The 142,775-nt window shown below is 33.6% G+C and overlaps 14 protein-coding genes and 1 pseudogene across 29 annotated transcripts; 7 read left to right on the top strand and 8 right to left on the bottom strand.

Annotated features, from left to right (window-relative positions):
• Positions 1-17,092: 17,092 nt before the first annotated feature.
• Positions 17,093-20,280, bottom strand: LOC117906360 (annotated as a pseudogene).
• An 8,400-nt stretch (positions 20,281-28,680) lies between these two features.
• Positions 28,681-29,424, top strand: LOC117906953 (uncharacterized mitochondrial protein AtMg00810-like). The gene is made up of 2 exons (XM_034820248.1): positions 28,681-28,870; positions 29,021-29,424. Exons 1-2 carry the CDS (start codon positions 28,681-28,683, stop codon positions 29,422-29,424), a joined length of 594 nt encoding a protein of 197 aa, XP_034676139.1.
• A 5,058-nt stretch (positions 29,425-34,482) lies between these two features.
• Positions 34,483-37,571, bottom strand: LOC117906963 (cytochrome P450 87A3-like). Its single transcript, XM_034820256.1, has 9 exons — positions 37,369-37,571; positions 36,913-37,254; positions 36,361-36,499; positions 36,010-36,258; positions 35,818-35,907; positions 35,675-35,753; positions 35,463-35,569; positions 34,868-34,995; positions 34,483-34,779 (listed from the first exon to the last, which is right to left on the bottom strand). The coding sequence occupies exons 1-9, from the start codon at positions 37,569-37,571 to the stop codon at positions 34,686-34,688; spliced, it is 1,431 nt and encodes a 476-aa protein (XP_034676147.1). The 3' UTR covers positions 34,483-34,685.
• Positions 37,572-42,789: 5,218 nt separating this feature from the next.
• On the top strand, positions 42,790-43,898 carry LOC117907150. Its single transcript, XM_034820566.1, has 2 exons — positions 42,790-43,068; positions 43,163-43,898. The coding sequence occupies exons 1-2, from the start codon at positions 42,960-42,962 to the stop codon at positions 43,669-43,671; spliced, it is 618 nt and encodes a 205-aa protein (XP_034676457.1). The 5' UTR covers positions 42,790-42,959; the 3' UTR covers positions 43,672-43,898.
• Positions 43,899-45,069: 1,171 nt separating this feature from the next.
• LOC117906201 (dolichol-phosphate mannosyltransferase subunit 1) lies at positions 45,070-49,024 on the bottom strand. The gene is made up of 8 exons (XM_034819178.1): positions 48,847-49,024; positions 47,842-47,941; positions 47,697-47,730; positions 47,552-47,628; positions 47,097-47,122; positions 46,830-46,994; positions 46,630-46,744; positions 45,070-45,581 (listed from the first exon to the last, which is right to left on the bottom strand). Exons 1-8 carry the CDS (start codon positions 48,954-48,956, stop codon positions 45,477-45,479), a joined length of 732 nt encoding a protein of 243 aa, XP_034675069.1. The 5' UTR covers positions 48,957-49,024; the 3' UTR covers positions 45,070-45,476.
• Positions 49,025-50,739: 1,715 nt separating this feature from the next.
• Positions 50,740-59,426, bottom strand: LOC117906200 (1,4-alpha-glucan-branching enzyme 1, chloroplastic/amyloplastic-like). Of its 2 annotated transcripts, none has more exons than XM_034819176.1 (14): positions 59,149-59,426; positions 58,083-58,208; positions 57,407-57,614; positions 56,988-57,057; positions 56,633-56,902; positions 55,352-56,258; positions 55,015-55,131; positions 54,674-54,736; positions 53,647-53,754; positions 53,082-53,183; positions 52,329-52,396; positions 52,071-52,152; positions 51,410-51,526; positions 50,740-51,163 (listed from the first exon to the last, which is right to left on the bottom strand). In XM_034819176.1, the coding sequence occupies exons 1-14, from the start codon at positions 59,227-59,229 to the stop codon at positions 50,960-50,962; spliced, it is 2,523 nt and encodes an 840-aa protein (XP_034675067.1). In that variant the 5' UTR covers positions 59,230-59,426; the 3' UTR covers positions 50,740-50,959. The 2 variants fall into 2 exon arrangements, with proteins under 2 accessions (XP_034675067.1, XP_034675068.1); XM_034819177.1 differs by having other exon boundaries at positions 58,083-58,232; positions 59,149-59,236.
• A 1,016-nt stretch (positions 59,427-60,442) lies between these two features.
• Positions 60,443-73,198, top strand: LOC117906305 (pentatricopeptide repeat-containing protein At1g76280). 8 transcript variants are annotated; one of them, XM_034819286.1, is made up of 14 exons: positions 60,447-60,685; positions 60,789-60,849; positions 60,956-61,025; positions 61,142-61,335; positions 62,180-62,287; positions 62,635-62,817; positions 65,827-66,351; positions 68,158-68,253; positions 68,420-68,593; positions 69,112-69,339; positions 69,613-69,756; positions 69,860-70,048; positions 71,526-71,645; positions 72,566-73,198. In XM_034819286.1, exons 1-14 carry the CDS (start codon positions 60,672-60,674, stop codon positions 72,968-72,970), a joined length of 2,511 nt encoding a protein of 836 aa, XP_034675177.1. In that variant the 5' UTR covers positions 60,447-60,671; the 3' UTR covers positions 72,971-73,198. The 8 variants fall into 8 exon arrangements, with proteins under 8 accessions (XP_034675184.1, XP_034675182.1, XP_034675177.1 ...); XM_034819288.1 differs by having other exon boundaries at positions 60,956-61,013; XM_034819287.1 differs by having other exon boundaries at positions 60,789-60,843.
• Positions 73,199-73,456: 258 nt separating this feature from the next.
• Positions 73,457-77,623, bottom strand: LOC117906307. Of its 2 annotated transcripts, none has more exons than XM_034819297.1 (7): positions 77,256-77,623; positions 76,817-76,906; positions 76,605-76,685; positions 76,315-76,446; positions 74,842-75,060; positions 74,333-74,425; positions 73,457-73,891 (listed from the first exon to the last, which is right to left on the bottom strand). In XM_034819297.1, the coding sequence occupies exons 1-7, from the start codon at positions 77,475-77,477 to the stop codon at positions 73,730-73,732; spliced, it is 999 nt and encodes a 332-aa protein (XP_034675188.1). In that variant the 5' UTR covers positions 77,478-77,623; the 3' UTR covers positions 73,457-73,729. The 2 variants fall into 2 exon arrangements, with proteins under 2 accessions (XP_034675188.1, XP_034675187.1); XM_034819296.1 differs by having other exon boundaries at positions 76,817-76,909; positions 77,256-77,621.
• A 1,805-nt stretch (positions 77,624-79,428) lies between these two features.
• Positions 79,429-87,129, top strand: LOC117906004 (O-fucosyltransferase 16). 2 transcript variants are annotated; one of them, XM_034818931.1, is made up of 10 exons: positions 79,429-79,920; positions 80,010-80,066; positions 80,193-80,283; positions 80,697-80,773; positions 82,589-82,677; positions 82,816-82,999; positions 84,376-84,557; positions 85,139-85,241; positions 85,750-86,081; positions 86,178-87,129. In XM_034818931.1, the coding sequence occupies exons 1-10, from the start codon at positions 79,750-79,752 to the stop codon at positions 86,617-86,619; spliced, it is 1,728 nt and encodes a 575-aa protein (XP_034674822.1). In that variant the 5' UTR covers positions 79,429-79,749; the 3' UTR covers positions 86,620-87,129. The 2 variants fall into 2 exon arrangements, with proteins under 2 accessions (XP_034674822.1, XP_034674823.1); XM_034818932.1 differs by having other exon boundaries at positions 79,430-79,920; positions 80,010-80,060.
• Positions 87,130-88,001: 872 nt separating this feature from the next.
• LOC117906005 lies at positions 88,002-96,126 on the bottom strand. Of its 2 annotated transcripts, XM_034818933.1 has the most exons (12): positions 95,508-96,126; positions 94,307-94,398; positions 93,987-94,180; positions 91,325-91,390; positions 91,130-91,169; positions 90,575-90,656; positions 90,347-90,424; positions 90,103-90,228; positions 89,623-89,744; positions 88,938-88,977; positions 88,703-88,777; positions 88,002-88,340 (listed from the first exon to the last, which is right to left on the bottom strand). In XM_034818933.1, the coding sequence occupies exons 1-12, from the start codon at positions 95,789-95,791 to the stop codon at positions 88,175-88,177; spliced, it is 1,365 nt and encodes a 454-aa protein (XP_034674824.1). In that variant the 5' UTR covers positions 95,792-96,126; the 3' UTR covers positions 88,002-88,174. The 2 variants fall into 2 exon arrangements, with proteins under 2 accessions (XP_034674824.1, XP_034674825.1); XM_034818934.1 differs by lacking the exon at positions 91,325-91,390 and having other exon boundaries at positions 95,508-96,097.
• Positions 96,127-97,720: 1,594 nt separating this feature from the next.
• On the bottom strand, positions 97,721-106,901 carry LOC117907064 (WD repeat-containing protein DWA2). Of its 3 annotated transcripts, none has more exons than XM_034820426.1 (14): positions 106,731-106,901; positions 106,483-106,566; positions 106,270-106,402; positions 105,681-105,792; positions 104,145-104,244; positions 103,265-103,392; positions 102,875-102,944; positions 99,748-99,836; positions 99,556-99,598; positions 99,107-99,180; positions 98,880-98,956; positions 98,742-98,800; positions 98,385-98,455; positions 97,721-98,250 (listed from the first exon to the last, which is right to left on the bottom strand). In XM_034820426.1, exons 1-13 carry the CDS (start codon positions 106,773-106,775, stop codon positions 98,414-98,416), a joined length of 1,056 nt encoding a protein of 351 aa, XP_034676317.1. In that variant the 5' UTR covers positions 106,776-106,901; the 3' UTR covers positions 97,721-98,250; positions 98,385-98,413. The 3 variants fall into 3 exon arrangements, with proteins under 3 accessions (XP_034676317.1, XP_034676319.1, XP_034676320.1); XM_034820428.1 differs by having other exon boundaries at positions 97,721-98,280; XM_034820429.1 differs by having other exon boundaries at positions 98,880-98,953; positions 106,731-106,900.
• Positions 106,902-114,024: 7,123 nt separating this feature from the next.
• Positions 114,025-116,013, top strand: LOC117907762. Its single transcript, XM_034821408.1, has 2 exons — positions 114,025-114,670; positions 115,056-116,013. Exons 1-2 carry the CDS (start codon positions 114,131-114,133, stop codon positions 115,818-115,820), a joined length of 1,305 nt encoding a protein of 434 aa, XP_034677299.1. The 5' UTR covers positions 114,025-114,130; the 3' UTR covers positions 115,821-116,013.
• A 1,406-nt stretch (positions 116,014-117,419) lies between these two features.
• LOC117907752 lies at positions 117,420-117,803 on the bottom strand. Its single transcript, XM_034821401.1, has one exon. The coding sequence runs from the start codon at positions 117,794-117,796 to the stop codon at positions 117,524-117,526; it is 273 nt and encodes a 90-aa protein (XP_034677292.1). The 5' UTR covers positions 117,797-117,803; the 3' UTR covers positions 117,420-117,523.
• Positions 117,804-124,458: 6,655 nt separating this feature from the next.
• LOC117906967 lies at positions 124,459-125,337 on the top strand. Its single transcript, XM_034820265.1, has one exon. It carries the CDS (start codon positions 124,459-124,461, stop codon positions 125,335-125,337), a length of 879 nt encoding a protein of 292 aa, XP_034676156.1.
• An 8,830-nt stretch (positions 125,338-134,167) lies between these two features.
• On the top strand, positions 134,168-140,788 carry LOC117906979 (protein ALTERED PHOSPHATE STARVATION RESPONSE 1-like). Of its 3 annotated transcripts, none has more exons than XM_034820279.1 (4): positions 134,168-135,527; positions 135,625-135,812; positions 137,863-138,086; positions 139,199-140,788. In XM_034820279.1, the coding sequence occupies exons 1-4, from the start codon at positions 134,471-134,473 to the stop codon at positions 139,926-139,928; spliced, it is 2,199 nt and encodes a 732-aa protein (XP_034676170.1). In that variant the 5' UTR covers positions 134,168-134,470; the 3' UTR covers positions 139,929-140,788. The 3 variants fall into 3 exon arrangements, with proteins under 3 accessions (XP_034676170.1, XP_034676168.1, XP_034676169.1); XM_034820277.1 differs by having other exon boundaries at positions 134,169-135,527; positions 139,193-140,788; XM_034820278.1 differs by having other exon boundaries at positions 134,171-135,527; positions 135,628-135,812; positions 139,193-140,788.
• The last annotated feature ends 1,987 nt before the right edge of the window (positions 140,789-142,775 follow it).

Genomic DNA, 142,775 nt, shown 5'->3' on the forward strand with positions numbered 1-142,775 from the left:
GAGTGTTTATGTGAGCTCCCATACCATAAAAGAGCCAAGGAAATTTTCATAGAGGAACAAATTGTTGTGTATTTTTTCAATACGTTACAATATGTACACAGAGAATCAGATAGAAGTCAAAGGAAATGAATATGAAAATGTTACTAATGGGGATATTGTACTTTAACCGGAGCATCTGGAATTAGGGGATTGGATTTGATTTCACTTGAATGAGTGAATCATGAGATGGCATTGACTAGGTTGGGAGTCTGGGACCATTTGTTGCTGTCTCTGATGCTTAAAGTCTAGCTCTAATATTCAAACCTTTTACCCATTCTTTGTTTGCTTATCTTTTCATCACATGATGAATATTTAAGCAAAGTAGAAAATCACACATGTAATTGTCCACCACACATTTCCACTAGTTTTAACGTCAATAGTAATTAGAAGGAGAAAAAAATGGTATGGCTTTTGATCTAATTTGGCTTTTCTAGAGGATGTTGACCATACATAAATATTTTTTTGGGCGTTCTCCTGCACTTTAATGCTAAGAAGATTATAATAATTAAAAATGTCACATACTTATCCCTATAAAGAAATCTTTCATTTTAATTTGTCATAAAAGATGATTGTGACATTTCAACTGTATGATCATATCCTGCAACAATTCATATCATTTATTATTCTATCCATATTCATAATAATGATGGATGTATATTTGACTTGTTGACATAAAGCCTAACATAAGTCTATCAAAAAATTCCATGCCTAATCTAAGCTTTAAGCTTGAATCAACCTACAAGTTGATCCTAGATTGGCCAAGAACTAAAACTCAAGAGAAATCCATAAATATTATACATGAAATGAGATTTGACCCATTGGGAAAAATGAAAATTTGTCATTCTATTCATCAAAACAACTCTTGTGAAATTTTCATTTGTAAATATAACTATAGTTAACATATGATTGAGGTTAGGCTTATTAAATCACTAGCACACCCTAAAGACGTAACTAGGCTTACTTAGAGAAGGTCTGAGCCTAACTCGAACTTTCATCAAGAGGGTTCAAGCATGAACCACTTCTACCACTTGCTTGGCTAATGACAATATTAGTTTAATAATAGTATCATCCTTTATTTCATTTTATTGATTATTTTATTTTATATTAATCTCAACTTTTAAGATATTTTCTCTTTGATTGTTCACATTCAAAATTTAATAAGGTTTCTCTTAATATTTTATACTTTAGACACAAAATATGAAAGTACACATAAATGTGTTTTGAAGGATACTAAAATAATTTTCAGAGCATTTTAAATTTTAGATACAAAATATGAAGGTTTATTATTATTATTACAAAATATGAAGGGTGTTTGGAATTACACTAAGAATATATTTGGTAGTGATTTTAGAAAACATTTCTAGTCTTTCTAACACTTAAATAATAAAAATTTTCAAGTATTAAAAGTTTTTTTATAAAACCACTATCAAACGTATTCTAAACGACTTGAGGAACATTTTAAATTTTAGATTCAAAATATAAAGGTTTAAGATAAGTCGGGAAATTTCACGTATCACTCTATTCCTCCCCATTTAGGTTTTTATTTATTTATTTAAATAATAATAATATTAATAATCATATAAAAAATAAATATACTTTATAAATAAATAATCAAAACTTTCTACCCATTGTTTACTTTTTTATTTAATTTTTTTAAAAAAATTATATTAAAGATAAATATAATTTACAGATAAATAAATTAATATCATAAATTTTTATGAGAAATAAATTCTTTTTATTTTATGTGTTAAAAAATAAAAAATTAATTAATTTTTTAAATTTAATTATGTACACAGAGAATTAGAATTCAAAGGAAATGAATATCAAAATATTACAAATGGGGATTATTATAATGGGATTAATTGAGAGTTAACCGAAGCAGCTGGAATTAGGCATTTGATTTTACTTGAGTGAATCATGAGATGACACCGACTAGCTTGGGAGAAGTTGTTGGTCCCTTCCTAATAGTTCATGTTATTAATTATTTCAAATTTAAAGGATTTATTAATTATTTTATTTGTTGAGGTATCTTCATCATTCCTAATAATATATACTTTATTTGTTGACCTGTGGACTTCTACATTTGATATCCAATGGCCAGTGGCCTCCAGGAAAATACAGTCCGCCATTTGTTGCTGTCTCTGATGCTTAAAGTCTACCTCTAATATTCAAACCGTTGACCCATTTCTTTATTTGCTTATCTTTTCATCACAAGATGAGTATTAAAGAAAAGTAGAAAATCACACATATGTAATTCTCCACCACACATTTCCGTCAATTGTAATTAAAAAGAGAAAAAAAATGGTATGGCTTCTGGCCTAATTTGGCCGACCATATATAAAGATTGTTTTGTGTATTCTCTCGCACTTTAATGCTAAGAAGAATATAATAATTAAAAATATCACATACTTATTTCTATAGAGAAATCTTCATCTTAATTTGCGGTAGAAGACCATTAATATTATAGTATTCCAACTGTGTGACCATATCCTTGCAGCAGTTCATGTCATCCATTATTCTATGGATATGGACATAAATTTGATTTGTTGACTTAAAGCCTAACAAGAGTCTATCCAAAAATTTCAATTCTAACTTAAGTTTTAAACTCAAGCCAACCTACAAGCCAATCCAAGATTGGCCCGAGCATTAAAACCCAAGAGAAATCCATAAATATTATACAAGGAATAAGATTTAAACCATTGGAAAAAAAATGAAAACTTGTCACTTTAACCATCAAACCAACTCTTGTGAAATTTTTATTAATTATAATTAACTTATGACCAAGCTTAAGGTTAGAGTTAAATTACTAGCACAACCTAAAGGCCCAGCCAAGCTTAGCTAGGGATGATCTGAGCCTAACTCAAACCTTAACCAAAGAGTTCAAGTATGAGCCACTTCTAGCATTTGTATGTCTAATAACAATTAGTTTAATAATAGTATATGGTTAGTCACCAAGATATGAAGAAAGATAATAATAATAATAATAATGCATCTAGTTAGTCACCAAGATAGAAGAAAGATGGTCAAAATTTCTTCTTATATTTTTCCCTAATTACAAATGAAGATTTCATATAGGAAACTAAGTGTATAATTGTCAAAACATCTTTTCCTAAAAGATCTGATAATAGGATATTTCATTTCTAATAATAGCAAAGTCACTTACAAGAATATCTTCTATTAGGAAACTATCAACTAGGTTTTCAAAACATCATCGAGTATCTCTCATTCTTCCGTATAGTTTGTATAAGTCCATTTTCTTCTCATGATTTTTTCCTCTTCTAACCTAAAATATTTATAAAGACATTCCTAACAACTTTCTTTATTATATAAAGAAATCTAATATTACAATAATATATCAACTCAGAAAATATTATACACAATATTCTTTACAAAAAAAATCTTTATTAATTAGTAATTTGGGACACTTTCTAACAATCTTACAAATTTCATTAAGTGAATCTTTGATCTCACCATGATACACTCTTTTTAGCAATTGACTCCACCTTAAATTGAAATTCATTTTGCCTTCATCTTGTATGTTTTGTAATCTTTTACTTTTTCATAAATCTTTAATCCAGGCTCTTATACCAATTTGTTGTGACAATAGAAGCTTTAATACAAACATATTAGTTTAAGAACACAAAGATAAAACAATCATACAAAGTTATACAAAGTTTTAACGTGATTTAGTTAATCATGCCTACATTCATGGATGAGAAAGAATCTTTTCACTATATCATAGAGAACATTACAGATAACCAAACTAGATACTAACTAATGGGTTTTCGAAATATCCAATGTTTTCCCACTTTTTGTATCCACACTACAAGCTCCCTTGCTCCACTGGGTATCTCCCGTTCCTCCTCACATATCCATCCACTTCATATAATTTTTACCAATGCTTTTAAAATCGAAATCAATCATTGAACTGAAAAAATTATCGGTTTACAGTTCAGTAGTCTGATCGGTAGTCGAATCGCGGTCGAACTAATGATGTCATAAATATATAATTAATATTATATATACATTTTTTTTCTTGTTTGAATTTTATTAAATGAAATATATATATATATATATATATATATATATATATATAACATTTAAATGTGAATATATTCAAAATGAAAGAAAATTTGATTATTATATTTTAACTAATTTTATAATTTTAGAAAATATTATATTATTTTTATTTGATATAATAAATATTTTTAGAAACACATATTTTTTCATTTGCCATTTCAATCACTCCATGCAACCAAGTGGTGGTGTATGTCTTTTGTTTAGCGAGTTCAAATCCTCCATGTGAGTTTTCCTTCATTCATTTTTCTTATACCCAAAATCATGTATCCCACGTCGGATGTGGATAAGAAAAAAAAGGCCCTTATATACACAACTTACCCAAGTCATATGTGCAACACATGGAACCAAGGTGTGACCTATTCAATGGTGTTTGGATTGGGCTTTTGCCTATTACCATTTAATGGAGGGCTTGGGCTTTTATTTGGGCCTCTTGGAATTAAAAAAAAAGTTTGGGTTTTAAATTGGGCCCATTTAATTAAAAAAAGAAAATGGGATCGGACCATTCGATTCATGTGAAATTGCCCGATCTAGGCGATTCATTGGTTCAGATGGTTTGTGACTGGTTCAATTGCCCAATTATTTAACAAGGATGACCAGACCGGAAATCTAATATTACAGTAATATATCAACTTAGGAAATATTCTATATAATATTCTTTATAAAAAAAATCTTTATTAATTAAAATTTGGATTAAACCTATTATTTGACATAGTATCTCATGATTTTTGAAGTATCTAGAAAATTTTGTTACATTCTTTTTGTTTGCATATTGTCAAACTCCTATATTCAAACTGGTAAATGTGCCACACAGTTGTTGTTTTTTTTTTTTTTTTTTTTTTTTTCAGTGTTTCATCTTGTCAAATTGTAGGAGGTGGAACTGAAATTACTGTGCGTTCAAATTTGTCACATCATTATCATTCTAAAATTTTCTTTCAGTTTACAATTTTGCAGCAAAACCTATCAGCTTATGAAAATTTGAAATGTTAGTAAGATACTAGATTTGTTATTTCATATATGTTTTTTATGAAAAAAATACCAATTAAAGTGGAGGGTTTCTTCAAATAACAAGGAAATGGGTTAATTATTCAATCAAGTGATATTGAGAATGTTTCTCATATTTTCTTGATAAACAAGTCGATTGTTTCTTTATAAAATTATGTTCAATTTCATATGTAGCAATTCTGCCAAAATCTCTTCGTTAGTTGGGCGAAAAATCTTCATGAATTGGATTTTTTTAGGAACGTATCAAGAGAGAATTGGATTTGATTAAGCAATATGTGGTTGGTAAACAAGGATCGGTTTTTTAACATACTATTATTAAAATAATTATGGATTCACATGTATTAATAATTGTTTATGATTAAGCTATCTATATATATTCAATTTATATTTATTAAGTATGGGTCACCTTGTGTGTAGAGCCCAAGTCACATGTGTCTTACATAATGGGCCTAAGACACATGTGGCCCAACAGCCCAATGGGTATGGTCTCTAAGGCATAGAGGAAGTTAATAAAAAATAAATAAATAAATAAATAAATAAAAATAAAAATAAACTGAAGTTTGGTGTCTTTTTAGTTTTCCTTTTGAAAATACAAAAACATTCCCTCTCCTGTTTCCCATCACAAGAGAGAAAACAGAAATATGGTTTCCTCCTCTATTGCCTTAGAAGAACCATATTTCTTCAAGATCAATAATGGATTCAGGTTTGTCTACATTTTCTAATCTATTCAGCATGTTTTCTTTTTTATTTAACATGAGATTTCTGGTTTTGGGTTGATAAAATATTTGGTAATCTTTAAAAAATGTTCTACAACACATGGTATCGGAGCCACACATATTGAATCATTAAGAAATGCATGTTGATTCAAAGTTATATTAATTTTCTCCCATATGGCATATTAGGGCAAGAAATTTCTTGACAGAATCTAGGAATTTTTCTAGATTGGGTTCATTTTTTGAATCTAAAAAAATAATAATAATAAAATAAATTTAATCAACTAGTAGAGGAACTAGCCAAGGTCTACGAATGTTGCCAACTCATCCTTTCCATTTTCTATCAAGTGGACCTTTCGGACGTCTGACGACAGAAATAACGTTTCCACGAAGATTTTGGAAACTTGGAGGTAAGATTTGGAGCAAACAAGGTTTTGAGATGGAGAGTAGCTATGGAAAAGGTCGGCGGAATCGTTGGTTGGGTTTTCAATGAGTGACCCTTTGTTTTTTTTTTTTTTTTTTTTTTTTTTTTTTTTTTTTTTTGCGTTTCACCTCATTTGTCTTCGGTTGGATCATGAGATTTGTGGAAGAAATCAGGAAGAAATTTATTTACTTTTATTTATCTAAATTGATCCATGGTCTAGGAAGATAGGTACTTGTTATGGGTTTCTCATTCAGGTTTGGTGAGAAACACTAGTATTTGAGTTATGGATTCATTTTTAGAGAGAGAAACCATAGTAAAACTCCAATCCTGGTCTTTCGATTCAATTTTTTTTGTTTGAGAAACTCTACCAAAATCTAGTCAGATTCAGATAAGAGATAAACTCAACTGAAACCATAATTCAGGTTATTCGCATAGAGTTTAAATAATAATTGTTACCAAAGTGACTTCGATGTAGTTTTTTAATATTAAATAATGGATTTAGCTTTTTCTTGCTACATTTGTGTTTAATATTTTAAAATAAATTAGTTATGTATATTTGTTGCCAAAGTAACTTATATTATGTAATTTTATTTATTTTGAAATATGTAAACATGTTATTATTGTGTAAAATAATCGGCCCAAAGGAATATCATTTTAATATAATAATAAATAAAGTAGTCATAAATGTGTGACATATAAATTTTACCTTGCATGCTATATGTTAGTCCAAATAAAGGCATATTGCTTCGGTTTTATTGTCAATATTTATGAACTAATTTTGTAAAAGAGTACCAATTACAAGTTGATATTTTTGTCCAAAGACTAAATATTAATGTTTGTGCTAGGTATCTTGTTATAGGCCCACATGCATGTATATATATGTTAAATTTTTTTATTTATTCATATATGTATGATATTTTTGTGACTAATTTTGAGCTTTATTGTTATTGTTTAGTATCTTCTATATCTGCTAATGTTAATAACATTCTTGTGCTTAATGACACAAACTTCAAGAAATAGAAGGAGCACGTTATGATTGTGCTTGGGTGCATGGATTTGGACTACGCATTAAGGAAGGATCGCCCTACAAACCTTACTGATGTCAGCACTACTAAGCAAAGGGCTATTGTGAAAAAATGGGAGTGATCCAATCGCATGAGTCTAATGATAATGAAACACTCAATTTTAGAAGCTATAAGAGGTGCAATACCTGAAGAGTCCCGAGCCAAGACATTCTTGGACCAGATAGCAAACTGATTCACTGCAAACGAAAAGGTTGAGACAAACATTATTCTTAATAAGCTTGTCTCCATGCGGTACAAAGGGAAAGAGAATATAAGGGAGTACATAAAGGAAATGTCCAATCTTATGACTAGACTTAAGGCACTAAAGTTAGAGTTATTAGAAGACATACTAGTGCACTTGGTCTTGATCTCTCTGTCTACACAATTTAGTCCATTCAAGATTAGCTACAACACACAAAAAGAAAAATGGACTCTGAATGAGCTTATTACTCAGTGTGTGCAAGAGGAAGAGAGATTGAAACAAGAGAAGATAGAAAGTGCTCACTTGGCTTCCACATCTCAAGGACATGGTACCAACAAGAAAAGAAAAATGGACAATAAGGGAAAACAAACTGCATATTCTGGGACATCTAAGCAAAAGCTGCAGAAGAAACAAGATAAGGAGATCAATTGTTTCTTTTGCAAGAAGGTTGGTCCTATGAAGAAGGCTTGTACCAAATACGCCGCTTGGCGTGAAAATAAATGTACACTTCTCAACTTTGTTTGTTCAAAAATTAATTTAGCTATAGTGCCTATTGACACTTGGTGGATAGATACGGGTGCAACTACTCACATAAGTGTCACGATGCAGGGTTGCCTAAAGAGTCGAATGCCAACTGATGGTAAAAGATACATCTATGTGGGAAATGAAAACAAGGCTACAATGAAGGCTATTGGTATTTTTAGATTACAGTTAGATTTTGGTTGTACTTTGGATTTAGAGAAGACTTTTGTGGTACCACCGTTTAGACAAAATTTAATTTATGTTTCATGTTTGGACAAATATGGATATTTTTGTTCATTTGAAAATGGAATGGTTAATCTTTATCTAAATTCAAGTGTTATTGGTATCGGTAGTCTAATACATAAGTTATACAAATTGAACATAAAGGTCTCTAATGGTAATGAAACCTTGCATTCAAGTAATTATGGCTTTAAGCGAAAGTTAACAAATGGGAATTCATCAATGTTATGGCACAAATGTTTAGGTCATATCTCAAATCAACATATTCAAAGACTTGTGTCAGAAAGAATTCTTGATCCACTTGATATGTCAGACTTTCAAGTCTGTATAGAGTGTATTAAAGCTAAACAAACAAATGTGAGGAAAAATGATGCCAATAGGTGTGGTGATGTCTTGTAATTGATACATATGGACATTTGTGGTCCATTTCCTACCTATTCTTGGAATGGACAACAATATTTTATCACTTTCATTAATGATTACTCACATTATGACTATCTTTATTTGATTCATGAGAAGTCTCAGTCATTGGATGTGTTCAAGAATTTTAAAGCCGAAGTTGAGAACCAACTAGGCAAGAAAATAAAGGTCGTTAAATCTTATCGTGGGAATGAATATTATGGTAGATATGATGGATCCAGTTAACAACGTCCAGGGTCATTCTCCAAATATTTGATGGAGTGTGGTATCGTCCCTCAGTACACCATGCCGAGTGCTCCAAGCCAAAATGGTGTAGCAGAGAGGCGAAACCGTACTCTTATGGATATGGTAAGGAGTATGATCAATCATTCCATTTTGCCAGAATCACTTTGGGACGAAGCTGTCAAAACTACAGTTTACATTTTGAATAGAGTCCCAAGCAAAGCAGTAGCTAAAACCTCATATGAGCTATGGACTAGCAAGAAACCTAGTATTAGGCATTTGCATGTCTAGGGTTGTCCAGCTGAGTGATTACTACTCAAAAAGTGCTATTTGATAGCTTTTAATTAATCCTTTTAAACATTTTTGAGTAGTAGTTAGTGCCTTTTAACCCAATTAGCATGTTAAGGCCCATTTCAATCAATTCTAATCAAATTGTGTAAGTTTTGGTGTTTTTGTTAGTATTTTGATCACCAAAGCATTATGAGATTGAGGAGAGTTATATGGAATCATTGGCAAGCAATGGGAAGCTTAGAGGCATGAAGAACCAAAGCTTTGAAGCACTTTTGCCATAAACAAGTCTGGAATGCAAGGGGAAGCAAAGGGAATCCAGCCATGAAGCATTCTTGATGACAGTCACTGTAGCCACTTTTGGAGCACTTCCTGATGTCCAATTTATGCATGCTATATGTCATTTGAAATATTAGGAAGTCAACAATCCAATGCTTCAAACCGTGTGCAATTTGGAGCTGAAATGAGGAAGTTACAGCCTTTGGAAGATAACTGCTCCAAGCTGAAGGAAGGCTTCAGAAAAGTGCTGCGAAATCACCATTTTGTTGCGGAATGGTTTCGCAACCTTTTTGTACAGTACCATGGATTTCCCCTGAAGCTTCACGCCGCGATGGAAGCCAAGCACCACAAGCTGGAAGCCAACTTCGCAAAGGTGTTGAATCAGCCTTTTGCTGCAAAGAAATTTCGCAGCTCTTCTTGTGTACCTGCGAAATTTCGCAGACCTCACTTTTCACCTGCGAAGTGGTCCTTAGTGCTTCCCGATATTTGTAACCGACACTTGGAGATATTTTTCATTAGATTTTTGTTGCCTAAATGCCCAAATTCTCCTTGTGAGTCACCAATGATAGGATTCCTTAGTTTTTAAGTTAGGAATTTGGCTAAAATATCAATGTAATAGTTGATTATGTGATTTTGGTATAAAGAGAGCCCGAGGAGCCTGTTCTGAGGGTGATGAACCTTTTGTAAAGTTTCAAAGGAAGAAATACACAGAGCTTGAGCTCTGCTTTACCTTCTCACTTTGATTGCGTTTTTACTTATTTTACTAAGTTATGCACTCTCTGAGGAGTTTTCCCCAGAGAATGAGTAACTAAATCTTTTAGTTCTTTGGAGTTAAGGTTGCCGGGAAAGGTTCCAAGTGCAAGAATCAGAAGCTTTGTGGTTTCAGCTATGAATGAAGAGAGAGTGTGTCCCGTGAATGGTTTCTAATGTTTTTAGTTAACTTAAAACGCCTTGGAGTCACCTGGGCCAACACTCGGTAAGGCAAGTGATCTCTAACCATGGAGATGCACTAGTTTACTCCTTGCGAGCCTCTGGTAGGTGACTCGAAGGTAGGATTTTCTAGAATAGCCAACACTTGGTAAGCTTTTGGACTCTTAGGAGACATCCATTAGTTACCTCTTGCGAGCTTTTGACGGGTAATCCAAGGTTAAAGATCACCTTGAATGGTAAAGGCTAAGTGAGAGGCTTGAACCATTGTAAGTTGCATCAGTGAGAGAATTAAAGTTGAAATCCAATTAAGGGATGCATTTGTGCAGCACCTGTTAGAGAATTGACTTTATGTTAATTCTCTAATGTGAGGAATTGAACCAACTGACCGGAGCTATGCTATTGCATGAGGAACCTCCCCTGTATACCTGAATCTCCAAGGAATGCTTTTCTTCTTAAGTTATTTTCATCACTTGTTGTGTTGTTAATCTAAGTCCAAACCTTTTTCAACCAAATTTTGTGTTTTATTTCTTAAGCTAATCTTGAAATGAAACAGCACCAATTCACTTTGAATTGGTATCATTTTCAACTTGAGTACCCTTCCCAGTGGAACAATCCTAGAGCCACTATGCTATAGTAGCTTTGTATTTGCTACCCTAGTTCATGGTGTTATAGGTTATAAATATTGTTGATTACTCTCGCCATCAAGGAGCACCAGCTGGACACGAACCAGCTGAGACACCAATTAGGCATGAATCACTGAGGATAAGCCTTACAAGCTAAATGAGAAAAAATTGGACTCCAAAACTATGAGCTGCTACTTTATAGGGTATTCTGAAAGGTCGAGAGGTTTCAAGTTTTATGATCTCTCAACTAGGTCTTTCTTTGAAACGAGCAATGCTAAGTTCATTAAGGATGTGGAATTAAGTGGGAGAGAACCATAAAGAAATGTGGTCTTTGAAGAGGAATCTATTAGCATTCCTATTATTGCAACTGGACATGGTCATATTATGTTTGATGACACTATCCAGAATGTACAACCAATAATAAAGACTATAGACACACCTGAAATTCCTCCTACTCAAGTTGAGGAACCAATTCAAGTTCATGAAGAGGTAACTCAACAACTTTAAGAACCTCAAGTACAAGTGCCACTGAGGAGATCCACTAGAGAAATGAGAATGACAATTTCATATGATTATGTTGTATATCTCTAAGAACATGAGTTTGACATGGGTCTGGAAAATGATCCAATTTCAGTTAGTCAAGTCAAACAAAGTTCTAATTCTGAAAAGTGGATAGAAGCCATGAGGATGAGATGAAATCAATGAAAGACAATGGTGTTTGGGACCTAGTAGAGTTGCCTGAAGATGTAAAACCGATTGGTTACAAATGGATTTTTAAGACCAAGCGGGATTCAAAAGGCAACATTGTAAGGTATAAGGCACGTCTAGTCGCAAAAGGTTTTACTCAAAAAGAAGGCATTGATTATAAGGAGACCTTTTCACCAATTTTGTCAAATGACTCCTTTAGAATCACCATGGCACTTATGGCTCATTATGATTTAAAGTTACATCAAATGGATGTTAAAACGGTGTTTCTTAATGGTAACATTGATGAGACAATATACATGGTGCAATAGGAGAACCTTGAGTCTAATGATTCAAAACAACTTGTATGCAAATTAAAAAGGTCCATATATGGTTTAAAGCAAGCATCCTGACAATGGTACCGAAAGTTTGATCAGGTGATTACTTCATTTGGTTTTAAGGAGAACACCGTTGATCAATGCATATATCTTAAGTTCAGTGAGAGCAAATTCATTATCTTGGTGCTATATGTAGATGATATTCTACTTGCAAGTAGTGATGTGAAACTTTTGTATGAAACCAAGCGATTTCTATCCAGTAAATTTGAAATGAAGGATCTTGGTAATGCATCTTTTGTGCTGGGTATATAGATCTATAGGGATCGTTTAAGAGGCATACTTGGGCTATCACAAAAGTCCTACATCGATAAGGTGCTAAGTAGGTTTGGCATGAGCAATTGTGCACCAGGAGACACACATGTGGCAAAAGGCAATAAATTTAATTTGCACCAATGTCCGATAAATGAACTTGAGATGAAGGATATGGAAAGATTTCCCTATGCCTCGGTAATAAGAAGTCTCATGTATGCACAAGTTTGTACGCGTCCGAATATTGTGTACATTGTTGGAATGTTAGGCAGATATTTGAGTAACCCAAGGATGGATCATTGGAAAAAGGCAAAACGGGTTATGCGGTATTTACAGAGAACTAAAGATTATATGCTCACATATATAAGATCGAGTCATTTAGAGATCGTGAGATATTCGGACTTTGATTTCGCGGGATGTCTTCACAGCAGAAGATCCACTTCATGCTACATCTTCATGTTGGTTGGAGGAACAGTTTCATGGAAAAATGTTAAACAAACACTTATTGCTTCTTCTACTATAGAGGCAGAATTCATAGTCTGCTATGAGGCATCAAACCATGGGATATGGCTACGAAATTTTATTATTGAGTTGCGCATTGTTGATGGGATTGAGAAACAATTGAGAATCAATTGTGATAATAAGGTCTTAGAATTGTATTCTAAGAACAACTGAAGTTCATCAAAGTCCAAACACATTGACATCAAGTTCTTGGTTGTGAAAGAAAGAGTTCAGAGTCTTCAAGTATCAATCGAACACATAAGCACAAACTCCATGATTACGGATCCGCTCACTAAGGGTTTGCCACCCAAAGTGTTTCATGAGCATGTCACACATATGGGTGTTGTACATATTAATGATATGCCAGTATAGTGGGAGTTTGTATTTGGGTTTTGTGTTTGTTTTCTTAATGTATTGTTATGTTTGTGTTATCTGTACAGACTTTAGTTTTAAAGACTATTGTGTTTGAATACTCTAAATTGAAACGATGACTTTCAGAAGCAGTTTAGCATTAAGTGTTGAAAGTGGAATTTGACTAGTTTTAGTCATAAAGTATGACCAATTGGAAATTGACATATTAAAGATCACATTTTATGTAATTTCCATGTACACATCCATACTTGATCCATGTTGTTAATTTTGTTAATGTTGTGATCATTGATGGGTCTAGTTATAGTTATGATTAACGAAGGCCACTTTGATCCTATGTTAGCATAATTAGTAGACCGGATTGTTTAACGATATTTGGATAGGATAGCAAAGATGAGCTCAATAAAGTATTATCATGAAATTATTAGGTAAATATATATGGTCCAAGTGGGAGATTGTTAAAATAATTATGGATTCAAATATATTAATAATTGTTTATGATTAAGCTATTTATATATATTCAATATATATTTATTAAGTATGGGTCACCTTGTGTGTACGGCCCAAGTCACATGTGTCTTACATGATGGGCCTAAGACATATGTGGCCCAACAACCCAATGGGTATGGTCCCTAAGGCATAGAGGAAGTTAATAAATAAATAAATAAATAAACTAAAGTTTAGTGTCTTTTTAGTTTTCTTTTCTGAAAAATACAAAAACGTTCTCTCTCATGTCTCCCATCATAAGAAATAAAACAGAAATGTGGTTTCCTCTTCTATTGCCTTAGAAGAACCATGTTTCTTCAAGATTAACAATGGATTCAGGTTTGTCTACATTCTCTAATCTAATCGGCATGTTTTCTTTTTTATTTAACATGAGATTTCTGGTTTTCGGTTGATAAAATATTTGGTAATCTTTAAAAAATGTTCTACAACAACTATAGCCTAAGTATATTTTCTTTGCAGAAGTTTATTTGGTCATTTACAAGGTTGGGAGATTTGGAATCGGCTTATGCAGCCTTGCAACATATGGCGGCTTTGGTTTTCAATGGAAGCGTCTTTATCAATAGAAATGCTGATGGAAAGTTGTATTATACCTAAGAATGGTGATGTGGGCTTGAAGATATTTATGGACGAGAATGAACATTTTTTACTTTCTGTCTCTGATGATAGAAAGAAAATAGACACTCATGCAAGTAATGTTGAGGACTCTTAACTATTTTTAGTATGGGAAGTAAAGAAGATAAGAGTTTTGGCATGAATATGCTGGAAATATATGTATAAAGGCAAGCCTGTTAAGAAGGTTTTCACTATTGAGGTGATCTTTCAGTGATGTGATACATATATGTGTGCATACTTAGAACTATGCACTGGCATAACAGTTAATCCTCCAGGTAGCACAACTTTTTTATGTGAAGGCTTGATTGTTTATATTATTGACATAATCTTAAAGTAGCAGAAAAAACTATAAACTATGTTTAGAAATTTCCTCATTAAGATGAGCTAAAGCTTTCATGACGGTGATATTGGATTGTAATGTCTAAATCAATTTTGTTATACTTCATTCGAGATGTCAAGAGTTGAGTTCCCCATTGAACACATGGGGATTGAGCCCCCTGTTGAACTCACGGAGATCAAGTTATCTAATTAGCTTGTAAGGGTTAAAGAGGGCAGTGTCCCCCTTGAGAAATTTTTTTATGTGATAAATGATGAGTTTGTCCATATTATATATTTAATCATTTTATATTTTAAGGTTTTATTTTTTAGAGAGTGCAACTGCAATTGAGAAACGTTTTTCAAAAGCTTTACCATTGTAACTCTTCTCATTCATTTTTATTAGTAGATTCTTAAGTGTTGATACATTTTATGGATATAGGGATCACATTCATCATTGAACCACATTAAAATCTTATTTTTTCTTTATTTTTTGTTTGTATATATGCGTAATTTGGTTAACAAGTGATATTCCCAAATTATGGTAAGATATCGTTGAAAATTATATTTTCTTATGGGCACAAGTCAAAATTAGGTGTGAAACAATGGTTGTTAAAGGCACACTAGGATTTGAGGTGCCACCACTCCCTAACTATAGTGCTTGGCTATTTTCCCTATTTGGTAATGTGAATGTGCCATATGATGAGGGAAATATGTTGTCACAAGTGGATGTTGCTAAAAAGATAAATGCTATAGAAATGAATATGATGAATAATGGCATTCAACACAATCATTTATCAATGAAGAACTTGGTATGCCCCTATTTTATGTTCCCTGTTTATTTTTATTTTCTTCCCCTATAAATTTGTACAATATTGCATAAACAATGAAATCATATTGAGATTAAACTTCTTTTTTTTTTTTCTTTTTGCACTTCAATCTCTTTGAATATGCCAAAGAGATTTCAATATTTTTATCATAACCAAGTATAAAAATATAGAGAAAGGCTTATTCAAAAATGATAATGATGGTTTTTCATATGTTTAATAATCAATTAAATGACATTTGAACACAAGATAATTAAAATTAATTTAATTAATCATTAAAGCTTTTTATGGATGTATTAAAAAAATGTAGAATATATAAATATTTTAGGCATATATATCACAAGGGCAAATTTGTTTTTAACAGTTTAGTGTTATGTACTCCTTTCACATGAAAGAATTGAGTTTGACTCCTAACATTCCTCTTTACTTTTTGCAAGAAGTGTTGACTACATTTTCCTAGAAAAATCAATTTTTCTTTTCTTTTTTCATATCAATAGGGCTCGAGATCTTAATATTTCCCTTAAACTCATTGAAAATCAACAAAATTTCAATCCATAACTCATACTCAAAATGGTTTACCTGAATCTTTTTTCAAACATCTTAAATGATTGCTTGATCATTACTTTTAAGTATGCAACTACCTCTTTCTTTTTTAGGATATTTTCTACTTCATATTGATGTCTTACCTCACTTTTAACTCTCTGCTTGCCATGAATACTTATCTTTATACCTTGCACTTAATTAACAACCAAATATTTCTCACTTATGATTTTTTTTGGTTGAACTAACCATGGCCCATTGCTTTTCCTCAAAGAACTAGGATGGTTCCCTAAAGATGTCTTGAGATTTACATTGGTCTGATTATCCATACCCCCATTACATCTTATGGATAATGTTTTTATGGTTCACTTTGCAAATTTTCATTTTGATGAAAAAAAAAATTTTCACCATGAGGGGAAATGAGGTTAATCCTTAAAAAACAATGTCATTCATAACTAGTAAGAGTGGAGTACTATAACCTAATTTCAATTAATAGTGACACCATAGCCTCAAATTGGAGGAAAAGATTTGAATTAGTGATGGATAGAAAAACAAGGATATAGGCTTTCTTCAATAGGAAATAAGAAATAATTATTCTAACTAATATTTTATTCATAAATATTATTTATATATAGAAAAAATTAAACATGGATTAGGGAGCTAAAAAATCCTAATTATACTTGTTAAAAAACATGATATATATATATATATATATTGTAAGTCTAAATCTTGCAAGCTTAAACTTTTAGAAAAATTGATAGTTTAACATGATATTAGAGTTTGACAAGAGGTCATGGTAATTCAACAATACTTAATTAATTCATTCTTTGATTCATGATTAAGAAAAAGTCTACAAGAGGAAGACCATATTCATAAAGACTACATTTATACATATTCATGATATTAGAGTTTGACAAGAGATCATGGTAATTCAACAATACTTAATTAATTCACTCTTTTATTCATGAGTAAGGAAAAGTCTACAAGAGAAAGACCATATTCATATATATAATTCACTATTTTATTCATGATTAAGGAAAAGTTTACAAGAGAAAAACCATATTCGTATATATATAATAGAAAATTATAAACCAATACCATAAAGGTTCCAAGAGAACCTTGTACATCTATTGTAAACCAATATCATAAAGGTTTCAAGAGAACCTTGTACATCTATCGTCTTATACATGATTTTGATATATAGTATAGATAATTATATCAAACTTATATTTGAGTCTCATCTATGCATATTACAATCATCCATGCTTTTTTGAAATGTTGATATGTAAACCATTTCCAAATGTCAAAGCTGGAGATCGAGCTATCTGTCCTCCTTTGATCTTCGTCAACCTTTCCAATTTCAAATTCTAAGCCATCAATTTTATTCTATTCATGTCATGCATGGAATATATATGTCAAATTAAAATGAAAATCTTACCTATAATTAGTGACCAAGACATGGAAAAATGTTGTCATTAGAACCTTAGTAAACTCTGCTCCTATGCATAATCTTGATCCAACTCCAAATGGTATGAAATTCTTTGCTACAACACCAACTCCCATATCCTTTTGAAAAGGAAAACAAAATAATAATAAATTATCATCGTCATATTTTAGATATTATCTAATTTTACCAAATTCACTTTACAACTTTAAAACGTATGGACACATTTTAAAATAGTCTTTTCACATCCTAAGCAATTCCAGGTTCTACACAAAGCTAAGGTTGTGTTTTAATACATCTTCTATTTTTTTACAAGTAAAAAATAATAAGAACTTTATACAAATGGTAGAGACTTGCTTCAAAAAATATATATAATTTTTAAAACTATTTAAAAGCTACCTCAAACTTTAAAAAATTTGCTAAATAAAATTATTTTTGGTTTCTAAAATCAGAAAACTAGAAATGCATCCAAATGACACCTAAACACTTCATTAAATTTGTATATATTATATACATTCCATCGTTTTGGTTTGAAAGCAAGGGATCGTCCCACCAGATCGAAAATGATATGTTAAGAAAAAAAGTAATATATTCCTCCACCGCCATGGATTGAAAGTAAGGGGATCAACAAAAGTCTTAGGGTTTAGTTGAAGAGTTGCGGGAACAACCATGATTGTCCAGCCTGCTGGAATCGTACATCCTGCACATTTTATAAGATCCATTTAATTCAACTGCATGCATATGCTTGGTAAAAATCATATAATATACAACTTTAAATCCATAAAATTTCATTTTTACACTTACCATTTACTTGAATGTCTTTTATTGCCCTTCTCAAAATCCCTGGAGCAACACTTCCTAACCTTAGAGCTTCATTGATAACCTACATTTTCACTTGGTCAAATAGTTTGCACAAATTTATACTGGCATATGTGTATGTGTACTCAAAAATTATCAACTTACTTGATGAGTAAAAGTCATTGACTATATTCCTTCCATGAAATTCCAGAATTTGGATCTTCCCTATTTTTAAGGATTGCCTCATGCTCCTCCTGCAATAATTATAATTAAATAAAAGGTTCGAGTCCACTAGGGTTATCAATGAAAACAAGATAATAGAAAGATTGAAAGGTTGTTAAAAAAATATGACTTACAATTAGTTCTTGCGTTACTAAAGGGTGTTCTATGAGTAACTTAATAGCTAAGGTTAAAGTAGAGGAAATTGTCTCAAAACTAGCAAGTAGAAACCCGAACATAACAAAAACGACAAAGTCATCCGATAGGAACTTTTCTTTCTTCATATCATCAACCATCTAATCAAGAAAATCTCCTCCAAGTGTTTTAGATGAAGCTTTTTTCTCTTTTAATACATCACGAATCAACTTCATTGCCTCCTTTTGGTCCTGAAATTTAATTTATATGAAATTAATTAAACTAAATATACAATAAAATCATAACTTTAAAAGTTTTAGAGCACAATGAAAAAAGTTTTAGAATTACCTTTAGACATTTATGGAAAGTTGTACCCGGGATATTCAAAGGAAATGCAATAAGAGCATGTACGATGTTGGTAAATTTTTCACTAAAATGTGCTCCCTTCATCTTGAAGTCATAACCAAACAACGTGGTTGCAGTAAAATCAAATATCATCTGTGTAAGAACCATCAATCAAGTAAATATTAAAAAAAAAATCAACTTTTTTTTATCATAAAGTTTATTATTATGATCGATTTATATTATCACATAATCTTGTTAATAACCTCAATGAATATTTAATATGGACAATCTATTTCAATATAAAATAATGCTATTTTTTCATTATTTTAATTATTTAAATTATAAGTGATAATTAGATATGTTAAAAAAAAAAATAGTTCATATATGTTAAATACAAAAGTTTTGACATTCCATTATCACTTGCCACTTTTTTTATCCTCTTAATGAGGCGAGAGTTTATAAAAAGAGGGAAAAGTAGGTTTTTCCCACTTTATAACAAGGGAGATCAGACAAGTGGTTGAATTAAAGTTTGATAAATTACCGATGAAACGCATGCTTTGAATTCGAAGGCAGGCAACTTGGACCAATCATGCAGCCTTGTACGTATCATATCTTCAGCCTTCGAAAGGAGTCCGTCTTTCAGGGCCTCGGTACCAATATGAGCCAACGCCAAGTTCTTAACATACTTGTGAATATAACCAGTTGAAGTAATAGACTGTGAAGGATCCAGGCCGACAAGCCTTGCAAAGGAGTCCATGTACCATAACTCCACCAACTTCCCTTCTTGTTGGAATATATAGTAGTTGAAGTCTGGGTCCGACGACACCACCACCGGTCGTCCTGCCAAGTTTGTACAGAACAATGGACCGTATCTAAAACACATAAAATAAAGAAAGAAATAATAAATTGCGTTAATAAAACAGTACTAACACTATACTATAGGTTTGAAGTAAAAACAAATTAATCTTAATTGTATGATTTGTATACTTGCTTACTTTTTCATCCTCTTCCTGATGAAACTCGAAACGTCCAAGGACTTGCTTGGGATGAAAAACTGGATGGTCTCTCCAATGAGTGGGAATCCCATTGAACCTGGAGGGAGTTTGCCATTGCATTTAGGATTACTCCATTTGTAAACCCAGTGAGTTATGCTTGCTATAAACAAGCTTACAACACAAAGCCAAACAGACCAGTACATGATCTTAATTAAGTTATAAGTGGAATAGAAAGTACGTAAAAAATTAAGTTTATTAGGAAAAGAGGATGGGGGCTTTGTGATTGTCACTGACTCGCTCACTGAGAAGTAGGAACATTTCTCTACCGAATGATTCAAATGTTATTTATTGTAAGTGTTAGGAGAGGACTGCCACTCACCATGACTTTGGATAAATGAATGCTCTTACTGTCATAGAAGAAGATAATGGCATCATGTCTGAAGATCAGTTATCCATCTGCATCCATAGTAAGTAATTGATAGTGCCATTTTAATAAATTCTTTGAATCCTGGGTGAGACTGGATTGTGAAGGAAAACTCCATCACTAAAATCTTGAAGCTATCAAGCCTCGTACCCCAAATTAGACTAAGATGGTGTTTATTTTTTTACTAAATAAAAAAAATCATCAACTAAAAGTAATATGTTGATATCATCTAATATAACAAAATTGAACATATTGATAACAAGTTCACTTTAATTATGTTAGTTAATATCAATATATTACTATTAACTTAATAGAAAAAATCATAAAACAAACACCGCTTAAATCCCAAGTTCCAAGTCATTGGATAAGTCACTCAAAATAGCTCTAATATTGAAAACTTTTACCCATTCTTTGTTTGCTAATATTTTCATCACATAATGAATATTAAAGCAAAGTAGAAAATCACACGTATGTAATTGTCCACCACACATTTCCACCAGTTTTAACGTCAATAGTAATTAAAAGGATAAATAAATGGTATGTCTTTTGATATAATTTGACTTTTCTAGAGGCTGTTGACCATACATAGAGATTTTTTTAGGCATTCTCGTGCACTTTAATGCTAAGAAGATTATATTAATTAAAAATGTCACATACTTATCCCTATAATAAAATCTTCATCTTAATTTGTAGTAGAAGATCATTCTAGCATTCCAATTGTATGATCATATCCTCACAACAGTTCATATCATTCATTATTCTATCGGTATTCATAATAATGACTTGCTGACCTAAAGCTTAGCATAAGTCTAATCCAAAATTTTCAAGTCTTATCTAAGCTTTAAGCTCAAATCATTATTATGATAGCAATAGTTCATATCAATCATTATTCTATCGGCAAAATTTTCAAGTCTTATCTAAGCTTTAAGCTCAAATCATTATTATGATAGCAACAGTTCATATCATTCATTATTCTATCGGTATTCATAATAATGACTTGCTGACCTAAAGCCTAGCATAAGTCTAATCCAAAACTTTCAAGTCTTATCTAAGTTTTAAGCTCAAATCAACCTACAAGTTGATCCAAGATTGGCCTTAGAATTAAAACTCAAAAAAATTCCATAAATATTATACATGAAATGAGATTTGAACCATTGGAAAAAATGAAAATTTGTCGTTCTAATCATCAAACCAACTCTTGTGAAATTTTTATTTATAAATGTAACTATAGTTAGCCTATGACCAAGGTTAGACTTATTAAATCACTAGCACACCCTATAGGCCTAACTAGGCTTACTTAGAGATAGCATGAGCCTAACTCGAACCTTGACCAAGAGGGTTCAAGCATGAACCACTTCTACCGTTTGCATGCCTAATAACAATATTAGTTTAATAATAATATCATCCTTTATTTCATTTTATTGATTATTTTCTTTTATATTAATCTCAACTTTTAAGGTATTTTCTCTTTGATTGTTTACATTCAAAATTTAATAAGTTGCCTCTTAATATTTTATTTTTTAGAACAAAATATGAAAGTACACGTAAATGAGTTTTGAAAGATACTAAATTAAGTTCTAGAACATTTTAAATTTTAGATACAAAATATGAAGGGTGTTTGGAATGAAAAGAACATTTTAAATTTTAGACACAAACTTTATATATAAATAATCAAAACTTCCTATCCATTCTTTATTTTTTTATTTTTAAATAATTATATTAAGGATAAATATAATTTACAGATAAATAAATAAATATCATAAATTTTTATGAGAAATAAATTCTTTTTATTTTATGTGTTAAAAAATAAAAAAATAATTCATTTTTTAAATTTAATTATGTACACAAAATTAGAATTCAAGGAAATGAATATGAAAATATTGCAAATGGGGATTATTATAATGGGATTAATTGAGAGTTAACCGAAGCAGCTGGAATTAGGGATTTGATTTTCCTTGAGTGAATCTTGAGATGACAAGGACTAGATTGGGAAGAGTTGTTGGTTATCGGTCCATTCCTAATAATTCATGTTATTTGTTGTCCTGTGGAATTTTAAATTTGATATCCAATGGCTAGTGGTCTCCAGGGAAATACAGTCCGCCATTTGTTGCTGTATCTGATGCTAATTAAAGTCTAGCTCTAATATTCAAACCGATGACCCTTTCTTTATTTGCTTGTCATTTCATCACAAGATGAATATTAAAGAAAAGTAGAAAATCACACATATGTCATTGTCCACCACAAGTTTCCAATAGTTTTTAAGTCAATCGTAATTAAAGGGAGAAAAAAATGGTATGGCTTCTCACCTAATTTTGTTTTGTATTCTATCGGAATTTAATTGTAAGAATAATATAATAATTAAAATTTTCATGTACTTATTTCTATAGTGAAATCTTATCCTAATTTGTGGTAGAACACCATTATAACACTCCAACTGTGTGACCATATTCTTGCAACAGTTAATGTCATCCATTGTTCTATCGATATCTATAATAATGATGGACATAAATTTGATTTGTTAACCTAAAGCCTAACACGAGTCCGTCCAAAAATTTTAATTCTAACTTAAGTTTTAAGCTCAAACCAACCTACAAGTTGATCCAAGATTGGTCCCAGCATTAAAACCCAAGAGAAATCCATAAATATTATACATGTAATGGGATTTGAACCATTGGAAACTTATCGCTATAACTATCAAACCGACTCTTGTGAAATTTTTGGCCCCAGCATTAAAACCCAAGAGAAATCCATAAATATTATACATGTAATGAGATTTGAACCATTGGAAACTTATCGCTATAACCATCAAACCGACTCATAATAATAATAATAATAATAATACCTGTAGTTAGTCACCAAGATATCAAGATATAGAGAAAGATGGTCAAAATTTCTTCTTATATTTTTCCATGGTATAAGTCCATCTTCATCTTATGAATTTTTTCCCCTCATAACCTAGAATATTTATAAAGATATTTTTGACAACTTTCCTTATTATATATGGAAATCTAATATTATAATAATATATCAACTCATGAAATATTATATAGAATATTTTTTATAAAATAAAATAAAATATTTACTAATTTGGAATTTGGGACACTTTCTAACAATCTTGCAAATTCTATTAAGTCAATCTTTGATCTCACCATGATACACTCTTTTTGTATCACATCCCTATAAGAGAGTAATTGACTCCACCTTAAATTGAAATTCCTTTTGTCTTCATCTTGTATATTTTGTAATCTTTTACTCTTCCATAAATCTTTGACTCAGGCTTTGATACCAATTTGTTGTGATAACAAAAACTTTAATACAAATATATTAGTTCAAAAACACAAAGATAAAACAATCATACAAAGGTATATGAAGTTTTAACGTGATTTGGTCAACATGCCTATATCCAAAGATGAGAAAGAATATTTTCGCTACATCATAGAGAACATTACAGATAACTAAACCAGATACAATTAATGGGTTCCCGAACCAAATACAACTAATGGGTTTCTGAAACATTTAATGTTTTTCCATTTTTTGTATCCACACCCTGAACCACAAGTACCCTTGCTCCATCAAATATCCTTCATTCTTTCTCACATATCTATCCACTTCATATAGTTTTTACCAATGTTTTTAGAACCGAACTAGTCATTGAACTGAAAAAGTTATCAGCTCACAGTTTAATGGTCTGATCGGTGATTGAACCATAGTCGAACCGATAACGTTATAAATATATAATTTATATATTAATAAAATTGAAAATAAAAAAACTCAATAGATATATATATATAATTAAAAATCAGTAATATTAATATTTTGAATTTTATTAAATGAAATATATATAATATTTAAATGTGAATATATTCAAAATGAAAGAAAAATTGATTATAAGATTTTAATTAATTTTATAATTTAAGAAAATATTATATCATTTTTATTTGATATTATAAATCTTTTTAGAAACACCTATATTTTTTTCATTTGTCATTTCAATTAGCGAAGTCCATGTAGCCAAGTGGTGGTTTATGTCTTTTGTTCAGAGAGTTCAAATCCTCCATGTGAGTTTTCCTTCCTTCATTTTTCTTATACCCAAAATCATGTACCCCACATCGGATGTGGATAAGAAAAAAAAGGCCCTTATATACACAACTTACCCAAGTCATATGTGTAGTACATGGAAACAAGGTGTGGTCCATTCAATCGTGTTAGGAATGTTAGGAATGGGCCTTTGCCTATTACTATTTAATGAAAGGCTTGGGCTTTAAAAGTTTGACCCATTTAATAAAAATAAATTGTCATCCAATTTTAAACCAATGATTTTTACAATAGGATTTTTTATAAGAGTACAGTTTTAAAAAATAAATAATTCCTAAATTACTATAGTAGGAAAAATAATTCTAAATCTATCGTAATAAATTATAATTTCAACAACCATGTTGCAATCATAAAACAAGAAATAATTTTCTTTTTTAAACAAACAGGAAATTGAGTTATTAATTTAGGTAAAGCATCCTCATACCTATTTAAAAAAAATCATTTATTCATTTGTTTATTTGTTTTCTTTTGCTAAACCTGTTATTTGGCATAGTATCTCATGATTTTTGAAGTACCTAGAAAATTCTATCACATTCTTTTTGTTTGCATATTGTCAAACTCCCATATTCAAACTAGTAAATGTGTCACACAGTTTTTTTTTTTTTTTCACGTCAATCAAAATTTTGTGATGAATCAAGCAACTAACGTTTATTTATTTATTTATTTATTTTTTTTGCCAATGTTTCATCTTGTTAAATTGTGGGGGTGAAATTGAAATTAGTGTACGTTAAAATTTGTCACATCATTATTATTCTAAATTTTTCTTTCGGTTTGCAGTTTTGCAGCAAAACCTTGTTGAGGAAATTTAAATAATTTGCACGTGAGTTGTCCTAGTCTTTAGTGTGTTTGTTTACTTAATCATAGGAGTTTGTTTTTAACGTGGGATAGTACCTATTTTTATGTTGCTTTCAGTTATGTATTAGCCTATTTACAAGTTGTTTGTTTATCAATAAAATGAATAGAAAACATATCCTTCGCTTACTATTTTTAGAGAGAAAAACTCTGTGTTTGCTGTTTGTTTATATCAGTGGTATCAAAGCAGGGTTCCGGGGAGAGTAAAAGTGAAATTAATGGCTTCTGAAAGTTTTGTATAGCCTGTCATTCCATGCTTTGATGGTCACTATGACCATTGGAGCATGCTCATGGAGAACTTCTTGAGGTCCAAAGAATATTGGACGGTTGTTGTTTCTAGAGTAGCAAAACCAACAGAAGGTGTTGTGCTAACAGATGCGCAAAAGACAGAGTTTGAAGGGCTGAAGTTAAAGGACCTTAAAGCAAAGAATTATCTTTTCCAAGCTATTGATCGTTCAATCTTGGAAACCATTCTTTGCAATGACACCGCCAAGCATATTTGGGATTCCATGAAGAAGAAGTACCAAGGTACAGCAAGAGCTAAGAGGCAGTAGCTTCAAGCACTTCATTCGGAGTTCGAAATGCTTCGAATGAAGTCAGAAGAATCAGTTATAGACTATTTTTCAAGAACGATGGCAATCGTTAACAAGATGCGGATCCATGGTGACAAGACAGAGGATGTTCTCATTGTTGAGAAAATTCTTTGATCCTTAACACCAAACTTTAATTTTGTTGTCTGTTCTATAGAAGAAGCTAATGATGTTGGTTTACTGTCAATTGATGAATTACAAAGTTCTCAGTTGGTTCATGAGCAAAAATTAACCAACAAGAAAAAGAAGAACAAGCATTGAAGGCCTTATCAGAAAATCATTCTACACCCAGTAGAGCTGATAGAGGATGAGGAAGAGGCAGAGGTCGAGGTAGAGGAGGCACAAATAACAATGATCATGGGAACCAACAACAAAATCATCGTCATCAAGAGAGTCAATTTCAAGGAAGAGGCAGAGGACGTGGAGGCCACCACTCAACAACTTATAGATCAAAGTCAATAGACAAGTCTAATGTTGAATATTATAAATGTCATAGGTATGGCCATTATAAATCAGAATGTCAAACTGATTTGAATAAACAAAGTGGAGATCAAACTAACTCTACAAAAAAGGAAGAAGAGGTGTCTATTTTGATGGTATGTCACGCGAATGAAGAAACTCAACAAAACATGTGGTATTTAGATATTGGCTGCAGCAACCACATGTGTGGAGAAAATAAGGCATTCTCTGACTTAAATGAGTCATTTCGCAGCTCTGTTAAGTTTGGTGACAACTCCAAAATTTCTGTTATGGGAAAAGGAAAGGTAACAATCCAAACCAAAGAAAATTCCACTCACACTATTGCCAATGTTTTTTTTTTTTTTTTTGTGCCAGATTTAAAGACCAATTTGCTTAGATTGGGTCAATTACAAGAAAAAGGATACGAGATTTTTATCAAAGATGGAGTATGTCAAATTCAAGATGCAAAGTTGGGCTTAATTGCTCAAGTTAACATGACAGCGAATCGTATGTTCCCACTTTATCTCCACAACACCGCTCATTTGTGCTTCTTAGCAAAATTAAAAAATGAGGCATGGCTATGGCATTTTCGCTATGGGCATCTGAATTTTGGCAGATTGAAAACACTACAACAAAATAACATGGTGACAGGACTTCCTCAAATTACAACTTCTTCTCAATTTTGTTCATTCTGACATTTGTGGGCCAATAATACCAAATTCTAATTGCGGTAAAAGATATATAATTACCTTCATTGATGATTATAGTCGTAAGATATGGGTTTATTTTTTGCAAGAAAAATTTGAAGCCTTTGTAGCTTTTAAAAGCTATAAAGCACTTGTTGAGAAAGAAGTTGGGAACCCAATAAAAGTTCTTCGCACGGATCGCAGTGGAGAATGTAACTCACATGAATTTACAAATTTTTGTGAGAACCATGGAATCAGGAGACAACTTACAGCAGCTTATACACCCCAACAGAATGGTGTATGCGAGAGGAAGAACCGCACTATTATGAATATGGTGCGAAGCCTTTTGACAACAAGTGGCATTCCAAAAAGTTTCTGGCCTGAAACAGTTAATTAGAGCATTCATATATTGAATAGAAGTCCCACAGTTGCTGTTCAAAATATGACACCGGAAGAAGCATGGAGCGGAAGGAAACCTGTTGTAGATCATTTCCGGATTTTTGGGTGTATTGCCTATGCCCATATTCCAGATGAGAAGATAAGGAAGCTAGATAACAAGGGATAAAAATGCATTTTTCTTGGTGTTACTGATAATTCAAAAGCTTATAAGCTATACAATCCTAACACCATGAAAATTGTCATCAGCCGTGATGTGGTATTTGATGAAAAATGCACCTAGTCATGGAAACAAAATGGTGTTAAAGAAAATATTCCAGTAGATTTTGATGATGATGAGAAATGGCAGCAACCTATGGAGAATGAGCAAGAAGAGGAAGTCACTCAAAATGTTCCAATAGCTGATCAAAGCCCACTTGCAGCTGAGTCACAAAGGCCTCAACGTGTTAGAAAAATACCAGCATGGATGACTAATTATGAGGTAACTGGAGTTGATCAAGGTGATAACCTACTTACATATTTTGCTCTATTTTCATATAGTGATCCTACCATTTTTGAAGCAGCTGTCAAAGAACCTAAATGGAGAAAGACTATGGATGCTGAAATTACAACCATTGAAAGAAATGATACATGGGAGCTATGTGATCTTCCAAAAGGGCATAAGACAATTGGTGTAAAGTGGGTTTACAAGACAAAGTTGAAGAAGAATGATGAGGTTGACAAGCACAAGGCACGCTTGGTAGCTAAGGGCTACAAACAGGAGTTTGGTGTTGATTATAAAGAAGTCTTTGCTCCGGTTGCAAGGCATGATACAATCAGATTGGTGATTGCAATGGTAGCTCAAAACTCATGGCTTATCTTCCAATTGGACGTGAAATCAGCATTCCTCCATGGAGATTTGGAATAAGAGGTAATTATCGATCAACCTCCTGGTTATGCAAAACTTGGCAACGAGCATAAAGTGTATAAGTTAAAGAAAGCTCTATATGGATTAAAACAAACTCCACGGGCTTGGTATAATCGTATAGAAACTTATTTTTTGAATGAAGGATTTCAAAGATGTCCTTATGAACATACACTTTTTATAAAGATTGAAAATGAAGGAAAAATGCTCATTGTTTGCTTATATGTAGATGATTTAATTTACACAAGAAATAATACAGCCATGTTTGAAAGTTTTAAGAAATCCATGATGGCTGAATTTGAGATGTCTGATCTTGGCATGATGCATCATTTTCTTGGCATGATGCATTATTTTCTTGGCATTGAAGTGATGCAATCTTCTACTGGAATTTTTATTTCTCAAAAGAAGTATGTGGGAGAAATCTTGGATAGGATTCAGATGAAGGATTGTAATCCTGTAAATACTCCATCTGAGTTTGGTATGAAGCTAAACAAAGATAATGGAGAAAATAATGTTGATGACACTCTTTACAAATAAATAGTGGGGAGTTTAATGTATTTGACGGCAACAAGACCTGATATAATGCATGTTGTAAGTGTGATTAACATATACATGGAATGTCCTACAGAGATTCATCTCTTGGTTGCAAAAAGAATTTTTCAGTACTTGCAAGGTACTAAGGAGTTTGGGTTGTTCTACAAGAATGGAGAAAAATCAGATTTGTTTGGCTTTACATATAGTGATTATGCAGGAGATCTAGATGATCGAAAAAGCACATTTGGGTACGTTTTCATGATGGAGACTGGAGTTGTTTCATGGTCATCAAAAAAGCAACCTATTGTCACATTATCATCCATTGAAGCTGAATTTGTTGCTGCAACAACTTGTGCTTTTCAAGCTATTTGGTTAAAGAAAATCCTTAAAGAGCTGCATTTCAAAGAGAAGAGACTTACTCAGATTTATTATGACAACAATTCAACCATAAAGCTTTCAACAAAAATCCAGTTTTACATGGTCGAAGCAAACATATAGATGTGAAGTATCATTTCTTGAGACATCTCACGAATGATGGAGTCATTAATCTTATCTACTACAGAAGTGAAGATCAGATCGTTGATATTCTAACCAAGTCTCTCAAGTTTCCTACATTTCAGAAGTTCAAGAAGCTACTTGGTGTTTGTACCTCAAATATTTGAATTTGAGGGATGGAGCTTCAAAGTTTATCTCTTATTAAACTGGATGTTATGTCTGGGAACATCAGTTTAAGGGAGGGATTGTTGAGGAAATTTAAATAATTTGCACGTGAGTTGTCCTAGTCTTTAGTGTGTTTGTTTACGTAGTCATAAGAGTTTGTTTTTAACGTAGGATAGTGCTTATTTTTATGTTGCTTTCAGTTATGTATTAGCCTATTTACAGGCTGTTTGTTTATCAATAAAATGAGCATAAAGCATATCCTCTGCTTACCATTGTTAGAGGGAAAAACGTTGTGTTTGCTGTTTGTTTATATCAAACATGTTAGTCGCTCATCTTATTTGGAAGGAATATATGACATACTATAGTCTGAGCATCTTTTCTCTACGGAATTTTATTTGGTCATTTACAAGGTTGGGAGATTTGGAATCGGCTGATGCAGCCTTGCAACATATGGTGGTTTTGGTTTTCAATGGAAACATCTTTATCAATAGAAGTGCTGATGAAAAGTTGTATTCTTCAAGATTGGACATTTCTCTACCTAGGAATAGTGATGTGGTCTTGAAGAGATTTATGGACGAGAATGAACATTATTTACCTTCTGTCTCTGATGATAGTAAGAAAATAGACACTCATGCAAGAAATGTTGAGGACTCTTAACTACTTTTTATATAAAGACATGCCTGTTATGAAAGTTTTGCCTTTTGAGGTGGTCTTTTAATGATGTGATACACGTATGTGGGATTTTTTATAAGAGTAAGACAGTTTTAAAAAATAATTCCTAAATTACCGTAGTAGGAAAAATAATTCTAAATCTACCATAATTTTGTCCAAGTAGGAAAGAGGAAATAAATTGGAAGTGAAAAATCGTCTCTTCAAAAGACGATTTTAAAAAAATATAAAATAAAAAAAAAATCGTCTTTCCAAAACACTATTTTAAATTATAAATAAATGAAATGAGAAATCGTATCTTGAAGAGGCGATTTTCAAAAAATAAAAAAAAATTAAGAAGTTAGAAATCGTCTCTTCAAGAGACGATTTCAAAAAAAATAAAACCAAGTGATAAACCGTCTCTTAAAGAGACGATTTGCACAAAAATATATATATGTGGGACTCACTTAAAAAAAAAAACACCTAAGTGGGAAATCGTCTCTTAAAGAGACTGTGTGTGTGTGTGTGTGTGTGTGTGTGATAAATCGTTTAAAAAAAAAAAACAAATGGGAAATCGTCTCTTGATAAGACGATTTTCACCAAAAATAAAAAATAAAAAAAAATTAAGCAATGGAAATTCTCTTCAAGTAACAATTCCCACCACCAAAAAAAGATAATAAAAAATAATAGATTATCATCTATCATATGCCTTGGCACAAGACTTGCTCAAATTCCCTTCAATCTTGTTTGGTTATTAGGTCAAAAAAACTTGGATAAACACCAAAATTGTTGGCCCATCTCTTGATTTCCACCGCCAAAATTTTTTTAATTCCAAAGTGTAAGAAAAAAATAGATAAATATTATTTATCTTATATTAAATTTAGTATACTATTTATAAATTAAATTTAGTAAATAAAATTAATTAATTTTATAATATATACTTTTAATAATTGTATTATTATATAAGTATAATAGGGAATAGAAAAATGGATTTTTAAAGTTTTTTTTTTTTGGAAAATCGTCTCTTGAAAACACAATTTCTAACGTTTTTTTTTAATTTTTATTTAATAAATTAATAACAATTTTTTTAAACTCAATTTTCACATAAAATTGATAATAGTTTTTTTTTTAAAAAAATTCCAAAGTGAAAGAAAAAAATAATATATAAATATTATTTATCTTATATTAAATTTAGTATACTATTTATATATTAAATTTAGTAAATAAATTAATTAATTTTATAATATATATTTTTAATAATTGTATTATTGTATAAATCGAATAAAGAATGAAAAAAGTGGATTTTTTAAGGTTTTGTTTTTTTTTTTTTTTTTTTTTTTTAAGTGAGAATTTCTCACTTTTGTTGCCCACTTTGCTTTTTACTTTTTTTAGGACTTGTCAAGTGGAAATCATCTCTTCAATAGATGATTTCCCACTTGGTTTTTTTTTTTTTTTTAGTGAGAATTTCTCACATATATGTATTTTTTTGTGAAAATCGTCTTTTTAAGAGACGATTTTCCCACTTAGGTGTTTTTTTTCTTTTAAGTGAGTCTCACATATATATAGATTTTTTTTGTGCAAATCGTCTCTTTAAAAGACGATTTCTCACTTGGTTTTATTTTATTTTATTTTTTTTCAAATCGTCTCTTGAAAAGACGATTTCTCAGTTCATTTATTTTGTCTTGGAAAGACGATTTATTTATATTTTTTAAAATCGTCTTCTGAAGAGACAATTTTTCACTTTCAATTTATTTCTCTTTTCTACTTGGACAAAACTACGGTAGATTTGGAATTATTTTTCCTACTATGGTAATTTAAGAATTATTTTTTAAAACTGTCGTACTCTCATCAAAAATCCCACACATGTGCGCATACTTATAACTGTGGACTAGCATAACAGTTAATCATCTAGGTAGCACAACCTTTTTTTGTGAAGTCTTGATTGTTTATATTATTGTGACATATTCTTAGAGTAGCAGAAAAAACTATAAACTTTGTTCAGGAATTTCCTCATAAAAGATGAGCCAATGCTTTCGCAATAGTGATGTTGGATTGTGATTTCTAAATCAATTTTGTTATACTTCGTTCGGAATGCCAAGAGTTGAGTTCTTCATTAAATTCATGGGGATCAAGTTCCTCATTGAACTCACGAGGATCAAGTTGTCTAATCAACTTACGGGGTTGGAATGGGCACTACGCCCTTGAGAAATTTTTTATATGATAAATGATGAGTTTATAACTATTATATATTTAATCATTTTATGTTTTAGAATTTTATTTTTTAGAGTATGACCGCAATTAAGAGGTGTTTTTCGAAAGTTTCACCATTGTAACTCTTCTCGTTCCTTTAGTTTAGCAGATTTTTTAGTGTTGATATACTTCATGGATGTAAGGATTACATTAATCACCGAACCACAATAAAAATCTTATCTTTTTTTTTATTTTTGTTTATGTATATGTGTAATTTGCTTAACAAGTGAAATTCCCAAATTATGGAAATTATATTTTCTTATGGGCATAACTTAAAATTAGGTGTGAGGCAATGGTTGTTAAAGGCACAATAGGCTTGAGGCGCCTCCACTTCCTAGCTATAGTCCTTCGACTATCCTCCATATTTGGTAATGTGAATGTGCCATATGAGGAGGGAAATATGTTGTGACAGGTGGATGTTTCTAAAAGGATAAATGCTATAGAAATGGATATGATGAATAATGGCATTCAGCACAACCATTTATTAATGAAGAACTTGGTATGCCCCTCTTTAGTGTTCCCTATTTATTTTTATTTTCTAGTGCTATAAATTTATATTGCATCAACAATTAAATCATACAAGATGAAACTCCTTTTTTTTTTTTTTTCTTTTTGCACTTCAATCTCTTTGAATATGCCGAAGAGATTTCATTATTTTTATCATAACCAAGTATAAAAATATAGAGAAAAGCTTATTCAAAAATCATAAAAATGGTTTTTAATATTTTCAATTATCAATTAAATGACATTTGAACATAAGATAATTAAAATTAATTTAATTACTTATTAAAGTTTTTTATGAATGTATTAAAAAAAATATAGAAACATAAATATTTTAGGCATGTATATCACAAGGGCAAATTTGCCTTTAATAGTTTAGTGCTATGTACTCTTTTCACGTGAAAGAATTGAGTTTGAGTCCTAACTTTCCTCTTTACGTTTCTAAGAAGTGTTGTCTACATTTTTCTAGCAAATCAAATTTTCTTATCTTTTTTCATATCAATAGGGATCGAGATCTTAATGTTTCCCTTAAATTTTATTGAAAATCAACGAAATTTCAATTCATAACTCGTACTCAAAATAGTTTACCTAAATCTTTTATCAAACATCTTTAAATGATTGTTTGATCATTACTTTTAAGTATTCAACTACCTCTTTCTTCTTGAGGATATGTTATGCTCCATATTGGTGCCTTGCCTCATTTTTAGCTCTCTACTTACCTTGAATACTTATTTTTATACCTTGTACTTGATCAATAACCAAATATTTCTCACTTACGAGTTTTTCGTTGGACTATCCATGTCTTCATTACTCCTTCTCAAAAAACTAAGATGGTTCCCTAAAGATGTCTTGAGATTTATATTGGTCTGATTATCCATACCCCCATTATATCTTATGGATAATATTTTATGGTTCACTTTAAAGATTGTCATTTTGATGAAATAATTTTTCCACCATAAGGGGAAATGACATTAATCCTTAAAAAGCAGTGACATTCATAACTAGTAAGAGTGGAGTACTATAACCTAATTTCGATTTACAGTGACACCATAGTCTCAAATTGGAGGAAAAGATTTGAATTAGTGATGGAAAGGAAAACAAGGATATAGGCTTCCTTCAATAGGAAATAAGAAATAATTATTCTAACTAATATTTTATTCATAAATATTATTTATAAATAATAAAAAAAAATTAAACATGGATTAGGGAGCTAAAAAATCCTAATTATACTTGTTAAAGAGCACAATATATATAAGTCCAAATCTTGCAAGTTTAAACTGTTAGAAAAATTGGTAGTTTAACATGACATTAGAGTTTGACAAGAGGTCATGGTAACATGATACCAAAATTTTGTTTGACAAGAGGTCATAATAATTCAACAATACTTATTTAATTCACTCTTTGATTCATGATTAAGGAAAAGCCTACAAGAGAAACATCCTATTCATACATATTCATGATGTTAGAGTTTGACAAGAGGTGATGATAATTCAACAATACTTAATTAATTCACTCTTTTATTCATGATTAAGGAAGAGTCTACAAGAGAAAGACCATATTCATACATATATTAGAAAATTATAAACCAATACCATAAAGGTTTCAAGAGAACCTTGTACATCTATCGTCATATAATTTTGATATATAGTATAGATAATTATATCAAACTTATATTTGAGTCTCATCTATACTTGTTACAATCATCCATGCTTTTTTGAAATGTTGATATGTAAACCATTTCCAAATGTCAAAGCTGGAGATCGAGCTATCTGTCCTCCTTTGATCTTCGTCAACCTTTCCAAGTTGAGATTCTAAGCAGTCAATTTTATACTATTCATGTCATACATGAAATATATGCATCAAATTAAAATGAAAATATTACCTGTAATTAGTGACCAAGACATGGAAAAATGTTGTCATTAGAACTTTAGTAAACTCTGCTCCTGCACATAATCTCGATCCACCTCCAAATGGTATGAAATTCTTCGCTACAACACCAACTCCCATATCCTTTTGAAAAGGAAAACAAAATAAATCAAAAATCATCATTATCATATTTTAGATATTGTCTGATTTTACCAAGTTGACTTTATAACTTTGAAACCTATGTACACATTTTAAAATAGTCATTTCGCATCCTAAGCAATTTCATATTCTACACAAAGCTAAGATGGTGTTATGATACATCTTCTATTTTTTTACAAGTAAAAAATAATGAGAACTTTATACAAATGGTAGAGACTTGCTTCAAAATATATATATATATAATTTTTAAAACTATTTAAAGGCAACTTCAAACTTTAAAAAATTTGCTAAATAAAATTATTTTTGGTTTCTAAAATCAGAAAACTAGAAAAGCATCCAAATGATACCTAAACACTTCATTAATTTTGTATATATATTATATACCTTCTATCGTTTTGGTTTGAAAGCAAGGGGATCATCCCCACAAATTGAAAATAAAAAGTAATATATACCTTCCACCGCGATGGATTGAAAGTAAGGGGATCAACAAAAGCATCAGGGCTTAATTGAAGAGCTGCGGGAACAACCATGATTGTCCAGCCTGCTGGAATCGTATATCCTGCACATTTTATAAGATCCATTTAATTCAAATGCATGTGTATGCTTGGTAAAAATCATATAATATACAACTTTAAATCCATAAAATTTCATTTTTAACACTTACCATTTACTTGAATGTCTTTTATTGCCCTTCTCAAAATCCCTGGAGCAACACTTGCTAACCTAAGAGCTTCATTGATAACCTACATTTTCACTTGGTCAAATAGTTTGCACAAATCTATGTGTACTCAAAAATTATCAACTTACTTGATGAGTAAAAGTCATTGACTTATATTCCTTCCATGAAATTCCAGAATTTGAATTTTCCCTATTTTTAAGGATTGCCTCATGCTCCTCCTGCAATATATATCATTAAATAAGAGGTTCGAGTCCAATAGGGTTATCTATGAAAGCATGATAATAGAAAGATTGAAAGGTTACTAAATAATTATCACTTACGATTAGTTCTTGCATTACTGAAGGGTTTTCTATGAGGAGCTTCACAGCTAAGGTTAGAGTAGCGGAAATTGTCTCAAAACTAGCAAGTAGAATCCCAAACATAACAAGAACGATGAAGTCATCTGATAAGAATTTTTCTTTCTTTATATCATCAACAATCTGATCAAGGAAATCTCCTTTACGACTTTCAGGTGAAACTTTTCTCTCTTTTAGTATATCACGGATCAACTTTATTACCTCCTTTTGGTTCTGAAATGTAATTTATATGGAATTAGTTAAACTAAATATATAAAAATGAAAATTATAACTTTAAAAGTTTTAGAGTTTGATGAAAAAGAGTTTTAGAATTACCTTAAGACATTTATGGAAAGTTGTACCCGGGATATTCAAAGGAAACGAAGCAACAGCTTGTATGATATTAGTAAATCTTTCACTAAAATTTTCTCCCATCTTCTTAATATCATAACTGAACAACTCATTTGCAGTAAATCAAATATCATCTGTATAAAAACCATTAATCAAGTAAATATTAAGAAAAAGAAGTCGACTTTTTATATCATAAAGTTTATTATTATCAATCTTTTATGCTTAATTAGCTAGGTTTATATTATCACATAATCTTGCTAATAACTTCAATGAATATTTAATGAGTAATCTATTTTAACATAAAGTAATGCTATTTTTTCATTATTTTTAATTATCTAAATTAAAAGTGATAATTAGATATGTTAAAAAATAGTTCATATATATTAAATATAAAAGTTTTGACATTCTCTCATCACTTGCCACTTTTTCTATCCTCTTAATAAGGCGAGAGGTTATAAAAAAATCATGGTTATTGATGCGGATATTAATGATCGATATAACAACAAGAGAGATCAGACAAGTGGTTGAATTAAAGCTTGATAAATTACCGATGAAACGCATGTTTTGAATTCCAAGGCAGGCAACTTGGACCAATCATGCAGCCTTGTACGTATCATATCTTCAGCCTTCGAAAGGAGTTTGTCTTTCAGGACCTCCGTACCAAAATGAGCCAACACCAAGTTCCTAAGATACTTGTGAACATAACCAGACGCAGCGGTAGACTGTGAAGCATCCTGACCCACAAGCCTTGCGAAGGAGTCCAAGTACCAGATCTCCACCAACCTCCCTTCTTGTTGGAATATATGGTAGTTGAAGTCTGGGTCCGATGACACCACTACCGGTCGTCCTACCAAGTTTGTACAAAACAATGGACCATATCTAAAACGCATAAAACAAAGAAATAATAAATTTGGTTAATAACCAGTACTAACACTATGCTATAGGTTTGAAGTGAAAACAAATTAGTCTTAATTGATTTGTATACTCGGCTACTTTTTCATCCTCTTCCTGATGAAACTCGAAACGTCCAACGACTTGCTTGGGATGAAAAACTGGATGGTCTCTCCAATGAGTGGGAATCCCATTGAACCTGGAGGGAGTTTGCCATTGCATTTAGGATTCCTCCATTTGTAAACCCAGTGAATTATGCTTGCTATAAACAAGCTTACAACACAGAACCAAACAGACCAGTACATGATCTTAATTAAGTTATAAGTGGAATAGAAAGTACGTAAAAAATTAAGTTTATATAGGAAAAAAGGATGGGTGCCTGTAATTGTCACTGACGCACTGAGAAGGCGCATTTCTCTACCGAATGATTCAAATATTATTTATTATCAGCCAAAGCGCAAGGAGAGGACCGCCACTCACCACGACTTTGAATAAATGAATGCTCTTACTGTCACAGAAAAGGAAAAGTGAGAATCACTAAAATCTCGAGGCTATCAAGCATAGCCCCCAATTTAGACTAAGATAGCGGTTGTTTTTTTGGTTAAATAAAAAAAATCATCAGCAAAAATTCATGAGATCATCTAATATAATTAAATTAAATTTATTAATAATAAATTCATTTTAATTATATTGATTCATCTCAATAAATTACTTTTTAATTGAATAAAAGAAACTTAAAAAATAAATACTACCACCAAAGTCCCAAGTTTAAGGTCATTGGATAAGTCACTCAAAACAGATTTTCTAAAGGCTTGTTTGGAATTATTTTTTGTTTTTCAATTTACTCCAAAGTTCTCATAATTTTTTTAAAGTTCTTACAAGGAGAGGTGTTTTTCCATTTTACAAATTAAAGTCTTTTTAAAATCATAAAATTATTTCAATAAATTATAAAGAAATTAATCATTATTAAGCTTAAAGAAATCATTATTGAGAACATGTCTTCTCGATATTGATCATCACATGGAAAATTTAAGGTCCATTGGAAATTATTTATTAGAATAGTGTTTCCCTCTCTTAAAAAAAAGGAAAACATGTTTATCAATTAGAAGATAAAAAATAATTTTTTATTTTTAAAATAAAAAATAGAGTGTTTTTAAATAACATATTTTAATTATTTTACTTATTTTTAAAAATTATTTTAATCAATAATTATACAAATATGGAGAATGATTAAAAATAAAACATTATATATAAATTTTATTTTAAAAACATAAAAAAAAAATATATTTAAAATATTTCAAATTGTTAAACAAATTTTTATTTTACAAAACATCATAAAATAATTTTTAAAGTTGTTTTTTAAAACACTTTCCAAACATGGCATAATCTTTTATTTTGCTTTCTTTGTGGCTTTCTTTGTGGCATGGTGCATGGTGGAGGAGGCAGGAACTTCCGACGCAAGTAAATTGGCCATTAATGTCAATCATAATTAAAAGGAGAAAAAATGGTATGGCTTTGGTCTAATTTGGCTTTTCTAGAGGATGTTGACCATATATAAAGATTTTTTTGTGTATTCTCTTGCACTTTAATGCTAAGAAGACTACAGTAATTAAAATTTTCACATACTTATTCCTAGAGTGAAATATTCATCTTAATTTATGGTAAAAAAAACCATTGTAGCATTCCAACCTATTCGCAACAATTCATATCATTCATTATTCTATTGATATACATAAAGTCCAACATAAGTTTTTGACTTGTTGACCTAAAGCCTAACATAAGTCGTCTATCCAAAAATTTCAAACCTAATCTAAGCTTTAAGCTCAAATCAACCTACAAGTTGATCCAAGATTGGTCCGAACATTAAAACTCAAGAGAAATCCATAAATATTATATATGAAATGAGATTTGAACCATTGGAAAAAAAAAAGAAAATTTGTCATTCTTATCATCAAACCAACTCTTGTAAAGTTTTTATTTTAAATATAACTATAGTTAGCGTATGACCGAGGTTAGGCTTATTAAATCATTGGCACACCCTAGAGATGGCCTAAGCCTCACTTGAACCTTCACCAAAAGGATTCCAACATAAACCACTTCTATTATACTAAAATAATTTCTAGAATATTTTAAATATTGTTAGATGCAGAATATTATTATTATTATTCTTATTAAATGTTAGATGCAGGATATTATTATTATTATTATTATTATTATTATTATTAGGTTTTTTTCAAATAAAAATAAAATAAATGTACTTCATAAATAAATAATCAAAACTTCCTACCCATTGTTTACTTTATTTGTTGTCCTGTGGAATTTTAAATTTGATATCCAATGGCTAGTGGTCTCCAGGGAAATACAGTCCGCCATTTGTAGCTGTGCCTGAATGCTTAAAGTCTAGCTCTAATATTCAAACTGTTCACCCATTCGTTGTTTGCTTATCTTTTTTCCACAAGAATATTAAAGCAAAGTAGAAAATCACACATATGTAATTGTCCTCCACTAGTTTTAAAGTGGGTCGTAATTCAAAAGAGAAAAAAATGGTATGGCTTTTGACATAATTTGGCTCTTCTAGAGGATGTTGACCATATATAAAGATTCTTTTTTGTATTCTCTCACACTATAACGGTAAGAAGACTAGAACAATTTAAAATGTCACATACTTATTCCTATTGGGAAATCTTCATCTTAATTTGTGGTAAAAGACCATTGAAGTATATCCTCCCAACAATTCATGCCATCCATTATTCTAACGATATTGATAATAATGATAAATGTATATTTGACTTAATGCCCTAAAGACTAATATGAGTCAATCCAAAATTTCCAATTCTAACTTAAGTTTTAAGCTCAAACCAACCTACAAGTTGATCCAAGATTGATCCGAGCATTAAAACCCAAGAGAAATCCATAAATATTATACACGGAATGAGATTTGAACCATTGGAAAAAATAAAAATTAATTTTTCGCTCTAACCATCAACCAACTCTCGTGAAATTTTTATTTGTAAATGTAATTATAGTTAACTTATGACCAAGAGGGTTAGAGTTAAATTATTGGCACACCCTAAAGGCCTAACCAAATTTAGTTAGGATGGCTTGAGCCTAACTTGAACCTTAACCAAGAGAGTTCTAGTATAAGCTACTTCTAGCAGTTGTATGTCTAATAACAATATTAGTTTAATAATAGTATATATCATCCTTTATTTCATTTTTTTTATTTTTCTATATTAATCTCAACTTTTAATATAGTTTCTCTTTGATTGTTCATATTCAAAATTTAATAATTCGTCTCTTAACATTTTAAATTTTAAACTAAAATATGAAAGCACACAAAATTATATGTTTGGAATGAGACTAGATAAGGCAAGTACAAAAATTTCACATATAACCCCGTCTCTCCCCATTTAGTTTTTAAAAAAATAATTATATTACAAATAAATAAATAATTATCATAAATTTTTATGAGAAATAAATTCTTTTCATTTTATGTGTTAAAAAAGAAAAATTAAAAATTAAATTAATTTTTTTAATTTAATTATATACATAATCTAAATGAGATGAAGCAAGGCAATACCCAAATCCCGCATAAAACTTCATCTAGATTTCAAAAAAAGAATATTTGAACTCACCTTTCTTCCAAATCAATAGAGGATATAAGAGTATACATGGCAAGACAACAATGGATATCCAAAAACTCTGCTTCATTATCATTAATTCCCGATTACCCCTTAAACGTTGGACCATATATCATATTGTATTAAATAGCATACTAATAGTTTTACCCATTATATATATTTCATCATCATCACCATCATTATTATACACAAGTTGAATGATTTTTCATTTATTATATTGTTTTTGTTGACAAAACTTTTTAGTAATGTCTTTAACACCATGTGATAAGTACAATACACACTAGACAATGGGGACACCAACAAATTTGATCATGCACATACTCCATGAATATGTTCATTATAAATAATATGGTTAATTAAACCAATGGCCTAACAATTAATTTAATATTTTTCCTAAAACGAGCTAGAAGAAGTAGGTATATACATGACTTTAAGTGATGTTTATTTTTTTAACTTTTTGTTGAAAGTAATTTGCTTTCATATTTCAAATTATTTGTTTTTTAATTCTTTTATTGACTTATTATCTATTTCTTAACATTTTTAATTAAAATAATTAACTTTTTTAATACTAAAATAAATCATTGTAACTAAAGTAAACTTATTGGTTTTTTTTTATTACTTAATATTTAACATTATTAAAAATTATTTAGTTTTAAGTCTTATTTAGAATTAAGTCAAAAAGACAAATGCGACCTAATGTTTTTTATTAGAAAAATTTTTAAATAACAAATCTGTAAGGGATAAAAAAAGTTGCTTAATGAGCTGGAAGAGACTTCGAACCCGGGCTTGAACCTGATTGACTGATGATTGGACCATTGAATCGATGAACTGGTCGGCCGGTTCTGGGTTGGCAAGCGGCAAGCCCATACGTTAGGCTGGGCCTTCATGGGCTTAAATGTTGCATTTTTTGCAAAAGTTTGAAGTCCATTGGGCCGGGTCTCCATGGGCTGCCTTAGGCAAACTTTTAAAGCCATCTTCATCTTTCTCCCGTCCGATGTGTGATGGATGGTTGATGATTTAAAGGAAAATCCATATTTAAATATGATGGATGACTGATGATTTGTCTTAGACTTTAAATTGAAGGAATGAGGAAGACACCAGCAACTAATGCTATATGCTTAAATCTGTAAAATAACAAATAAAATAACATAATTTATTTTTAAAAAAAATTGTAATAATAAATATATGTATATATATGATATGTAAATTAATATAATATTTTTAAAACTTATCGAATAATTTTAAATTAAGTAAGAGATTTTTTTTTCAATTTCAATTTATATTTTCACATTTAAATATTATACTTATTTTATTTAATAGAACTTATAATATTAATACATTTATATTTATTCATGATTAATTTGATAATACTAATGATGAAAAATATATAAATATATATAGTAAATATTTTTAATTTTTAATAATATTAAAATAATATATTTATAATGTCAGCAAATTACGATTGAACCATTGAACGGGAAACATTAATTTTTTCAGTTCAATCATTAGCTTTTCAAAACATTCTTAAAAACTATTTGAAATAGAAAGATTAAAAAAAATTCACTTGTATTTTCTTCGACTTTTCTCTTTTATCTGGCATTATAATTTGATATTAAAGAAAATATTTAAAATAGTAAACAAAACCCAATTTAAATTATTAAAATGAGAAACTTTAATTATTTGGGAAGGCACTCTCATCATTCTGGAATTAGAATTGGCAGGATGCCAGAAGACAAAATACTTGCCTTTGAGCCTGATCTGAAAAATCTTCACAATCTCCCATTTTAAATATGGAATGATTTTGAACCGTTGGATGAAATATTATGACCGTTGGAGACGCTCCTTAAATTCAAACCAACGTCCATCTCCCATCATTAAAAAAAAAACCCTAGAAAAAGAATTGAAAAAGGTCAAAAAGAAAAAACGGATAAAGAAACATTGTAGCCTTACGCATTTCAAAAATCTCTGAGGGATTTCTCTCTTCTTTAAGATTCTTTCTCTTTGATCTTGGTTTTTGAGTTTATTTTTTTCAGTTTTATTTGAAGTCCTAAAATGTCGAAGATGCGATCGAATGGCAAACCGCCGCTGGGTAACTCTCCGATCCAGCTTCGTTCTCGCCGGGTCCTGCGATCCAGTGCAACCACCATCCAGACTCCACCAGGTGGGATCCTAACTTTTTTTTTCTCACTCTCTCAAATCCATGGATTTCACTTGAGACTGTTGGAGTTTTTCTGAAATTTGTTGATTTTCAACAGGTTCTTTGACGAAAACCCTGAATCGCACTCAGGTGATTGAAGAATCTGGGCTTCGACCTGAATACCTCACGATTTCATGCGAATTGCAAGCCTTAGCGAAGATAGTACGAAACGAACTAGGAAACGGAAGTTCAGAAAACGTGGGGTTCCCTAATACTTTCGGTGCTAATTCAAGTCCTCTGTTCGAAAGAGGTAGGTTCTACGATGAGTACAGTGCAAGAAGGAACGAAAGACTGAAGAGAAAGAAGGGCGAAACTGGAGACGTAGGGAAAACTCCGCACAAACTCGGCGTCACCGTGGAACCCGCGAAAAGAAGGGACACGAAGAAATTTGAGAGCCTGAGGAAATCAGTCCCTGCTGCTTTATCCGTGGATCGAAGCGAGAATCCAAGGTATTTGCTGAGAAGCAGCACCAAAGAAAACAAGAAACCTCCAATACCGTTCAACGTGGAGAAGTCTGCGGTCGCCGGAGATCGGAAAATCGGAGCTCGAAGAGTCCGGAAAGTCTGAAAGCTGAGAAATGGATCTCACACAATTTGTTTTTGGTTTCTCAGATCTCAGAAGGTGTTTGAAGGTTGCCTCCAGTTAGTTTTGCATCTCTCTACAGTTCAGTCTGAGACTGATTTCAGTGGTTTTACATTTTGTGGAGAAAAACTTATGATTAGTTGATTGAATTTAGACAAAAACATGAAAATCAATCATTAGGATTTATTTCGTCTCTTTGTATTTTTGGTACATATCGTGTTTTTGCTTAGTAAGTGAATTATCTTTCTTTTAAAACATATTATAAATGCTTAAAATAATTAAAAGGTATTTATCTCAAAAATGAGTTACTCTTCAAAATCCGATAATTATTTTATTTCTTTTAATCAATTAATTATTTTGTTTAATATGTGAAATTTGAAATTACCACATAGGGTTCTTTATTTTTCATAATTCAAACCCTTCTTTCATCAAACTTATTCCAAATACAAAATCTGCTTGTAATGGTACCAAACTCAAAATCTTTGAGTAGCATAAATTAATAGATACATTTCTAAAGAAATAAAACATGCTTTCATATCAAATCTTTGGTATGTATCAAAAAGGATGATCAAATTAGACTATACTAATTTGAATCCTATTATTTTCCCTTTGTTTTTTCTTATACATATTCTTTATTGCTTGATATCATTATTTTATACTTGATCCTATTATATTATACTTTAATCTCTTGTTCATTTATATTTTGATGTCATTTATATATCTTTTTCGTTCAACTTATCATATTTTGAATAATTTAGATTTGAATTCCAATAAATAAAAACCAAGTATTTTATATTTTTTGTATGGTTAAATTATATGACAATTTTCTTGATATGATTGTCAAAAACTATCTTTTTAATATGGTGTCAAAAACTCTAGAATTTAAATACATTCTCCCTCTCCAATCTTTAACATGTTTTACACTTTGTTCTTTCACAATACTTTACCTCAAAACTTGTTAAAGACAACACTTTGGCCCCACAAACCTTCCATAAAATTTTAAACTTAGAACCAATTTTGAATTAGCAACCTTCAAGTGGAATTTTCCAAATGCCTTCAAAATATCATAACTATCCATTTTAATTTTATTTAAGACAAATGTTCTCATGACCATTTGATTTTTGCATATTGTTATGAAGTATAATAGCTTTGACAACAACAGATAATTTTCAATTTTGTTTCTTCCCTTAATAACTTATTTATTGACTTTTTAATAAGTTTAAGGACAAAGTATTGTTGCTCTTTAACAAATTTTTTAGGGGCAAATATTAACTTTTGAATGTGAGGAAGCAAAGTATTGAAGGGGTCTTATTAAATATATATACATGGTACCAAGAAAATAAATGACCAATTGACACATTCAATTCATGCAGTCCATCATCGAGCATTCATAACCCATCAAGTAGGATGATCGTGATCGTGATCGTGATCACCATGATGATCGGTTCAAGGCAAAAGTTCCATAGCCAAAAGTCCATCATGGTCCATGGACAGCGTGATTACATCACTAGGGAGGAAAAGGAATTACAACCTCATAAACATTTGAAATGTTGTTACAAAATGGCCAAAACTCAGTGTCGACTAAAAAACCAGATCTGTGAACAGGGGTTTTCAATTATAGTAGAAAAGAAAAGAAAAATAAGGCTGATGATAGGAATGTTCATTGCAAACTTGACTGAGAACCGAGATTGGCTCATATAATTGGAGACTAATAATTCACTAGAAAAACAAATGAATAATGCACAAAGGGGACAAAAATAGTTTAGCTGGTAATAATCTTCTGTGGAACTTTATGTTGTGACCAAAAGATATGCAAGGCCTTTCAAATATCCCACGATTTCAGATCCTCCAAGCTTTGAACTTCCAAATAATCTATCAACAAAAGTAATTGGAACCTGTCCACATGCGTAAAACCCCGAGTCAAATGAGAAGACTAAGGATCAATATTTTGCAGATCCAATCCACATATCTAAAATGGGAAAATAGTATACAAGAGCATAGTAACATCAACAAACAAATGGGCAAATTTGGATATAAATCTACAGAAGCAGGGTAGAGGATGTGTGTAGCAACATAAATGTAAATTAGGGTTTACTTCCTCCTATACATTTACATGGTTCAAGAACTAGAACTGAGTTAGTGTAAGGAAACATGAATGAAAAAATAGAGAACTTTGGATATCTACAGAAGGTTTAAGCAGAAGAAAGTTGTGAGCAAAAATTTTAGATCAAATTCAGTAATATCAACTACAATTAAAAGGGATCTTCCTAATGACTCCCAAAAAGGCAGGATTCCAAAATAATGATCACAAAGATGAAAAGAGGAAAGGGAAACAAAGTCGAATGAAAAAAAATCATTCAAACAAAGAGAAAATACCAACTGGCAAACCATGTTTTGGATAATTTGCTATTTAGAAAAAAATAAAAATTTGACTTTGAATATCAGAACTATTATAGATTCACATACATCATCAAGAGTGGAAGAAACTGTAAAAAAAGAACATTGAATTAAGTAAAGATTCAGAGCTCAAAAGTTTAGATGATTTGAGGTGGTGTCTAAGAGTAAGAGGGTCTTTGTTTTTTTAGCATTTTATTGAAAGCAATTTGCTTTCAGGCTTTAAGTTGTTTGTTTTTCTATTTTTTCATAACTTATTATAATTTTTGTCTGAATAGAAAAAGTAGTATATTGATTTTTCTTTACTTTTTAATGTTAAATAAAAATAAAATATTACAAAAATAAATAACTTAATACTTAACAGTATTAAGTACTACTTAGTTTTAAATTCTATTTAAAATTAAGTAAAACAAACACCACCTAAGTTTCTTGCTTAGGATTTCAATGATCAAAGAAATATACGTTCACACACACACAATCAAAAATGATTCAAGGTTGTAAACTTCAATTCTTAATCAAAACCCCAATAAGACAAAAATAGATCTCTACCTCTTCAATATGGTAGCCTTTTCTGGAAGCCCGAACAATGATTTCCATTTGGAAGACATATCCCTTACTGACACATGAGCTGATGACTTCTTCAAGCACAGATTTCTTATAAAGCCTTCAAAACAACCAAGAAATTCAATTATAAAATCATTGTAGTTTGAAAAAGGTATTAGCATACTACTACAAATTAATTCACATACCGGAAAGATCCAGTCAAGTCTGATACGCCAGGCCATAGAAGTGTTTGCGCAAGAACATTGGCCCCCCTACTGGTTAGTTTGCGCATAAGATTCCATCCATGCACACCCCCACCTTTAACATAACGCGTCCCAGTTACTATACTTGCACCAGTTTCCAACTGTTTCCTAATAAATAGTTACAGAAAAAGAATTCACACATGGGTATCCAAGCATCCTAACCCATTACTAAAAAATTCAAAGAGAAAAATCGACTAGAACATTTCTTACTTGATAAAGCTTGGCAAATATTTTGGCTGTAAAACAAGAACAAAGCATCAGACAATGGAAGCTTGTAGCATATGCAAAACGGCAATAAGTTTATTACGAATGTGGTTCATAAGCTGATTGGGCAAATGTACTGTCATTGCATCCTGGATTTGATATCCAAACCAGAAGGAAGGCCTCCAAAAATTGAATTGGACAAACCACGGGGATCTACAGCAATTCCAGACAGTTCTTATGATCAAATCTATGAACTCCTTTTTTTTTTTATCTTTCAAATAAGACTATAAACTCTGATTTACATCTTTGACAATTTTTCTGTCAATTTGAAGAAAATTTTTAGATGATTAGTTCCCCAGCTAACCTAGATTTTCTCCTGAGGGGATTGTTTCACCATGATCCAATCCCAAATCTTCAACATTGTTCCATATTACCATCCAAACCATATGAAAAACACTTACATGGTGTGATAGATCAGCATCCATGATTACAACAAAGTTTCCAGATGCATGCTTCAAGCCGTGAGAGTAGGCCGTCCCTGAAATCAAGTCTCCATCAAGGACCAGTTCCTTGTTTTTATTTCAAACAGAAAGCATAATCACATACCTAATCCAAGCTTCTTAGGTCTTGCTCTTAATAGCTGCATTATAAGAAAGCCAAAATTATGGATGGTTATGACAAATCAAAAAATGAAGCGGAAACACTATACTGCCCTAAATGCAGTCCAATTTCCAAATATTATGGCACATACAATGCGGTCTTCACCATACACTTGCTGCAGTTGTTTCACAATTTCTTGAGTCCCATCTGGACTCCCATCATCAACAATAATTATTTCAAAGTCGACATCCCTATACCACACAAAGAAAAAGTTGCATCATATTCTGCAGGTTTCTTACATGATTACATAAACACATTCATAGTCCAAGTTCTACATATAATAATTGTACCTATTACCAGCACAATGTCAAACATAGCATACATAGAACGGGTAGGATCACCATTGAGCAAGATCTAGGGTCTGGAAGAAAAATACCAGTTTTAGCAAGGACCAACCCAAATATACAGAAAAAACAGGGAATCAACCAAAACTTATATCTCACTGGTTTCAGCATTATCTCACCCAGTATAAAAATGCACTATTTTTTCGAATCCCCGTGGAGACTATAGCATTTCTTCATCGAAATTTCATGATGTTCTCTACTTTACAGTTGGACTTAATTGCATTTACCGCACCAGGCCCTGTCCTCCCAGGATTTTCTTTCCCAAGCAATTACACAGCGCATAGATTTTGATTTCAGGAAATCTTATGGACTCCAAACTTAAGCCACTTCTCATACAATTGATTCATGTTTCCATGGATTTCATAATTCAAAACTCAATTTCCAAACCACAGCCAAGGCCCAACACAACCAAAAAAAAAAAAAAAGGGGTAGAAAACCACAAACAAAAACAAAAACAGAATAAGAAAATTAATCAAATATAAGATCAAAAAGGAGGAAAAAAACACGACAATTTTCTGTTTGGTTGCCGAGTAAAGTTAGCACAATAAAACGAAATTGAAATTTGGAATCTTACATGTTCTTTTTCTTCATTTTTAGATACCCGATAAATTAAAAACCTCGGGTGGAAAGCGAAACTCAAAAGCGCAAGATTTAAAGTTTTCCCAAAAACCAAACTACGGGCAGAATTATTAGAAATAAAAAAAAAAAAAATTGAACGAACTCAGCGATCAAAGACAGGGAATAAAGAATACCGGAGATGCTTGAAGATGAGGAAGACGATAAGAGCGATGTTCAGACGCTCGTTGTAGGTTGGGACTATTATGCTATACTTGTTCGCGCCATTCTTATGCTGCTCCTCCATCTACGCTCCACTTTCAGATCAAAACCACGGTTCCGATCCTCTCTTTCACTGCTTTTCTTCACCTGCTTTCTTGACTTCTCCGCTAAGACTAGGGCTCCAAGCCCAAACTGTTATCGTTGGGTTGGGCTGGGCCTTACTTAGACCCATACAATAAATGTGGGCTCAGTAATGTTGCTTACAAGCAACGGACGTTTTTTAAATAATTTTGGCTACAGTATGGTTGGGTTTGGCTGCATTTTTAAAAATAATTTTCGATAAAATAATTATTTTTAAAAATAAACATTTTAATTGGAACATAAATATAAAAAAAAACAATTGAGAACTATGAGCTGGTTTTCTCCTATTTTCTAATACTTGTTTTTAAGTAATTATTTTTAAATTAAAGAATAAAAAGGTTTTTTTTGTATTATTTTTTTAAAAGTAGTGTTTGACTATAATAAAATCATAAATTACATTTTTATTGGAAAATTATACTATATATATTAACATCTTCATAAAAGTATAATTAAATTTTATTATTAATAATAATATATAATATTTTATTTAAATAGACTTGTAAATTAACAAAGTTTAAATTTTAATATGTAAATAAACTAAATTTTTAATTATATGCATATATTTAATACTCAATTATGACTAATATAATATCATTTTCTCAAAGATTAGAGATATGATTAGTACCATTTTTGTCTATGATATATTGATCAAGGGGGGCTTCTTCTCGTATGTGAGGTGCCCCCTAAATTTAATTGATGGTCATATTTTTTACTTAAAGATTATATTATTTTAGTATATATTAATTATTAAAATATATATATAATTCTAACATCTTTTAAAAGGCCAATTGATTTAAAAAAAAAAATAATTAATAATATTTTATTTTTAAAATGAATGAATTTTTTAATATGTAAATAAACGAAGTTTTTTAATTATATATATATATTGGTACTCAATTATAAATAGAGTATTTGAACTAATTTTTATTTAATTTATAATTACTTGGGTCATTTACTTAAATTTCAAATTATCGTTAAAAGTCAAAAGAATCACTTCATTTAGTCTATTATTTATAGTATATTTTCAAATTATTTTTAAAATTATTAAACTCATTAATAAATTCAACTCATTAAATCTTATTTGATTTAAAGTTTATTTATTTAATATAAAATTTCATTAAAATACAATTATATACAAAAGATAAATAATATAGTAATTTTGTACCAATTTTGATCATTAAATACAAATAGTCATTGGTTTGTTTTTTGAGTTGGAAATTATTTTTTAAAAATCAATAAACTTGTTAATGAATCCAATATATTAAGTTTTGTTTGATTTAATGCCCATTTATGTAGCAAGAATTTTAATTTTTATTTTAAATATGGTTCTAAAACAATAGAATCATTTTAAAACAAATTTTATCTATTGTGGTGTTAATTAGGTCACTATTGTGTTTCAAATTATTATTATTTTTTAAATTAGTAAATCATATCTATCAAGTGTAGTTTAATTTAGAATTTAATTGTGTGAATTTTTTTTGAGAAATTAAAGGAAATAAAATATATATTATTAAGAAATAAATATATCACATTTAAAGAATTTTTTGAGAATGAAAACAGAAAGATATAATTATATATATATTATATTTTTTAAATTTAAAAACACATTCATGATTCAACACTTGGATACTGAACCTGGCCCAAAAACAATTCAAAGAATAATTTTTTCAGTGAGGAAAAGTGACACCCAACTGACCCAAGTAACAGGCCTACATTGGACTGGGAGATTGCCCATAGAAGGTATGTGGAACTTTATTCCGCACTCAAACAACAGGTACACAAGCATCTTATGATTCTTTTTATACACAGCCAGCATACAGGCCATACATTATTGAACAGAAAATCCCAAACAGAAAAGGAAAATCCCGTGATTTATTGCTTTACATTTCACGGTGACATGCGGGGAGAAACAGGTTGCCATTTCGATCCAAATAGCGAAAAAGATTCTCAGTCATCTGTAGCCTCTTCCACCACATCTTCTACTTCTGAACCTTCAATCGATCTCGGGTTGAACTCATGGTCTTTAACAGAAGCTGGTTCCTCAAGACTCTCCTGCTCAGCAACCACATCGGCTACTAAAGTTGCATTGGCACCAGTAGAATTGTGATCATCATTGCTTTCTTCTAGACTTTCTTCAACTCTGTAGTAAACCTAAAAAAAAAATCATGAATGAAAGATTAGAAGCTGTAATGATCATATGATCATAATCTGGTGTAATAATCATGGATATTATTTTGAAATGGAAGGTGATGCAACAATCATAGAGCCCAGAAAATCTACCATATGGAATGTATAAACTAAACAATTCATAGAGTCAAGCTCAAGCCTCAAGTACATCATTCCTCTGTTAGGACAAAAAAAGAATAAAACCAGAAGAAAGTGAAGGAAGAATCATACCACACATGTGCGAGCTGGTGAGAGTACTTTGAAGGAATTGGGACGGTTGTTGAAATTTGTTTCAGGGACTCCTGGTATTCCTTCAGGTGATGTGAAATGGTCTGCATCATTGCCCACCTGCCATAAGGAATTTTCCGGTGATCATCAGGAAGACCATTGCAACTGGCAACAACTCATAAAAAGTAAAAACTCATACATACATCAGCGGTTAAGCAGAAACAGGGTTTAACTGATAATCCAAGCATTCTCACCCTAGAACCCTTGAAGTGATTTCTCTACCAAAGCAAATAAAAGAAGTTTTGGGATGTATCTAGATTCTGGTTTTGGCCTTTTTTCCTTTCTTGCTGGGTGGATGTATTCAAGGGACACCAGAAAAGCTCACAGAAATGAAATAATTTCTAAGAAACTGCTAATATCATGGAACTTGTAACCAGAAAGTCAAACAGGCAACCACCTCATGTTCAGACCATATAATCACAGATACATTAAACCATACAGAATTCAATCCTTCAGCGCCAGTATGCCATTCTTTCCACCTGGGTGACTCCGAATTTTAGCTTATATTGCCAGCAGTGAAATGAAAAAACTAAATATTAATCGTCCCTAACATTTTCTGAACATCAAAGAAACATGCAAAATAATTTTACAAGAGATTCCTTACTCTTCCTTGTCCACCAAATACACAAGCATCACTATCCAGTGCAACTCTATATTTCCCTGGCAAGTCGCACCCAACTTTGTACCTGTATGTTTCAAATACAAGTGGTGTAAAGAACTTTACACATGCTTTTATCACCATTAAACCTTATCCAGTATGTCTGAAACTTAGTTGCACGAATCCCATTCAGACATACATCTTACATGGAACCACATTTATACACGCATACACACACCTCTCATATGATAGAAACATACATACCCGTCGTATGTATTATCTGGATGAAAGTTGAACACAAAAACAAGATCTCCACGCTCAAAGACAATAACCTATAAGGTGAAACAACAGATCAATGTTTTCAACATTAAGAAAAATGAACAGAATTGAATGAGTCTACTGTAGGCAATTTAACTACAACTCTAGTTACTAGATCCTACCAATGCAACAAGCTAAAACCCAACTGCCCCTTAACAACCATCCCATCACAAATACAACCCAAACCCCATCCACCCTCCCCCACAATGCCCCCCCATCAAAAGAAACATAATTGATGAGGATAATTTTCTAATCCATGTTTAAAGCCCACATCAGACAGAAATTGAATCATCTGGTGCAGGTTTCTTGGATCACACCAATTTTAGGACTTATCCAGTTCCAGATAAATAATATGAAACAGTTTATTTTGTATCAAAATATGTGTTATATATTTCTATTTGTGCCCCTTATCTCATTATGGTAGAATAGCTCATATCTTTTTCAATCATTTATATAATTTGTATAATATCATTGCATAAGGAACTGAAGATCCAACACAAATGGTCATCAATTAGGCCTATCAACTCTCCTGTTTCAAGTTCAATGAACAGCACAAGTATGGCTGCTTCTGAAAATAACAGACTGAATTAAAGTATAATGCGCACCTTCTTTTCAATTGCTCATATGAGAACAGAAATCAGTATTCCACTCCTAAAATTTTTGGTTGAAAAATAACTCACTACCAGAGAGCATCTATACCTTATCTTCTTCATCTGTGCTGCTCACTATCTGTTTTGTTGATGCAAGGAATGAAAATTTTTCATCCAGCAAATTCATAGCTGTGTCAAATGCATTCATGTACTGGACATGTTCCAAGTACAAAGAAGAAAATCAAATTAATATCTCATGGAAGCCCAATTAAAAAAATATATATTCAAATATGCAACAGGACACATGTCAGACAGATGCTTATGCCTAGTAAGAGAGGCACAAGGAGCAGGGTCCATCATCACATGTGTCTTACTGCAGCCCATGCCATTAAGCCAACATGAATTTTCTTTACATCTGATATGGAAATAAAAGGGAGGCCCATGTAAATTTTGATTAAGCCATTAAGAACAAAACAAATATCATGTGGCCCAATCCATATTAGGCCTATGCACAAACTTAAAATGGTAGGTTAATATTGACCAACAAATGATATATTTATAGGGAAGGAAATCGATAATGATGGAGGTAGGCTTTGCTAATGTCCTAACCAAGTACTATCTAAAGCAGAGAAACTATTAACAAATGTTAAACAACTAAATATGAGATTCTGAACCTTGTATCTCAAGTGATCTGTATCCACCAGTTCCCATTGGCGTCGGCATTTTTCATAACTCCAATCATTGCCTTCTCTTGGGAAGTCAATCCACTCCGGATGGCCGAACTAGAAGAAGCACGGATGATAACAAACTTAGGAAAATAATTATAATAATGGAAAAAACATGGACAAATTGAAAAGCTAATCCAGCAATAACTTCTCCATGGGAAAATCACTTCCTTATACTGTTACAATGAGGAGAGCAACTTATTTGGGCAACTGATTTCCATGCATTTAGTATGATTCCCTTCACTTTTAAATGGAAAATTCTAAGGGTTTTTTTTTTTTTGGAAATTGCTATGGACAACAATTTTCTACTTCAAAAACACGTTTGACAATTTTTTTACTGAAAACGGTTCTGTGAAAATTTTTCTGAAAACAACTGTTTCAAGGAAAAGTTTAAGGTCGTTTCAGATAATTTTCTTATAGGGTGCTCTACACAAAATTGAAATTACGAAGAATACTTTGGGAAGTGCACCTTACTTTCAGGGAGAATAAACTAAGAAAACTGTTTTCATATTTGAGTTCCCTATAGAATTTTGTTCTTGCAAACAAGTGCGAACTGTTTTTAAAAACTATTCTAAAAACCTAATTTTTCAGAACTATTTTTGAAAATGTAGCCAAACAGATCCTAAGGCACCCATTTGGCATCATACCAAACATCCAATCTCAGTCCTTAATGTGTCTAGCATCATTGAATAAAGGTTACAAAGAAGTGGAACTTAGGTACAAAGAAAAAAGACCTAGGTACCAAAAACTGAGATCTAAGTACAAAAAAATGATACCTAGCCTAAGATACAATCAAATGAGCTGATCAACCTCATTGAGCAAAAATCCTTATTTATTTTTAGGGACTCAAATTATTGGAAAGCCTGTGACTAGTATCTTAGTGATACCCTCCAATATCATAGAATATCTGTGTCTTGGTATGTACTGACACCAAGAGTTTGGCTGGATTAAGTTGGAGCCTGGATTGGATGGTTACCTCATTTCCCATGAAATTAAGAAAGCCCTCACCTCCCAATGCCATTGTTATAAAATGAATCATCTGCAAAAGAAAAATAAAACAATCAGCACAAAACAAGAAGTAGAAGATCCATCCAAAGATGAAACATAAGATCTTATGCGAATCAATAAATTTCTGACAATAGGTGTTCTTTATACCTAAAAATAAACTAGTTCAGACACTGGTGGAAAAAGCAATTATACTACTCCTTCAGACAGCCAGGGGCTGAACAACAAAGGTGAGATTTCGTGGCTGTGCTTGAGACCGTACCAATTGATATATAAAGGAAAACAAGTTGCTCAAAAAGGTATATAACAAACCTTGTGAAGTGAGATCCCTCGGTCAATAGTAGGAGAAGCATCCGTTAAACAGGACATGCCACTATACATTTCTTTATCCATCAGGAGAAATGCAATAGTTTTGTCTCCCACAAGGGCCTGCATCAATGGTAAAGGAACCAAAATTGTAGAAAATACATACATATATCGAAAATTGTAGAAAGATACAACTCCAGAATTCTTCAGTGTCATTTTTCTCTTTGGCATTCTTCCTGGCAAGAAAATTTCCATTTCTAGTTTGAAACCTTTCACCAAGTTAGGGACCTAGGAAGAGGGCTTTAAAAGATGAATATTCAACAGAAGTGGAAAGATCTAATACCTGATCATGACTTTCGGCGTACGATATACATTTCTCAGCATATCTCCTATTCGTCAAGCTTGATGATATTTCCTTCATTGACCACTCTTCATCTTTCTTGTTCTTCAAGTAATCAATCCACTTATCAGGTATGGCCATTGCCAGGCGGTAATCAAAACCAGTTCCCCCTTCGGCAACTGGCCTACCAAGACCAGGCATGCCAGAAACATCTTCGGCACTTACAGTTGCATCTGGAAAGATATTATGAATCAGACAATTGGCCAGCATCAAATAAACTACAGCATCAACATCTGTTGCCTCACTGAAATACTCGTTATAATTCCCTGTAAATGTCATGTCGATACCATGGTGATGATACAGCATTGAAGTTACTCCATCAAACCTAAACCCATCAAATTTAAACTCCTCTAGCCACCATCTCAAGTTGGATAGAAGGAAGCGGAGAACTTCCCAATTGGCATAGTTAAAGAGTCTGCTATCCCATAACTTATGGTAGCCTCGATCTCCAGTATGGAAGTAGGAATCCTGTGAGCATTGGCCAACATCAAAGCCATTGAGGCCATCAGTGACATTGTTACTCGCATGGCTGTGAACAACATCCATCAAGACTCTTAAACCTAAGCTATGGGCTTTATCAATCAAATATTTGAGGTCCTCAGGAGTTCCAGATCTACTGCTGACAGCAAAAAAGTTAGTAACATGATACCCAAATGACGCATAATAGGAGTGCTCCATCACAGCCATCAATTGAACTGTGTTATAGTTATTTGCCCGAATACGAGGTAAGATATCATCAGCAAACTCTCTATATGAATTCACACGGGGTTCTGAGCTACTCATTCCAACATGAGCCTCATATATTCGTGGGGCATTGGGTTTTGAAGGACAAGGGTACTTAAACTGATATCTGCATGAACAATGAAAGATGAGGTTAATGTAGCACTTAGTTTATTTGGGTATAAAAAATGTAGCATTTAATTCCATTTATTGCAATTCAAGAATACTTGTATTGATGAAAATAGGAAAGTTGTAAGATCTCCCTAAGCAATCCTAATCTGGTTTTTTATTTTATTTTTCTTTTCCTTTTGAAAGCAACCTCAAACTGCATTTTACAATTTAACTGTCATTGCTAGACTGAAAATTAAGTAATATAGTATTAAATTGTGCCTCAAATAATTGTGGCCCTTATGGTAGTAGGCCTTTGAATAGTTTTGTTTTTCTCTGTACGGAAAATATTCACTTAATCTGAATGAAGTTACATAGAAGATGAATAATTGGCACCTTTCTGAAGGCGGTGGGTCCCAATACACACCATCATATGGTGCTGCAAATGCTGTGGGGTCCACAGTGGCATATCTAATCCAAGCAGGGATTCGATCAACCCAAACTCCATCACCAAGCTTGAATCGGAACTTTACTCGTGAGTTATGAGGTATGGCTGGATTTCCCCCAGAGTCGGGAATCTTGATGCTCCAAACACCGAACTGATTCCTTTCCATTCTGTGGTTGGAACCATCCCATCCATTGAAGTCCCCTATAACTTGAGCTTCCCTGCGATATGATAAGACTTCTAACTGAACACAAAGATAACAACTAACAAAATCATAAACTTGTATTTTGTAAGCTAAAAACTTACTGTGCAGCAGGGGCCCACTCACGGTACACAATGCCACCTTCTTCTCTGTTAAATCCAAATTTCAAATAACCTACAAAATGGAGGAACCACACATCAAACAATTAGATAAACCATTCAACATGGAAAAGTATCCATGATGCAATTAAGATCTATGGGAGTAATGAACAAAATCTTCTAGCCTTTCTAAATAATGCATTTGACCATGTAAACAAATCATCAGAGTCATCTTGATTTACAGGTGACTGGCCTCATCTACACATCGACATAAGGAAGTATCTGTTGAAGATGCTGTATCTCCTATGTACAGTAGACCATGTTGATTTACAAATGCATGATATTGAAGTAAATCCCATTATTTTCCATGAAAAGTAGAAGAGAAAAGCAATAATGTACTTGCACTGATGATACCAAAATATCACCTTGTGCGAATTCCTCAAGACTTCCTTCATATTTTTCAATAAGCTCTTTCTGCTCTACATATCTCCTCATTCTATATCTGAAGTGATCTTTAAATGGTTCCAGTCCTGGATCTGTGTCCAAGATACCAATATGTTCAGTGTCTTCTCCCATGGTTGCCATGGCTGAATTGTCATCTGTAATGAGAGCTGAGATTGCAGAACCGTTCACCTAGTGAAGAAAATGCACCAGAATACTGTTCAATTACGTGAAAAGAACATTATCTCTCTCTTTTATTACCATAAAAACCATTTTGCGTTCATGACAAGAACATTAATGTTCTAAATGAATCCAGATGTTTGAGTGTCTTTTGAATTCTGGTTTCCTTTTTCTAGTTTATGATCTAAGGGATTGAAGAAGGAAAATGTAACATTCTTGTCAAGATGATAGTACATGAAGAATTCAACACTCCTACCCCGAGTATGTGTGTACCAAACATCAAGCATGTTGAGGTACTAGATCTTACACAGAAAATGACTGCAATAATAGACTAACCAATGACATAATCCCAAAGAATAGATAAATAAAGAACAACACACCACATACTTTATAATCAGATGGATAGCACTACCCATACAAATCAAAATTTTGCTTAAGAGATTCCATTCCAATAATTTATGCTAAGAACATCAAACATACCTTCCCATATGTTGAGTTCCTTGATGGGCAATGGAATGTGCAATGGCCAAGGAGTTTTTGCAACCTAGGACCATTGCTTACTCGAATTGGTTGCTGTTTAGCAAGGCAATATTTGTTTCCTGATACCTGTCAAAAATAGTAAATAAGAGCCTAAATAGACCGTCAGATAAGTACCTTAAGTTTGATCTAAAGACACGCATGTTCTAGATATAACTGATGAAATGGCATAATGCAGAAAATAATATGCCAGAAAAACCTGAAAACAGTAATACCGGATCCTCCATTGTAAGAAAAAAACTCAAGAGGACAGGACCTATTTGGTAACTGTTTTTCTTCAAAATATAAATAGTTTCTTCATAATTTGTTATGAAAAAAGGTTGTTTTTTAGAACAAATTTGAGTAGTTTCCAACTCTTCTTATAGTGTCTTCTGAGCAACGATTGAAAAGACAAAGACTTCAAAAACTTTCATGTTGTATCTAAATGTATGATAACTTCAAGGAGAAAAAGCCGAAAAAACAAAAAATAAAAAAATGTTCTCCATGTTCCCAAATAGAATTTTGTTCCTGAAAATAATTGATACCTATATAAGTATTCTTAAAAACTATTTTTTGATAACTGTTTTCAGAAAACATTGTGGACCAAAGCCTTGGTAATGAAAATTTTCGATTGGTTTACACAAAATTAGTTGGACATTAGAGAGACCCCATTTTTCTTGTTTGGAGCAACATACAGGTGACTCGATCAGATTATTCTAGTCCAGATTTGCAGAACTTTTCATTTTCAGTAACTTTCAGCAGTTTCCTTCCCCTTCCCATATTCTCCCAAAATCGAAACAGAGCCTAACTATTTTCCACTAAGCAAACAGTCAACAAAACCAATCTAATTAGGTAATTCAATTTGCATAAAACCTACGCACTCACGCATAATCCACATCAAAACTTTTAAACAATCACACCCCGTTTGGTTGCAGAGAAAACGCAGTAAAAACAAAATAACGAAAATTTCTATCTCCATTTCGTTTCACTCACAGCCAAACAAGGTCTTCTAGGACAAGTTCGAACTTACTGTTTTGTAGTGGTTTCTTGACGAAGGTGTCGAAGAAGAGCCAAGAAGAGGCGTCGAGAAAAGACCCACCGACCCGTACATCTTCTTCAACAAACTCACTCGCTTCGATTCATGTCTCTGTCTCACACTCACTCACATAGAGAGATTTTATACATAGTACCGAGCACAGTGAAATGAATCTGTGCCCAGACACATATTCAGAGGATCGGAAAATCTCAACCGTCCAGAACTCACAATCACGTTCCCACTTTCCTTTGTGAGCAGGAAACGGAGAAAATAATCATATCAAGAAAAGCATTTTCAGAATGAGAATTTGGTTTTATTTTTTTGTTTTCTGAAACGTTTCTTTTTTAGGGAATTTGTCATTTTCTTAATGATGATTTGTTTTTATTTTTAGTTCATAAATATGTATCCTTTCTGATAAATTTGTTGACCTTTTTTTTAATGAAAATAGTAATAGTTGTGTGCATTTAATCCTCAACCACCTTAAAGATAGCATCTCCCCTTTTAAAAAAATTAAATAAATACTTTAATAAAAGTAATTAAACATTAAATGATTTTTTTTTATATTACTTTGGGTTTTATATAAAAAAACACAAGATCAAACAAACTTTCATGTGGAAATCGAGACAACCCTGTAAATATTGTTTGTTTTAAACCCAAATAACTCTCACGATTTTAAACACGTATTGGGTTAAAGAATAATTCATATTTATATAATATGATAAACTTTATTATCTATCAAATGTGAGATATCACGGTTTTAATAAAATTATAAAAGAAAATTATCAATTTCTGAAAAAATATTTATGAAGATTCATATTATGGGTGAGCCTAAAAGAGTTTTCGAGTGATTTAAAAAGAAATCAAAATAATAAATTTTTATATAACTTTTTTCCTTGATTTATAAATTATGTTTTTAAAAATAGCTTGAAAATGACAATTGAACTTTTTTATAGAGAAATAAATAAATTTTGATTGTAACGTTTTTATTAAATAATTCAATTAAATAGGGGTTTAAATTTTCAATCATGAGATCGAATTTTTAAGTATGAATCGGACACGAAAGGTATCGAGTATGAACTCCTAAAATTGGTCTCCTATCATTAAAATTTTCAATTAAATATAGTATTTAATTTTAAATTCAATAATTTCGATAACGCAAAGTATTTAGTATAAATTCAAATTTCAATTGGGCTGGGCTCCGATTAATCTTTTTTCATGGGCTTTAGGGCCTACCTTTAGGCTCAGTCTGGCTTTTCTTGGGCTCGGTTCAGCCAGCCCCTCATGAAATTTCGGGCGGCGCCAAGAAAATTTCCGTTTGTTTCTATCGTACCCCAAGTTTCCCGAGAAAATTTCAGCTGTGTTTCTTCCTGCTGCCGAAACAAGTTTTCCGGTGATAGTCGAGAAGATAAAAATGCTTGACTTTATTTTCCGTCAACATGTGTTATTATCTTAGAGGGAAAAAAGAAACTCTGATTCATTTATACTGACAGTGCTCTGAGAAGAGAAATCCCAAAAGCATGCATAGATATGTGTAAGCATAATTTCTATCCTCAAATTTATAGACTGTGAGCATACAATGGCTTAATCTGAACATGCACTAACACCCGTTCTCTATATTTGATTTATCTGCACAGGTCTAGGGTTCCTTTGCGATCGATTTCTGACTCACTTTACTTATCAAAGTCATCTGTATACGTATTTTTATTTTCCTTAATTTATAGCTTTTGTATTTTGTTTTCACCGAGCCAAACCGAATTCAACACTTTGAAATTTTCTTTTTTGACAATTGATGTCCTCACAGGATCAGAAGAATCTCGTGAGAAAATTGGAATCATTGCGGACTTTTACAACCTCAAGAGGTATTGTTAAACGTATGTTTAGCTAGAGGACACAATGAAGGGATTCTCGAACATATAAATTTCTTTATGTGCCCTTTTGTCTGTAATTTGTTGGAAATCCTGAATGAGGGTTGGATCTTCATTTGCAGATCACGATTGCTTCGGGTATGGAAGAAAATCAATTACCAGGCTCTTGCAGGTGCAAATTGTTGATGCACTTCGCTCAAACGAGAGAAGCAGGGCTTCGAGTTTGCTTTCAGAACTTGGCCGTGGAAACTACTCCTTAAGAGCTGATGACTTTATTTATATTCTTGAACACTGCTCAAAATCACCTGATCCCTTAGTAAGCTGAAAAATGAATTTTTGGTTTGTTTTGTGGTATCCCAGGAATTCAATTTTTGGATCATTGTTTTCTGCTACGTGTAGCTAATATAACAGACGCATTGATATTATTGGGTATCTGGCTAGTTTATTATGTGTAATAAACTGGCAACAGTGGCCTTGTTTGGCCTTTCAGTACAATGTGCTATATTGTTTAACCAAATTAGGTCTGCATAATGAAGTTTAGCTACAATTGGCAATTTGGCAGGCTAGATGGGGTTGTGTTAGTGTGAGATTGGCTATGTGGAATTTGAGCCTTGGAATTTGAATTGAAGGCTCCTACTATGAATGAACAGTTTGATCCTTTATGTGCCAGTAGATTTGGACTTAAAGTTGACTATGTAGAACCCAAATTCATTTAATCTAATTCATAGAATCATAGTAAAAGCAAGAATTTCAATTCCTCAGAATTGGACTTCTGAATCAGATCTGTTCTGTACAAGGAAGCAACCAAGTTTGATTTTATTTATATGCATAAAAATGATTTTTTTAATGAATTAAATTTAGGGGAAAACCATGCCTTGCTGCCATTACATTTAGCCCATTCATGCTACTGCATTAGGAGTGCAAGGATGGCATCCTCTTATAATTTCTTATTAGTTTTTATTTTTTGCTTGAAGGACATCTCGTTCTTTCTCGTGCTAAATATTCCCTCCTTTAATGTCGTATTTCCTATGAAAAAGGAAAAAGGATGGCGTCCTCCATCTTTCTTGGCATACATGATAATATTTGAACTCTGATCCCAATGCAGTCAGTGGATACATCTTGGCTGTGACAGTTATGGGGGATTTTCCTTTTTCGTGCAGTTTGTCATGGAGATTTGGAGAATTATGGATGAAAAAGAGGTTCACGTGAACAATAGATGCTACATGCTTAGCATTCAAGCTCTCTGTAAAGGGGGTTACCTGGAGGAGGTATAAATGTATTCTATATTTTATTGTATTTTCTGTGCAATTTACTGTTTATGTATGGCTGATAATGACTGGTTCATGTCATTATTTTTTGACATCACAAGATAAATCCATGGAAACTGTGATTATCTGAGAATATCCCAACAAGTTGATCAATTAACTTATTGGGGAGAAGTAATTATTTGTTGATGCTATGAATACAATCTCCTGTTGAGCAGGAAAAAAAAATGTTTCGGATGGGTTTTCTAATTGAATAATATCTAGTTAGCTATTAATTGCTACTCTGCATCTTTATTTGTCTAACGCTGTTGGAATGCAATCACACTTATGCCTTCTTGCTTTACTTTCAGGCGTTTAATTTATTGAATTTTGTTGGAGAAAATCATGATATCCATCCTATTCTGCCTGTGTACAATAATTTCTTGAGAGGATGTGTTCAAATAAGGAGTCTACTTCACGCCAACCAATGCTTGGATCTGATGGAGCACCAAGTACTGGGGAAGAATGAAGTAACGTATTCACAGTTTCTCAAGGTGTGTAAAGAAAAGATTCTTAGTATTATATTGTTCTGATCTGTTTAGAAGCCACAAAGTGTTATCATGATTAAAATTGCGAACGCGTCATGACTGTTCATTTTTCTTTTGGTTGAGTTTTCAACTTTGTTTCTTGATGACGGAGGATATTTTATCATGAAAAACTGTTTCAATTGTGAATGTATTTTAAGTGAGTCTTAGTGCTTTGTCTTAAAAACCATCCTGTTGTAATGGTTTTACATAATGTTTTAAAATATGGTTAAAACATAATATTGCGCACGCATTTACTGTCACAAATTTATTTCATATGAAGCATGAAATTAGGTGTCACCTGATACCGTATGTACCAATACATATTGGTATCACTATGAAAGTGTTGTAGACACATGGTGTTACAAAATGGTTGGCATTCATATTGTCTTGGAATATGCAATCAAATATCAGGAAGTTAGTTTATGATACTTTTATGATACATTTCAAGTTGATTATTTGTTGTTGTTTCACACATTACTGATGGTTTTTAAGAATTATCTTCTTTTGGATATTGCTTTTCCATGTCACTGCCATTACTCAACATCAAACTTGTAAAATATCAATACTCTAGTTTTAGAAGGGTTGGCCAATATTTAAGATTGAAAATCTGCCTTTTGATATAGTATATTCTCCAAATGTGCCCTTGAGGGCTGGCTCAAGTTGTAAAGGGACGAGGAGGGTTTGTGGGGGGTTTCAGGTTCAAGTCCCGGTGGGAACAAAAAAATTTACCTATCAAAAAAAAAAAAGAAAAAAGTATATTCTTCAAATGTCTAAGGAGAGCAACTCACTTTCAAAGTTGTTGAGGAACTTAGAAGAATTTACAGGGAGGCTTGGCTTCTGGTTATCATTCTTAATTGTAAGTGTCTTAGTGTGTTGGCAATTCCTAGTCAAAATTTTCACTTGTATACGCATAGCTCAGATGCTTCGAACCCCCTCCTGGACTTTTATCACTTCAAAAATAGTTGCGATGAAGATAGCTAGATGAAATGGTAAGTAATCTGAGCTGGTGGATGGTTCAAAAATTAATCAACCACGTTTAAATTTGTTATATTTTTATTAAAAAAAAAAAAAAAAAAGATTTGAAGTTTAAGGGGTATCAAAACCTTTGCTCTAAGCCAATTGGCTTAAGGTTTGATCAATCCCACTTAAGGGTAATGGATTAATTGTTACCAAGAATGGAAATTTTATTTTCAAATTGATAGCTAGGAAAGGGAACTACTAAATGATACTTTGCTGCTCTTACTCCAAGATTTTTGTATTCTAATATTTTTAATGAAAATAATAATAATAAAATATCATAGTGGTAACAACTACTATTCTGGCATAGGATTCTAAGGCAATAGATTGATTCAGAAAGGGAGGTTGACTAAATACTGCACCGACTACCCCAACTTTCTTCTTTCATCCGCCTTAACCGGTTCACTTAAAGCGAGGGATGGTTGTCCAGGTCAATGGATTCTTTTCAGGTTTCAAGAAGGAGCTAACAAGAAACCTCAATCTGATATTGGACCAATCATGTTTCGATCACAATATATAAAATTTCATTTTTTTTTCTAAATTGATCTAAACCATTGCATTGGGTTTGAATTCTTGCTATTCAAACTCCTTTCCAAAATTAGGGAATCACAATAGTAAGAGCGGGGTGTGTCTCCTTGAGCTTCAAATTCTTTGTCAAATTGTGCATGCTTGTTTTAGTGAAAGTTTATTAGTATTTAAGTTAAATCTTGTTATAGTGGATTTATGTTTTTCATCAAAATGGGTTGATTTAATGTTGTTCTCCATCCCTACTCTCATTTATGGATCTTAAGAAGAGACTAAGATCATGTTTAAGGTGTTTCCAAAGGGGTTTTACATGAGAACTTTAGTTTCCTAAACTACTAGACAAGCAATCCATGAAAGGATTGGAGGTCTTAGGTTAGGTGAAATCTTGTACACTTTATTCTCTTCATAGTAGATGTTGCGATTTTGATTGACCCATAGTTTTTTTTAATCTCTTTTCATAGATTTTCCACATTATATCTTTGTGTCATTGTTTCTCATTTCTCTCAATCCTCTTTTAGTTCATTTTATGGTTGGAATTTCATACTTGTGGATAAGGGTTTATTTGCTATGTTGGGAGATTGCTGATATCATTTGCTTGTGGCTTGCATATATTGAATTGTTTGGGAGACCCTTGAAGCCTAGCTCAAGTGGTAAAGGGTTGGAGTAAGTTTATGGGAGATTCACTCTTTGAAAATTTTGTTAGGCACTTATTCATCTCCTTTCTAAGTTCAAGTCAAAACCCTTTACAACACAAATGAGTACAAACATACCCTACCAACTCTTACGCTAGGTACACACACTCACTCACTCACTCAACTTCACAACCTAGGTACTATAATTTCTACAACCAAAACCTAACAAAGAGTTAGTCCCACCCAAGCACTAATCCATAATTGAGATTCACTTACATTAATCATAGGCCCTTGAGGCCTAGTAAGTGATTAGGGTGGGGTTGTGGGAGGTTCTAGGTTCAAGTCCTAGTGGGAAAAAATGGCTTACCTATTAGGTGGGGAGGAAAAAGTCTTAATCATAGGAGTCTCTGGGAAATTCAGGGTTAGGAAATATTTCTTACTTTCTATTACCTTTAGAAAATGGATTTCTAAATGTTCCCATTACATTTAGGTAAAGCATCCTCATATTGCATTTATTCATTTGTTTTCTTATGCTGAACCTGTTACTTTGGCATTGTTTCTCATGAGTTTTGAAGTATTTAGAAAATTTTCTGTCACATTCTTTTTGTTTGCATATTGTCAAACTATCATATTTAAACTGGTAAATGTGCCACACTTTTTCTTTTTTTTTTACCGCAGTCAAAATTTTGTAATTGATTAAGCAACTGATTTTTATTTTTTTTTGCCTGTGTTTCATCTTGCCAAATTGTGGGGGGTGGAACTGAAATTAGTGTACATCATTATTATTCTAATTTTTTTTCAGCTTGCAGTTTTGCAGCAAAACCTGTCTGCTGCCCATAAAATTTGGAAGGAATATATGACATACTATAGTATGAGCATCATTTCTCTGCGGAAGTTTATTTGGTCCTTTACAAGGTTGAGCGATTTGGAATCGGCTTATGCAGCCTTGCAACATATGGTGGATTTGGTTTTCAAGGGAAGCATCTTTATCAATAAAAGTGCTGAAGGAAGGTTATGTTCTTCAAGATTGGACATTCCTATACCTAAGAATGGTGATATGGGTCTGAAGAGATGTATGGAGGAGAATGAACATTCTTTACCTTCTGTCTCTGATAATAGTAAGAAAATAGACTCTCATGCAAGTAATGTTGAGGACTCAACTATTTTTTATATGGGAAGTAAAGAAGATAAGGGTTTTGGCATAAATATGCTGGAAAAATATAAAGGCATGCCTGTAATGAAGGTTTTGAGGTGGTCTTTCAGTGATGTGATATATGCATGCGCACAAACTCAGAACCGTGGACTGGCAGAACAGTTAATCCTCCAGGTAGCACAACCTTTTTATGTGAAGTCTTGATTGTTTATATTATTGTGACATATTCTTAAGAGTCTAGCAGAAAAAACTATAAACCATGTTTGGGAATTTCCTCATTAAGATGGGCCAGCGCTCAGTCAAAGTGAAATTCCCAGATTATGGTAACATATCATTGAAAATTATGTTTTCCTGTGGGCTCGAGTCAAAATTAGGTGTCAGGCCAAGGTTGTTAAAGGCATACTTTAAGTGTGCCTAGGCTCAAGGTGCAACCACTCCTTAGCTATAGCGCTTTGCCTACCAAGGTGTACACCTTGTTGGAGAGGGGTGCTCGTGTATCTTTTCTTTTTTAACACTCTCATTCTTGAAATTTCTTCCTGTACATTGAAACTCTATATGATCACATTAGTTTTTTTGTTGGATGCTTCTTTTAAATGCTTGAAATCTTGAATTTTCTGTTGCTTGGATTGAAATTTGGATCATATTTCATAAAATTCACATGCACCCTAGGTTGGGCCTCACTTCGCTCAAGCGCATGCTTACATTATGTCTTATGCCTAAGTTTGAGGAGACTTTTGTGCATATTAAAGTGGACCTAGCACTTTTCAAAACTATGTATGGGGCATAATATGACGTTTAGGCCATCAGAAATGGTTGGAGGAACATTAGAACTCACTCCGGCTTCATCGTAGGGGATGGTACTAGAGTGAAATTTTGGAAGGACTTATGGTGTGAAAATCAATCTCTGGAAGATGCTTTCCCAAACTTGTTTAATTTAGCAGTTAACAAAGAAGGTTGGGTTGCTGATGCTTGGGAGGAGGATGGAGTTAGGGGCAGCTGGGGGCTACGTTTTAATAGACACCTAAATGATTGGGAGGTGGGGGAAGTAGAAAGCTTGTTAAGCAAGTTTCATCCTTTGACCATTAGAAGAGGAGTGGATGACTTGCTTTGGTGGAGAGAAAACAAGAATGGGACTTTCTCGGTCAAGTCTTTTTATGGCTCGTTCTCAAGGGGCACTAGACCTCCTTTCCCGGCTAGAATTATCTGGACACCTTGGGTTCCAACTAGGGCTAGCTTCTTTGGTTGGGAGATGGCTTGGAACAGGCTACTCACCATTGATCGCCTGAAGAGAAGTGGTTGGAACATCCCCAACAGGTGCTATCTATGCAAAAATGAAGAGGAAACCACAGATCACCTTCTTTTGTTTTGTGAGAAGGCTATAATGTTATGGCTTCTGATCTTCTCCCTTTTTGGGGTGGAATGGGTGATGCACTCCTCTGTTAGGAGGAACCTCTTGGGATGGCATGGTTCTTTTGTGGGCAAGAAAAGGGAGAAATCTTGGAGAGCTTCCCCTCTCTGCTTGTTGTGGACCATTTGGAAATAAAGGAATAGGAGGGCCTTCGACGATGTTGAGAGGAATGGCCAAGAAATTAAATCTACTTTTTTGTACACTTTTGTGAATTGGGCTAGGGTGTATATAGAGGAACACACTTTCTCTTTGATTGATTTTGTAGACTGGTTAGCTACCAAGTAAGGGACAGGCTTATTGCCTTATTGTCTTTTGTTCTTTTGTTCCCTGGTATACTCAGTATATACTCTTTAGCCTCTTTGGCTTTTAATAAAATTTTTCTTTACCTATCAAATAATAATAATAATAATATGACGTTTAGGCTCAGAACTGAACTTCCAGTAGCTTTCTTTTTTGTGCACTTCCTTTATACTTTTTCCCCCTTTTTCTGCAGGCACATGGTTTATACTCTATTTGCTACAATATGTTGCTATTGTTTTATGTACTAAATTAAGGGACCCATTTCTATGTAGATGCAAAACCTTGGGTTGGAACCATCATGCCATACATATGATGGCTTAATCAAAGCAATTGTCAGTGACAGAGGTTTCAGTGATGGCATGGAAGTGGTAAGTAGTACCAGTGTTGAAATAGACAATCATATTCAGGAGTTGTTTTACCCACTTGCTGCAAAAACTGTCTCATGGCCTTATTTTAATAGACTGCCTCCTCAACTTTCATTTTGACTGAGAAGTATGAGATTCTGTGTCTTTTATTCTTTTCGTGTTTCTGCAGTTAAAAACAATGCAACTGAGGAATTTGAAGCCATATGATTCAACTCTTGCTGCTCTTTCAATAGGTTCCAGCAAAGCTTTACAGCTGGATTTAGCAGAGTCTTTGCTGGATCAAATTTCCAGAATTTCATATGTTCATCCCTTTAATGCTTTTCTTGCAGCATGTGACACACTGGTGGGTTTATATTTTTGTAGACTGAAGCTTAATATCATCTTTAAGTCCATTCTTATATATCATCCTGAACAGAAAAGCATATTTTCTCGCATCTCAGTATTCAACCTCCATTCCTAATAAATTTGAACAGCCAATGAAGAAGTTGACCGTTTGCTAGTAACTGTTTGCTATCTTTAAATATTTTATGCTAACAAAACAGTGGTTTTTTGGTGCTAGTTTAGCATATGTTAATTGCCACTGATGCCCCATTTTTTAAATCTTGAGAGCAGCTCTTATTTTTTTGGCTCAATTAGTATTTATGTTCCACAGGGAGATTGAAATTAACTCGAAGCGGCAGTACAAGAACAGCCAAGATTAATATCTGACTGGTTTTCTGCAATTTGATTTCCTAAAAATGTTCTGTTGTACCTCTCTTAAAATGTTAAATTCTCTTCTTTAAGTGAACTGTTATTGTTGGCTCCTCTCTTAAAATGTTGAATTCTCTTATTTAATGCAAAGTTTGTTGCATAAATTTTCAGGATCAACCTGAACGTGCTGTTCCAATACTGTCTAAGATGAAACAACTGAAGCTTCAGCCAAATGTTGGAACATATGAGCTGCTATTCTCCCTATTTGGTAATGTGAATGCACCATATGAGGAGGGGAATATGTTGTCACAGGTTGATGTCGCTAGAAGGATAAAGGCTATAGAAATGGACATGATGAATAATGGCATTCAACACAGTCATTTATCAATGAAGAACTTGGTATGCCCCTATTCTTTGTGTTTGCTATTTATTTTTACTTTCTTTTGCTATAAATGTTCACAATATTGCTTCAACAATGTAATCATACAGAGATCAAACTTCTTTCTTTTTTTCTTTTTGCACTTCAACCTATTTGAATATACCTAGTGTGACCACATGTAGTTCACATTTATTATTTGCAATAGACCTATAGGATGATTCTATTGTAGATAGAGTTTCATTGTGTTATTGCTGGCATTCCCTATGACTTTATTCTCCTTTAATTCTCTTCAGCTGAAAGCCCTTGGAGCAGAGGGGATGATAAGAGAATTGATGCAATACTTACATGTGGCAGAAAACCAATTCTTCCGTACTAACACTTATCTTGGAACACCTATTTATAATACGGTGTTACATTCACTTGTTGAAGCCAAGGAAGTAAGTGCTTCACCAACTTTGTCAAATATTTTAGCTTTCCCATTAGATGTGAGTGTCTTTTAGCAATTTTTTGGCTACTGAAAGTGTTTTTGCATGAATGCAGAGTCACATAGCAATAGAAATATTCAAAAATATGATTTCACGCAGTCTTCCGCGAGATGCTGCAACTTATAATATAATGATAGATTGTTGCAGTACTATAAAATGTTACAAATCAGCTTGTGCTCTGGTTTCTATGATGATGCGTGATGGTTTTCTTCCATGGACATTAACCTACACTGCTCTCATAAAGGTACTGTTCTTGGCTCTCATAATCAGTGTTGATTTTGTTTCCATTCCCTGAAACTGGTGCAAACCATGTGTCATATATGTTTCTCTGGCATGAGGAATTGTTCTATTTCTACAGACTGATAGTAGTGGTCTTAGAGACATCAAAGTTACAACTTCATACCTGAAAATCCCATCATTCTATCAACAACTTATATGGATTCCTCAATATTCAGTTTTATTCCAACACACTCATACATGCAAAACTGAAGCAGAGGCTGACTCGGGAACTGGGACCTTGGGCTGGCAATGAACAAAGGGAAGTCTTGGTTTCCATTTCTTGCCTTGTGTGCCTGAAATTTCAGCCCTTGTTTTTTATAAAACCACCCTTTCAGGGATAATAATAAGGCTCTTATAAAAAAAATTTAGCTGTTATTTTTTATAATAATTTTTAGTTCTAATACCGATAGACCCCTTAATATCTCTCTCCATAATCAGTAAAATACATCTCATTCTCTTAAGTTTTGGTTAGTGAGTTGCAGTAGTGCACTTTATTCTGTATTTCGATACAAGTGCAATGGCCAATGAAGGCATACCATGTCAGCATGATTACGTAGTTATTTGATGAAGTACACCTACCAATATTAAAGATGAACCAAACCAATCATCAGTGGTTCTAGTCAAAATTCATGCCAAGCCTATTTCAATAAAAATCAGGCCCCACCATGTAAAGGGTTCTATTTAACTGAACTTGGTCTCCTGACTATTTGGGATTGCTGTACAGTTACCTTTTTAACCGCTTTGCCTCTATCTAAGGTCATATAGTCTCTTGTAGTTTCAATCCCACATTCTTTTGTGACTTCCCTGGATTTCCATAGCACCTTAAGTATAATTGAATTTCTCCTTATCATTGGACTCTGAAACTTTGTTGACTAAGCATTCCTGCCACCTTTCCTTGTATTGTCATCAGCTCAGGCTATCCCTGACTTCTGATAAATGCATTATTCAGGGTTCTACTCATCCATATTGTGCCTTTCATTTCAGTGCGGTTAAGTTAATGGCTTGTCCTTTGATGGACCAGGAATTTGTAGCATAAGAAAAGCATGGCCATCCTCATGGTTGTATTAGAATATGTCATCATTTTTTTTATTTTTTTTCTCATTTAAAATGTTCTATAGTTACATTCGAAGGATACTTGCCCCTGAGTCAGTTCAGCCACTGACAGATCAATGTAATATTTGCAAATGATTACCTACTGATTTGACTTTATTCTATTTGAGGATGAGAAATCCAACAGAAATGATAATTGGATGGACTAGTGCACATGCTAGTGTTTAGTGTTTCTGTTGCATGAATGCATCTTGATTTTGTTAAGGTAAAGTTCCTGATAATTCAGTTTCCTAGTGGGGGGTACTGCTCAATATTTAATTGACATTTTAAAGGACATTTAAATTGATTTTGGAATTGGCAGTTTTCTTATTATTAAGTGGATTGTGTGTCAGATTCTTTTAGAGCATGAAGATTTTGATGAAGCATTGAATCTTCTAGATCAAGCAAGATTAGAAGAAATACCACCTGATGTACTGTTATATAACACTATTCTTCAGAAAGCATGTCTAAAGGTAATGGTTTTTTTATTTAATCTGGCTTCTATGTAGTATCTAATTTCTTTAATCTGCCATTCTAAATCATCTCTCTAGTAAAGAAACTCTAATACGTGGTCTGTCAACATTTTTTTCCCAATTTTTTTTTCTATAAACTTAATTCCAATCAGGAAAAAAACATGTTAGGTGTAAAATAACATTTAAATGAAAGTAGTGAGAGTGGAGAAAGGTTCCTGGGGCCTGCCTCTGGTGGCAAGGGGTTGGATGGGAATGAGGGATGCGTTTACCATATATATATATATGGAACTTGTACCTATCCTTTGTTATTCGGTTAGGGATGGGTTTAAGTGCATAACACTTATTTGTAGGGGATTCATGTTTGTGCCAGACACATTCCATATCTTAACATGGCTTACACACTTGAACATGGGTCTGAACCTTTAAAGAAGGATGACTTCTATACGATTGTTTGTGTTTATCTAGAGATAATTTCAAAGCGTTTGTCTGGAAGGGTCTGGGAGTAAGAATCTTTTCTGAGTGCCCTATTTCAAGTTTCATGTTTGAATGATTGACAATGTTGTGTGAAGAAAGCCTAACTACGAATTTGGTAAAAAAAAAAAAAAAAAAGAGTTTTCAGCCTCCCAAAAAACCCTGTTGAAATAATGGTTTTCTAGTTTTGAGTGTAAGACAGCCCTGTTAATTTTACTCTGAAAAAGAGAAGAAAAGCTTGTTTTATAGGATCAATTTCAATATTAAAAGTAATAGACATTATTACAGGGACATGAGCTATGGGAGTGTTCAAACACTCCCATAGTTTGATTTACTATGTTTTACGTTTGCAAAAGTAAAACATGTTACAGATGCTCCGATAATTGTGTTTATGATACTTAATATTTTACCAATCTCAGTATTACCAACTGGTGAAATGATTGTTTCAGGGAAGAATCGATTTGATTGAGCTTGTTGCTGAGCAGATGCACCAAGAGAAAATCCAGCCCGATCCATCAACCTGCTACTATGTGTTCTCTTCCTATGTGGACGGTGGTTTCTTCAGCACGGCCCTGGAATCATTGCAGGTTCTCAGTATGCGTATGATTTCTGAAGACAATAGCACTCTTGAGGAAAAGAGAACAGAATTGGAGGATTTCATCCATTCTGAAGACAAGGATGCAGAATCTCAGATCCTCCAGTTTTTTAAAGGTTCTGACGAGAATCTTGCTATTGCACTTTTAAATTTAAGATGGTGTGCCATATCTGGGTCCCCAATTTCATGGACACCGAATGAAAGTTTATGGGCCAGGAGACTTTTGAATAGTCATGGTTCCAGAAAAAGAGCATCCTGATAAAGTTGCGATGGATTTTCTGCTCCTAATCCCAACTCCAAACTGAATCAATTCCCATCGGTTTTGTTCTTAGGGGGCCAACTCGTTTCATTGTTGTCATATTCATGGAATTTCTCCTTCAACAAATGACAATTTCAAGTGGATAGTGGGAAGTGGGAAGTGGAAGAGCTTCTACAATTTTCATCTTGATAAATAAAATCCAGCTGATCTCCATTTTTTTTAGATTTATACACAATCCCAGAAAGTTGAGTCAAATAGAAGAGCAAGATCTTTCATACCGTAGGGCATGAGAATGTATTTCTGGAAAATTCTCAGAAAATAACCCCTTTTGGTGGAGTGGATTCCAGTACCAATTACACAATGTACATTTGGAAGTCCAATTACAGTTTTCGGTTGCATGGAATGAACTTGCTATGAAAATCACATAATATTTTATCATCCCAAAGTCTCTTTTTATCAAAATCCATAAATTTTAGACTCATGGCGTAGCGAATTAATCACTTGTTGAATGATTGTTGAAAGGATGACATACTGAGCTATTACAAGTGGAACACTAACTTATGCCTAATAATTAGGATTCAACGTTGGATGAATAATTTCCTCTGATCATTTTCTAACCAAACAGAAAAATTGTGTTTTCCCAAGCCATTGGTCATCAGTGCATTGAGCCTGTAGCTACTTGCTTTCAGGTACAATATAATAACTGGACCAGCCTGTCAAATTGGATCCTCATAATGAAGTAAGTCCCAAACCATGTCGTTAAACATTCTCTCCAGGTGGCAGCTCTGCAAGTTTGGGAGGGGTTCCGAGTACTCGTTCCATATCAAACCGAACTTCAATGTTGCGAATGCTGTAGCCAACCATCATTAACCAATAAAGTAGCTTGGCAAGTTCTGGAGCACTCGTCTCTGTTACACTTGTCTGCAGAAGAAGGTACAAGAGTGAAGAAATGTCAGTCAAATATCAAGCTGATATTGAATGACAATCCTCTTCAGAAAAAACCAAACACTCAAGTGTAGAGGAAAAATTCATGATTCAAAATGCTGAACATCTTCCATTTTCTTGATGTGACAACAACTCCCATTTAATTCAACTAAGAGAGGCCAATTGCCAAATCTACCAACACCGTCCAGACAAAGATTCAACAACATTCTAATTGATGTTGAGAGTTAGTAAATTGCAATGTTCGGTAAATCTCTAGCCAAGTGCATTTATAACTATCCTTTCCTGAAACTAATTTTGCAAATTTTTTAGCAAATTGATGACTAGTGGCATGGGAACTATGTCAAAACAGGGATTTAAATGAATGTAGAGAATCCAAAAAGGTGAGTAAAAATAATAAAGCATAATACAGTAGCAAACCTTCATTTGACCAGGATCTGAAACAGCCAAAAGGCGCTTTATGAATGTGTTCATCGCCAGCACAACATCCTCTCCAGCACTACTTGTCAAATCCTTCACAATTTTAGACAAGAAAATTAACTATTGAAATGCACACTATGAAAACTTAATGCTGATTAATATCTTAATGGAAAGAAAAATCACCAATGTATAAACAAACTATAGTAACATGTACAGAGAAAACCATGTGGCAAGAACACTTCTGAAAAGGGGCACCTGTGTTGAACTATAATAACCCCACGTCCAGAAACAGAAACCTCCTTAATCATGTTTAGAATTCTAGAATGATTTTCCTCACTTCATGGAAATATTTGGATATGACCATTTTGCTATACTAAGAAAGCTTTTGGAAAAAAAATTATCACACATATTGGCCAGCAGAAACTTCAGCAGTAATGCACTAATTGCACTTCAACAATAAACACAATCCAGGATTTTTTGAGAAAAAAGGGTTAGACAGTTTTCCCTACTTTCAAATTTTGGGGCTCAAGAGACTTGAGATATTCCAACAATTCATTTTGTCCATTAGCAGATTTTCTTCCAACTTGACGGTTCAGTTCTTCAACTTCTGCTTCAAGTAACTCAATGTACTTCACAGCATCTATTTTCTCAAGACCAGAGACATTATTCCATCGGATAACTTCGCCTGACACATTCTTTTGTGTGCCTGGTGCATAATCCTGATCATCCTGAAACACTCACAGGAGCAAGCAAAGTACCACATCAGATAAAACCAAGGATGGAACCTGTTCGACACTTCTCTGAAAACAGATAATTGGAGATTTACACTATGGAGCACATCAAATAAATGAAATGAATGCATCACAGTCCATTGGTTTTCTAAAGCAAATGACCATGAAAAACACAAGGCCTTCAGCAATATATAAATGTAGAGAGAGCTGTTAACAGATTTAAATCATGATCATAATACAAGCTCGAGCAGTAACTCACATAAATGGATATATATACAGGCAACATATAAGCATGGAAAACATGCACTGCTCTAGGAAAACAAAGTGTTACGATTCAAGGGGTATGGAACTTATGTAAATGCTCCCTCGTATATACTTTATTACAAAACATTCAACATATAAAGAAAAGGAAAAACAAGGATATTCCATTGAATGCCAACACTTGAATACTGTATGATCTATATACCAGGCACATGATGTAAATGTTCACCTACCGAGACTAAACACTAAATATGCCGAGTATGAGATCCACAAGGCATGCATCTCATCCTACTTGGATGATATAAAGTCACGCCCTTGGCCTAACTAAAGTGGTAAAGGGTTGGGATGAGCTTGTGGGAAGTTCCATGTTCAAGTTCTAATGAGGACAAAAAAAATAAAAATAAAAAAGGATGGCATATAGCATCTAATGGATTAGGTGAATCTTTTTTGTAAAAATATAAAGACACCCACGTCCATGAATAAAGTTTTTCAATTGAACTCTGAATCCATTAGTGGCGATTGTAATGCCCAAAATATCATTTTTGGGGTGGGATCCATAACAAAAACCTCTCATAATACCGTAAAGTGTACAAAGTTTGTAGAATCACATATTATGCAGGTAGAAAGACCCTACCTGATTCCATATGTAAAAGGTATGGATTTTTACCTTTTTAGTTGTTTATTGTAGTAGAGGATTCCCTCATTCTGGGGCTATATGAGTGAAGAGCAGACTCGGGAACTCATAAAGTGTCCATATTGAGAGTGGTAGTGTAGGATGAAGACATGAGTGTACCTTTTCATTTGTCTGACCACCTTAGTTACATGCTAAGACATCCCCCCTTGAGGGAGGTGACAGTGTGGAGTAGGATGGTGTATAGGGTTCCAGACCCATGGGTGTCCCTTTCGAGATTGGTAGCACTAGCAGCACAACTCTTTTCTTGTCAAAAAATATTCATCAAAAAGAAACCAAAAAATAAAAAGAGAACATACTTTTTTCTCTTGTACTTCAGGAAGAGCAGCCTGCTCCAAACTTTGTTGCAGTTCCAACCTATATTGAGCATTCTTAAACATATATCCAGTCATCATAACACTGTACATGAGCTGGGCAAGATTTTCAGCAACCTGAAAGGAAAACCAAGTGAATCCAAATTATAACATACACGAAGGTTGGAAACCCATTACATCAGATTAATACAAAAAATATGAACACAAAAACAAACCGGCATTAATCACTTATAACTCCTCTGAAATCCATGTTCATGAGATAGTAGCAAACTTACCGTCGTTACTGTCACCGCAAAAAATTGTGGGGGTAGTGTTCCAATCATATTTGTTACAGTTTGGCGCATTGCATCAACCACCTGAGGAATAACCATGAAAGATATATCATTTCTAGACATAAAAAGGTAATAGCTTATCTGGGTGTTATTTAAGTTTATCCAATGCAGCAGTGTATAAGGGATAATTGGCATTAGGAAGGCAGGTTGCAGACCTGTTGGGGTGCTCTCTTCACAAACAATTCCATGAATTCTGGCTGCACATTTTTTACATACTCCAATAGAATATCCCTCCTGCTTTTTGGCTGCTGATTTCAGACAAGGGGATTTAGACCTCCAAATCAATTATATATTCTTTCCAAACAAAGTATTTCCAGTTCCCTGGTTCCAAGTTAAATTGAGCAACAAATCCCAAGTTATGCATGGCTTAGTCATATAGAATTTGGGCATTCAAAAATAAAGCCAAGAGACTATTCTCAAACCAAGGGCGTCAATATAGAAAGACCCAAGGAACCTTTTGCTCCTGCATCGGCTGGAAAATGACAAAGCTCATAGCTTTTTACAACATTGCATACAAACTGCCCATTACCATCATTCCACCCCAACAAACAAATCAAACAATCTGGAAAAAAAATGGAACACGCAGATACTTACAAAAGAGCCGTTAGGGGGTTTGGAATCGTTGGCGTTTGAAGAATTGTTCGGAGGAGATTCGAAAGACTGGGCTCTCAAAGCGAATCTTCCTCTGCTCTTCCTCTTCCTCGGGAAGCGGATTGAAGAGTACAGCTGAGAACGATTCAATACGAGAAGAGGCGGAGAGGAAGAAGACGAAGATTGAGACACAAAGGAAGAGGGTTTCGCTATTAGAGAATACATTTGAGCAGTCTCTCTCGCAAACTACCAATTCCTCGCTCTCTTTCTAAAACCCTATTTCGCCATTAACGATAAATACAACTCAGGAGAGAGCGAGAGGACGAGGCTTGAGGGTTTTCACGAAGAATGGTGAGGTTGCTTATAGATTATAGTTCGCCATACATTCCTTCTCTTGTCGTCTGAGCCGTTTATCTCGATTACTTTGACCATTTTTGTCTATCTGCTCGTACCGAATTCCTCCGTCCTAACAAAAGAAAATGGCATATTATCTACCTTCAGTGCTGTTCAAAAACACTTTTGAAACCGGTTTTTAAAAAAACACGGGCCCCTGCTCGGAAATTATTCTTAAAAGAAGATTTAAAATAATTTACTGTTGTTCAAAACAAAAAATATATATATAAAAACCGTTTAGTGATTAAAAAAAATAATTAATTAAAAAAAACATAATGTTTTAAGAAAATATTCTTATTTTTTATATTATTAAAATAATAATTATATAATATAGATAATATTTAAAAATAAAACTATATATGTATATATATATATATATATATATATTATATATATATATTATTTTTAAAACATTTTAAAAAATAAGTGAATAGCATTTCTCATTCAAAAAAAAAACTACTTTTAAAAACTGATTTTCATGATTGTTTTGAAAACCACTTTTTAAATAGACATTAAAATATGTTTAGTAATGTTTTTAAAAATCACTTTCTAAATAAAAGTAAATATTTTTAAATTTTTGAAAAATAAAATGCACTTCAAATAGTTGGTAGGTAATTCTTTGGAGCATACATCTCAATATATCATTTTTATTAAAAACACTTTGAAACAAGAATGCAAACAAAAGCACTCCTATTTAAAATAAAAACAAATTTTAAACCATTTTTTTTTTTAAGTAATCTTTTGAGAATTATACCACTTTTTTAGAACACTTTTTTTTAGTGTTTTGGTTGATTTTTTATATAATTTTCTGAAAAAAAAATCTTATTACTTATAAAAATTATTTTTTAAATATATGAATCAGTGACATAATAAAATATTTTATTTTGATTATTCTTATAGTACGTTTGACAGTAATTCTATAAAATATTTTTAGAGTGCGTTTGAAAATGATTATTGGAAGTGTTTATAAAATTTTTAATATTTGAAAAATTAAAATTTTTAAGTATTACAAATATTATAATTTTTTTTGTTTTTTTTTTGGGATGCTTTTTGGAGTCAAAACATAGGCTGGAAGTAATTTCCCTATAAGGGCCGACTATGTTTGCACCCATAGTATATTCTTACACGTACTACTAGGCACTAATCATTGTTAAAGAGGGCTTCTCATTTTGCTAAGTGGCTTCTAGTTCCAGGAGGTGTGCTTCCTCCTATTATTTATGTGTAATCCATGAGTGGAGTCGCTAGCAATAGAAGACAAAAGTGACTATATGGGATGATGATACCTTGCCTATAATGGGAGGCACATGAATATTATATACTATGAAAACATTATCATTTGAAGTAAGACATAAGGAATTGCCTCATTAACAATCTAAGCCCTTTTTCTACTTTATTTAAGGAATTCGTTCCCTCCAATTGCACGTCCTACTCCAATCTTTTTTATGATCATTTTCATTTGGTTAATTAGTTTTTAATTGACTAAAAGAGTAAAAGATGATGACATGGCAAATAAATTTATAACTATATAACAAATTAAAACATCACATCTTTTCTATATAAAAAAAATTACGCTATTTTGGTATTAATACCTTTAGCTTTTTGTATTTAATAAATGAGGATCGTATTTTATTATATATTAATTATGTATACCACTTAATGTTTTTAATATTTTTTTTATTTTACAAAATAAATAATAAAAAAATAAAGAAAAAATATATTATATATATAGAGAGGTCCGATAGAAGTGTAGAACGGATGGTAGAGATGTTCGGTGCACGTGACAGGGAGGTTCCGATAGAAGTTTGGACTAGGGGCGGGGGCGACTGAATAGGGTCGGGAATTTGCAGAAATAGAAAGTGGCCTCAAGGGTGAGCCCAGCCAGCCTCGCTTCGTTCGAGGTGATTTGCTTTGCTTTTGGGCGCTGCTGCATCATGTTTTTTCTATCGGCGCCAGAGCAGTAGCTGAAGATGCGTCGTGGAGGGACGGTTGTCGTTATTGTAGATTCCGCTTGAGAAAATGCTGATGGTAGAGATCGTGCCCTCATTTTGTCCTCTCTAGGAACTCGAGGGAAGCGCCTGTGCTCTACTCGACCATCGCCACCGCCATGGTTTTGCTCAGGCGGCGACACCACAGCAATAACCGCCTCCGCTGTCTGGCTCCGATTATCGCCGTCGTCTGCGGCGGCATCCTCCTCTTCTTAGCTCTCCTCTCCTTCCTCGTTCCTCCTCCCCTAGACACCGATCACCTCCGCTCCCGCCACAACTACTTTGTCCCGGTGATCTCTCTCGTCATATCTCCTTTTATTTATTTTTGGCTATCTCGTCTTTCTGGCATTTTTAGTCACAATCTGTTTTGGTCGTTCAGTTCGGCAGTCGCGGCGAGGGTTCGAATGGAGCCGTGAAGTTTAGTGTTCCGGTTAGGGTATTTTCTTTTGCGAATTTATTTTTTTCTATACCGGCATTTTTCTTTTTCTTCCTTTCTTTCTTTCTTTTTATTAGTCGGTGGATCTGTTCTTGCTTTATTTGCTTTCTTGTTTTTGCACTGTAGAGTGGCGGTGGAAGATCGGATCATGACCTGTGGAGTTCGAGATTTTCGAAATTCTACCATGGATGCAGCAACGCGAGCCATAAGTTTGGAAGTGTGTATTTGTTTATGAACTCTTTCGGTGATTTGGTTCAATGCTTTTCTTTTTTGGTTGAATGATGCCTTGATTTGGCGTTGTAGTCCGTTTCTAATTCGGGAAAGAGATAGGAGATTTAGGATTTTTCCATTTCCAGTTTCAGATTACTGAAGGATTTTTTTTTTTTTTTAGTTTTCGGGTTGCTATTTAGGGTTTTGAATCCCCGTTTCTTGCGAAACTTAATAGGAACAAAGCAGCTCTTATCGTCAAATGCTTCCACTCCATTCATATTGTTTCTAGGGTTTCTTTAATTGTTGCTTGCTAACCTTTGGCTTTGTAATGTGTAGCAATTATTTTATCTTTCTGCACTTGCATTGTGTTTTCAATTTAATAATTTGAGTCTTGATCTAACCATGCTTTTCATGTTACAGAAGCTGTAGCTATCACAGTTCCCAATCGATTCTTGATGATTGCTACCAGTGGAGGCTTAAATCAACAGAGAACTGGGGTAATTCTTGTAGCATTCATATTATATATTAGTTAAAATTTATCCAAGTTCAGATCCTTACCTATCAAAAAAAAAAAAGAGAAGCATGTTTATATGCTAACTCTTCTTCATTGGCCTTGGAGGGAGTTTGCTTTCCTCCTTTGGGCTGAAGGTTTAAGTAATGGTACAAGCAGCATAGGAAACTGAAATGAAGGTTGGGTTTTTAGTTGAACTGCTATGCCTTAGGGTATATAGCTTATGAACGCAGAACTCAACATGAATTGCATTATAGCCTTCGTGAGTCAGATTGAAGACTTATGCTAGTTCTGTACAAAGTCAAACAGAGATGTGTTTTATTGATTTCTATTACAAAAAACTTATATATTAGTTTTGAAGTATCGAATACAAGGTTGTAAAGCAATGAACGATGAAATAAATGTTAGTTATTGAGTAAGCAACATAGAGTTCAACGTGCGCTCTGATGCCACTGTTCACTACCACCTGTTTTCATCACTTTTTGTTTCTTTTTGCAAATTTTCTCATTTTATTAGCTACCTATGCAAAAAGATGTCTTTTGGATGTTCTTTCTAGATTTCTTCCTACGTCATAAATTTTAGTGTCAATGCCGATGCCCTAAGTTTAACAGTTTTGATTAAATGTCATATTTTCTCTACAAGATGATTTACACATGTGACACTCATTTAAATTTTGCATATAGTCATCACTTTATTTTTCTCAATGGTTTCTCCTAAAAACTCACAAAATTAAGTGAAAGATAGTGTAACACAAATGTACCAAACTTTGCAAAATTCATGTAAGGCATATTCATTATTACTATTTGCTGTTTTATAGATGAGGCGTAAGCTGTTATGTTGTAAGTTTTTTTTTACGGTTGCACTGGCCTCACCCTTGATGGTGGCCTTAACAACTGCTTTAAGCCATCACTTTTTAAACTCTCATCTCACCTCTGTATTTTCATTTGATTTTCTTATCAACGCATATGTCATAGTGCATTTCCTATCACAGCATGTTTCTAATTTTGCACCTTTGCTACATCACAAAAATAAACTGGAGAAGAAGGAATTATTATTGTCTATGTCAAAAACTCATATTAGGATCTTGTAAGTAGTCAGATAATTTTTTTTTATTTTGTCTATGTCAAAAACTCATATTAGGATTTTGTGAGTAGTCAGATAAACATCTTGCTGTGTTTAAGATGTTACTGACATATAAAGATGTAGAAAGTTGTTTTGCATGCTTTATTGATGTGGTTATCATCACAAGGCTTCTTTCTATTATTTGATATTCTTGTTTTTTATCACTGTAGTGCTCCAGGGTTAGAAAAGTAACGGTGAGATCCGCATGCTACAATGATCTCTTTCTGTGATATGTTCATTGCAATAGAGCTACAGGCTTCTTTCTATTATTTGATATTCTTGTTTTTTATCACTGTAGTGCTCCAGGGTTAGAAAAGTAATGGTGAGATCTGCATGCTACAATGATCTCTTTCTGTGATATGTTCATTGCAATAGAGCCACAGGCTTCTTTTTATTATTTGGTATTCTTGTTTTTTATCACTGTAGTGCAGGGTTAGAAAAGTAACAGTGAGATTCTTAACCTTGCATGCTACAATGATCTCTTTCTGTGATATGTTCATTGCAATAGAGTTACTTCGATATTGGCTTCAAGCGAATACTTGTTCCCTCAGTGATATATCTTATGTCTACAATGATTGCACTATGGTGCTATTGTTGTTTTACCTTTTAGTTACAGAATTTTTTATCATGTTATTAAATTTGTTGCTCAGGCTGAGCTTGTTACACCTGCCATTTTCAGATAACAGATGCTGTTGTCGCTGCCCGCATTTTAAATGCTACGCTTGTCGTTCCAAAACTGGATCAGAAGTCCTTTTGGAGGGATGCTAGGTTAGTCATTGAATGAGCATATGCGTTCTGCTACCTTTTTGCAATTTATATTTTGTTGTTGGTTCTTAGTATTCAAATCTTAAAAAGAGCATCTTGCTGTGATATCAGTTAACAAATTTGTTACTCTGTCTTCTGCAGTAATTTCTCAGAGATCTTTGATGTTGATTGGTTTATTAAGTATCTATCAAAGGATGTTAAAATCATAAAACAGCTTCCTGAAAAGAAAGGGAAAACTGGGACTCCTTATACTATGCGTGTTCCAAGGAAGTGTAGTGAAAGATGCTATCAAAGTCGTGTACTACCTGTTATTTTGAAAAGGCATGTAAGTTTTCGGTTCTCCAAAACTTTTGCTGTTTGTTTTTCAGCGTATGCATTCTCATGTTTCTTTTATAAATTGCATGTTGGGCTTTTAGTTTTTGTAGGTTTGGTATCTGTATGTTATTACTTACTTTTATCTTGTCTTCTTTCTAGGAACACTAGATGTTTCTCTCTTAAACCATACATTTACTTGAATAGAGCTTAATTTGTTGGTTTCTCAATGGAACCTTTTTTTGTTGATATAATAATACTTAATGGTAGACCAGGATCCTTGCCTGTGAGATCATTTGCTATTATATCACATGAGCCCTATTTTAAGCAATATTCAACATTGGCCTTAAGCAAGTAAGGCCCATTTGAAATTATGTTGGGGTCAGGGTTCAGGTCTGGGTTCTGTCCGACTAATAGCCTTAAATGAAACAGAAAATATCCCATTGCAGTGGTAACACATCATCACAGTCTATCTCTGTTCTGTGAAAACATGCTACCTGTTCTAAAAAATCATTCATTCGGCTTGCATCTTGATATTGTGAAGGGACCGACAATTGTATCAGTTGTTCATTTTATCCATTTGCCATTTTTAACAATATCTTAAAATTATGTCCCTTGGGTGTAAAAGTAATGACATTGTCTTTGAGTCGCCATTTTGGCGCCTCTTTTTAATTTATATGCCTCTCTTTACATATCAAAAAAAGAAAAAAAAATGTAATGACATTGTCATGAAATCCATGAGCTATACAACATCAGGGTATCATCTAGGGATTTTGTTTTTCTTTTGGAAAAAAGGATTATGTGTTTTTTTATAGGCAAACAAGAAATTTACATGGGAAGGTTATAAATTTTTATTTCCCATGAGAATTTTCATCTCTGATATTCATCCAGTTGTATTAAACTTCTCTGGTAGTTTGTTCTTGTTAATGCATTGTGATAATTGTAGTTGGATTATTCAAAGACAACATATATGTTATTGTCGAAGTTTATCATCTAATACAAAATTTGTGAACATAATGTATAAGCTCACCAGTATTCATGTTTATCTAAAGCAGCAGTACCTGCTACCTGTGAATTTTCTTGCAATATTTGATGAGTTTTGTGTGTATTCTTGTTTGCGATTCTTGACGTTTCATTTATTTCATTTATGATCTCACGTTTTCTTGTCCAATTTCATAGAGTTTCAATTTTCTTTTTCTTGGATTTCAAAATTGATGTTGACCTATCCAATTGAAACATCTGAATTGGGATATCAACATATCCATCGACAATATTAGCCAATCTTAAGTTGTTTGGACAACTCTATACTGTGTTCAGTTTTCCAATTTGACCTTGAATGAATTTTGGATTTTTCCAAAATTGACAATTATCGTTTTCCTTCATTGACAGATTGTTCGGCTCACCAAGTTTGATTATAGACTTGCAAATAAGTTGGACACAGATCTACAGAAGCTAAGATGTAGAGTAAACTACCATGCTTTAAGGTTCACTGATCCTATACTTGACATGGGCCGAGAATTGGTCCACCGAATGAGGATAAGAAGCAAGCATTATATTGCCCTGCACCTGAGGTAGTCTGGTGACCCTTGATAAAGTTCTTAATTTGATTTGATCTTTTATTAAAGCTCTTAATTAGCTTTTCTCTATTCACATGTTGATATGATCCTGTATCATTGGATGTATCGACAAACAATATACGTTCCTTGCTCTTTTGGTCAAGCCCATTGTATTGCATGCTTGTATGGATGTTGGCAATGAGCTGTCAATACCACTTGAACTGAACAGTAAATTTTCACTCTTCATTGGTGTTCCTTGCATACTTTTGAAGGGTAAATGACATTGTGGCCCTTAGAGTGGAGAAAAAACAATTGTGATGAGAGGATGTGTGCTTATGAACCATATGGTGCAAGAAGTTGCTTTGCAACCTAGCTTTTGAATCTATATGAGCATATGGACATTATAGTAGGAAAATTTTCCTCTCTTTTTTTTTGTGGGGGGGGGGGGGGGGTGTTTATTTTCATTCCCAATGAGATTACATAGGAAAAAATCATAATGAACAAGTCATGGCTATGTGATTTTAATATTCAAGAAACTGCCAATTATGAGAAGGTGAGAAAGTTTCTTTATGCCATCAGATGCTTTGTTGTCACAGGTTTGAACCCGATATGCTTGCATTCTCAGGATGCTACTATGGTGGGGGAGAAAAGGAAAGGAAAGAGCTGGGTGCAATACGAAAGAGGTGGAAAACTTTACATGTATGTCTGTGAGAGATTATCTCCTTTATGCTTTTATCTCATCTAAACCTTGCTTTTTTTTTCCTTTTAAAGATAAAAGGGAATACCTGGAAATATTTTTTGTTTTTTTGGTTGAAATGATTAATAATTACTAAATGCTTCATTTTCTAGCTATTACATGTATTTCTTGTTGCTTTCTATTAATTGAAGTGTATCTTATGATGCACAATATGCAGTACCAAAAATATAGATACCAGTAATGCATGATTTAATACATCATTTGATAACTATTCTTGCAAACTTCAAATTTGAAGGGTTCAAAAACAAGATTCAAACATAAAGATAATGCAAACACATGTTACACAACTATTATAGTGAGGATCCATCCACAGAAATAGTGATAGTCTATCACCATATGCTGAATTTCATCCCCATCCAGTTTAATCTGGATATTACTTCAAAGTATCCAATTCAAGAGATGGTGTGTATATATCATAATCCATGACATTTCTATTTGATTGATTTGCAGACTAGCAACCCAGACAAGGAAAGGAGGCATGGAAAATGCCCACTCACTCCAGAAGAAGTTGGTCTAATGCTGAGAGCGCTGGGATATGGCAGTGATGTTCATATTTACGTGGCATCTGGTGAAGTATACGGAGGGGAAGAGACATTGGCACCTCTAAAGGCACTCTTCCCAAATTTCTATTCAAAAGACACTATAGGCCGGAAAGAGGAACTGCAACCATTTGCTGCGTTTTCTGCTCGCATGGCTGCACTTGACTTCATAGTTTGTGATGAAAGTGATGTATTTGTTACCAACAACAATGGAAACATGGCCAAAATATTAGCTGGGCGAAGGTATGCTCTATTTTTTGTTCTGTGCTTGCACCTTCAATGTTGTCAAGGAACAGAATTCAAACTGCTTACGAACTTTGACATGTCTCTTCATTGCAGGAGATATTTTGGACACAAGCCTACCATTCGTCCAAATGCCAAAAAACTATCTCGGTTGTTCCTGAATAAAGGTAACACGAGTTGGGAAGTGTTTGCCTCTAGAGTCCGTGCTTATCAGAGAGGCTTCATGGGGGAGCCAAATGAGGTGAGGCCAGGCAGAGGCGAGTTTCATGAGAACCCATCCTCCTGCATATGTGAAGAGTCTGGAGCTAATGCAAAGAGAGATCCGGGTTCTCAAAAATCTGGGAAGGAGAGTAATGCCACAAGAAAAGATTTTGATGAAGATGATCAGAATATGGATGATGAGCTAGAGTGGATGGATCCAGATGATGAAGAGGATCAAACTGGCCCTCAGGAGACTGGCCTAGCAAATGGAACAGGCTTGGATTATGGTGTACTCGCATCTGAGGAGCCTGAGTTGGAAGAGATGCTTTCAGACTAAAGGGATTCATGCACCTTTCACCTCTGGTCAAAGAGTTGTTTCGCTACTCTAGTGCCCCTTTCATTTGTTAATTCTTTGACCCCACTTGAACAATTTGCAGCTCTAAGCGAAAATCCTTTGGACCATCCTGCATAGTTAGTGATTAGCCCCACCCCCACTGTATATAAATCCAATGGATAGTGCAGTTGCTCATCCAATTTTGTGAACGCCGCTAATATTTTTTTTTTTTTTTGAGTTTTTTGTATTTCCTTTTTCATCCTTTTTCCCTTCCACTTCCTTGCTTTGCAGTGAAGTTCAGGCATTGGGCATCGGGAAGTCACGGATATGAAACCAATCATCAAATTGGTAATTGTCAGCAACTTGACTTTATTTTTCTTTCTTCTCAGAGGTATCATAGAACCGAGTCTATTTCTGGAAGTTGGTGACAAGTAACATGGTCACTCGACGGCCAAGGTCAATGTAATCAGCCAAGGTGGGCTCTTTAAATAAATGTAGGACTTTTTTAAATGAGTTTTCAGCGTAGGATTCAAAGGTTTCTGAATGAATAGGCCTAGTGGTTTGCGCTCGAGTACTTCTAGTGAGATGCTCAAATTTCAGATTTAAAATACAGGAACTGGTCTGAAAAGACCACGGAAACGTAAGTTGCTTCAAATTTGGGCATCGTATGAGATCCCCACGGTAGAGCCAGGGCCTTACGGGTATTCAAGCATACTGGAGGGATGATTAAGGCCCTGAACCTATGTGAACCTTTCTGCCTGCCAACAAGGGAATCAATTATTTGGCTGTCGCCCCAAATCTCAGCTTGGATTTTGAATTGTACCTAATGGTTCTACTCAATCTTGGGCTGGGCCTTAAATTGAGTCCCTATCTGGATGGCTTCCTCTCACCTGTAGTCCTCTTCCACTAGTTTCCCCTCCCCTTAACTTTCAAGTTTCTCCTCTCTTCTGTGACCCGTCCTACCTTTCAATTTTCTCTTTTTGTAGGCCAGCCCAATCTTACACTGGGCCCACTGGAACAAGCCCGGATCAGACCTTGAAATGAAGGCTAGCTCTGTTACCCCAGGACTATAGCCCAAAACTACTCTAGAAGCGGGCTCAACCCAAATTTCTTGTCCAGCCCAATTGTATTCTATTGTTCTTCAAAGCCCAGCCCAATATCCTTAAATCGAGGCCGAGCCGAGCCATGGGTACGATTGGACCTTTCTTCTACATTTTCCATGCGGGCCCAATCTTTTTTTTTCCCTCTCGCTAATTTTCCCCTAAATCCAGCCTAGCTTCTCGAAGCCTAAATGTTTGGGCACGAGGGCCTAGTCGCCGAAAAAATTCAATCACTAGGTTCTCCCCTTTTATAGCTGAATGATGTCATCCAAAATAAACTTATTATGCTATGCAACATCTTCAACATCAAATATAAATAAATAAACCCAACACATTACATGAATAATGTCGTTAAAGAAATCAGAGCACAAACTGGTAACTGAAAACTGGAAATATCGATATTCAAAAGAATGAATAAATGAGGCAAGACACGTGAGTGCAATGATTTATCACGCTCTTCATTGTGAAGATGCAGGGGTATCTGGGGAGTCATCGTCTGGGGGTGGTGGAGATGTCCCAAAGTCGAGATTTGGGTAGACACCAGGCGGCCTCTCCAGAGGTTCTATTGATAGTAACTGACTTGAATTACCCACAACGTCAGCCCATCCGTAGTGAGGTTCGGCCCTTCATCATCAAAACTCTCGTTTTATCAAAAACTTAAGACATCACACAAAACTACAACCAAAAATCTTAGGGACTAGTTTGGCAACATTTTCGAATATGAACAAAATTCTGCTAAAACAGTTTTCTTGACACAGCCCAACACTTCAAAAACACCTCAAATTTGTTCTCAAAAAATCATCCTATTTTTTAGAATAAATTCTCATAAATATGTTTAAAATAAAATTTGTCAAAATAGAAAAACAGTTTCCAAACAAGTCTTTAATGATTTAATGTGGGAAACACGCAGCCCATTAAAATTATTTCATCCAGATATGTATGTATATATATTTAATTGGAGTAATTAAAAAAAGGCATCATCTTACTCGTAATAGGTTTCCTCATCGACAACAATATCCCAGCTTTCACCCGTTGTGCTCTGGCCGTATTTGTGCACCTTACTGATACAGAAAGAAGGCATCAAAGTTATCCAAATAGCATATAAAACAATTCATGTACAAGGCACTGTGCTGGAGTAATAGGAATTTGTTTCAGCAGAACATATCACGTAAAAAGCTTTGCTCAAATTTGTAGGAAGATCATATAGGTAAAGATGCATACCCATTTCCAAAGTGTTCTTCTCCCCATGTCCTTGACCAGCCTAAACAATAGATGAAACTATTACTTGAATCTCGTAGATCACACAAACAAAACGCAAATAAATAAAAATGCACAGAGGAAGTTTTTTTCTGGTCAAATTGTCAAAAAGTTTAATCAGTGGCAGGTGTACATTATGAACAACCAAATCTGACAATTAATGGTCCAATCTGTGCTTGAATAAGCTTTTCTTGATTTCAATATATTCACTTCGACTACTGCAAAAGGCTCTAAGCATCTTAAAAGCATAGAGAGATAATACAAGTTATTCTATTATATGATTCTGGTCTAACCTATTTGCTCCCCTCCTAGGACCTCTGGGTGGGGTAGTCTGACCTGGAATACGTGGAAAACCTTTATAAATAGTTTCAGTTTTTTGTCTTTGTTGTTTTCAGCACATTGTAACTAAGAGGAAAAATGTACCTGAAAAAGATTTTCATAAATCAAAACTTGCCACAATCTAAAGGATCCTAGTCAAGGCTTGTATACGGACATCAATTGCTTCACATCGTAACATAGAATGATATAGAATTAACTTCATAGGTAACCAATAAATAGTTCAATCACATGTTCAAAATTTGATGTGCTAAAGGCAGATCAGACACATAGAATCAAATATATTCCATTGAGTTACAGGGATTAGACATACGATCACCACTGGGAGAGAGATGCCAAGTCTCCCCTTGACGTGAACCTATGCCAGCAAAGAATTTCTCTTCCCACTTGTCACCCCATTTGGTTCCTAGTTCAGTCTCAGCCCATTTATCTGTCCTGAGGAAAGGAAATAAGAAATTTAGTATAACAGAAAGCAGAATCTCATTTTCCTGTTCCCCTTTTTTTTTTCTTTTTCTTTTTATCAACCCTTGAAAGCTAAGAAGGATCTTATTGGAGGAAAAGACGAGTAGAAGAACGACACAATGCAGAATATATTAGTTCTTTTCAATGCACAGTATTAAACAACAAGAGAGGAAGACGGAGTGCAGAAATGCAGTTTATCATCTTTTTTATATTCCCATGTACAAATTAATAGTTTCAGATTACATGAAATATATTTGTATGAGAGAATAGGACAACTTCATGCAGAGCATATTTAAGTTCAAAGTAGTTTTAAGGGATAATTAGAGAAAACCATTTTAGAACGGATCCTCTTCCATCATAATGCTCTCCCCACTTCTCCCACCATGATTGTTCATTCAGTCTACCGTACTTATGTGCTCCTTTCTCAGTTGAGCCTTTAGCATCATATTTCTCCCACCTAAATAAAACAAATAAAGGCATATATTATCAGATACAAACTCAATAGGTTTCTGTTGCTTAAGTGTATAATAATGCAAATAATAATAAAACTATGGGACAGTGAATGATTTCCTTACCACTTCTCATACCACCCAGCATTCTCGGTGCCTGATTTTGCTTGTTTCTGTGCACTCCTCTCTATCCTAGCTAGATTACTACAAATTTAAAATTTGGTAATTATGGTATCCACAATTACTACAAATTGTCACCATGCTAAACTAGAAAACTTTAATTTGTGCATACAGTGGTGTTTGCAAAAATCAGAAGTTATCTTTAAGTGCAGTAGACAATAATAAAGACAAGACCTCCATTCATCTTGATGAAGAACTTCTTGCCATGTTTCCCACCATGAATCCCCTTCAGCATTCCTTCCAGATTTCTCCACACCTATGAAATATCAACCCTAATAAAAATGAGCACTTAAATAAAGTTCCATAATGCTCTACTATTCACAGTGGGAATATATATGAGCATATTTGACTTGTAGTTATATTTACGAAAATGTCATCTTTTGATTGTTAATGTGAATATGCACAAGACATCTATCAAAGGGGGAAAAAAAAGAGGAAGTGTAGGTATGCCAAAAATCGCTCCCTGCTATGTTTAAGATGTTTGGAAAAATGTACTCAATCACCAACAAGGATTTCAAGATAACAGGATATCGAATGGGTTGGTCATTTGCATGGCAGTCCCCTACAGCTTACTAGAACAGTAGATCTACCTTGAGAGAAAGATATCAAGCAAAAAGAAAGTAATTACTCCAATGAAGTTAAAATCAGTGAAATAGGAATCTATACAAAGTAAAGTCTATTTATGTGATTTTCAGCATTTCTGGTAAAATAACAAGGAAAGCAATATACCTAGTTCTTTGTATCCCGTCCAGTCACTTTTCTCCCACCACTGTAAAGGAGATCAATAAATCCAATTAATGCATCCACCTGGGATGATACTTAATGGGTTATAAAAACAATGTTTAAGTACCAGAACTGCTAAAATATCATGACAGTTTACTAGAAATATTTATATGTCATCCTAAACAGTGAGGATTGCATTGCCTTTTTCATTGCTTGGTAGCTTTCAAACTTGACCCTCACACTTCTCTTTTGGCTTTTGCACCCAGGCTTCAAAATATACCAAATAGACACTAAGAAGTGCATGCATTGATCAATGAAATAATCAGTATTGAGGATTCATGCATGGGGGTCCAACCTGCTAGAATACTCGGGCACATTTTAACCAACTGGTGGAACCATCACTATAAACAGATAATTCAACAAATTTAAGTTATTTTTTGAAGATTTATACTATCTACATAGTCCACCGAACAATGAAAATATATCGAAGAAATAAATAGGTTCTTGAGCTAAGAATGCGAGTCTAACAAAATTCTTTCAAAAATGCTAAACAATCAAACATGCTAGTACCTACTAGCAGACACTAATTATTCTTGTTAGTAAGGTTTTAAGTGTCCCTCAGCAACAGTATTCATACATTTCTAACATATGCATTAGAGAGGCTATGGTACCCCAAAGTTGTGATAACGCTTGGTTGACCAACAACGATGATTTGCAACCTGGGATAACTCAAAGCTTTAGCTTCATATCTGTCAAACAAACTAAGGTTATGTAGGATATGCATTATCCAATGAAACATTAAAAATTTAGAGAACCATAGTAAGGCATTTAGGTCAAACTAAAATATGTTGAAGTTGAAGGAAAATGCATATGAGAATGCCCTGAACTTGATTACTATTTATATTTGTAACTATGTATGTTTTATGGATGTAGTTTTGTAGATTTGTAACTATGCATGTTTTATGGATGTAGTTTTGTAGATTTGTAACTATGTATGTTTTATGGATGTAATTTTGTAGAAGTTTGACTATTATTTCACTTCCTCTTTCTTAATGTTATACATGTTGAATCTAGGGGGTGAGCACATAAGTATTTTAGAAGGTAGATATTAGAATCTAGGATTCCTAAGGTGTTAAGACTTCAGACACTTTCTCTATGTTTGAACATATATTAGTTAGTTGAAATCTGAAAAATGGACGGTTAATATTTTTTTTGGAAGCAATCAAATAATTAAAAGTGAATTGGAAATACAAGGTTGAGCTAGTCTTCAAGTTAATAGCCACTAGAAGAGTACATATATAACAGAAAAAACAGCAAGAACCAAAGACCATTAAAACATAACATCTAAGTCTAAAAGTAGTACATCTCTGGGAGGCATGAAATCCCCAGCAAATGCCACAATTGTTGAGACACCTTACTTGCCCTAACTATTCAGCTACTTGGTTGGCTGATCTAGGAATCCAACCAAAAATGCAACCCAATCCCTTGCAATTTGGGTAACTAACTATCCCATTTCTAAGAAGCTCCCTTCAGACACCCAAGAAAGAATAATGTCAAGTCATGAAATTCTTAAATCTCAATGGCTTGGCCCCTTCCAGCCTTCATGGTTAAGATCTCAACAAAAAGCAACACTGGTCCCTATCTGTCCTGGATTTCCCAATGGAGAACCATCATAACTAAACTTAAGACAACCAAAAAGAAGACATTTCCGGTCTGTGCAAAACTCCATCCCTCCTCCTATTCTAATCCAACATAATCACATCAACAAGAGCATCTAGATTTTCTTCAGAAACTAATAGCCTAAAAGAGGTGAGGTCCTAGATTCTTATCGTAAAAAATCAAGACATTCTTTTTCAACAAAATTACTCAGAGGACCATCAACCGATGGAATTCACCAAGGCCCCTAAAAGCAAAAAAATAAGTCATCAAGGTCTGCAGATTTTTCTCATTTAAATGTTAGCCTCTTTGATTTCCTCCTCCAAAAAAGTAGGTTCCAACCACCTAACACTAACATTGGAGATAGGAGACCAGTCCAGACCCTGAAGTTCCCAATGGCAGCTAACAGAGGCAACCAAAAGACGTCAAAATGTCCTCAGAAATACGATCCTAGTTTATAAATGCTGTTCTATCTCTTCTTGAGTTAATTTTTTTCATCTTTTTCTTCATCCTACCTTTTGCAACCAACATAAAAACTTGGAGTTGCAATGCCCACCCTTCACCCACTTCACTCCTGATTTTTGCCTACAATAAACTTCCTACCTCAGAATGTATTTCCTGTAACTCCACTTCTCTGGAAACTTTAGGGGCTCTGCTTCATGCAGAGGAGGACCTAATCTTTCAAGGGGACCAAAAATCCCAATATCCATAAGAATGGAACTTCTCTCCCATAAATCCCTCATTTCCTCCAAACTTTAACTTAGTTTTGATAGGCCAGAATTTTGATATAAATAATATATTTTTTTATTAAACAAGTGGAATGTTAATATTAACTAATAAAAAACTTATTTTCCAACTAGAAATCCCTCTTAGAAACTCAAACAACTCTATACACGTGTAGCTTGAAAATCCAAGGTGATCAATGTGATTATTCTGTAAAAGGGCATACTAGTTTACTTTGTGAATCCACAAACATTCTACTGGTTGGTCTTGGAGATTTTTAGTCATAAATTTAAGTGGAACTTCTGAATAAATGTAAAGCACATTGTCATCAATGTGGAAATAATGTCAAGGGAGTAATTAAACTAATGGGGTACCATTCTCCATCACAAGGATTAATTTACAGAGAGTTGCTTTCAATTTGCTTCAGTCCCAGATCAACAATACTTCATACATTCAAAATATCGTATGATAAATGATTATATACCATTTCTTTCCATTCCGAGGAACCATCATGGCTTTGACCACCCATCCTTGTCCATCTACATCTGTATCCATTTTCACCAAGGCCTTCCCCACTCTCTCGATACCAAGCACTGCCATCTTCATTAGTGCCAGACTCATTGATATTTTCACTTAATAAGTTGATGCCCCAATCCTTTTCATTTGCAATACCAGTGTCTGAGGTGAAGGAACCAGTAAACAAAAGATGTGTTATTAGGCACAACATTTAGATGACAACATAGGCCATAAATCAGAAGCTACAACGCATTCAGAAACTAAAATGGCAAGGTCACTATAGATCACCTCTTTTTGGTGGAGTATCACGGGACTGTGGACCAGAATGTCTTGGAGTGCAGCGGGGATAGAACTTTTCTTGTTTGGAAACAAAATGAGACCTGTTGGAATCAAAAGGCAAAGGAGCATTACAAACCAAAGAACAGCTTCTGTATCATTAGGAAGTAGCTTAGCTTACCATAATGATCTTATTATCTGCAACTTCTAGGAATAAAATTATTCATCAAGTCTACCGTTGGTTTGCCGAATGACTTTTTCAATACTGCCCATTAACTTTTAGAGTGACACTCATAATAGCGTTTATGTTTTATCCCCAGACCTAGTTGTTGATGATATCAATTGCAAATGATAATCTGTTTACTATATCAATTACCACTGTGGATCAAGCTGCAGAAAAACTACATCCAGATCCAGTGGTTCAATGCAACTTATATGTTCATCGCATTTTGAGCTAAGTTTGCTACCTTCACTATGTTCATGTATTTTGATATCATGCCATATTCATGGTTCTACTTGACCAGGCATCATTGGGGCCAGAAATATTGCATTCATCTGTTTATCTTTCATATAGTACTGAAATGAAAAATCAATCATATATCTGTTCATCTTTTTTGGCGTTTCATATAGCACTGAACTATCTTGAAAGTTCAGAACAGTCTCGCTTGAGTGCTTAAGTAGTCCAAGCAGACGTACATAAGTAATACAGAGGCTAACTATAACTCTATCTCATGGATGATGAATCCTGCATTGAATCCTGAACCATCTAAACGGTTTGCTTAGTAAAATCAATCAGCTCCGTTTATTTCATCACCTATGAAAGCCACTTGTAAAACTTCTTCGAATGTTTCTTTGCCTTAATTTAATTTTAAAATTTTAATGTTTTGTTTAAAAGAACTCAAATTGCATTCGATTTGGTATTCCTATCCTCTTCTACATATTCCTTCGCTTCTCATGAACTAAGAAACTGGCAAAAAAAAAAGGGAAAATAAGTTGATAAATACTTGTAGCAACAGATAAGGAGCAGAAGCAGAAGAAATCCATATCTGAAATTGTTAAAAAAGTGTTCCAAAGCATGTATTCCCTTTCTAAGCATGTTCCAGTCTCCTCTCTCCATTTTCCCAGAGACCAAACACATAGTAGAATAGAAAAGGAAAAAAAGAAGGAGAAGAAGAATAAATGGAGAAAATAAGTTAGTGAGATCGGAACTCACTGAGGCGAGGCAAAAGGCATTGAAGGCATAGCCTGGATTCGAACTCTATGAGAACTCTTTTTAGAGTCAAACCGCCATTCTTCAGCCTTCTCCACACTCTTCCCGGAGCCAGTACTTCCAGAACAGCAGCATCTGATTCTACTCAGCCGAATTCGATCTCCATCAACAGAAACCCTCCTCCTACACTTCCTGAACTCGATTTCGCGATGTGGCAGAGTTGACACATCAACACTTCTCAGTTCCAGACGAAATGGAGTCGCGAAGCCTCTAGAACTAGCCGCCATTATTTACGGAAATGCCATCCAAAAACCCTAGGTCTCCGCAAGAGAAGAGAAGAAAAGAGTGTAGAGCAGAGAAAGGAGTCTCTACGTTGATTGCTCTTATAGAAGAAGAAGAAGTAGAAAATGTGGAGTTGGGGGTTATGGGCCAATGGTATTGGAGAAGTGATATTCGGTGAATCTTTGTGCTGGGGCACTTGACGGAGAGAGATGCGGATGTGGGAGTATGATCCGATCGGTGGCTATGGCTTAACCTTTCTGGCCAGGCCGCGAATCGGGGCATGTAATCATACACGTGAGCAGCAGGGTCCCACTCCAGGGTTTTTGCATTACGGATGCCCCACGTATCTCTTTATCAACCGTTGGTTTATAGTATGGAAATCGCCCTCCTTTAATGACCAATTTAATTTTATGGGTAGTCATCATAGGAGATTAGTGGACCAAAATAATATAATTTTGTGCGTGTTAAATTATTAAACTTAACTACTTCGAGCATTATCCACTGCCACGTGTTTGTTCATGATTGCTTACATATTTTTATCACCCATAATTAATCACATATTATTCACTTTTTTCAGTATAATTATAATTATGTAAAAAAATAATAAAAAATGATAAATATTCTATTTTCAGTAGTGCTTATCACATAAGCAACTAATAAAACCGCCCACGGAGTCGTAGGAGAGGCAAATTCAGGAAAATGAAAAACAAGCCGCTCTACTACCGCTTCAAGTATATGAAAAACAAAAATAAAAAATGATAAAAATAAAAATAAAAATATTGATAAATAAAATTGATCATTTAAATTTTTATTATCCAACTTTAAAATGCTAACTAATTTTTATTTTCTGGAACTTTTAATTTAAAATTTTTTGAGATACTAAAAAAATTAATACTTTAATTTTTAAAATAAGGGAGTGATTTTAAAAAGTATTTTTAATATTTTTAATACTTAAATAATAAAAAAGTTTAAATATTAAAAATATTTTTTAAAATTATTATAAAATGGACTCTATATGTTAAATAGAACCAACTAACCGTTTTTATATTTTTTTTTTTACCGTATATACTGATTTTATATGATTTGGGTTTATTAATGACAAGGTATAAAAAGGTTGAAAATATAAAAATAGATCCATATCTATTCTTCTTGGCTTTTGTTTATAGAAAATTTTAATTCAATACAATTTGTATTCACATTTGCTGACGATTACTTGTATGATTAAAGAATAAAAAAATAATAATTTGGAATTTTTTATATGTTCCACATTAATTGCAATTTGGAATTTTTCCAAAGACTATTCAAAAACGCAGAATCTTTGCGATAGATACGTGGCAGTAGATGGATGCCGACTTAGAGGTCGCTTCATCCTCGCTGGAAAGAAAAAAATCACTTTCCCTTATCCAGACCGTAATGCGATTACCACCGCCTTTTTGAATTTGTTCCACTGGGTTTCGCCACGTGTCAGAACCTAACACTAGGATGACATGGCAAGGTACCTGATGACCGTGCAACCGTATTGTGGATAACATGAAAGTTAAATAGCTCACGTGTCGCAGAGTACGTGGCAGGAGGGAGTACCACGTGTATTCAGTTTTTGAATACAAGTAGGCAACATGGATTTCTGCCGTCGGACGAGGAAACACCCAGCCCTTAAGCTGAGTCATGTCCCTGCGTGCGTGGTGATAAGCTCAAGGTCACCTCAGAAAGGAAAAGTTGTACAATACTAACAAAACTCAATTGTGATGGTAACCGACCTTCTAGATAGACCATTAATATAATAACATTTGTGCCTGTTGGCTTGTTTGCGTGCTATCTAAACAAAATTAATGACACATTTTTTTCAAACTCATGGTTAGCCTGGTGTGGAATACCGTGAAAAAATTGGCTTCCTTTCCTCCTTTCCCGAAGGTCAATTGATTCAGACAAACTCATTAAAATCCGAAAACCCGATCAAACATATGATATTAGAACACAGATTATGTACTTGGGTCTGAGGTGTATGATATTTGGGGAATTACTAGAGTACAGTGTTGATGGATCTATGAGAGCAGTGGAAGTACAAAAGGGAGTAACATCAAGAGAGTGGATGTAGTGGTGGCTGGTGGCTGGTGGTCCTGAGGCCAGGAAAGCGTGCATGTGCGGGAAGGGTGATCCTTATACCAGCAAGACATACACGACGCAGACATGAGAACCAAAAGGGCCATTGCCAGGACAACTATATTCTAAACACTACCTACAAGAATTTCAATAGCCAAGAATAGTAAAATATCAGCCTCGTGCAGTTGCATAATTGAATTTCTGTTATGTGAAGGTTCTGTAGACTGTAGTAGGGAAGCAATTAATTCAATGGGATGATTTCCCTTCTGAAAGGGAAGAAAAGTTTAAGAAAAAACACAAGACCACGAATCATTCATGGAAGAGAGGACAGGGATGGACCATTCCAAATAGCATTCTTCAAATCCTATATACAGCAGGGTCATGTAATAATAATCAGCAGTAAAAACAGAGAAATCAGTAGAATTTAAGAGGACAGCGGCAATGAAGCCTTCAAGAAACTAGGCCCAGTAAATTGACCAAAAAAAATATAGAACAAACCTTCTGGATGACAGCATGTCGTTTGGCCTTCATTTTTTGGAGAGGTAGGGCTTCACGGATTCCACAACAACCTGATTTGCAAGGAAAATAAAGGGTCAAATCTTCAGGAATTTTAAAAGGTTCCAAAAACCCATAGTATATATTTTCAGATGCTTAGTTTTGAGAGACTATTTGTCAATAGGAGTTCTTCATCTAACATCGTCCCTATTTGTTTTCAATAGGGTTAGGTCAGGCACAAAAACTATAGAACAGTTTGATGCGCGCAAGGTTCGGAATTGTGCATTAACATTTTCACCATAGAAGTAGACAAAAAATGTACATGGGTAAACTCTAGCATAGATTGTTAAGATTGCTTACCCTTCCATCATACGACAATGATGCAAAAATTGATGGCTCACGGGAACTCCAAGCAAGGCCTGGAATTTCAATTTGAAATCAGTTGGATCAATTTTAAGCGTCAAGGTAAGTGGAAGACTAGAGGGTTGCAATCATTACCATAAACACTGTCTTCATAGTCACTGTAGGAATTGAGAAGTGGATCTACCCGTCGAGTTGGTGACTCAATTGGGCTGCTAGAAACATAGAGAAGAAAATTGTAACAGAAAATCATTAAAAAGAAAAAGAAAAAAGAAGTTGAGAGAGAAACTTTTTTTCTTTTTTCTTTTTTTTTTATAGGTAAGTTGAGAGATAAACATTGAAACATCCTAAGACAAGAAAATGACCTTTCAGATGTCAAGTCATCATCACTAGACGTAGAAGCCAACCACAAGTTGACAGATGAATCTGTTCCTGCACTCTACAAAATCAAACTTTGTAAACAAAAACATAATAGCTAAAAGGCTATTAGGGTTTCATTTCAATAATGTCATCATACATCCAGTGGAGTATTTGTCCCAGGATAGGAGATACAAGGCTTCACATGTACACATGATGCGCAAGCAGAGTTTTAGAAAATATGCACATGATGCACATTCTGAAGACTTCCTACTTAGATCAACATGATCTCATACTTGCAGGGCAAAATAAGACTCGAATCATATAAATTTATAAAACCCAATTTTAATCGATTTTTCCTGCCCTTTTTAGTCATGCTAACCCAGAAGAATACTGATAGCGTGTTTTCCAAATTTCCTATATTAGTGTTTGTGTATAGGTTAGAGAGAGAGAGAACCAGAATCAGTCCATATTCTGGATTGCACTTCACAGTCCATGTCCTGCCAACATTAAAAAATTTCACAATCAAACTTCTACACATGCAAATAATGACAGCAAACACGCTCATTAAGCATACAGATAATAGTGTTTATGAAGCACGAATACAGTTGTATGTGATAAGGTCTGCAGCAAAACAATAAATAGGTACCAGTGTGTATGTCCAGGAAGCTCTTTGATTGGAACCTTTGGCATCCTAAGATCCCATATGCATATCCCAGATTCATCCTCTGCAGTTACCTATAATATCGGCCGTAGCTTTGTCATGCAATGAGAGATTAACATAAATGATATCAACTGTCCTAAATAATCAAAACATGCCATCCAAGCACTGTTTTCAGACAAATAACAACCAGCAGTCAAGAGAACACTAAAACCCTTTTGCTAAAGAAGAATGAAAATATAACCTTGTGGATGTTTGAGACCCGAGAAAGATTTCTTTCAGCCTCTTGCCATTTCCTCCATGAACTTCCTTAGTGTTTGTTATAGGAAGAACCTTATCAATTTCAGATTGTCAAAAATACTATTGTTTGTGTGGATGATGAGTCATCAAGGCTTAAGGGGAGACAAAGTCTGAAGAGAGTTAGACAGCAGTAGTAGTCCCGAATGGATTGAACTCTTAGAGATCTCAAGAATGCCAAAGAAATCTCAAGATCGAAACAAGTGTTCCTCCTCCTCTTCTTCTTTTCCTTTTTCATTTTAAATAGGCATGGATTTGAGGATTCTTTAAGAAAAGCCTCTATTTTTTTAACCTTTTCATATCATAAACGAGCCCTTTCAGGCCCTATTTACAGGAGTCCAAAGGGACAGCTCAACTGATGGGTTGCAAGCCCAACTAATTTGAAGGCTCCTAGGCTTGGTTAGACAGGAGGAGGAGCTTTGCCCTGTACAGATTGAGAGTGAGACCCTGTGCCTCACATATGGGAGGAACAAATAATGGAGATCCCACCACAACGATTTGAAGGAGAGGCCCCTCACCTTGCATATAAGAAGGAGCATTTCATTGATGAATATTGTCCTACCCACACAAAGTAGAAGGGCCTCCTGCAATGGGCCATTGTGAATATTCATGTTCTGAAAGAATCCATGACATGCTCCAGCATCCACACTAAGGATAGGCATGGTCGCTGCATCACTTTGCCTTAGCAGAAGAAGTAAATTAAGGCTATTTGTGCAGTGCGCGTGTAGCATCTTGCATAGTGTTGGGTCGCTAGCCACATGGGGATGCATCATAAGTGATTTAGTGTAAAATCCTACATGACAAATTAGAATAGAAGACACAACTAACTAGGTTTGACAGAGAACACAGAATTGGACATCAACAACTACCAAATCTGCTTAAAAAGGATAAAGTAACATTATTAGCAGGCCTTGTACATCCATGAAAATAAAATAGTTCTATGACATGTCTATTCCAAAGGACTTCCCATGGAAACAAAAATGATAAAGAATATGTATGTCACTGTTTATAGTCATAGAAAATTTTTAAATGATGATGAGAATCAAAGTTGTTTAAAATGCTACAAATACGCAAGGAACTTGTTGCAGATGTTATCTAGCAACAACAGAAAATTGGACTCATGTGGTTTTTGTTAGCCCAAGGTTCTCCTAAGTGTTGTTTTGATGATAGCAAATCGCAGTTAGTTTGCTAATGATTGAAAATCCAGTTAAGTTTCAGGTATAAATCGAGAAAATCAAAAGAAGAGTCAAATGAACCTTAAAAGGATCCAAGGAAAGCAAAGTCAAGGGTTGCATGAAGATCATTCAAGCTTAGGAACTCAATGTAAGATGAATGCTTGGGTGCACCTAGGATTTGTACATGTTCATGCATTATTTAAATACTTAGTTTCTATTAATATTAAGCTTTAAAGTTCATTATTATCCAAACTTGAGTATGTTTTCAAAAACCTTAGGCTAAACTGCTTTAAATTGATTTACAAAGGTACTTAGGGATGTTGTCTAAGTGTTAGAAAGGTTTTGGAATGAAAATTTTAGGTTTTGAGCTGAATTTTGTCCAACCAATCAAAGGTGGACTGAACTGGCTTAATCAGTTAGGAAACCGGCTGACTGATCACCCTTTCTCAGTTGAGGACTGGTCAGTGAGTGCAAGAACTTTCTATCTCTTCCAAAAGGGTTGTTTTCCTGGTTGAGGGGCACCCTTTTCCCGGTCGAGGTCTAATTGAACCCTAACAGCCACTATTATGCATTAAATGCCCAACGACTAGTCAATCGGTCGAACTGGAGTTCAATCAAGAAAGGCCAATTGGTGCACTTTTTGGTGTTCAAGGTCGCAAACTTATAAATAGAGAACTCTCATTCATTTATTGCTATGGAAACTTCTGCTTTAAACTCTCTACCTACTTGTTTCTCTTATTAAAAGCTCTTTTTCTCTCTAGTGCATTAATTACACACTTGCAAATCATCCTAGTGCACCTTGTGTTCATCCTAGCTTTCCCTCGTATTCAAGTATTTATTGTGCTAAGTTGAGTGTTCTTAAACTTACATTTATTAAGGATTGAGTGTTGAAGCTTCAAGTTATGATTTAACTTGAAGTGAAATTTGTAGTGTCTATTGGAGCTGATGAATCCACTTGTAAATATTTGGAAGTTTGGTCGGAAGTTTCAATATAGTGGAACCCTCACTTGAAAGGAGCTAAGGAGAGTGGGACATAGACGGAAATTGTCAAACCACCATAAAATCCTAGTTTGCAATCTATCTGTCCTTGTATCTTTACATGCTCTATTACTTGTTTTATCAAGGGTTATTTGATTAAAAAAGGTTATTAAAACTTGATTTTGGAAATTTAACCCTCCATCATTTTTTGGCCTCAATTTGCCAAAAATGTTCTCATTCTTTTCTTGTAAAAATAACCTTTTATTTTAAAACCTAAATGTAAATACTTGAAATGGTAAAAGACATTTATGTCAAAAGTGTATTACTTTTCAAACAATAACATGGGAAAAGTTAGATTCACAAATATGCGGATTATTTCACCCCTTTTAACTGATTAATTCTTTTATTAAGGGTGTTTTCAAAAAAGTTTTAAAACCTAATTCACCCTTCCTCTCAGGTGTTTTGCTTAATTAAATTAGTTTTATTTCACAATTTCCATGGAAAATCCAAATACCTTCTAAGAGTGCTGCCACAATATAGATTCTCTCATATTACATTTACGCACATAAGTACATGTTATAAATTGAGCAACCTCATTGTCAAGGAAAGATTCTCAAATATATGCGCAGATGGAACACTAAATGAAATGAGACCTACATACTTACAAGTATGTGCTTCTTCTTGGTGTCATAATCTACATTGCGGACATGGGCATGCTCAATTGAATTTGTCTTCCTGTAAGTATATGCATTTTGAAGTTGTAAATCACATTGAAAACTTGGTAAATAATAAATAAAGGTGTCCACAATCCACAAGTACATATACTAAGTACATGCATCCAACCATAGTTTACTCCAACTCCAGTTGGCAATGTAAAGAAATTAAAACAGTAAAAACACTTCTCATATTTTGCTTCTATAGGATAGATTACACAAGTATAAATATTGACTAATCTAATATCATGCCAACATTTATGCATGTTGAAAGTATTCACTACATCAAATTACGTAAGAGTAGAGTTTGATTGCCTTAAAAAACAAAAAAAAAAAACATACTTCATTGTACGCAGATCCCAAAATTGGATTGACCATTCACATGTTGATGCAACAGCATTCACATCATGTGGATCCCAAGCTCCCCCAGATAAGTAATGCAGCATTCCAGCCGACTCCTTTGATATTACCTAGATTTGCAACAAGGCCTGAATAAGAATCAGCACAAAATCAACACTAACATGGCTATTTCCATTTAGTTAATGTTGCCATACAAACAACTATAAATCACACGGCTTGCAAAGTTGATGCCAATATGCATGTGATGCTTAAATATATATATATATATATAGAGAGAGAGAGACAGACAGACAGACAGACAGAGACAGAGATTGAGCTGCATCCTGCTTATAATTTAACATCAAGAAATACAAAGCAACAGTGACGTGCAAAAGATGAATAAAAAATTACTCTAAGTAGCCCTTATTCACTTTTACAACAGTGTGCGAAGTACACAACAACTTTAAAACTAATACTGCCCTCTCCATGTATTAATATCTCCATATCGAAAACTATGGATCACATGACAAGCAAAGATAATTGGTGTGTGTGTGTGGGAGAGAGAGTGAGAGAGCTTTAAGATAGAATAAACCCAAATGATGATGAATCTTCAAGTGAACTGGACCAAATAATTTGGAAAATATCTTCTTTATCAACCTGTAGACAGCATATATAAATATTTGATGGCCAAGAAGCCATCATCATCTTTAGCATATAAAGCATATGGATAACCAGCAGTGCCTAAACAAATATTCAAACAATGGAGATTCTTTATACTTTTAAATTTAAATGTCCGGGAAGGATAAGCAGGAAACCTTGAACTAAGCAATATAAACAGATAATTGACAGAGGATCACCCCAAGAATTCTGCTTTCAACCATACCTGTGCAGCCTTCCTTGAAGAGTCTAAGCTCCACAAGAATAGATTTTCATCATCAATGCTGACCAACTTATCATGCCTTCCAGATGGCCACCAGAGAATGCTGTTGTGTACATATAGTTAATGAAATAGTTTTAAAAAAAAATGGAAAAAGAAAAAGGGAGAAAGAAAGAAAGAAAAGCATGTAAGGAACAATTTTTTAAGAACACTCCTAATTTTCAACATGGGATGCAAAATTTCTTCAATTCTGAAGGGGAAAACCTAAAAGAAAAAACATAGTTTCAAAAAAAGCAATAGAACAGAGAATTTTTTTTCTTATAATACTAGAGCATAAAGTGAACAAATAGAACATTCCAATATAACACTACATCATACAGATGATGACCACAAGATTGCACCTACATTTTGGTAAAATTACATAAAATCCCAAACAATTTAGAAAAGTTCTACAATTCCATGAGCGAATAATAAGAAAAATCACATTTTTATTACAATTAATTACCATTTACCATAAGATTCCACATGAAAGAAATCATCAAATTGTTTCTGGATTACTAAATTAGTATCACAGCCTGCTACTACCACCAAAGCAGGTTTAGCTAATTCCTTAAAAATATTTGGAAGGGTCCCAAACAAGTAAATAGAAGTTTCAAAACTTTTATCATAGCATGAACATGTATCTCTTTTTTCTTTTTTCTATTTTCTATTTTCTTTTCTTTTCTTTTTGTTTTTTTTCTCAGTCTACAGTAAGAATAGAATCCCATCTATCCTTGAGAACTTGCATCAAGTGGCAAGGACAAAGGGTTGGGTTGGGGATACAATTCCCAACAAGGAAAAATTTGTTATCTATCTTAAAACACACCCACACACATATGTATATAGATATAGAAAAAGTAGAATTCCAATCCTACCATCTTGCTAGGAAGGCTTTGTCGTAAGCTATGTATGGAAAATCTCATTTTTCAGCAGCAACATTATATTGCTAACATCTATATGTTAACATGTAAAAGATTAAAAGCAATATCAAATGAGCATGCATCCAATAGACATAGACATAATGGTAGCAACTTGCAAGACCTGGCACCACGGGCAAATGTACAGCAGATTCACAAATACATTTTAAGTTTAGCAAGAAATTATTTAAGTGAAAAAAGAACATCAACTTGGAAGATTTTGATAGTGATTTGGAAGGCTGTCAAAATTGAGTAGCACCGACATGATTTACATAGCACTTTAAGACAAAAACTCATCTTTTATCAGACCAGCAGGGAAAAAGGGACCCATCAGCCTAATAAACAGGAGATGATGAATTGAAATGGCACTTCCAATTTGTCCACCATGATTTATGAGATGGATAAACTTTTTCTTCTACCTTCTAATACAGAGTAAAACACAACAGTCATTCGATTTTGAGATAAATCCAAAACGATATACATAAATGACAAGAAAACAGAAAGGAACGGATGTCAGTCAATTTGTGATGCCAGAGATTGCCATATGCCGGTTATTTTATGGACTGTAACACAATTAGAAACTCACCATTTTATCTTACAAGCGTGTGCATCAAGAACAGCAATTCGCTCCAATTGAGGAGAATTTAGCTGGCCATAAAGTTCAGGAATCTGCCAGACTGCTGCTCCATATGATTCACCTTCAAAAACATGTCATATGGAACAAAAAAAATGGCTACATCATCAATAATGCAGTTACTCATAAAGGGACATATAAAGGTTACTGGTAATGATTTTCCTTCTAGTTTTAACTATAATCAGAAGGAAAATATCCTTGCTCCTTAAGCTGTCAACTTGGTGAAAATGTTGAATTATCAAAAGAAATAGAAGGTCAAAGTTGTAATGAGATAGTAATTTAAAATTCTCAGCAATCAAAATGTGAACTATATAAATTGTGATACTTGACACAAAGTTCAGAAACCAAACAATTCTCTGAATCCTAATGTCAATTGATAAAATGTACTGCCTGTGCAAGTGCGCACACACAAAACAATCATACTTGCAAAAACCAAATAGTTCCCAAGAAGCAACAATGTGCCAACAAACCTCTGGCAGTGTAATAGATCATCACTGGAAATGAATCAAACGCATAAAAAATTGCAAATCGAGGTGAGTACCGGAAGAGAAGACGGTGGAGAAGATGCGTTGATCGTACGGACAAGAAGCGAGGTCCCAGATCTCGTTTGGGTGCGAAAACAAGCCTTCGCATATGAGCTCCGTTCCACCTGACGACAGCCTGATCAAATGCACCTGAGAGAGATCTCAATCAATTAGATCGAGATCAAAACCAAACACTCCGACTAAGAAATCGGCTGAGATTAAAACAAAACCTCGTTTTCTTCTTTTAGACTGAGAGTGCCTGTGATGAAACTGGTGTGATCTGTATCTGCCTTGACATCCGCGATGCATCTGGCCTGAACATGAATAAGAAACAAACAATTAGAATCGAAATTATGGCTCGTTCAGCTTCTAATATAATAATGAAAATTTAAAACACGATTTTCTCAGCAACGAAACGGAATGCTAGGGTTTTGAGAAGATGCAAAAAAAAAGAATTATCAGAAAATTCAAGATCGACCTGGTATTTCAGACCATATCCAATGCCTGATGATCCTCCTTGCATTGCTGCAGCCACAGAACAACTAGTACTGCGGATTTGAGGAAGCTAGCTTAGTCCATCGGTTGACGGTAGTTCCCTCCTCAACGTATTCTCCAGACGAGGTAAAATGCAAGACTACGCCTGGTGGGATTAGCTCTCCGATAGCTCCCGGTGGAGCCCAATTGTATCATTGGGCTTGGACCTCAAAAGATTCACATGGAGCGGCCCAAGCCGAGCGAAAAAGGACAAAATAATCCTCGCTCTAGAAAATGTGATGCTAAATAATGATTTTTTTTAGTTAAAATATTCTTTTCCCTTTTTTTTCTGTCAAATAATATCACATTCATGTTACGTGTCTCTTCCGTAACATCAAAAGTGCTTATTTGGAAAATAATTTCAGAAGAATTCTTGCATATGCCCTTTTATTATAATTATTGTCATTCATAGAGGCCATTATGGCCCAAAAATCCTAAATACACCCTTAATTTTTCTTTTTCTTTTTTTCTTTCTTTTTTTTCCCTCAATGAGACGCATATAGAGATACAAAATATGGATGTATTTAGCACTCCTAGAAAAATATCCAACTCTATAAAATTTGTAACAAATGTCTATTGTGATTTTTTTTTTCCAACTGAATAGTGAATGGTGGTTGGAGTCGTTGGACAACTGAATAGTGAATAGAAATATTTTTTAATCATTCTTCACTCACCACACGGTGAGATCATAAAAGGATTCCTCTGGCTATTCCTGCACTTTTCTCGCCAACCAAACAAAACTATGGCAAGATTGCAAAGGGACTTGTGTGGGCTCCATACGAATATTGATAATATTAACCATTTTGTCCCATCACATACGAAACTACCCAAGAGGAAATTTGCTTGTCCACGACAACCTTGTGGTAAGCCAAATTTTGTACGAGACATATTTCATCACTACTTTTATTATCATTTTTATTATTTTCCCACATAAATCGATTGATAGTATTTCATTTGGACGATGCTAAATAATAAAATGATAGTATTATCGTATCAAATAATACTCATTGAAAAACATGATCCATCATAATCTACTCGTACAATTTAATTATTTTACTCTTAGGAATCATTTTGGTATTTGATAATTGTAAACTGCAGAGAATATGTAAGCTGTATATTTATTCATAACAGAAACATCTCTATTTATACATGCTATGCTAGTCTATCTAAGGTAAGTCTCCTATATTTACATCCTATAATCAAGCCTATAATCAATACATAACTAAGGTAAGTCAACTACATAAATAAGGTAGATTATGATTCTGTAACACTCCCCCTCAAGTTGGAGCATAAATATTAATCATGCCCAGCTTGTTACAAAAATATTCGACCCGAGTTCCATTTAACGCCTTTGTGAAAATATCTCCCAGTTGTTCTCCAGTCTTCACATAACCTGTGGAAATCAGGTTTTCTTGAATCTTCTCACGAATAAAGTGACAATCTACTTCAATATGTTTAGTTCTTTCATGATATACTGGATTTGAGGCGATATGAATAGCTGCTTGGTTGTCGCACCCAAGTTTTGCTGGCATGGGAGTCTTTATTCCAATCTCAATTAGAAGATGATACAACCACATAATTTCACACGTGGCTTGCACCATGGCTCTGTATTCTGATTCTGCACTAGACCGAGATACCACATTCTGCTTCTTGCTCTTCCAAGATACAAGATTCCCACCAACAAAGACACAAAATCCTGTTGTGGATCGTCTATCAGCTTTGGATCCAGCCCAGTCAGCATCTGTAAAACACTCAATTTGAGCATGTCCATGATTGCTGTACAATATGCCCAGACCAGGAGCTCTTTTCAAATAACACAAAATCTGCTCCAAGGCTGCCCAATGCTTCACTGTAGGTGCAGACATAAACTGACTGACAATACTAACTGCATAAGCAATGTCTGGCGAGTCACTGTAAGGTAATTCAATTTCCCAACCAATCTTTGTATCTTTCTGGATTATCAAATGGATCACCATCATCTTTCGTCAAATGTACATTAGGGATCATCGGTGTGCTACATGGCTTGGCTTCCATCTTTCCAGTTTCTGCAAGTAAGTCAAGAACATATTTCCTCTGTGACAAGAAGATTCCTCTTTTGCTTCTTGATACTTCTACTCCCAAGAAATATTTAGCTCGCCCAAGTCCTTTGTGTGAAACTTGGAATGCATAAACAATTTGAGAGAAGAAATTCCTGCACAATCACTTCCTGTAATGACAATGTCATCAACATAAACAACGAGAAGAATAATACCATTTGCTGACTATTTATAGAAGACTGAATGATCAACTTTGCTTTTGTTCATCCCAAACTCTTGAATCACCTCACTAAACTTGTCAAACCAAGCTCGAGGACTCTGCTTCAATCCATAGAGAGATTTTCTGAGATGACACACTTTCCCATACTCCCCTGAGCAACAAACCCAGGTGGTTGCTCCATATATACTTCTTCCTGGAGATCTCCGTGAAGGAATGCATTTTTATATCCAGCTGGTGCAGGGCCAATGCTGAGAAGCAGCAATTGAATAATCAGGCGGACTGAAGCAAGTCTGGCTACTGGAGAGAAAGTATCAGAATAGTCCACCCATAAGTCTGAGCATAGCCTTTAGCTACAAGTCTGGCTTTCAGTCGTGCCACTGAGCCATCAGGATTAACTTTTATTGCAAAGACCCACTTACATCCCACAACGTTCTTCCTATTGGTAAATCAACTAGATTCCATGTGTGATTGACTTCTAGAGCTTGTATTTCCTCAAGCATTGCATTATACCATCCAGGGTGATTCAAGGCTTCCTTGACAGTTTTGGGAATAGAGACAGAATCTAAAGAGGCAACAAAAACGCTCGAGGAAGGAGACAAGTGATCATAAGAAACGAAATTAGCAATGGAATAAACTGATTTGCATTGACGTTTACCTTTACGAAGACCAATGGGGAGGTCAGGTCACTGGGAGGATCAGATAACGAAGAAGTTGGTGCAGGACATGTATCTTTGTCTCCTGATGCCTAGAGTATTCTTGAACAATTGGTGGCTTAGCTGGAGCAGGCAGTAAGTCAACAATAACGTGTGGTTGCTCAGAAGAATCAGTGGGAGTACTTGGGATGGTTTCTTGATATATGAGCCAATTTTCACCCTCCCCTTCACTTTCTGAATTTGGGGGTGAAGAATAAAAAGGTGTATCTTCTGAAAATACCACATCAGTCGATACCACATACTTGTTGAGATCAGGAGAAAAACATCGATAACCTTTCTGAAGGCGAGAATACCCTAAGAACACGCACTTCAGGGCTTTGGGATCTAGTTTAGTCACAGATGGCCTTACATCTCGAACATAGCAAGTGCTTCCAAAAATTCGTGGTTCAACTGGAAATAGAGACTTCTTTGGAAACAATATACTGTATGGGATTTGATCATTGAGTACTGTAGATGGCATGCGATTAATCAAAAAGCAAGCGGTAGAAATCGCATCAGCCCAAAACTGTTTAGGAACCTTCATCTGGAACAAGATGCCCGGGCTGTTCTAGTAAATGTCTGTTCTTTCTCTCAGCAACTCCATTTTGAGAAGGAGTATCCACACAAGAGGACTGATGAAGAATCCCGTGTTGAGTCATGTAACTTTGAAATGAGTTAGACATATATTCTTTACCATTATCACTTCTCAATGTTCGTACAGAGATATTAAACTGTGTGTTTAATCTCAGCACAAAATGTGCAAAAATGAGAGAAAACTTCAGATCGATTCTTCATAAAATAAATCCAAGTCGTTCGAGAAAAATCATCCACAAATGTAACAAAATATCGAAATCCAGTTTTAGAAGTAACAGGACAAGGTCCCCAAACATCAGAGTGTACTAACTCAAAAATAGATTCAGCCCTCTTATTAACTCTTGGGCTTAACGAACTACGATGATGCTTTGCAAAATGACATGATTCACAATTAAACGAAGGTAGACTATGAAACTGAGAACATAACTTCTTTAACACTGGTAAAGAGGGATGTCCCAAACGACAATGAGCTTTAATTGAAGAAGCGATGCTAGAACAAGCAACCGACCGAGGTACCCACGCATCAAGAATGTAAAGACCATCAGATACATGTCCTTTACCAATAATCTGCTTCATCATAAGATCCTGAAAAAAGCAATGGTCAGGAAAGAATGAGATACAACAGTTCAGATCTTTGGTAAGTTTACTGACAGATATCAAGTTAAAGGCAAGCTTAGGTAAACTTAGAACAGATGACAAAGTGATAGAGGATGTTGGTTGACAGTCCCAGAACCCACAACATTAGAGGTTGACCCATCAGCAATGTAACAGGAGAAGGGGCTAAATGTGATCGAAACTAGAGAATGTCTTAGGATTACCTGTCATGTGATTAGTGGCACCCGAATCAATTACCCATTTGTTTGAGGAGGAGATAAGACATGTTTTACCTGTCTCAGCAAGAGCAGTAACCGGAGTAGAAATCTTCAATGATTCTTGATACTGAGAGAATTTTGCAAACTCATCGGCTGAGACCATGACCGTCTTATCAGAAGAACTTGAAGAAGTACTAGAGGCGGTGGCAACATTAGCAATCTGATTTCTTTGATTACGGTTTTGTAATTTCCTGCAATATTTCTTGGTATGGGCCGGCTCATGACAGTAGTAGCAAACAATGTTGCTTGAATCATTGTTATAGCTATCAAAAGTCTTGCTTCCTCCCCTGTTGTTTGATTTTCTCCCAGTATCATTGTTTCCTCCTTTGGCAACAAGAACATTATTAGTCTGCTGGATAAATGAGGTACCTTCAGTACGCAAAATTCTACTGAACACTTCTTGAAGTGAACCAATCTCAGAACTGGAAAGAATTTGAGATTTAGCAGTTTCAAATTCAGATGGAAGACCAGCTAAAAAACTCATTACTGCCATTTTTTCTCTCTGAGTTTGTTGCACCTTAATATCAGTACTGAAAGGTAAAAGTACATTTAACTCCTCATAAGTCCTCTTAAAATCCATAAAATAAGTTGTGAGAGATTTGGCCTCCTTTTCAGCACGATAGAAGGCTTTGCACACATCATACATTCGGGACAGATTCCCTTTGCCAGAATATAAGAACTCCAGATAGTCCATTAATTCTTTAACAAACTCACAATGATTAAGTAGTCCAACAATTTCACTATCAATAGAATTCCTTATTTGTAGGAATAAACGTGCATCATCCCTTATCCAAGTCTTTCTAGTTTCATTATCAGGGGTTTCCATGGTCAGGTGGTCATCTTTTTCAACACTACGCAAATAAACTCTAATCGTCTTGCTCCATTCCAGATAATTAGTGCCGTTTAATTTATGATCAGTTATTTGGACAGTGCTGGAACTATTTCGGTTATAGAAGCTTTGTTATCAGTCATTTTAACTGATATTCAATTGCCACAATAAATAAAATTCCAGCAGCAAACCAAAAAACAACTGATACCCAAAATGAATTTCCACAAGGAATCAGAGAACAAATCAAAGGGACAGAACCTGCCAAGGAGATGTTCCTCTCAACAGTTGATCGAACACCGGAGTGCCACCTGAGAATGGTCGGAAAGAGATGAGAAACGTCGGAAAATCAGATCGAGAGATGGGAAACGTCGGAAAGTCAAATCGGTGAAGAAACGGCGGCCTCACGCACTCCCACGCTCCGGAAACAAGAATGCGCTCCTCCCTGGGTCGGTGGTGACGCAATCCAGACTCAAAAAAAACATAACAGGTTACTGTTCCAGATTGTTAGGAACAAAACCCAAAACCCAGAAAATTCCCTTGAGCCAAACGTGGCTCTGATACCATGTAAACTGCAGAGAATATGTAAGCTGTATATTTATTCATAACAGAAACATCTCTATTTATACATGCTATGCTAGTCTATCTAAGGTAAGTCTCCTATATTTACATCCTATAATCAAGCCTATAATCAATACATAACTAAGGTAAGTCAACTACATAAATAAGGTAGATTATGATTCTGTAACAATAATTTTATTTTATTTATTTTTGTAAAATTCAAATATTTCTTGAATATTATTAAATATGATAAATTTTTATTTTTATAAATAAAAAATAATTAAATATAATATAATTTTTATTTTAAACATTAAAAATAATATATTTTATATTTTTTATCTATTCATTATATATATTACCTTAAAATATTATATGGATGAGATACATATATTAAAGGATATTATATCTAATAAAAAAATTATATTCCATTAGAAATGAAATATCATGTCCCGTAAATTAAACGTGGCCATAATAGTTAAGGTTAAAATTTGTATAGGTGTAAAATGCATACCATAAAATTTAATTATGTCTGTTATTTTTATATTTTAACATTTTTACTACTAATAAATAGAAAATAAAAGTGACGGATAAAACCAGAATTGAATTTTAATTGTTTTTACTTTTTACTACTAATAACTACCGACGCCAGTACAAAAGTCTAAGGTGTCAGATTTGAACCTTTCGATTCGCATTCATCTTGAATGCGTTTTGAATCCAAACAGAGCCGACCACTAGTCCACGAAAGAGAGGTCCGCTTCTAGAAATATGAAAGAAATAAGGGGGAAAACGGACAGCACGTGTCACTATTAAAAGGGGCCCAAGATATGTAATAATTACACCCAGCTGCCACCATCACATGGCGAGAATTTCATTTGCGGTAAACAAAGAGGATTGAGCGAAGCGAAGGCATCAAATAGAATAAGGAAGAATGTGGCCCTAAATTCCGAAATAAATGACCCATCTTTCATCTTTCATAAAATCCCATTAATTAATTACGTTTCAAATCTCAGTCAACAAAAGCAGTCTCTAGAAAATCCCAAATGACTCAAGGAATGGCAAAATTCAATTATGTCTTGTCAATGTCGTGTCTGATTTGTCTTTTAAGAAATTAATTTTTCTTTTTTTTTTTTAACATTGAATTAATATATTTTTCATATTTAGTTAGTTCTATTAAATCAGTTTTATGGTTTGATTGTATCTTGATGCGTTATTGAGTAGGCAAAAAACAAAAAAAATTTCGGATGAGAGAGGCCTATCACCTATGTAACGAGGACAAGTGTAGACGAAACGAGCAGTCGTTAACTACCAGACCCCATTTATAAAAATAGATGCGGTTACAGTTGTAATTGACTAAATTGTGCATTATTGCTTTAATTTGGTAATTATTTTGGGGTGAGATATTAAATATTATTTAGTATTTACTCCTTCCTCTCATCCTCTGCAAAACCAAGGGCCAAAGAAGGATATTGGTGAGACATCATCCTTTTCTCTTCTCCGGTCGGATGGAAGAAGGAAGTGGGAGATCAGGGGCAGAAAGTGAAAGATGGTGAAGAGCCCTAAGAGACTCATCACCATGAGATTGGTTTCGGATCTTGACTGGCGCATTCTTCTCCTCATCGTTCCTTGCTTCTCCCTTCTCATCTTCTTCTCCATCTCCTCTGCGGCCACCGCCGCTACTCTCAACACCATTTCCTCTTTCGCCCCTCTCAAGTCCTTCTTCTCCAACCGCACCCCGCAGCGGTCCGATATTCTCCTGAATTCGCCTTCGCCTCCGGCTAGGGTTCCGGCGAGGGACCGGGCGAAGAAGGAAGAGTTGAATGGGTCGAGAATCGCAGTCTGTTTGGTTGGCGGAGCCAGGAGGTTCGAGCTCACCGGACCGTCGATTATGGAGAAAATCCTCAACGAGTACCCAAATTCGGATCTTTTCTTGCACAGTCCGTTGGACCTGAACGCCTTCAAGTTCTCTCTGTTGAAAACCGCGCCCAGGATCGCAGCGATTCGAATCTTCCAGCCCAAACCGATTCCGGAAACCGAACCGCAGCTACGAGTCCTCACCGCGAGGAACTCGCCCAATGGGATCCAGGTAAAATTCAAAATAATTTAATTTCATTTCATTTCATTTAATTCAAATTTGGCGTTTCTCATTTGTATTTGTCTATTGGGGGTAAAAACAACGAGATAGCGAAACTGCAATTGCTGTATCTTTGGCCAACTCTCCAGATTGGGGCCCCGCCCGGTGAATCTAGCTCCTGGCGCATGTTAACCTCTACCCGTTGTCCTTGTGACAAATTTCCTAAAATTGAAATGGGGATGCATAGTTTTTTTTTTACGATAATACCCCTGCTTCCGGCTCCTCGCGAGGGGTGTATTTACTATTTATTATGTTTTCCTTTGCTTCAAATCTACTTTCCTCCAATGGCTTTTATCATTCGGATGCTTGATTTTCAATTTGTATTTGGGCATGGCAGGGTCTTTTGCAGTATTTCAATCTTGTAGAAGGGTGTCTCACGATGATCAAAGCGTATCAGAAGGACAAGAATTTCACATACGACTGGATAGTTCGGACTCGTGTCGACGGTTACTGGAACGCGCCATTAGGGCCCGAATATTTTGTACCGGGCAAATACGTGGTGCCCGCCGGTTCCAACTACGGCGGACTCAACGACCGGTTTGGTGTCGGAGACCTCAACACCTCCACGGTGGCTCTCTCCCGACTGGCACTCGTTCCCCAACTAGACTCATCCGGGTTTCGCCAACTCAACTCGGAAACCGCATTCAGGGCACAGCTCACCACCCAGGGCATCCCCTACCTCACAAAACGCATCCCCTTCTGCGTCGTCAGCGACCGGAGATACGAGTTCCCGCCGGCACGATACGGCGTGCCAGTGGCGGCGATGTCCAGTCCGGGCCCGCTCAGCGGCGCCAAGTGCAGGCCATGCCAACCGGTGTGCCAAGGGCCGTGCGTGGCGGATGTGATAGGGTCGCTAATTAAAGGTTGGAGCTGGACCGACTGGGCCAACGGGAGTCTGCAGCTCTGCGACGCTCATGGGGAGTGGGAGAAGGGTTGGGAGAAGAGATTCGACCGAGTCGCGGGGTCGAAACTCGCCCGAGCCAGGAAACGAGTTGGGGCGTTGAGATTAAAGGATTGCGTGAAGGACTTTGAGGAGATGAGGAACCGAACTAGCAACTGGGACGCCCCAACGGCCAGCGAGATTTGTAAACTGGGGTTGTAGTGGGGGTATTTTGGGAATTGTAGAAATGATTTTTTTTTTCCCTCCCTTTTTTATAATATTCAGAAATACACTGTGTAATTTCAAAAGAAAAAAATTCTATTAGATTTAAATTTAGTTGGCCGCCCTCTTGTACAAGTCAAATGCTTTTCGGAAACGTTGGGGACCACAGAAATAAATTAATTTTCTGACCTAATTCCCAGAGTGGCAGTGATGATGAATATTGCTGGCTAATTTGGGCCTTCATCATCTGAGTGACTTTGTTGTTGAGTTGGATGAATGACTTTTCCTACAAAATGACCATCCACTAAAATGGTCTGATTGGTTTGGTATAGAGTAGGTTTAAAAAAGAAAATAAAATAATTGACAGAAGCTACCAGTGATAACCTAATTCAATCAAATCAAGTTTGTCTAAACAATTAAATTATTGATTCCTAAAAGTTATTTCAAATTAATTTGATTTGAAGTTAGAAAATATTTTCAAAATTTTAAATTCGTAACAGTAATTATCAAGAGTAGTGATGGAGCCGCACAACATGAGTTGCGTGCAATTGCCAGTAAGCTACACGATCTTTTTTTTTTTTGGCCCTTTAAAATAAATTCTCATATTTGTCTCCATCAACCGTCACTAAATACAAATATTAATATCAGATAATCTTAATTAATAAGAGATAATAATCTTAAAATATTATTAAGAGACGTGGAAATTAAAATTTTATTTATAATTTGCTAATTGAAATTTGAATCCACTCCATGATTACTAATTGCTTCCACCACTAAAGCTTGCTTGACCTACTCCAAGTACGTGTTGGGTGTGGGACTTGTGCGTGTCAGTATAGTTTGGCTGAGATGGTGGACTTATGAGTCATGTCACCTGTCATGGGCTTGATCAACTCCGAAGCAATTAGGATTGCCTGGAATAATGAATGCAGCTTGATCATTGAGTCTGATGACTCTGATCGTGCTTCCAATGAGATGCTTCCTGTCTTCTTATTTTATTTTATTTGTTTTTATTTCAAATTAACCAGTAGCTTTTGGTTTTGATTCAATTTGATAAATTTCCAAAAAATAAAAAATACATTTTGGGTGTTTTTGAATTTTACCAAAAAAAGTTGTACGTTAGGGTTGGTAAGAATATACGGCAGCTATACGTATAAGGTGGGCTAGGTGTCACGTGAGTACGAGGTTGTGCCATTTACCTTTGCAATTAATTTTATTGTCCCAAATGCCATAAGAGTTTCATAAAAAATAAAAATAAAAAACAATTTAAATAAAAGAACTTTGAAATACATAATCATCAATGTAAATGGTTTATAACCCAATAAATAACTCTCTTATAAAAATATATTTAATACAAAATTTTAAATTATTTAAAAAAATAATTACCTAGTAATTTTAAAAGACACAGTAAATCTTTTAGAAAGAAAAAATAAAAAAATTAATTTTATTTAATTCTAAGCCAAGATGCAATAATTCAAATTTCACACCCGATCCTAATGCCTCTCCCAAATTGAACCATATATCCTATAAATACAGGTATATAAATTTACATTTTTCAAAATTTTGTACACACTAAATTACTTTTCATTTTCAAGAAAATTAGTCAGTCATGGCAGCTTTTACTAACGCTTAAAACAATTACTTTATTTGATAAGCCAATCCAAACAGACCTTAGTGTAACGGTTGTACGATACAACACTTGTTATTTACTGAATATAAGACTGGCCGGTGATATCAGTATCTCGATCACCGGTTGACGGCGGTGGCTTGTGCTTGGGCTGGATGTTGGGCCCCTCCGGCCCATCGGCACTCTGCGTGTTGCTGGCCGGCGGCTTTACCAGCTTTCTCGATGGCTCGTCGTCGGCTCTGTACAATCCGCCGCCGTAAGCAGCGTGAGTGAGTGGCTTCATCGGTGAAATATTGGGAGGCTGCTTCTGTTTCTCTCCCCCCTTCTCCATCTTCTCACTCCCCCTCTGCATTTTTTCCTCCTACAGTTTAAAGTACGTTTATCAGTTACCAGTCACTACATGGCTTTTTATCGGCTTTGCCAAAGATACAGGTGTCCAATTTGTGTGATTTGGCGACCAGAGAAGTGCCACGTAAGTGGTAGTTTCTACGTCTTCGCATCATGAGCCACGTGTTATCTGCAGAAATGCCACGTAATGTTGCTTGTGGTATTGATATGGGCCTACACCGCTTCAGTCTCAGGAGTCCAAATGAATGTCTATCTCGATTCTTGAGTCTAGGTATTGGCTGTCGCTCGTGCGATTGGGCTCTCACAAGGCCCAATTTGGTTCCTGTCATGAGTGATGGCCCAAAGGTCACCACTCCAATGGCACTTGCTAAAATACAAAGATTGAATTGATCAAGTGAAAACGTTGAAATTTAAATTTTTGAGAGTTGAGAAGAAATAAAAGCATAATTGAAGCCTTGTTTGAGAGAGTTTCTTAAATGTTAAAAACGGTTGAACATAATTTTTAAAAGTGTTTGCATAAAAGTTTTAATTTTGCGATTTATGTAATCTACAAAAGCAAGGAGGCCCATGCGTTAATGTGAGGTTTTTTTTATAGACATTCAATAGAATATTGATGACAACAAAATAAGTGGTTAGAATTTAATAATTTTCATTAAATGAAAGTAGGAAGTTTTGTCAAGAAAAAGAAATAACTTAGAAGAATTTTTCAATAAAGTACAAATGACAAACTTAAATTATTTTTAATCCCAGGTCGAAGTGGGTGTTTAGTAAATCAATTTAATGACTTAAACTAACTTAATAATTTAATTTAAGTCACTGAGTAAATTAAGCATATTTGATATAATAATCTAATAGTGTGACTTAAAATAAAAAAATAATTTTAAGTAATAAGTAAAAATAATTAACTTATTTTTAAGTTCACAACTTCATTTTACATTTTTACTCTCATTTTACCTAACTATCTCCACGATCTAAACTATTACTCGATTTCTTTTATCTTAATTATAATTTACGTGGATAAATATGTCAATTTGATAATTTAAAATAAGTTTTAAATTAATTTTATTAAACAATCTTAATACTTAAAGTAAGAATTAAGTAATAAGTTTCAGATTAATAATTTAAATATAATTAAACTTAAAATCAACTTAAGTCATTAAGTAATGAGTATTAAATTTTACTAAAAATTAATAATTTACGTATAATTTAACTTAAAGTTAATTTAAATATTAAGTTTTATCAAACCACCATAAGTACAATTAACTAAATTCATGCTCATTAATTTTTTGAAGGATAACCTTGATCATTTCAATGCAAAACATTTTTTTTATGAGATATATCATACAAATCTTTTGAGATTCACAATCTTCTTGGAAGTACTTACAATATTTTAAAAAATAACTTGGGCACAAAGGCATGAATTGTATTGAATTTGGGACTTTAAAAAACATTGAGTTTTTTTTCATATACACTTGGGTGATCTATCAAAAGGTTGATTAATTACATTATTCCTAGCATCCCATAAAACTTGGTTTTGTGGTCAATCATGTGATCAATCAATTAAAATGTTTCTCCTCAATGGTTAGTTAGGTGATTTACTAGATGATTGGTCGGTTTAATGAGATTTAATACCTACAAGCTACTTTGTGCAAAACTTAATAAGAATGTTCCTCGACTGCATCTATGAGTTTTGAATGATCAAAAAATCATTGCATTCACCGTGAGAGAGCTTCAATGCAAATGTATTTCTTCCTCTGCTTTAAAATTTTATTGGTTCTACCTTAAAGCTTGGCATTCGTAACATTTGTATCTTATCGTTGTTATAAGCTCTTACATTTGTTGCAAAATTTTCATATTGTTCTCCCTTAGTGAGAGTTTTAAAAAAATACCTAAACTTTGTAAATGGTCATTGGAATCTTGAATCCAAGCGTACACAGACTTTGAAAAGCCTCGATTGAAACTACTTTTGATTAAGTGGAACATTTGCAAGTTGGAAAAAAATGTGAAGAGAGTGGGTGTATGTGGCTGCCAAATCACTACAAAAATCACCATTTGCTCTATCTTCTCTCTTTTATACTTATAATTTATTTAAATTATTGCATTGCATTCATACATATTGAACTTTAATTTATCAAGATACTTTGTTTCATTTAGAATTTGACCAACATCCAATTCATCCTCGTCTTGGATGTAGAAATTGGTTGAGTTAGCTTAATTCACACCATGTTTTTTCTTAAACACAATACTTAAATCATATTTCAATTTAATTAGAATTTTCAAAAATATCATATCGATTCTTGTCTTTAATAAAATTACTTTTAAAATATGACTTTCCAACTTGAAAGTTAAATACTATCTCAAGTATGACTTAAATGTTATGTCCAAAAGTTTAGTTTATATTGGAAAATCATATTTTGAAAATATTTTACCAAAATGAGGATAATTTTTATATTATTATTGTCGAGTTTTATGCATATACATAGTCTTTTTTTAACGTATTCTATTTTCTATCTTTATATTTCTCTTAATAAAATTAGTAATTCAAAGATAAATCTAATTGCGTATAAAGACATACATATACATGACAAACTACCCACAAAGTCTTTCAAAGACTATGAATATAAAAACTACATGACCAATGATTGTAAAACTCAAATTTAATGTATATAGAATTATTTGACAAAAGTTATCTTTAGGACTTGGGTCTTAGAACTTATACTAGATCTCATGTTCATGATGCAATGCTTACATATGCTCCATGATGAACTCCCCAATGCTTCTAAGGGATGCAAATCTCTTTTAGGAGAATGAACAATCACAAACAATTTTTAGAGTTTCAGAATATGAAAATGTTAATGATCTTTGTGTGTGTGTATATATATATATAATAGGGAGGAAATCCTAGTAAACAAGAATCCTAATTTTTCAAAAAGATTGTTCTTAAAAAATTGAAAAAATTGTAAATTTAATTTTTAAAAAATTTTATGACAAATGGTCAAGTATTAGGTAAATAGAATACTCGAGCGAATAACTTAAATGCTCAAAGAGTTATTTATTTGAAATATATAATTCATAAAGCTCAAATTCGAATAGTCTAAATGATTAAATGAACATGATCAACTTAAACTAAATACCCCAATACATTAACACATATTAATTAACCTCTCGAAAAACTTAGTTACCTAACCTTGTTGCGCATGCCGACTTCGCCAAATTATTGCAAGATTGTCGGTATTTTTATCTAATGTCTCAAATATTTTTATATTCCAAAAGAACTCCAAATCCAAATCCTTAACCTTAATCCTTCCAAAAAAGAGAAACTAATTAAACCCTTGGGTTCCCCTAAAGGACCTTGACCTCTAGCCAGATAATTCCGATCCGACACCGCCAAAAACATTGCATATTCTCTCCACCCTAATAATCCTGTAGCAGTAGTACTCCGCATGTATTTTGAAGATACCTTGTCCTACTCCTCCCAATAATTCCCATGTGGGATGGCTCCAACAGTACTGCATCGTCTTATGCTCCATGCATGAACGCTACCACCCATTCGCCCCCTCGCTGCATTGAAACGGAGAATCTCGTGACTTTTGTCGCCAAGAGTTACGAGCTTCAATGAGCTGATGACAGGTATTATTCAAGTGTATGGAGGCACGTTTTTCATTTACTTTTTTTTCTGGTGGTCGTTAGCCATAAAGGTTTGATGGAATCAATGGGTCCTTATTATTAAACTGGTGGCACTCAGACTTCAAGTCTTCGTTCTTGGACGGGCGTTTTTTATAGGTGAGAGATGGTATGTAGGGTGAGTCAACGGCCACGCCACCTCAAGCCTTAATCATCACCTACTACATGTTTTCCACCTTGGCCCATTGGAAATTCCAAGTGCTAGACCCCAAACTTTCAGGAACCACTTCATTTGAATACATATATTAAATTAAATACCATTTCTATGGGTACCATGCTAATGTTCTATTCAATTCCATGATACAAGAATTGTTATCGGAATATGATTAATATAATTAAAGAATGAAACCCCTTTCAACGAATCAAATTAGATATTAGTATTTATTATAATTAATGTTTTGAAGTTTATTTGATAGTAATTTTACAAATATATTCTTAGTCATTTTATTTTAAAATCAATTGATTATGAATGACAATAAGTTGATAATTCTTTATGTGATTTGATGTTGAAGATTCTCAAAATCTTCGGGAAATATGTATATATATTTTCTTTTACCATTTTTTGGATATAAAGATAATTTTTTTGCCATTTTTTGGAGATGTTAAGAGTGGTATTTATTGACTAGAAACAGCCCCCCTTTGATGCTTTTTATAGCCACTCTTCATGTGAATGAACAATATTTACTTTCTTATAGGCTTTTTGCTAAATGGTAAAATGACGACGCAGTTTGTCAAGACGACACCATTGGTAGTTAGGTCATGAGTTTGGCTTAACTCGGAGGTAGTGAGTCCAGAATGTACCTCCTCATGGGTAATGTTATACTAACACCTTCTTCTTTCGGGCACGTACCATGACCAGATACTCCTTTTTTATGTATCTTAATTTTGCATCACTAAATGTCACACTCACTTATATTTATTTTGAAACAAAAACTTATAACAATGTTTGAGCACTCGTTATCCCATCACATACTAATCTCAAGTCTTTTCTTATTTGATGAATCTTATAAAAGAGGCTAATCATCTTAATTTATCTTAAATTCATTTTTCAATCATCATTTCCATGAGGAGCAATATCATCGCATCTCTAACATTATCTATTGATTCCTACCAATACGATGGCTTATTGGTATAATATAATTTCTCATGTTTATGTTATTGAGAAATAACTATTAATTAAATTGTTTATTAAATAAATATTATAGTTTATTTTCAATAAAAAGGCAAAGCAATAGAACGAGTCTTAAAACATAAGCAATAAAATGCCACATAGTAATATATATTCTTATTATCTTATATTTTAGTAATAATCCCGTACTTCATACCTATGATCTTAAATATCATTTATTTATACATTTATTCAATGGTTTGAGGATGAAGATGATACTATATTTTCCAAGTTGTTGGTGTGATGTCCTTGAAATTTGATAAGATTAACCAAATCCGAGCATTAATTTTGGCAATTTTTGTGTAATCAACTTCAAGTTCCAAGAAAGAGCATGCCAAACATAGGTGTCTTGGTGAAGACGTGTTGAAGAAAAACAGCATACCAGGTATGAGCTGTTCTGCCCCCAAATTAATAAAAGCCCAAAAGGTTTCCCCAGGAGCAACGACACCCCAAAAATATATATATAAATAAATACTCAGGAGTATTTTATTTACTGAGGTAGTTAACCAAAAATTGAAAACGTTAATTTTTTACAAATTCCTATGCGCTGTCCGTCAATTTAACCATCCAGATTACACGTGGCCCCAGGCTCTGGCTAATTAAAAAACCCACAGCGGAGTACAGTGCCACCTTGATTCCAGGCCAGGGCTGGCCAACCAACCAAACAACCCCATAATAATGGGGTGTTGAAAGGTTACATCTAATTACAAAAATAAATAATTAAAAAATATATAAATTTAAATATATATTTTATTTAAGAAATTTACCTTGAGTAAATGCATATATAAATAAATTATGTGTAAATTAATAATCCAAATAACACCATATTTTCATGATAAATCAAATAAAAGAATTCGGAATTTTTCTAGTGTGAAGCTTAACATTTAGTTAAGCATTTTTCTTGCAAAATACTTTAATATATGATTACATATTTGGCCTAATACTTTAATATAATATTATTTTTAGCTAAAATACATCAACATATAATTACATATTTGGCATAATATTTCTAAGTAAGTGACAGACATTATGCTAAAATTAATACTCCTTATAGCACTTGTTTAATAATATATCAAATAAGAAAATTTAAAATTCTTCTAGCATGCGTACAACTTTCAATCAAGTGCTTTCAAAAATTCATGTGAAAAGAGGGATTTATGTGTACAATTTCGATATTATTTCTAACTAAAACATATAAATAAATTATTACATATTTGGCACCATGTTTTAATATTAATATAAAATTAAATATTTGGCATAATTTTTATAAGTAAGTGACAGATATGATGGTAAAATTAATAATTATGTAATGCAATTTTTTTATGAGAATTTAGAATTTTTTTTTACCTTCAAATCCAGTATTTAATTAATTTTTTTTGAAAAATCATTTCTAGAACGGATTTATATGCCCAACGTCAATATTATTTTTAGCTAAAATACATTAATGTGTGATTATATACCTGGCATGATGTTTTAATTAGAGCGCATTAAAAATAAAATGCTTGGATAAATGGCTTGGACCGCAGTATGGACTCCACATAGCACGTGAGGTGAAAGTGGGACCCAGAAAGGAGAAGAGCCAGCTTGTCAGATGCACGTGGTGTCCCCTCCCCGCGGGAAATGGAAACCAAAAAGCGGCTCGGAACTCAAAGGCTAGGCCCATATGACCTGGCCCTTAAACACCCTGTATTTATTCGCGGATCCAGTCCCCCTTTTCGTGTGTCTCTCTTCCCATTCTTTCCTTCTATTATAGACTTCGTTTCCTTCCTTGCAAAACAGCATCAACGTGAAATTTATCTCAGACCGTGCCAGCCATGGTGGCCGCCGTCTTCCGTCGTACACTCTCTTTTCCGAACTCCAGTCTCAGCCGTCCGTCGAAGCCGGCGAAGACCTACCACGTCAGATCTATCAGTCTTCCCTGCAGACCACATCCTTTGATTTCTCAACTCAAGGAGGAGATCAAGGAGCTCAGAGCCTGGGAGTCGAAGCTCGGGGAGAGAACATCGGCTTGGCTCTGCGAAGGGTTGAGCCGACTTAGGACGGTTCACTACTCGCTGGATGACATACTCCAGCTTCCTCAAACCCAGGAGCTGCTCCGCCGCCAGCCCGCCGCGGTGGAGAAGCTTCTGGAAGACTTCCTAGGCTTCGTCGACTTGTACGGACGCTTCCAAACCTCCGTTTTGGCGTTGAAGGAAGAACAGTCGGCGGCGCAGGTGGCGATCAGGAGGAGAGATGAATCGAAGGTAGCACTGTTCGTGAAGGCTCAGAAGAGAATGAATAAGGACATGGGCAAACTAGTCTCCACCGTCCGGAGCACCGGCCGGTTCCCGAACGGCGACGGCGAGCTCATTTCCATTATCAGAGATGTTAATCAAGTAACAGTGCTGGTATCGGTGGCTCTCTTCAATGGAGTTTCTTCATCGTGGGCGTCTCGAAAATTCCCGTGGAAAGGATTGAGGTTGTCGAAGACGGCGAAGAGAGTGAAGGTGGAGGAGTGCATTCAAGAATTTCAACAAGTGGGAATAGATATTTTCTGGGGTTTGAAGAAGAAGGGAAATGAAGAGGTTAGAATCGATTTGAAGCGAATGCAGGCTTTGGAAAATTGCATTCGTGGAATTGAACTTTGCAGTGAAAGGGTGTTCAGGAGTTTGATCAACACAAGGGTTTCACTCCTTAATATTCTCACACAATAGAGATTATTTTTTTCTTTTATTTTCTTTTCTATCAAACGATAATGAAAGGCGTGAATCTTTTTCTCTCTGCCTGCTCTCTCTTCGAAGAGAAGTGAAACTGTTTACATTGATCTTCCACAGATTGATGAGTTGTATACAGCCTTAAATTTCTGTAAATTCTTCCATTTTCTTTACAATCCTGACACTCCCCCATGCATCCGTATATTTTCCAAGTAGTTTCATATGATATCATTGTCAACACACAAATTTAATTCAAAAGTTTAGTTTTTAAGCCAAGATTCAATGATGCGTATAAAGACAATGTATATGCACGGTGAATTAGATCATTTTGGAAACAGCAAATTTTTTAAAATATACATACTAATAATTTAAAATAAAGTAAAGATATTTTTATTCACAAAAAATAAAAATAAAAATTCTTTTCATACATGAATACTTAGAATTTGTTAAAGCCCCCAAAAAAGATTATTTATGTATCTTTTTATTTTCCATTTTTTTTTAAATGAAAATAACATTACATATACTTACCATTTATAAAAGTTAAAAGCGTAGAAAATTCATATATTATTTCTATTCTAAAAATAATAAAAATAAAAGAGTGTCTAGAAGCCTTAAAATATATGGCTCAAAAATTATAACTATGATCTCAATTATTAAAATTTGGTTGTTTCAACAAGTAGTCTTAAAAAGTACTTCATAAGCTATGATTTGTTTTTTCACAATACATATAAAAAATAAGTTGTCAATTCAGTTTAAAAGCTTAAAGATTAAACTATAGTATTAAATTATATTGAAAATAAGAAATTAGATATATGTCTTAGTCTCATCTCGATTCCATTATGTTGTACCTTATATGTGCTATTATTGTTTTATAACTCATACATGGTATCATTTGTAAGCATGTAATGCGACATATATAGTGAAATTAAATTTATAAGATTTTTTTAGGGGTTTATGATGATAGTAAAAAGATTGAGTTAATATATATAAGATTTAAGATTATGATGTTTATGTCTATGCAGTAAAGGCTCATATTTCTCTCTTTTTATACCAATTTTTTTCTCCTTTATCTATAGTTTTTTTTTTTTTTTATCTAGGGTTTTTCATTATTTTTTCTTATTGTCTATCCCTGTTATTTAAATTATTTACCTTAATCCTATATATTTATAAATTTTATATTTTTATTTAATTGTTGAAAACATGTTTTAACACTTTATCTCACATCTAATCCTTTCTTTGTGTCCCTAAATATCATAATTAAATAATCAATATGAAAAGAAGAAACTTTAAACTATTGAAAATCAAATCACCAATTTGTCCAAAAAAGAAAATTCAAAATTATTAGACAATAATTTATTAACACCTCGTCTCACGTGCAATCCTTCTTTTCTATACTAAATTTAATAATTTAATAATTCAATAATTGAATCATTAGTTAGGCCAAATAATTTAAACTATTGGACATGGTATATATATTAACAACCTAAGCTCAAATTCAATGATTAAATTACTAACCTAGTAAAAATTTCAAACCATTGGATGATGATTTATTGACACCTTGTCTCATGTGCAACCCTTTATTCATTTACCTAAATTCAATAAATAAATCATCAGCGTGACAAAAAAAATGAACTTTATTAATTAGCCTCCCAGGGCATGCACAAGTTTTTTTTTTTTTTTTTATCTGAATTCAATAATTAAATCATCAATCTAAGAAAATAATTTTGAATTATCAACATGATTTCTTACCATCCCAACTCACTAGCAGCTATTTTGTTGATCACCTAAATACAATAATTAAATCACTAATTTGATAAAAAAAAATTAAACTATTAAAATGTTTTATTAATTACCACCTAGTTTCATGTAGAAATCCTTAATTTATTCATCTAAATTCATGGTAAAAAAATTTAACCTCGGACAATTATATGATTTATTCGTACTCTTTGTGCATCTAAAATTCAATAATTTAATAATAGAATCATAACCCATACAAAAAATTTAAATTTTTGTGCAAAAAATAAAATTACCACCTTGTCTCATGCATAAACCTTTCTTTGTTTACCCAAATTCAATAATTAAATTGTCGGTCCCATAAAATAAAATAAAAAAGAAAGAAGATCGCGGGCCATGATCTATTAATATCCATAAATTCAATAATTCAATTATTAAATCACCGGTCGGTCCAAAAAAAATTGAACCATGTAGGCAGGCAATAAAAGCTTTAACAATTGTATTATTTTGCATGCTACCCGACTGAATCAACATAATGAAAAACAAGTAGTTTTCTGAGATTAATTATTTACATTATAGTTTTACTCATAGAAAAAACAAAAGAACATTAGTGTAACTTTTGGCATGCGTATATTGTAATTTTCCTTAATTATCACAAAAGTATTAAAGTCGCATATTCGATGATTGACAAATTTATATCAATTTTTCTTTTTCTTTTTTTACAAAAAATCGAAACTTTGATTCCAATCGCATTTGAAAGAGATTCTTAAATATTAAAATCAACAACGTGACTTTCAAGAGATTTAGATACAATTTTCAATTATAAGCTGCATATATTCGAACGTGATTTATTAATGTTTTGAAGAAGCATAAAGACTCCCTTTTTCTTTTTAAATGCAATGCCAAATATATATATTTTTATTTTATTAAAAAAAATTAAAATATCAGAATTATCCTTCTCTTTAATAAAAATATTTTTTTTAAAAAAAAAATTATTGTTGTATTTGGTAAAGAAGCCTCTCATTTATGCATTGTGGGTTCACTAATACACACATCTCCTAAAGAGAAAAGCCTAAAAAGGAAAAAGGGAGAAAGAAGAAAAGGGAGTGGGCGAGTTGAGGGGCTGAAACAGCGCAGAATCTGTTGGATCTGATTATAAGGAATTACTTATTAACTTAGAAAATAAAAAAAGGTGGTTTTGCTGGAAATCAACATAATTAGATCAATCATTTATTCATCAGAGCTTTTGCTTCTTCTATGCAGCCTGGATATATGGTATAAAGAAGAATCAGAAGGATCATGGTTAATGGTTTGTTTGGTTGGCCTCATCAACTTGCACTGGATTCTGAATTCTCCACCCGTGTTGACAACCTCTTTTTAGTTTTGGGTTCGTGTTTTTAAAGAACTCGAAAGATCTCTCGACTTGTACATGAAATTAATAATATGGGAAAATAAACATTACTTTTTAGTTAATAATTAATTTTTCTAAATTTATGTTTAGTTTTTTAGGAAGTATTGGGAAAAAAATTAAGGAAAATTTTTTTTTTTTTTTTCATATTTGACTTGCAGTGTAAATATCAAATAAAATATAATATAGTTAAAATTATTTACAAATTATGTATTTTAAATTATTTAATATTTATATTAAAAATGATAATAAATAAATAAAATAAAATTTAAAAATATATAAAAATAAATTACTAACTTTGAATCTATTTTTAATTTTTTTTTAGGTTATGTTTGGTTTCCAAAAACTATTAAAGGAAAAGAAAAATATTAAAAAAAATAGTTTTCTCGTATTTGATTTTACTATTAAAAAAATACAAATATATATATATATATATATATATATATATATATATATATATATATATATAATTATAATTAATTTAAAATTGATATACTTTTAAATGATTTAATTTGCTATAATAAAAAAAATAATTAGAATGAATTTGAAGAAATGTATAAAAATAATTTATTAAATTTAAATTTATATTTTATTTTCTTCTGCCTTTTCTTTCTTTCTATTTTTACCCTCTAATTTATTTCATTTGCATTTTTCCTTAAATTTTTCGAACCGAACTTAGCCTTAATTTTTAATTTCCTTTTTTCTCATTTTTTTTCTTTTACTCTTGTCTCTCAATTTTTCAAAAAATAAAATATGGGATCAAAGTTCAAATTTTTAGCCCAAAAGATTTTAGCCTAAAAGAGGGTAATGTAAAAGTAAAAAGGAAAAAAAGTGGTTCCTCATGTGCTTTCTTTTTAAAACTTTATGTAATGATATTTCATTTTCACAAGAACCTTTTACACCAAGGTTGCTTTAATAATATAAAAGTAAAAAAAAAAAAAAAAGGAAAAACAAAAAGTTGTTCCTCATCTACATTATTATTATTACTTTTTAATTTATGTAAATGATATGTCATTTTCACTTGAATCTTTTACAATATTGTTGCTTACGTTCCAACTTAGGTGTTTTAGTTGAAGTTCAGAAATCAAAATATATCCCAAATCAAGGCTGGTGAGGGTAAACAAAACGTTTAAGATTCTTAACATCAAATATGGACTCTAAGGAGATTTTTTTTTTTAACCTTATTTTAGAACAATTAATTGAAGTGTAAAAAAACAAAAGATTAAAAAGAAAAAAAAAATGTTCTTCTAATACTAATACTACATGTGTCGTAAAGTTCAATCCAATCAAAACCCAACAAAATAATAAGGCTTTTCAATGTGTTGTTAACTTGGATTTGGGCTTGGATTGAGACTTTATCTATTGAGCTTAACTTGAAACTAACATCATATGTATTTATATTATATAATATTTTACATTAGAATAATCAAGACTTTAAAACCTAAAAGGTAATATTTTTATAAAATATAATAAAAGAAAACCCATAGTTATGATAAATTAGTAATATCATATTTGATTGGTTGGATATAACATGTAATAGAATGAAAGAAAAAATATTATATCTAATTCCATGTTTGAATGATAATTAAATAACATAATTTGTCCTTTCACTTATTGTATCCTATGATCAAATAAAATAAGTGGTGATGTATAATATTTATTCTCATTTTAATATTTTTTTCTACATAAAATATATTAATTTTATGCTAGAGGGTTTATCACACTTTACCCCTAAACCTATAACGTATTTTGTATATTACCCAATTAAGTTTAAAATTAAGCAATGTACCGTTCATCATTTATAATTACATATAATGTACATTTTTTAACTGACGGTGTTACTTTTTTGGATAGGAGAGCATATGTTGTCCACATGATAGAAGGCAAAAGGGTCAATTTCCCAAATTGCAACTCGTCACCTCCTCGTTTTTTCTTCCCCTTTGAAGACCTCCTCGTTTTTTCTTCCCCTTTGAAGACTTACAATCCCAATCCCACAAAGGTACAACTAAAATCTCATATAGCTTATTCTTCTCAATTGTTCCTCTTTGCGTGAGATATAGTTTCCCAAAATTTCCCCAATTTTTTTTTCCAAATTCTCTAAAAACATCAAACCGCAACCCTAACCCTAAAATGAAAGCATAGAATAAAAACTCTAACCCTACTCTATTTGGCTAGGTCTTTTTTTGCCCCAAAATTTCGTCTAATTTTCAGAAACATTAAAACAAAACTCTAACTCTAAAATGAAAGCATAACATAAAAATTTAAGCCCTAACATGAAAATCTTAACTCTCAATTTGGTCGAGTTTTATTTTCCTCAAAATTTCTAAAAATAAAAACGAAACCCTAACCCAATTTTCCAACATGTTTCTACCCATTAAAGAAATTGTGAAATAAAAAAATACTATTAAATCCATGTATTCTCTTCGATATCAACCCTACATTAGCTTCCTTCGGATTCTAAGGTTTTGGCTTTGAGATCCAACACCAACAAGAAGTAGGAATAGTTGGGGAAAAGATAATTGGAATTTGGGGTTTTAATATAATAATGATCTTTTTGCCTTCACTTTTAAAAATGACACTTTTGCCCCCGATCACACAAAAAACATATACGCATTCCATCCAAAAAAGTAACATCGTGAGTTAAAAAATGTACATTGCATGTAATTATAAAATATGGATGGTACGTTACTTTATTTTAAACTCGATGGAGCAATGTACAAAACATATTATAAATTGTGGGATAAAATGTAATAAACTCTTATACTAGATGTAAGATATGTATATTTCATGTATTATAAATTTATTTTAATTTTTTTATATTATTTATTTTACAAAATAAAAAATATTATAAAATTAAATTTATGGTTAAAAAACAAAAAAAAAACATTTATATTTATATTTTTTAATATATATCTTTCTCTCTCTCTCTCCATATATATATATATATATATCATTTTCATATATTGAATAGTATAATATAAAAAAAATTATATGATATTGAATAGTTACTTTTCGTGACCTTAAAATGTTTTAAAGTCTCTAATTTACATAAAGAATATATATATATATATATAATCATGTAAATAGAAAAAAATTCAAAATATTATATGTAATTTTACTTGCTTATCAAAATATTCTAAGAAAAATATTAAAATCATCTTAAAGTTACTTTAATAAATAACATATTTTTTTCAAAAAAAAAAGGTCAGTCAAAAAGTTTGATGAATTTATTTTTTAAATTAGAATTTTATTTTCTAAAGGATTGAAAACTGTTTGGCTGCATTCAAACGTTAGTACAGTGCAAGTGGTCCAACCCAACATGGTAAAAAGGGGCCACGATCTTGATTGCCCCAACCTTGGGCTAACAGGTGGGCCCATATCTGGCCCAGTCTTTTCGCAACATCACACGTCTTAAAAAAAAGGACGTAGGACGAACAACTGCTCCAATTATTGGGGCTTGAACCAATTGAGATGGCGCTCTCTCATATATTTTAATTTAACATGCACAAATAATACGATATTAAATAATAAAATTTTCTAAAAATTTAAACTTTATAACATAACCTTTTGAATCATAGAATTAAAAGTAAAGAATAAAATAATATGCATCTCCCACAAACTTTATAACAAGTATATTCTACAATAAAAGAGGGGTAGGGCTCTTGAAATTGGGAGATGGAGGGGAGCCTTTCAGCCATATCCCAAAAGGGCATGTGCAGGGTAGTTTCCACTAACCACATATTTTAGAGGGCACGAGTGAAAAGAAAGAAACTTTGTTAAAAGTTGGGTCATAGGATGTGCCATCACCTGATTTACATAAGCCCAAAAAGGAGAGTGAATAGGGACAAGAATTGTTGAGTTGGATTCCCACTCAAGTCTTCTCTTTAAAGTGCAGTTTAGATTCCGTCATCGAGATGACTCCATATGCTTATCTTCATCTCCACTTCTTTACTTTTTTATGATTTCATACCAAACTTTTACAAGTGTATGCTCCCAAAATGTAAGGATAATCCTATCCTATCATATGGAAAAAGACAGTTTTTCTGTACCATACAAAAAGTATAAAAAAGAAGAAGAGCATTTGCATGCATTTGAACATGATTATGTTGAGGATGTGAGAGCTTTAATGTTATTACATTGGCACAAGAATTCCCAATGTAAACGAGGTTTTAGCTTAGTTTTGTTATGCAAATATTTAAAGAAATATTCTTAATAATTTTATTTATTTTATATAACAAAAAAATCTAATAGTGATATTCTTGAATAATATTATTTATGATTAAAGACATTTTATCCTTTGACATTTTACATGTTTTACATTTTGTCTCATGTTTTTGTTAAAACTTACACTTTTTTTAATGATTTGGCTTTTTATAGCTTGCTAGTGAAGACATGTGTCTTATCTTGAGGAGTGTACTTTTTAATAGAAAATATTATCTCATTCGTCAAGTGATTTAATACAAATTTTCATGTACTCAGCATTCCGAGAGGTTCGTTTCCTCAATAATACGAAATAATTATGTTATTTTGTTGAGTACATAGATGTTCATGTTCAAAACACTTATCCATTACATCTCCAAACTTGTTAAAAAGTAATACTTCGACTCGAATTACATATTTAGGTAAAATTACAAAATGAATTTCTCATTTTTCTGTTTTGGTTTGAACACTAATTTGAAGTCAGTTAAAATCAATTTTGAATTGACAACTTTAAAATATAATTTTCTAAATGCCTTTGAAATGTGGTAGTAAGTGATTTTCACTTTTTATTTTAAAAAATTTTTATATAGCTATTGCATATATTCATATGCAACTAGGAAAAATAACAACTTCAAATTTGAACTAATGCTTACTAACCTCTTAGCGTTGAGCATTGAATAGTTAGAAGTAAAGTATAGAACAACGAAGATGACTAATAAGAGTCTTTTAAATAAGACTTCAATGCCATACTTCAGAATGATTTTTTAATTTATAGAATTTTGTCCCGTAAACTATATCATACCGGCAAACAATTTCATACCAATAGTAAGGCAAAGTGTAGAAGAAAGGTTTTAGCTTTCACCGGTTGAGAAATAACTCCTGGATACTCACAATGACAAATTTTTATTTTTATTATTTTTGTGCTCGACAGCCATATGATGAATTAAACGGTCAAGACTCAAAGGTAGCATCAGACATCATTGTAAGTAAACTTTTACAAAAACAAAGGATATGTCGTGGAGATTCATCTTGCTTTTGGTTCAATCAATATTCAATAATAAGTACAAAGATGAATGCTCATGATGGAACATCATGTCTACTTTGAAACATCAAAACTTACCCTACTTTTACCTTCCCAACTTTGCCCTCTAAAGGTCATGAACGTTGTAAGATTTCGTAAATTATTATTTTTTATGCAATTACCTTAAAAAAAATAGAAATAGTCTAAAAGAACAATATTGAAAATTATATTTTAAGAATTTTTGTATTATATAGGAATAGGATGTAGCATATTATGGGAAAATTATTTTTTTACGTTTGATTTTCAAACATTTTTAAAATGTCAAACTAATTTTAGAAACGATTTTTCGGAAAGATTTGACAACAGTGACTCAATTTTTTCCTTTAACTACGAGGAAATCTGTTATAAAAAAAAGGAAGTCTTGAAGGAGTCTTCCATCATCAACCCAATAATACTGGACTCGTAATTTGGTATTCAGTACTTATGGGTCCGGTCACCACTACAAATAGGATAAGAGAGACGTTATGGCTGAATCCTTAAAGCCAGTGGGGACTGGGGAGTTAGCTCAGAGATCTACAGACCGTTAGATTGTTATTATTCACAACGTTTGACAGACGTTGTCGTCTCTCTGCCTCTGCCGCTGCCGCTGCATTATAAATTCTTGGCAAAGTCGGCTTTCCACAACTCTCTCTCTCGCCTTCTCCAACGTCGCCGGAGATTGTGGGAAGTGAGTTAGGGATTTTTTTTTGCCGTTCGGACGCGTGGCAGTCATGGGGTGCGCCACGTCGAAACTCGACGACCTCCCGGCCGTCGCTCTCTGCCGTGACCGCTGCAACTTTCTCGAGGACTCCGTACAGCTGCGTTACGATCTGGCCGATGCACATGTGGCGTACATGCAGTCTCTCACCACCATTGGTGTCTCACTCCACCGTGTCTTCGATCATGTTGCGAACCACTCTGATTCTAAAACAAAAGATGACGCGGTCGCTGCTGCAACCGCCTGCGCCGGGGATTCTCTGGGGAATCGTTCTGGCTCGGACTGTTCGCATCTGCAGTTTCGTTCCGATAGTGAAGACGATAATGATGGCGGTTCGGAATCTTTGAAGAATAATTATGTTCTTGAGCACGAAACCCTAGGTTCAATAAATTATGAAAAGAATCACCCGGCCCAGTCTGTGGCGTGTTATTCTTTTCCTGATTATGGCCCTAACTCGTATCAGTACTTCGATTCCTCGACTGCGTACAATGGCGAGATGATCACTGGTTTCTTTCACGCTCCGAGTCCGTCACCGTTGCCAGCGTCCGGTGGCGGCTACGGATCGGATTCGAAGCCCCCTCCGTCTCCGCCACGCAACTCGGCTTGGGATTTCTTGAATCTTTTCGATGAGAGTTACAAATTGCAGCCTTACTCTCCTATGCGTGGCTTGGAGGGTGTGAGAGATGAGGGAAAGCAGGAAGTCGCGAAAGAAGAGCGGAAATTTGACGATGGTGCTGGTAATTGCTCGAAAGTTGCAGAAGAGGAGGGTCAGGGAAGAAACATCGGCCAAAGTGGGACGAGCGCGTCAAGGGAAGATGCTGTGGTGGAGTGCGCGGCTCATACAATGGAGAAGAGGGAAAATGTAGATTCCGATAAAGAGCCAGTGGAGGAACGGAGCGATTCCGCTACAATCGCTCCTACTGGGACCCAAGGCGTCATGCGAAGTGTCTCCGAGGCTATGAGAGAAATACATGTCCTGTTTGAGAGGGCTTCAGAATCAGGCGGTGGAGTTTCAAAGATGCTGGAAGCGGGAAAACTCAATTATCATCCAAAGAGTGGTGTCTATCAAGGTATAAACCTGACTTCTACATTGAAAATTCCCAATTTCTCTGATCATATGACTGAATTAAAACCTAGATTTTTTTTTGTCCTAAAATTTCTGTGTAGCAGTTTCCTCCAAGATGCTTCATGTGATTACCCCATCATTGTTAGTGGTATCCTCACAACCTTCAACTGAGAATATTGGTTCTATATATTTGGACTTGAATGAAGATATGGGTATGAGTTCGGGGAATCTTTCCTCTACTTTGAAGAAGCTTCACATGTGGGAGAAGAAACTCTATGATGAAGTCAAGGTTTGCTTTATGGTGGACCTGTTACCTTTCTATGTCACATCTTTCGCCCTCTTATTTTTTAATACATGTTATGTCACTAGAATTGCTTGGAGAATAAGAGGTTGACTGTTCTTGCATACTTAATTGCATCCCCTCTTTAAGTTCCTTCCCTAATTGACCTTTGAAGAAGTGTCACTATTTTCATGTGACACATCTTTGCTTGATGTTAACCTACAAGTAATTTGGTGCTTTTCTTTCTCTCTCACTGTAAAGCAAATCATTTATATTGTCGTCAAGGTTGAGAATTGTGAAATCCAATGGTTGCATCTTGGTGTATATTGACTTTTTCTAGTTCCTTTTTATTTTGACATTGCTTTGTATCATAAACTGGAAAGTAGGTAAGTGTAGATGCAGAGGAAGAACCAGTCTGTTGCTTGGTCAAGTTAATTCAGTCTGTTGCTTGGTCAAGTTAATTCGAACTGCATACTTTTTTGGGTTGACAAATAGAACTTGTAGGGTCGAAACCCCGATTGAGTTATGTGTTAATTTTGCTGATCAACTCAAAATTTTAGCTAAGTTCACCTTAAAAGTCATTACTTTATTTTGACAAATACCAACTGAAAATGTCAAACTTCACCCTTTTGGCATATTTGAACTATTTATAGCTCTACCTTGCTATTTGAGTTATTTTGGGTTGAATAAGTGGACAAGTATCACTAGTTCTTAAGTTTTGCATTTACAAACACTGGCTGCAGATGCTACTACCACAATATTCTCATGCTGCTCACCTTATATCCTTTCCATTGTGCTTAAAATATTGACTTGGGCATCTATGTTAACTTGATTGAGTTGCTTCTTTGAATAGTGGTTCGATTCTTTGTCCTTGTTTTTTGTTGATTTCTTGTATGTCTTAATTCAAAATTATAGTTATGAGGATTTGTATGTTCAATTATTCAAGCATTTTATGTTTGCACTTGTAAGAGTTGCTACATTAATTTTAAGTTATGGTACAGCATACGAGATCATATTAATATGGTATAAATATCTAATAGTGGTACAGCTGTCCACATGGGAGTATCTTCCATGGGAATATGCTCCTAATCATGGTAATGATTAGAGAAAAAAAAGAAAATAATTGCACTATTTTATAATTATATAATTGCATGTTGCTTGTGTTTGTCTTCTTGAAAGGACTGGTCATTTGTTCTGGTCAAAGTCAGTTGTGAATTTGGTTGTTGGAAATCAATGACTTGAAACCTCTTCGGCCTTTTCATTTCTATTTTTTATTTTTCAACTTCAGGGATTTGTGGAAATTTTCTAATGTCTCAGCATACCAGGGCCTTGGTATTAATTTTTGCATACCAGCAAAATAAGAGAGTTGGAGAGTGCAAAGAACTCTATACCACTCAATTATCTTTTTATTTTTTTATTTTAAATATCAGGAACTTGCAGAAAATTTCTAATGTCTCTTTGTATCATTACATTACTATTAGACTTTTGCATTCAAAGGAAGAAAGATAGCTGGTGAGGAGGGGCACTGTAAGAAACTCAATACCCCTCCATTGTCTGTTTTTTAGTTTTAAACTTCAGGAACTTGTGGAACAAGAGAGTTGTAGAACGCCCGGGGGAGGGGAGGGGTGGGGGGACTCCTGCAAAGAACACTATACCACTTGATCGCCTCCAGCCGTCAGTTAGATTATTCCTCTCAATTAGGTTATTCCTTTTCCCTACCCAGCCTCAATGGTAATTTAAACCATATTTTGTACTTCAAGATACACTTATGAAAGAAGCCAGAAAGAAGCAACAATAGGAGATTTTACCTACCACCAATTCCACTAGTACTTACAGTGTTTTCAGTCTGTGATTATCCATTTCTTTGAGCTGCTTGAGCAAAAGTGGCAATAATGAACTATGTCCTTTTTGATGATCCTCCATGTCAACTTGATCATGCTATTAATTTTTTTTATAATTTGATTAGTACAAGCTAATATTTATCATTATATTGTTTTCTGTTAGTTCATTTTGTTTTTTGAAAGGGCAAGAAATGAGTTTTCATGTGTCTGATTTTCAGGGTGAGGAAAAACTGCGCATTATGCATGAACGGAAGTGTAAGCAGCTGAAACTTTTTGATGAGAAGGGTGCTGATGCTCAAAAAGCTGAAACCACTCAAACTTTAGTCCAGAGTATATCTACTAAAATAAGAATTGCAATTGATGTTGTTGACAAGATATCAATCACGATAAATAAGTTGAGGGATGAAGAGTTATGGCCGCAGATCAATGAATTAATCCATGGGTATGTGATTTTCTTGTTTTATGGCCCTATGCACCCTTAATTTTTTTTGCTTTTTAATTTTTGTGTTACACAACTTTGCAGAGCATATGAGAACTTGGAGTATCCAAATAAGTTTTTTCCAATGAATTGATTCTGGCCTTGAGGATTACACTGAGGGTAATCTTTCATAAGTTGTTGTATGCTAGATATTTAGGGCCTACCTATAGGCTATAACCACATGAAGGTTTAAGAACAACCACCCTGAAATTAAACGAGCCAAAAAGAGGCAAGGACCTCTGATGCTTGCTTCCATGCATTATTGGGTTCCCAATTCACCTTCTGTTTTGAAGTTGTACCTCAGTGTCTTTTGAGCACATCAAAGATTCAAAATTCAGTTTCCCCGTGTGTCAGATATGATCTTATCATCCTTTTTATGCTGTCAACTTAACTTCAAGATATATTTTCAATGTTTTGAACTTCTATGATGGATTCCTCCTCTTTAGATGACATGTGTAAATAGTTGATTTGATCGATAAGCATTATTGACCTGGAATACTTGTAATCAGAACTATGCAGAGTTGTTTTGTGCTAAGTTTGGGTTTCAGTTTGATTTAATGTAGGAGGCCTTTGCATCTGTCTTCTGGCTAATTAGCACTTATTAACTGGACTCATTATTTTAAATGACCAGGTCTTTTATTTTATTGATGTACCAAGTAGATAATGGTCGGTTTTGAAACTTCTAATTGGTGGCATATTGTCTGTTGCATGCTGATTGAAGGCACGGAATATTTATTTAACAGATGAAAAGAGCTTGCAGTCTACAGATAAGGAAGAGTTAGTGAAGAACTTTAGATTTCTGGTGGTGTGTTCATTCAGTAAATGGTCTCAATTTGAAAATAATAAAGTCCAATATTGTCCTCTCTCCCTCTGGGCATTTCTTATTTGCTTGAATTTTTCCAGGTTTAGAAGTTTGCAATGTTACTCTTTAAACGGAGTCTCCCTGCTGCTTATGTGTTTGCTTGATGCTTACTCTAGACCATTTCTTCTTCTCCCGTATTTGTTTTTGTGTGTGTTTTTAAATATTTTTACATTTTGCTGCAGTGTTAGGACTAATGGTAATGTTTCAGGTTCAATGGAATGTGGAAAGCTATGCTAGAATGTCTTAAGAGTCAATCTCAAGCAGTTTCAGAAGCCAATAGTTTAGATGCCATCATTTGCAATGGAAAGCTTAGCGATGATTATCTTGAAGCCCTAATAGAACTCAAATTGGAGCTTCAGAACTGGAATTTGAGGTTCACCAATTGGATTGATACCCAAAAAGGCTTTGTCAAAGGCTTGAATAGTTGGCTTTTGAGATGTCTTTTATATGAACCTGAAGAAACGCCTGACGGAGCAGTGCCTATCTCTCCTACTAGCGTTGGGGCACCCCCAGTATTTGTGATCTGTAACCAGTGGGCAGAAGCCATGGAAAGATTTTCAGCCGAAGAAGTGGTTGAAGCCATACAAGCCTTTTTCACGACTGTAAATCAGCTCTTGGAACTGCATAGTGTAGATCTGCAGCAGAGGATGATTGCAGACAAGGACATGGAGAGAAAAGTGAAGAACTTGGAGAAGAAGGAGCAAAAGATGCAGAAGGTGATGCAAGCTGGAGAGAAAAAGATGACTCTAGAGCCTGGGGAAAGTGGTTCCCTTTTACCTGGAGTGGCTGTAAAACAGGCTCAGATGATCAATGTTGGTAGTTTACAGTCTGGTCTGCGGCAGATTTTTGAGGCCATGGAGAGGTTCACAGCCAACCTGATGCAATCTTATGAGGAGCTTCTTGTAAGCATTGAAGATGCAAAGTGTGCTCAAGGGAACCCATAAACACCATGGATTTTTGCCCAAGTGTTATCCCACCTGCTTATCTGGTTCTTTGTTGGTCCCCAAGCATGATTATATCTGAATGGCCTCCTAGAAATTGTTCAATTATGCAATACTTCTTTCCAGGGAAATTTTACAAATGCTGGCCCAATTCCTTGTTGAAGTTAATGAGGGCAAAGGGATTTTATAGATTTTATCTTCATTGGAGCCAAGCATCCTGGTTGCCTTATCGGCTGAAGGTCATTGCTGAGGACGAGACCAGTAACTTTCAATCCCCGCAACCAACTTCCTTTCCAACCCATGCTTTAGGATGTTAAGTTGTGACAGAACTGAAGAAAAGCAGGACTACACAAAGTCATCAACTGGAGTGTGGCTTTTGAGTAGTGATATACAAGCTGCGTCATCAGCTGTCTCTCTTCTTGTCATGTCAAAAACAAAATGCTCGTGCCATAACAATCAGCTAAGCTGAAATCATCAGGACAATGCTGACTGGAGTTGAAGCTTCCTCATTGGACTGCGACAGGGGCTGAGTGCAGCTGCAAAAGGGTTTATGCAAATTCCTCCACATTAACATAAGAACACCAATAGAGACATCACACTCCTTGGTACAAACCACCCATCCTAGTTTTGTGTCAAATTTATGTTAGTAGTAGGAGGCTGCCTAGTACCTGAATGGAAGAGTTCCATTTATCATTTGGGCCTTTTAGGATTTCAAATTGAACGCGAGATGTAAAGATCCATGGGCCCTTACTACTTTCAGAGTTCCATAGAATCCCAATGGGCCTCCACGACTTAAAAATGCTCACTTCTCAATATTAATTTATCTATATTTTGAAAATGTAGAGGAACCATTCAATGGAAAAGTGGATTTTATTTAATTAAAAATAACAATTTTAAAAATATTTAAATTAGTGTTATTTTAAATAATAAAAAACATTGTTTTGGCTTACACTTTTTATTTTTACCTTGTATGCTAGATGTTGAAGTTAAAAGTAGTCCCAACCATGCCTAAAGTGGGAAACCTATCTCTAGTTGCATGAATCCAATTAAAAGCGCTTCATGAATTTGTTCTCTAAAATTACCTATTCGTAAAAAAATATATATATTTTTTATTTATTTTTTAAGTTGAAAATATTTTTTTTATATTACATGGTAGGGATGATTTGTTGACGTAGACTTTAAATATGGTCCTGCTTTGTTAGCCACATCCCTCCACATGTGAATCTACATGGAGAGAAATGACAGAGTTTATTGTTTTCTATTTCGCCTTCCCCGTGGTGCCATAAGTCCGCCATAGGTAGATCCATGAAGTTGACATCATATCGAGACAGCCTTCACCGACGATGGACATTTTGAATATTATAATATACTTTTTTAATATTACCAATTTAATATAAAAATAATAAATTATTTCAATGAAATGACCATATATCTAGATTCTAAATTTTGCACATAAGACAAATTTTAGACTCATCTTTTAGTATATGTACCTATATGTAAGAGATAAATTAAATTTAATATAATTTGAAGAATTTTATTACAAATAATTTACATTTAAAAAATATATATATTTAATAAAAATGAAATTTTAATACTTAATAGCTTAAATTGTGTTTGACTTATTCACGTAAAATTTATTATTTAATTTTTATTTAGATATAATTAAATTTAATATATTTATTTTTATTAATATTAAATAATTAGTTTATGTAAACAAGAGGTTACCTCTTTTAATTTTTTATTATTAATTGTAAAAATCTCAGATTATTATAATATTATTTTATTTTTCAATAAGAAAACACGAGTTAGTAGATATAGATATTTTAATAAACTTTCAATTAAAGTAAAACTTATCATTGAATTTGAGCATATAAAAAAATATGAAGATAAAACTTTAACATTTTAATACAAACGGATATATTTTAGAATCCTACGTGTCATGAAGGTGGGCCCATGTGTCGGATCACAATCGAGGAGTGGGTGCAATATTCCATTTGCAAGGTTGCATAAAACGCTGGCCGATGCCGATGCAGAGAATCACTCGGACAGCTGGCAATCACGAGGGTTCTCGTGGTGTCTTTTCCTTCCATTAATTATAACCAACGGGTATGTTTATCATTGCTCATCTTTAAACCCACGATAACTACGCTATTACGGTCACTAACTATATATATATTAAAGCCCCACGGTAAGAACAGTGGACCTGTCCCTATGAACCGTCGGATTCAAGCACGGATCCCGATGGTTGGAATCATTTTTGAGAGATGAGAGGCAGGAGGCAAAGGGTAAGTCTGTAATTTCAGCGAGAGTCTCGCGAGTCACGGCCACGGGAGGAAGACGTAAAACCGGGGTTTGCGTTTGCGTATATGATCGACCAAAAGTAAATGCGCAGGTGCATGAAAGCTCAGTCTGAAACCGCCACTGTCGGAATCCACGAGTTTTTGAATGGCCCTCGTTTTTCTCCTTCAATTTATCCTCTTTGTTTATATATTTGTAATGGAAAAGTTGAATTATTTAATAAGAGTATAAAATAAGGTACAATATGGTACAAATACAAGACTTAAATATATAGATGGTATGACTTTATTAATCATATATTTTTTTTATACTTATGTATTCGATATTATAATGAGACTATATATAATATATTGTGCATTGAGTTAGTATTAAATTAATATTTTAATTTGAATGATTAAAATTTGATTTATTTAATAAAAATGTGAATAATAAAACCATGATATAAAATATTTAATCTGTGCATAAGGTATAAATTAATAAGATTCTAATAGATTTCAAATGTACTTAAAGTATTATTATGACCTTGTCTAGTTGATGTTACATTTTCAACAC

Source organism: Vitis riparia, chromosome 18 (genome assembly GCF_004353265.1).
Source record: "Vitis riparia cultivar Riparia Gloire de Montpellier isolate 1030 chromosome 18, EGFV_Vit.rip_1.0, whole genome shotgun sequence".
Classification (NCBI taxonomy): domain Eukaryota; kingdom Viridiplantae; phylum Streptophyta; class Magnoliopsida; order Vitales; family Vitaceae; genus Vitis; species Vitis riparia.

Bases quoted from the DNA above. Each gene is read 5' to 3' on its own strand.
- LOC117906953 (XM_034820248.1), top strand. From the start codon at position 28,681: ATGGCTGAATTTGAGATGTCTGATCTTGGCATGATGCATCATTTTCTT. The intron at 28,871-29,020 runs GTATGAAGCTAA...AATGTCCTACAG, and splicing joins AAATACTCCATCTGAGTTTG to AGATTCATCTCTTGGTTGCA.
- LOC117906963 (XM_034820256.1), bottom strand. From the start codon at position 37,571: ATGTACTGGTCTGTTTGGTTCTGTGTTGTAAGCTTGTTTATAGCAAGC. The intron at 35,908-36,009 runs GTAAGTGATAAT...TATATATTGCAG, and splicing joins CAGTAATGCAAGAACTAATC to GAGGAGCATGAGGCAATCCT. The intron at 34,780-34,867 runs GTAATATTTTCA...CAACTTGGAAAG, and splicing joins GTCTTGGTCACTAATTACAG to GTTGACGAAGATCAAAGGAG.
- LOC117907150 (XM_034820566.1), top strand. From the start codon at position 42,960: ATGTCGAAGATGCGATCGAATGGCAAACCGCCGCTGGGTAACTCTCCG. The intron at 43,069-43,162 runs GTGGGATCCTAA...GATTTTCAACAG, and splicing joins CACCATCCAGACTCCACCAG to GTTCTTTGACGAAAACCCTG.
- LOC117906201 (XM_034819178.1), bottom strand. From the start codon at position 48,956: ATGGAGGAGCAGCATAAGAATGGCGCGAACAAGTATAGCATAATAGTC. The intron at 47,942-48,846 runs GTATTCTTTATT...TGTGTGGTATAG, and splicing joins CTCATCTTCAAGCATCTCCG to GGATGTCGACTTTGAAATAA. The intron at 47,123-47,551 runs GTAAGTGTTTTT...CTTGTTTTACAG, and splicing joins ATGCTGATCTATCACACCAT to CCAAAATATTTGCCAAGCTT.
- LOC117906200 (XM_034819176.1), bottom strand. From the start codon at position 59,229: ATGTACGGGTCGGTGGGTCTTTTCTCGACGCCTCTTCTTGGCTCTTCT. The intron at 56,259-56,632 runs GTGCCAATTATT...TTGTTCATGCAG, and splicing joins GACCCACCGCCTTCAGAAAG to ATATCAGTTTAAGTACCCTT. The intron at 51,527-52,070 runs GTAAGGAATCTC...TCCTTATGGCAG, and splicing joins TATTTGGTGGACAAGGAAGA to GTGGGCAATGATGCAGACCA.
- LOC117906305 (XM_034819286.1), top strand. The intron at 62,818-65,826 runs GTGTGTAAAGAA...ATTTTTTTTCAG, and splicing joins CGTATTCACAGTTTCTCAAG to CTTGCAGTTTTGCAGCAAAA. The intron at 70,049-71,525 runs GTACTGTTCTTG...ATTGTGTGTCAG, and splicing joins CCTACACTGCTCTCATAAAG to ATTCTTTTAGAGCATGAAGA.
- LOC117906307 (XM_034819296.1), bottom strand. From the start codon at position 77,477: ATGTATTCTCTAATAGCGAAACCCTCTTCCTTTGTGTCTCAATCTTCG. The intron at 76,910-77,255 runs GTAAGTATCTGC...GTCTGAAATCAG, and splicing joins AACCCCCTAACGGCTCTTTT to CAGCCAAAAAGCAGGAGGGA. The intron at 74,426-74,841 runs GTAGGGAAAACT...AAAATTGTGAAG, and splicing joins TTGAGCCCCAAAATTTGAAA to GATTTGACAAGTAGTGCTGG.
- LOC117906004 (XM_034818931.1), top strand. From the start codon at position 79,750: ATGGTTTTGCTCAGGCGGCGACACCACAGCAATAACCGCCTCCGCTGT. The intron at 80,067-80,192 runs GTATTTTCTTTT...TTTGCACTGTAG, and splicing joins AGTTTAGTGTTCCGGTTAGG to AGTGGCGGTGGAAGATCGGA. The intron at 80,774-82,588 runs GTAATTCTTGTA...TGCCATTTTCAG, and splicing joins TAAATCAACAGAGAACTGGG to ATAACAGATGCTGTTGTCGC.
- LOC117906005 (XM_034818933.1), bottom strand. From the start codon at position 95,791: ATGGCGGCTAGTTCTAGAGGCTTCGCGACTCCATTTCGTCTGGAACTG. The intron at 94,181-94,306 runs GTGATCTATAGT...CCTTCACCTCAG, and splicing joins TGATACTCCACCAAAAAGAG to ACACTGGTATTGCAAATGAA. The intron at 90,229-90,346 runs GTAAGGAAATCA...TGTTTTATTTAG, and splicing joins GCTGGGTGGTATGAGAAGTG to GTGGGAGAAATATGATGCTA.
- LOC117907064 (XM_034820426.1), bottom strand. From the start codon at position 106,775: ATGCAAGGAGGATCATCAGGCATTGGATATGGTCTGAAATACCAG. The intron at 106,567-106,730 runs GTCGATCTTGAA...ATTCATGTTCAG, and splicing joins GATATGGTCTGAAATACCAG to GCCAGATGCATCGCGGATGT. The intron at 98,456-98,741 runs GTAAGCAATCTT...CTTGCAAATCAG, and splicing joins CATTGTCGTATGATGGAAGG to GTTGTTGTGGAATCCGTGAA.
- LOC117907762 (XM_034821408.1), top strand. From the start codon at position 114,131: ATGGTGAAGAGCCCTAAGAGACTCATCACCATGAGATTGGTTTCGGAT. The intron at 114,671-115,055 runs GTAAAATTCAAA...TGGGCATGGCAG, and splicing joins ACTCGCCCAATGGGATCCAG to GGTCTTTTGCAGTATTTCAA.
- LOC117907752 (XM_034821401.1), bottom strand. From the start codon at position 117,796: ATGCAGAGGGGGAGTGAGAAGATGGAGAAGGGGGGAGAGAAACAGAAG.
- LOC117906967 (XM_034820265.1), top strand. From the start codon at position 124,459: ATGGTGGCCGCCGTCTTCCGTCGTACACTCTCTTTTCCGAACTCCAGT.
- LOC117906979 (XM_034820277.1), top strand. From the start codon at position 134,471: ATGGGGTGCGCCACGTCGAAACTCGACGACCTCCCGGCCGTCGCTCTC. The intron at 135,528-135,624 runs GTATAAACCTGA...ATTTCTGTGTAG, and splicing joins AAAGAGTGGTGTCTATCAAG to CAGTTTCCTCCAAGATGCTT. The intron at 135,813-137,862 runs GTTTGCTTTATG...TCTGATTTTCAG, and splicing joins AACTCTATGATGAAGTCAAG to GGTGAGGAAAAACTGCGCAT.